The sequence below is a fragment of the Tinamus guttatus genome, unplaced genomic scaffold (genome assembly GCF_059628265.1).
Source record: "Tinamus guttatus ecotype Peru unplaced genomic scaffold, ASM5962826v1 Tinamus_guttatus_pri_ptg000247l, whole genome shotgun sequence".
Classification (NCBI taxonomy): domain Eukaryota; kingdom Metazoa; phylum Chordata; class Aves; order Tinamiformes; family Tinamidae; genus Tinamus; species Tinamus guttatus.
This window is the reverse complement of record NW_028288781.1, coordinates 3,899,152-4,024,693: the sequence shown is the minus strand read 5'-3', so window position 1 is coordinate 4,024,693 and position 125,542 is coordinate 3,899,152. Positions and strand designations below refer to the sequence as shown.

Genomic DNA, 125,542 nt, shown 5'->3' with positions numbered 1-125,542 from the left:
AATATATATATATTCCTCTCTCTGTCTGCTTCCCACCCCAGAATACTGTTAACTATAGTTGCTGCATATGTTTGCATGCCTTAGCTGCCACCTTCCTTTGAAATTTCCTGGGAATCTAATCAAGTCTTCACTTAAATATTTTATTCACTTTTGTTTTCAAAATGAAAATAAGTGGGAATGAAAATAAATTTCATAGACTCTAAGATGAACTCAAATATCCAATACATGGGACTCTATTGGTCTGAAGTTGTTTTTTAGCTCTAGAAATAAAACTGTTCTCTAATAGTACAGCTTGCTGTTTGAGCACATTCTTAGCAATAATTCCCGATATGTTTGCTGTGGAATGGTAAGGAATTGATAAAGAAACGTATTATATATAACACAAAATATTAATTTTCTGTGAATATCTATGATTATAGATGATTGCTAGAACTGTATGTTTTCAGTGCGTGAAGATCTGGCAGATGGGTGCATCACTTGACTTTCAAATCAAATTGCACAGTCCAATGTGAAGAGAAACTGCCATGAAAGCCTACGGGAGTTTTATTCGGATTAAGGAATAACACAGTAATCCTCTCCTGATAAATAGGCCCAATTAGTAATGATTAATATCTACGGAGTGCACTGAAGGAAAAGATTGATATGTCAGCTGAGCCATTTATGCAGTGCTGTAAAATAGTAGTGTTTTGCTTTTCCAAGATAAGGCATTAAGGATGCCATCTAACTGGTCTGCCTGGTGTAAATCCATGAGGAATTAATTGCTTTGCTGAGGTTGCCTGGATGTTGTGTAGTGCATAAGAGGATGACTTCATGTGCACACTGAAGTCAATGCATATGCAGACATGCAAACAGACCCTTGCCTAGCGCATATGTCTGTAGGCACCTACTCAGGTCCAATCCTGTAAGAACTTTAACCTAGAATTTTAGTAATTCCATTGCTTTCAGTTGTGCTATTCTCATCAATAAGGGGAGAACAAAAATTTTTGCCAGATCGGCGTGTAGTCGTGCCTGCAATGTCACCCCATTGGTCCCACAGGCAGGCAGAGGTGGGCGAGCGTGCCCCTTGCAGTGGGGCTTCGCGCTGCCGTGCGCAAAGCGCCTGCGGAGACGGTCGGCGACGAGCGAGCGCGCCCGCTCGGCGTGCAGAGCTTCGTTGCAACTCGCGTTACCTGCATTTTGTAAAGGGGCACCACTGACTTCCTAGCTGAATTACTTTCCTGCTTAGTGGCATATGCTTAAGTATTAAAAAGGAATGTGAGCGTGTGGAAGAGAAAGAAGTGAGTTAGTTGCACAGAATGTTTAAAGAAGTATCAAAGAATATGATAGATTTAATCGGATCCTTGTGGGGCTGTTGGCAAGACCTTTAGGGTGACTCGAGAGGATTGGTTGTGTCTGGACTTGAAGGCTGGCCCAATTCTGCAACTGAGCCGGCAGAGCCCGAGCTGCAGAAACAGCCGCCGACGGATGATGTGGGCCCTGGTGTCTGCACGGAGGGGCTTCTGCCAGCTAAGGGGATATCTGTTAAGGACTTAATCCTAGAACTAATGAAGTCAATAGGAGAGTTTCAGCTGACATCAATGGATTTCAAGTCTGGCCCTCAAAGAAAGATTAAAGTAATCCTGTACTAAGCTTTTGAGTGGCTTCTACTGTTTCACACCTATATCCTGAAAAATACACTGGTGTTATTACACTGAATTACTCCCCTTCTGAAAACAAACAAACAAAAAAGGCAAAACAAGCCTGTTTTTTTTTTCAGTATTCTATAACACTTTTTTGCTGAAATTTTTTAGTCAACACCCATATTATTTGGCTCTGTATGGTCTCAAAATCTGGTTTAGAATAAATTTAAGATACTATTTACTATTTTGGCAAGACTCTTAGTAAAATACATATACGTACTTTATATTTTTTGACAAAAATCAAATAGTGATTACTTTTTAATATTGTAAAATATGAGAATATACTTCTTATTTTAATCATAACTCCCCGTTTTTTCTAAACAAAGACCATCTTTTTAGTTGGACAGAAGATCAATTAAGTATTATAGCTAACACCACTGCTAGTTAACCTAAAGGTTATGAAATTATAATGCTTTAATGTCTTTTGAAGTATATATGCCATTAGCAAAAAATAGTCAGATTGGAATTTCCTTGGAGATGGTTGTGCTAAGGAGGTCTGCTCTTACAAATGCCTATTTTATGGGCAGAATTATGCAAGCAGAATTATACATGTGAATATTTTCAACTATTGAGGCTTTACACATGTGAAAAATTGCCCCTGCTAAAGTGTTTCAGAATCTAGATTTTGCATACTTGTACATGGCATGGGGTTTGTCCTCATTGCTAAATCCAAGCTAGAGAAAGGGTATACTGAAAAACCACATGTCACCGTGCCAGTAATATCCTTCTGCTTTTTGCTGGAGGCATCTGACTATTGGATTGAAATCAGTAACTTTCTGTCTATCCTAGTGACTCTTGTTTGCTTGTCATCACAAGCAAATGTTTTTTTTTTCCCTCTTCCAGCTTTCGCATCTCTATCTCTGAGGTCCCCAGCCTGAGGGTGAGGGACTTGAGGCTTTACACAGGGCTGTGACTGAAGTTTAGCTCAGCTCAGCTATGTTAGCTGGTTAGTATATAAAATATCAAAGTTCCGACAGACAATTATAAGATAAAAGCCCAGTGCTCTGGGCAGTTGCTTTGAGGCACACCTCTATTTTGAAGTTTTAAAAATAAAAAGCAGTGACCGCAACAAGCAAGGGCTAACGGCCTTGCCTGTGGTTCTGGAAAGGAGTATCTACAAAGTCCTAATAAGAAGTGAAAAGAGCTGAAACAGCAGAGTTGGCATGGCTGCCAGTGCAGAATTTATATTCTTCTTTATACCTTATTTATGCTTTGGATGCATGAAACAGAATAACCTGCAAAGGTCTGAAGATGCAAAGGGTTTACCTCCCTGCCTGCTAATGGGAGAAATATATTTACTCAGGTGGGGAGGGGGGAAGGAGGGAGCTAATATGTTTTTCTGAAATGGAAGTGAAACTGTTTGGAGCTAATCTAACTTTTCTATTTCTCTCAAGGCTCAGCTGTGGACTAAAGATATTTCTCCCTATATTCAGATAACAGGCTTTCTTTTCAATCAATGATATCTTAAAAAAAAATTGCCCATCCTAAAATGTCCAAATAAGGGTTAGCTGAAAAGCAGGAGACATCTGCCATGGAGTTATGCTTCTTGCAGCAGGTATATTCATTCTCCTATAGCCTTAAAGAACACTTGCGGTGTACAATGTGCTGGGAAGAGACAAGGCAGTATCTCAGAATAAAGGAATAAATAAATGGAATAAAAGATTAGAAGAGAGACAGAGACAACTTGAACACATACATAAAATCGCTTCTAGAGGCCCTTATCTAATTGCCTCATTTATCTAGTTTCATTTATAAGCTCAGTTTTATTCTGGGACACTCTCTGAGATTGTGTGAGAGTGGCTGTAGGATGACCTAACTGGCAATGAACTTTCTACAGACCTTTCTTTTTCTTTCTTTTTTTTGTTTTGTTTTGTTTTTTGTTTTTGTGTGCCAATTCTCAGGGCAATTACTGCAGTTGCCCTTTTTCAACTAGCATCTTGGGTGGCTAGGCCTAGGGGAAAGGATTTTGCTTTACTCACTCTTTTTAACAGTGTAATTTCTTTTGATAAATAAGCAGCTAAGATTTTTTAGTGTCTTTTTTGAGAATACTTCTTTTCCATGGGGACTTCATATGTACCCTTAATGCAGATGCCTGCTTTCACATGATATAAAAGATGGCTTGAAAATGAGGCAAAACACATTCCACAAACTACTTCCCCCTTCCTCCCTTTTTTCACTTCTTAGATTACTTCTTAGTGTTGAAGTTTTGATGGAATGACTCAAATAGATTTTTTTTCTAAATAAACTGCAGTGGTTGCCTGAATTTTAAAAGTGATATTCTGACCTCATTGCAGTAAGTGGGAGTGTTTTGCCCTTGACTTGAATGAGACTGGACTTTCTTCCTTAGCTTTCACTAGAGTCTTATTTTTTTGATTTCACCAGCAACTATTTTTTTTTATTGTTAAGAGCCAACTTTTGTGCTTCTTGCTGTCCCTCCTGTAGATGACTGTGCTATTTTATCACTGGGAATTTTCAATTTACATACCAGGCAGTGTGTTTAAAGCCTCTAGGAACTGAGCAATGAGAAAATCACATCTCCCCAGTGGGTTACTGAAAATATTAGTCACAGCTGGGTTAAAATTGGGTTTATTTTTTAATATATTTCATTAAAGAAAGTGTTAAAGATGTTATCTCTGTCAGTTATTTAGATGTTGTTAAAATATTTCAGTGACTGTTTTCTTTCTTTGCTGTTTATGAAGACTCTAATGTGTAATAAAACTGCACGATTTGACAGATTCAGGCAGCTGGCTCATTCATGAGAAGTTCACGTTTTTGTCACCCACGTTGAATAAGGAAAGATTAGATGGTAAGGTCAATTTACAAAAATGGTTGTCAGGACATTTTTTAATTGTAAAAGTTTTTTGTGATGGAATTCAGGAAGAAGACTAAAGGCAGAAAGCAGCAGAGACAAAGAGCTGCTATTAACCTACAGATGCTACCGCAGGGTTCATTTTGAGATTGGTCACACTGCTTAGCCAATGAAGTTTTGGTGTGACCATAAGGGACCACCCTTTTCTGGGGTGAGAGGGCAATTTGGTCTCCATGCTCATTTAATCCTGAGACGTCTTTCAATGGACTGTCAGTTGAATCTACATTGTGCAAAATTATGCATGCAGTTTTTACGCAGCCTATTGTTCGCGGAGCACTTAACCAGCATTTCTCAACCAATTTCCATTTGGCATGAGGTCATTGGAGACCCAAGCAAACATATAGGGAAGGGAAATGTGACTTTCTGCTCCCCTTAACTGGAATACTTAATACAGATAAATACAAGCATCAGCCCTGCTCTACGTAAAGATTTAATTTTTAACAAATTACAGATGGATAGTTTTCCGTAAAGGAAAATTAGTTACATGTCACTGCCCCAGAAAGATGACTTCCCTGCTGGAGAGTAATGTGGCTAAAGCGTTTTAGAAGCTGGTGCCTGTAACGTTGTGAAGCCTCGAGGCTGGAGCAGCAGCTTGCAGAACGGCAGCGTGCGTTCGCTGCGGCTGCTCCCTTCCCTCCGCGCTATTCCCACATAGCGCAAAGAGGCCCGAGGGGTGGCAAGCAGCAAGCCAAGAAACTCTGCCAGGAACGGCACAGAGCAGGAGAGGAGAGGGCACCGATTCTGAAGATAACATCTAATTAGAGTAGTAATACTTTAAAAAACCTGACTATAGCATGTACACAGTATTTATTGATACATTTACAAAAAAAAAAAAAACACAATTTTATGTTAGCTCTTCCAGGAACATTTAACATTTACATTTAAAACCATATTTGGCAATAATTGTCATATAACGTTTTGTACAAGTGACATCTTACGCAGCCAAGATGTGCTAAGTGAGCTTTCGTCCAGTGAAGTTCCTTCCATTCAGTGTGAGATCTGTAGCAGTCTAATCGTGGGTAATCTGGCCCGTCCTGTTACAGTGAAAATCACTTTACGAACATTTTAATGATATGCTGGCATTTTATTGTGATTGGTTGGTGGTTGCTTTTTCATCCGTCGTAAATGAATACAAGTTGACACAAGGATACATTTCTAGATTAGATCCACAACACATTAAAGAGTGTGTTTGCTCTCTCATTCCCCGTCTTTCCAATTAAGTTGGTGAAAAATGTAACTTTAGTATTTTACAGGACATGGTAAAGCTGTCTCATCTAGGTGATGTCTATATTATAAAAATAAAATAAAATAATATAAATATGTAACATGAACCCAGTGCCCATTGTTAAATAAAATATATGATAAAAAGCAGACCTTCTAGGATGACTGGTTTTGAAATATGCGAATATAATTTAATTATTAAACACTTGAAACAGTCTTGATATTAAGCTGCAATAACCGGATTTCTGCATCTATGCTAGATAAAGAAATGCATAACATTCTGTAATGGAGTTACATTGACGAAGGTGAAGGTTACAATCTTACAATGAATTGCCTACATAAGAATGCATTAAGGAGATCTGAAATACTGTCTCACAATGTAGTTCCTCTTACCTTAGAAATTGTTACACCTGGATTTTATTAAATCCAGCAACTTATCTGGTGATATGTCAAAACTGCTCTCCTATTGCTATGCTCCGATTGGTACAGACACAAGGTTTCTGGGATGTCAAAAAATCCCCTACGATACCATGAAAGTCCTTGGTGAACATGTGCTTTACAGTGGAATCGCTGTGTAAACTATTTCTCATGAAGAAATATATATAAAAAATTCCACTAGCTGCAAAACCGTATTTGTGAGAGTGTGTGCATGTGTATGTGTGTACGTATTGGATATCTATACATCTGTGCCAATGTACAGAAATATTTGCACACATGCAAAGAATTTATCTGCACATTTTCAGATATTATAGTTAAATTAATAAAGTAAATCAAATCACCGGTATTTGTTGCAAGAAAACAGTCTTTAAAAAATGACAGGTTTCAAAATAAATGCCCGTTGAAAGTGTAGTTTCCACATAGTCCCAGAAACTATACAATGTAGCTGGTTAGGTCCAGCAAATAGGATGTCATGTCTAGGATCTGATCAAGAATACCTGCCCTTGTCACTCTTCGGATGTTTCTATCCACTTGTTCACACTGGGGGCCGAGATAGCCTTTTTTACACAAGCACTTATTAGGCCTTACACAGACACCTCCATGTCGACAGGCTGGGTCACATTTTGCTGCGGGTAAAACAACAACAATATTCTCATTAATGCTTTCAATCGCACAGAGGGCAGAAAAGGTACAGCATGTATTGGCGTGGCAACTACTTTTCTTTACAATTGGATAATGCAAAGACACACGCTAAATAAATAAGGAAGTAGGATGAAATGCAGAAGTTGCGAGGCATATTTTTTCAAGTTTTAAGGGAAGGAAGGAACTGATTTTATGTGCCTGAAAGAACATCATATAGGATGGACATGAAACTCAAACAAAAGGTCTGGAATATATCCAATTATCAGGTATGATTTTGGAGTGGAAGACTCGACTCAACCGATTTTAGGCTCCAAATAGCTTTTATCGCTTGAAAATGAGCCACATTGCACTAGACTATAGACACAGCTGTGGGAAGCGATGGTCTACCTCATCCCATTCCTTCTGCTGGTAAGTCAAAATGTCCCAGTGCGGTTGGGACAGCTCAGCACGTGGCCCTGCCTAACCTCAGGCAGGCTGATTTGTGCCTGCAGGGTTGTATGTTGCAGAAGCCCCTTCCACTAGCAGAGCCGTCTGCAACTGACTGCAGAGGGGCTGCCTTAGGGGCTGCCCTTCATTTAGGACTGGCAAAATTGAATCCCCTTAAAAAAAACAAAAAAAGGGTATTTATTTTAGATAGCCTCTGTCAGGCAAGTTTGAAAGTCTTTCATTTCTCTTTAATAGACGCCTGACAGTATACCAATACAGTTCTAGTCTGCTCAGCTGTCTTTACGTTTTGAAATTTAAATGCTACATTAAATTCTCACTACCGTTAGTAACACCAGTAATGAATAACTTCAGTTGTGGAAGAATTTTCTCCTGGCGTACAGTGATTGCACTGTGATAGAGAGAATGCAACTTTCTTTTTGAAGATATTTTACTTCTTCAGTGGTACCTAATACATATTTACAGAGATTTGTAGTATGGCATATAAAGTGAATTCTCTTGATTTTATTTATGAGTTTCTTAGTGACCTGAGAAGGAAACTGATGCCTCATAAATATTTTTTCTTATTTAAACTATAAAACTTGGAATCTCTGTTAAGTGCTGTGTGGGGTACAGTGAAGAACGATCCTCAGTCTATATGTCATTCTTTAGGTTTTGCGTATGTTGCATATATGAAACTCTTATCATAGAGCTGTAATATTTTTAAACCAAGCAGATTATTCAAGATATATTCATGTTCACATTGGAGAGGTTTTTTACTTTGCATGCCACTTGGGCAAGAGCCGTAGAGTGATACATAAACAGCAGCCTCTGGTACCCAGGCTTGCTGGTATAGGCTGCTGACAGAGCACAGGCACAAGGAGAGGCTCAGGGAGACCCTGGGAGCGCAGCTGTGGCCCGCAAGGTCACTTATTCATTCCTCTCAGCCCTTTGGTGGCCTACTCAACACCAAGTTTAATCACAGTTGCTTATTCAAGTAGCTTTTAAAAGCTATGTTATGGCAACGAGATAGGATTTAATAAAGGCATCTTGATTAATTATCATGGATAATAATTTTCAGATTAACTAGATTGTGATAAGTTGTATATAGAGTTCTCTAACAAATTAGAGTCATTTTATTTTGTAGGATCAAAAATAACTAGGCATCAAAACTCAAATAGCTGCATTAAATTCACAAAGGTTAAAATATGCAAAATAATAACCCGCAGGTCTGATTATCTCTCATAACCAAGTCCTCCTGTCTGACACAGACAATAATGATATTGCACAAGTAAGCAGAATGTATGGACACTGAATATGTACCGCTTACATTTCCTTTTATTTTACAAGCTGGATGAAAAATCACGAGTACTGTTGTTTGCCATACTTTGCTATTGCATTCTGTAATAGTTCACATTGCAGTAGATATTTAGTTTTTAGCTATCATTTATTATACTTATGTAGATTTTGCACCCACTACTCATTAGATCAGTATCTCTTTTATGGTGTCCTAAAACTAATGGTCAATGACACATACTGAGAATTTCTCTCAGCACATCATTCAGAGTAAGCTTATGACATGCCAGTGTTTTTTTCACTTGTTGCCATGAATCTCTATACGAACCGGTTCTGCAGAACTCTCCCTCCCAGCCTTGATTACAGCAGCATTTTCCGGTGGGGGTGCAGTGCCCGTTCCGACAGTGCCTCGAGCATTCAGATGTCAGCGGCTGTGCAGGCTGAGCTGTTCTTTTGCATTCTTCCGGGACTAAAGGTCTGTATGAAAATATACGAACCAAACATAGCGTTAGAAGCAAGGGTCAAGGAGAGAAACTGCTTTCGCACATGAAACACAAGATTGAAGTTCTTACTCATTAAAGCTGCTTAAAGCAGATTCTGGAGGACTGCACAGAATGATACAAAAAGAAAAAACAACGTTTCTTACTATGAGGGCTGGAGCACATGTATTTGCTGCTTACATTTAGAAGGATTCTGACAGTGAATGGGGAATGCAAATTTTGTTCTTTTTAGTAAAAGCATGCCCAATTCTGCTTTCTGATATCAATGGGAGAAATCCCTGTTCTGGATTTGATATTTTCTCAAAAACACCAGAAAAACAGAGATGGCATGTTAAACTACAGAAAAATACAGCACAGTCTATTCTTCTTTCCTATGACTGCCTTTGGAGGTCTTTTACAAGATTAGATATAGTCCCTGAGACGTTGTGAAGGTTGCAGCTGGCGAAAATAGCTTGCTGAAGAACATATCATGGACAGCATGTATCTGCAGCGCTCAAGGACTTGCTTGCCTATGAAAAGATTTCTGATTGATCTCAAGAGGGTAATTTCATCCAGCTAGACCCTAAGTAGATTTTAATAAACCTGAAAGGCTGTTTTGCTCCCATGGTAAAGTTAAGTGAACTGAGCACTGGACCTTAATGAAGAATGATATTATTCTCTGCAAGAAAGAGCAACTTGGTTCTATACTTTGTCCATCAGAGAATGGAATCATTTAACTCCAGCCAAACTGTAGAGTTTTTCTTCTCTTGTTTCCATTTGGAAATGTTAAAATTAAAAAATGAAGGAATTGAATACTGCGCCCTATTATTTTGGAAGTATGGGTGGAGGAAAAGTCCCTAAGATGCTGACTTAGAGTAATAAGTTTTACTAATATCCTTTTTGTGGGGAATTCTTCAATTTGAAAGACTTTTGTTGAGAAAATATGTGTACACATGTACAAATAAAGTGTATAAAGTAAAATACTATAGTTTTTTAATCATTTGATCCAAATATTGTTCCTATGGTGGTATGTGGTATTCAGTGTATGTCTCAAAAATTTAAAATTACAGCATTTCTTTTTTTCATATTTTGCTTATGTAAGAACTCACTATAATACATGCTAAATTCAACTGAATATATACCTTTTGTTTAGAGAGCATGACTAATTCAGTGCAGAATCTGATGGTATTTTTTTCTTGTGTCTTTTGGCTTTTCTAATGGACTTTTATATTTCCAATTATATCCTGAAAATAATAATCTGAACAGCGGCTTTTATGTCATGCACTATGACATGCACAATGATTTTACGTCCGTTTACAAATTTCGTTTGACATTGCAGATTTTTAATTTTTGTTTTTCTCTTGTGAAATCCTCTTTGGAATGTATATTTGGGTGCTTATTTAAGGGAACAGTATACCTGGACAAAGTCAAGTTTAACTAGCTGAAAGTTTACTTTTGATACTGTTTTTTGGGAGGGAGGGCAAGGTGGTGGGAGAGGGACTGGGGGGGATTGTTTGTTTGTTCTTGGTATTAGATCTTATGTAATGAAATTTTTATGTCAACCCATACAAAATATTTTGGATTTCCAATAGACTTTTTTCTATTTACAAACCACAGTATTATGTTCCTTAACAAAGAAATAACTGCAGTGTTTTCTGACTTAACTGTTGGTGCAACTTGAAAACATTTATACGTGTATTAATTCAGGTGTATTTCACCATACTGACCACTGATTTTATTTGCTCTTTGAGTTTTGCTGTTAGAGACTGACAGGAGGCTACAGGTACCCACTGCAGGTACCACAATTTGTCCCAGGAATGGGTTTAATTGCACAGGAATAACTTGAGACAAGCATGGGGAACTCCAGAGAGATCTAAACAAGTAATTGAAAAGAAGTATGACAGCAAACTAAATTAATTGGTGGCAAATACGAACTAATCCATTCTCAAGGAGATAATTTGAACTACTGCCATACTTTCCTAAGGTTGAAATTTGCAGGAAAAAAATTGTAATGTTTTCATGGAGATCTTACTTAAAACTTGGCTAAGTGTCCAGTTAGAATCCAAACAAAACAAAATTTTATGATGTAGTGAGAATAAAACAGAAAATAACATTTCACATTATACTCACACTGATATTAAAAAAAAAAAGTATAAGGAAATAGCTGGAATAGCACTTTTACACTCATTAGCCTATCAAAATGGAAGTTATTAAATTTCTAGATACAAATTCCTAGATATGGAATAAAAAATGGAGAGGCCTTAGAGTAGAGAAAGAAGGAGTATGACAGAGCTAAGGAAAACTATGGCAGGAAAAAGAGGAGAAAAACGATGGAGGAGGAAATATTGAAGAAAAAAATAAACTCAAAAGAATAAAATGAACATCCTTTCTAAAGTATCAGTGCAGCCCATGTTCCAGTAGGATTTTGAACAGATATTTCTATGCACAAGGGGGTGATTCGAAGCAATCTTAGTTCGGGTGGAGCTTCATTTGCAAAGTAAGCTCGCGTGGCTGATGCCCGCGAAGGCCGTCCCGGCAGGTCGGGCTCGCATCTTTCCCCCGTTCTGGCCTGCAGTTTGGTGGTGCTCAGCACACATTTTCTTGCATTTGTCTTTGGAGCAGAGTGGCTTCATGGTTCACGTGTTCACAAACGACGTGGGAGATTCACAGGCAATGTTGTTTTGAAAAGCTCCACAAAATGATAAGGGAAATCCCAGCATTGCTGCCTCAGTGGTTTTCATAGGAGCCTTGTTTAGATTTGAAATCAAAAGATATGTGTTCTAATTCCTAGTGCCGCAAAGGGAAAAATCTCGACTTGATTTTTTTATAGCTGTCTGTGTAGGAGGCAACTTTCTATCTTCACAGACTGTCTTAAGTCTTCACAGACTCTCTTAAAGCCCATTTCTTTCCAGTTATTTTAAATGGGAGTCTTCTCTTTTTCTCATCTGGAGCATCTCTTGGAAGAGAGTTCCAGAGGCATATCTTTAGCAAAGAGTGACCTCACCAGTCCCATAAATATATTATTTGTAAAGATAATGCTTTATTTTTCTTAAAAGATATGCAGTAATTGTCCACGATAGTGTTGGAATGTTAGGTTCTTTTTATTCGTATTTAACTGAGGAGAAAGAAATCCTACTTTTTTGTATCCACCAAAGCATGGCTGGTCTCTTTATGCTTTAAAGTTTCCTAAAGGTCTTGGTACATGTGAATGTAACCTTGCCTTTTATTCTTCCATCAATCAATAAATTGCACTCCTCAGCCTCGAATAATATTTATTAATGGTGGGGTGGAGTAGAAACACAGATGGAAAAAATGCTGGTTGGCAGAGTGCCTTAGGACAAGACTAATACAAATGCAGCTGCAGCAGAATCCTTTTAGTGTAGGAAAAAAAGCCCTGTTTTTCCCAGTTTGTATTATGGGAGAAGACGCACTTCTTTCTCAGGATTTGAATGCTGTGGCGCAAACGCCTAACAGGAAAATGTCCCTGCCCCAAACACTTTGTTTTGCATTCCTAGGGCTTTAAGGGGTGGAAATTTTGAGGCTCAGTATAAGCGCTTGAACTGAATCTCATCAAGAGAAAGTAAGTCTTGAAACTGGCTGTCGGGTCCCGATATTTCCAGCACTTACTTAGACAAGTGTATGATTTTGTTTACAGAGCTGGTGCTTCGCTGTGGCTCTTCATTTGGAAAATGGAGGCAAATAAACGTAGCCACCCTTTGGGCCAGGGAGATTTTTTTCCCTTGTCTTTCTCAATCTATAAAACTCTCAAGGGCACAGCTTGATTACTCCTACAGTAAGCAGTATTTGGCCTGCAGTAAGTCAGCCAAAAATGCAGCCGATAATGGCTATTTATATTGTCTGTACAATTCTAGTTATCTTAAAGAGCTGTTCATATATACAGCAGGGTACAGTATATCTTACTTGTTAATACACCCTTTCATAGGACTGTGTGACAACTCTAGATGTATGGAGCATGGAGGAAAAGTGGCACTGGGGGCTGGGGCCCTTCCTGGGACCCTGCACCCACATGCTCAGGAAAGGGAGATGTCTTGACTATACAGTGTGTCAAATAATTTTTACTGCACTACTACAGTTGGTATTGAAAAGTAGCCTTTACTCTTAGTTAAGATGAGCTAAGGCGTGCCAAAATATGGCATGCTTTAACAGATCAAAATTCATCATAGAGCTTCTTAGCGTTTCTTGCTGTCTTTAGTTCATCTTTGCACAGTTGCACTCAGTGCTCAGAGTGATTTAGCTGCTGTGTGCACTGGCCTGCTACTCACACGTGCGTAATCAGGGCACGTGGAGGGGTGAATTCAGCAGTAACATAATGGTACTGAACAGAGCGCAAAATTCCTCTCATCCTGCTGGTGACGCAATATTCAAAACGTATACTTTCTTGAAGTGGGGGAAAAAAAAAACATGCAGAATTCCTATAAATGTTAAAATTCAAGCAAGAGGCAAGGCCACAGAAATCCTGATTGTGGTACAAAATATGTGGAAGGAGTATTATCCCGCAGTTAACTGAATACAGGCTAGTCAGTGTTAAAATGATATCTAAGTATCCTACCACAATGTGATACTACTACTTTTTTTTTTTTTTTCTCTCTGTGAAAGAGAGAATTTCAAGAAAAAATAGTTTTGTGTCACTGTAATTTACTACATGTCACTGAATAAATATAGCATCTCTTCAGGTACAGTTTCTAAAATTAAAAAGTATACCTTTAGTCCTGGGAGAGATGCCAAAAGCTCGTTACTTGTCTCCAGATTTACTACTTGGGAATAATGTGGAAAAAACTCACAGCTTTTAAGATTTAAAATCAGCAGCATATCAAATTCATTCTTATATGGTATACTTGTTCATGACCTCTAGTCTTAAGAAATTCTGTCATGTTTGAGAACTAGTCCCTAGTGAAGCCTGTATCTATGTTAATAGCTAAGAGGTCAATGCAACTGCTAAACAGTTTGTATTACTGTCAGGGTGGTCATGAAAACAACACCTGCTGCATGAGCACTTGGCAGCTGGGTCAACAGGCACTGTGGGAATTTATCAATTTAGGGGGCCACTTGCATAACACTTTGACTGATGAATTGGGAAGGACTGGCTTACTGGGCTAAAGCTGCTCTATTATGTATGACTTTCTTTAGGGTGGCAGAGGCTTCCTGCAGGCTCCAGAAAATAAGCAAAAGATCGACCGAGCTGTTTTTTCCTTATAAAGCGGTAAAAAGGGAGCATGCTCTTTAACAAACAGGGCTAGAAGGACTAAGAAAATGGAAAACAAAAACAAAAACAAGAACTTTTACAGTCAGCGAGCTGTGATGTGATTAAAAAAATCCTCAGGTTTTTCCATCGTGGTTACAAAGGGGGTTTTGTAAGTATTTCTGTAAAGCAAAACTCTCTAGACTGGTATTCACAAAAAGCTCTAATTTCTCTTTAGTGTCTCTTATGGGAATAGTAACTGCATGTGGGTAGGTAAATGAGATAAGATTTTTGCATGCTAAGGCTAAACTAAATATAATTAGACATTAATTCTGGCTTTTCATTCCCTGAAATGACTTAAGGGATAGTAACTTTCAGAGCAGAAAAAAAGAAATACGGCCCACCTGGGTTGGTGAGAGCATTCACCAAAAAAAACCTGCCTCATTCTGTGGACAACTTTAAGCAGTAGCTTCACAATATATCTATAAGCCATAAGGACTGAATATTGTTATGCAGATTAGCCCAGCAGTGAGTGTTTCTGCATTTCCATTCCCACTGTAACTGAAGTCTACAAGAAGGCTACACTTTCATAAATGCTCTCCTTATGCCTTCCTATCAAACTCTTGACTGCCATACTAAAAATCACGAAGGGTCTTGAAAAGAGCCCAAAGAAGGTAAAAATGAGAAAAAGCCTAGATGTAGTCCCCTAAGGTTTGAAATCAATCTGTTTGGAAATATTCGCTGATAGTGGAAATCCCAGAAGGTGATGATGGAAAGGATGATAAGAAGAATTACATACTTTGGAGGGGCATGAAAGAGGAGTGAGATGGTTTGAATTGGGTTCAAGTTTCACTCCAACAGAAAGCAGCTATTCTGGCTGTTGATACAAAACATATTGAAATCCAGATCTATAAAGTGTTACACATATGGAGAAGAGGAGGGATTATTCTTCCAACATATGCGAGGTCATTTAATTAAGCTCTAGTCTCTATTGCAAAAGTTAACTGCTAGTCACAGGGAGCCACACTGGTCCCAGATTCACAGGATCCCAGATTCATGGGGTTTGGAATCATGGTCCAAACAGTGACAAATACCTAAAACTTCACAGTGGATACAGCAGAGCAGGACTGTCCTCCTATAAAGTTCTCTGGGCAATCTGCTTTTATTCTTGCCTTTTAAATGGAAGTCCTTTGCATTGTCTTCCACTTTTAGCACTCTCTGAATATCTTTTCTTTTATCTATAACTTGCATAGAGGTAAAAGTGAACATAAGTGTTCCAAAAGAAACCTAACAAAGCCACATTATGACTGGCCTGTCACCTTCCAAAGTTTATTTTCCTACTTTACTTCTTGATCTGTTCCTGTCTTTTGAAATGTGGCTTTCATAGAGAGCTCTAATTTGATGCTTAAATTACAGTTGATACGAACCTATCAACAGATATTTGTTGTCTACATATGCACTTTTTCATGTTGTCAATAGCTGATTTTCTCCTTTTACAGCAGTGCTATGAAAGCACTACTTTTTTGATTCTGGTAGCTATGTCTTCTTATTTTTTGGTCATTTTTTTTATTTGGGCTTAACACTATTTACTATTTCTTTTCTATGTGCATATGAATGTGCTTGTAATTGATAGTGGTATATACTTGTAGAAACAGAGAAAAATATGCTTGAGAAGAAAGTATATGGGTCACAAAGACTATTTAAAAAAATGCTAATTTTTGCATTGATCTTTAGGACATGCCACTAACACTGTGATGCAGTTGAAAAATACGTCTTTCCTCTTTTATCCTCAATAGTTTACCATGCTTGAAATTACTTTCCTTCTCATTGTATTATACATTATATTCTCTGATATATTGGATGTATTTTCAGAGGTGTGGTTTAACTTAGTAAATTTTTCTCTTGCCTGCTCTTTTAACTAACTAATTAATCTAATGCTATTTTATTTTATATTAGTTTATATTTTTAATTCTCAAGGCTTCCCAGATTTTCTCTAAGCCAAAGGCTAAATATGCTATTAGTTGTGATACTCTCCACCCACCTCAGGTTTGGCATTAGGCAATATATGTATATTTCGTAGCATCTCACATACCATATTTAGTTTTCAAATTGTGATTTAAATTTTTCTTTGTGTCTCATCACTTCTTTTCCTGACAAGTTCCAAGTATTAACCTATCCTTGAAATGACCTGGGTAGGAAGTGAAGGATTATTGAATAGTGTGCTTGTGATGAGAGGCTCTGCTCTTTAGCAGTTAGATAAAGTATTAGGAAACATATTATATGAGGAACTGAACAAAAATTACCTGTGGTACCTTGGATTCTATGATTCAAACTGCCTTCAAGCTGGAGGAATTCAGATTCTCAATATTGATCATATTTATCTATTTGTCCCAACACCACCTCATTTTTATTACATATGAAGCATTCTTTTAGGCTAAGGCCCTCCTATTACTGATTGCAGAAGCTGTGTGTGAAAGGTGAGAACCTTTTGCCATCTTCCTCTGATCTTCCAATGTTTTAACAACTGTTTGTTTTTTTTGAAATTATTTCTTGTTTCTTGTGTTCGAGTCAAGATACTCATAGCCACAATTATTTTTGAGAGTAAGTTTGATTAGGCAGCAGTTTTCTCCAAAGATGAAAAAAAAATCCATGTAATATTTATTATTTGGGATAAAAGAGTAATTTCATAAACTTGCAGCAATTTACCCATTACCACTATCACTTGGATTAAGCGATTAATTTCCAGCAAGGGGTTGCCACAAGGAATCCCACCGGTGTTCCTTTACACCACTCCATATGTATCAGGTCAGCTCTGCACATGGTAGAGCCTGCCTGGACCCGTTCAGTACAGGCTTTGTTAGCGAGCAGGGAATTTCTAAGCTGTGACAAATCAATTCCTTGATGACTTTATTTATATCTGATGCTAACAGTCTTCCTGTAGCATCTCTATTTTCTTCTCCATAAAGTTCACTGTGCTAGGATTTACACCTTTCTTTGATGGTGTAAGAGACCTACCATGGGGAAGACTGGAAGGAGCGATGAAATAGTAGTATGCAAAAAATATTAGTATTTGATAACCAATACTATTTTGTTCATAAAGCTAAAGCTTTATGCATGAATATCTGCCGAGGCCATGGAATGTGACCTGGCAGGGAACGGTAAGTTGGCTTGCAGTGCTCGTGTGTGCAAGTAACTGAGTATCTTTCCCCCAAAAACGGCGAGGACTTGAGATTGAAAAACAAAACAAAACTCCAAACTTTGCCTGAATGGAAATTATCCTATGTTTCTAAAACATCTTACGGAAAACTCTATCCCTTCGCCATAGTCTGTTTAATTTCAAATATGTGCCAATTTACAAAAAGAATCCTCTCGTTTTCTGGTTACTTTCACCGGTAACCGAGCACGGGCTTGACCCTTTTCCATGCATGAAAACAGCCAACCGTGAGTGCAGCGATGGGAGGTCTGGCCTTTCAGGTATGTCAGCTGAAGACCACCCTACTGGAAGAGGTAACAAGAACAAAAAGCCAAGGTCAAACAAGGGAGCCCCTTGTAATTAGATACTAATAGTGGATTTAAGGTGTAAAATTCACTTAAAACCATACACCAACAGACTAAACAATCCAAATAAGAATGGCACGTTTTGTTCTACAAAAATGTTTTTAATACCAGAAGGCATAAATAAAACACTTGTAAGAACCTTGACTGACAGACTGCAGTAACCTGCAGTAACATCTGCTTCCAAATTAATTGTCGTAGGTCTGGCTAGTGTGATTATAAATCACTGAAACTTTACTGTAACTTGTAGTAAAACATGCTGCCAGTTTCATGGGCTGAATTCACGTGTTGTCCCAGTAACAACTTTTTGAATTTAAATTCTGGTGAGAAAATAAATTACTCTGTTAAACAGTCAGCAGCAGAAGCATAAATCGAAGCCTAATTATGGTGCAAATGGGGAAACATGTTGAAGTAGATGCCGCACGAATAGGCAGATAGTAATTCTTAGGTTGCTTTTGTAAAGCCTGATGGGGATAAAATAATTAATGCAAGCAATTTAATTTCTGTTGCCCATGTCATTTTGTGTTATTTTCTGATGCTTTTGCAGGATGCTGTATGGGTTTGGACTGAGAGAGGAACAGGTTCCATCATTAATAAAATGATATTTCTCCAGCTAACATGAGTGTCTGTTAATCACTTTTTCTTACTGCTCCTGGGGGCACTGGGTTGTGGAGGGGACCGGCTTTGTGCAGTATTTCCAGATTCCCTTTTTAGCAGTCCTTGTCTTTCAAAGAGCTTACAGATGATCATATCTTCAGAAACTCTGTTCTGGTAATTTGCGCTTATTCTCATTTTATCGCTGGCAAATTAGTAATAACTATGCTGATTGTATTTATTCTGTATCATATAAATGATTTGGATGGAAGTCCTAAGCCTTTTGGAAATTGCTACTGATTGTTAGGAACTGTTAAAACATTAAGCGTATTTTTGGCACCCAGTCCAAGGGTAGGAGATTTCCTTCTCTGAATTCTAGCTTTGTGCTACAAATCTCCCAAGAGAAAGAAGTAAATGTATCAGTGTAAAAGAATATGGAAAACCAGTAAAAAGGCGACAATTCACACCCGCTGAGGAATCAGCTCTCTGTATTCTTCTTGGTTTGTGGTATCTCCCATGAAAAAAAAAAGAAAAAAAAAAAAAGAAAAAAAAAAAAAAAGAAAAAACCAAGAAAGACAGGAGATGCTTGGGGAAGAATGAGCTTATACAGAGAGCTTATGAAAAAACTGAAATTGTCAGACTGGCACTGACCCAGGAAAGCTTGTCCACTAACTTGTCCTGTCCAGTTAGCTCCTGGGCATACAGGGTAGGCACTGTCAGCTAGTAGCAACCTTCTGAACCAGCTTCACTTGGGAGCTGCCACACCACAGCGGCACTTTAAGCAGCAGCAGCACTAGAAGAGGTCCAGTGTTACTGCCTTCAGTAGATACTGCATAGCCCCTGTCATGGCTACTGAACTGCCCGAGGTATCTTCTACCTGCACTGATCCGTAAGGGCCTGTTTTAAATATGCCTAAACTTCAATGAAAACCATAAAAAGAATGTCAGTGTAAGCTGGAAAGAGATCTGTATTTAGAATAATGTCAAAGATTAAGAATTTCAGGAAGATAATGCAGGCTACACTTCATTCTGGCATTCAGTTTGTATGAGACAGTGATGACTTTTACAGTATCTATACCCCTTGCTGCTGATGGTACCTTTGAGCATCACAAAGTAAAGCTACATGGAAGAACTATATTTACCATTAGCTTTTTCACATGTTGAAGGAAAGACTGATCTCAGTGAGTAATGCAGTGCTTACCTTTTGGGGTCAATGATCTTGTAGAGTTTTCCATTGTGAGGTTGTGTCATACTTTTACTGCTTGATAATATATATATCTCACCTGTTAAGGAAGCCAATGCAATAGATTAGTTATCCTTTCCTGAGATGTCAAATGCCTAAGTCATGATTGTTGTTATCTAGCTCTATTTGCAAGATGAAATTGGAAAACAAAACAAAACCCTTACCACAGAAAAAAATCAACAGAATAATTGCCATTTGAAAATTTAAATAAGCACTTTCCCCCAAGTGATGCTAAAACTGTGAAAGAGTCTTCACCATGAACATTTCTTATTTCTTATTTCATGAACATTTCTTATTTCCTGCTGTACCAAATTGATAAAAGTATATAAAAATTGGGAAAACAGGAAGAGGGGGTTTATTGGCTCCTGCAGTATCGTTGCCTGTTAAACCCACGATGTTGAGAATAAAAGCAGACTGTGTCTCACAGGATGTGAGAGGGAAGGTAAGGACACTTGCCCTTTCCAGGAACCCTTTCTTTTCTGCGTTCTTCTTGCCCAGCTGGTAAGGGGTACATAAGACAGCAATCTAGGCCACTTTGGCAAAGGAAAGGCAAAGGCCTATAGAGTTTTTCTTTTCAAACACTAACTATAATTTTGAAGAATTTAGCAGACAATATTTATAAAGCTTACATTTTAGTAATTTTTTTTCTATTTACCTGACTCATCTTCACCAAATCCCAAGATGGGGCCCGAAAAGAAACCTCGACACGAACCGCTGTTGCCAAGACAGAGGGGCTTTTCTTGCCACTGTTTAGTCACAGGACTCTGTTGCAGTGTTAAAAAATTTCTGTATTCAAGAACACATAAAGCAATTTGTTATATTTCATTTTGAGTATGGAATTTTCACCATCCAGATAAATAATTAAACTCTTACAGGAAGTATCACCACAGATGCATCTGAGTGTTTCATCGTCTTACAAGTTCCTGCCTTGTGTTTTTCAGATGTTCAAATAGCACAGCATTTCCCTTCCTGTCACTCAGACATTGCCAAACTATCCTATATATAGCCATTTGTGAATACTGAGCTATTTGGCAAGGGAAGACAATGTCTCTTCACTTGAAAAGCATTCATTATTGTGCTCCATCAATAATGTTTCCGTAAAACTCAGAAAGCTTTCAGTATCTCTCATCAGTCAGACCCCAGTTTTGGCAAACATTTCCATTATTAACATATATTCCCACTACAGTATAAATAATATATATAAGTGTTTGCAGCACTAAAACCTTAAGTGAGCCTTGGTGTTAGTGTCATTGTCTCTGCTTCCTTCCAAGGATTAGATGTGTTACATATGTATGTTGCTATTCATCAAAATGCCCTGCTACTTCATTTCCAAATCTAGAGTTTAATTTGTGCAGCCACAGTGCTAAACTGGCAAAGTGCCATGATGTGCAAGACTGGTGGTGTTCTATTATCTGGGAAACTAAATACAGCCTGTTATAGTTATTATACAGGATAAGTAAATATAGCTTTTATGGATTTTTGTTTAAGATTGAGATTATAAGATACCTACCCATTACGGTCTCCAAATACATAACTTCCATAGAGCCTTTCAGACTGACAGCCTCGATAGACAAATCCACCAACCAGGGAGCCGCTGCTGAAGGGTTTGAATTCTAAAAGCGAAGGCTCGCTTTCTGGAAAGGAACTACCATAGCATTAGATCATATGCAGTTTCCAACTTTGATTCACGTTTATGAAAATGTTATTATTTCAAGATAAATGTTTAATTCCATTCAAACATTCCCCAAAATTCAAGAAGCATACCTGAAAATGAAGCATTAAGAAAATCAGAAAGTTAAAATAAAGGTTGTTTATGGAACAATGAATTGGGGGTCTAGATATGGGAAGGCTCTTATTATCTTTTTTCCATGCGCACAATCTGGGAGTATAACACTGTCTAAGGATTAGGTCCTACATTCACTGGAGTTGATGAGATTACTGCAATTAACTTTTATGTGTCGACCCAGTCTACAGAATAGATCTCTTCATGATTACAACAAAGCCACTTTTGCTGAAAAGTCCTTTAAGTATGTAAGGGGACAGATTCCAGTAATTTTCAGCAGAACTTGTTTTCAAAGCCATTTAATGCTTTGAAAACACTTTCAAAAATCACTTTTTTAGTGGTGCAAACATCTGTGTTGCTTTTGCAGTTGATATACTCTTACCACATCTTTTAGTCCTAGGAAATAGTCATCTTAAAGGATATCTGAATGAAAATGTTCCTATTAATACAATCAAAACACTGCTTCTGGTAAAAGCAGGGTCAAACTGAGATCCTAACTACATAATTTTAAATCCAAGCCACAACCAGTGGAGCTTCTGATTTTAGTAGGAATATTTTTATTAGTTTTCCATCTTCAAGTCCTTGATAAAATTTCCCAGATTATTTTACAAGAGTAAGAGTTAAAATTACATGAGGGAGAAAAAAGATGATGCCTTTTTATTTAGGCATTTGAGCCTAGACTTAATATTGTCTAGGTGTTCTGTGTGGGCACAATATTGCTTAGCGTACTCCATAGTAAAGATGCAGTCAAAATTCTGTTGGAACATTGGTTTACCAAATATTATTCTTTGGTTTGGCATTTACAAAATGCACACACAAAATACAGGCCATAACTACAGTAGAACAATTGCATTACACATTGGGATTACTGTACTAGCAGCACAGAACCTCTGCTTTCAAGTACAGCACAGGTGAGAGAAGACTAGGGAAGTGAAAAAAACTCTGCAAATGCTCTGTACCAGGGTATGGTCACTTCTTGATGCCTTTATACACCTTGAAATTTACCACTTCTTACTACCATCAGTTTAGAAGCTGTTAAAAAGTTCAGCCAAGGCAGATCATAGCTCAGAGTAGCTGTAACCTGTCTTATCTGAAATACTAAGGAATATTAGTAAGTGTTAAACATTAAGGATAAATTCAAAATGATGAATGATAGTCATACTGATTCAGAGACTACATAAAATGCATAAGTCCCTGATTAGGTTTGTTTATCCTATTGCAATCTAATCTAAACACTAGTCTATTTTTATGAGCTAGTAGTATAGTGCATTTTTCTAAGTTGGTCGTTTTAGTAACATTTAAACACAGAGTTCAGTCATTTCCCTGTTTGGTTTTGGTCAGTTGTTGTTTATCTCATTTTTTCCATTAATAGAAGGCGCATTACATGAGGCTTACATTCTGGTTCTTAAAAGGTTATTTGTGAATGACTAAGAATACATTCCCATCACTTCCTATTTTCCCAAATCTTTTCTTTATGAGCCATCACATGCAGCAACAAACAGTGAGATCTTTGACAGGCTATAAAAGCATGTTTCTTGAATCTTATTTGCATGCCATAAGACACCATCAAGAATACAATTCAATCGCTCAGCTTTTGTTCTGCCTAGCATCTTTTATCTACTTGTACCATATTTTCCATAAGTTGTATCTTTGGAAGGTAGCCTGCCTTGTCTATGCAGTAAGTTGCCTATCAAGACTGTACGGTTATGAAACAGTCATATATTGTTTTGTGCTTTCCATCTGTTTGTCCATGGACACAGAAGCCTATTGTTCCTAGTAGCTTTGCCCTGGTTAGAACTTACCATAGTCTTTCCCCTTTATTATTTGTAAGATTCTTGCTGAAGATCTGTTCTTTGCGTTTGAATCCGAGCAAAGTATAGTTAAATTGAGGTTTACATCTGTTGGGTGGCGATCCACAGCACATCTGTGCAATAAAAAGTATAAGAAAGTCCATGAGACATGAAGTGTAATTCCCCATTAATAGTATGAAACAAAAAACTCTAAAGAATTAAAATTTATTTGTGCTTCCTACTCATTTGGAGGACCTATTTCATACTACACCCAGACATCTGAAAAGTGCATCCATTTCACATGTGTGGGTTATATACCATTCCTGTCTCTGCACCCTTTCTTATAAAATGTGGTGTAAAACTCTGTATTTGTTCCTAATGGTAAAATGTGCTCTGCTCAATAACAGCTGGAAAGAGCAGTGCTAAATGAGCTGATCTATATGGCTAGAGATTTTGGACTGTAAAAGTCCTTATCTGAACGACTTGAATTTTTGAACTTTTTCAAAACATGACTTTAAATGTCACTTCAGTACTACCACCCACCTAATTTGCTGAACTGTGTGTTGTTTAGTTAGTGTTGCTCTTCTCCTTGTTATTGTTTAGCTTTCACCAGATGTTCTCATTTGTTCCCTTTTTTTCCTCCATCAAGATTCTACTGTTTTAGCTTTTCAGATTCTCATCCTCAGCTGTCTTTTACCAACTTTCCACTCGAAGTTTTCTTCTTTTGTAAATCAAATCATTTTATCTTCCATTAAAAACAAAAATCGACAACTTTGTTTTTGTCATTTCAGTCCTGACTTTTAATAGTTTTGCATTCTCTTCTTCTTCCCCTTTGCCAATGTCCATTTGCTTCTAACTGTGAAATATGTGTGGAGGTGGGGGAAGGAAAGTTTAAAAAGTTCATCAGTGCTTTTATTACTAAAATTTTGTTGCCAGACAAAATCATTTGTACTGCTTGCAAACAGTATGTGCTGCAGAGTCGTGGCATGCGGCTGTAGCTTACTTACCGGCCTGGATTGTGAAGTCCGTGTGCAAAAATTTCAGGAGGCTGGTTGGTGCTGTTGAAATGTGGGTTGCTCCGAGGTATGGAATAAGGGACACTGCACAGATCGGTATTCACATCAAGCCGTAAAACAGAACCTGTAAAATCACTGAGAAAGTTGGAGGATAAAATAATTGTTTTTTACGAGAATAAATAGTCCGTATAATACTACTGTGAACGAGCAAAAGGAACGTCCACGTTTCATGAATAATCACATCTTGATACTCCTGTGGTTCGGGCAGGTCCTAGAATTGTACAGAACTTATCAAAGATTCAGTTAAGCCAATATGTTGCCTTGTTATGTGCCTACTTGAACTCCTCTCATCATTGCTCTGTGAGGCAGCTTACTAATGAGAGCTCCTTTCTATTCCTCAGCATTGTTTGATGCCTTCAAACATAAGGTGATTATCCCCTTTACTATACTCACTGTATATTTTACCTAAAGTGTATTTGGCAGTATTTTCAATTCTGTGCTTGAATTCAATGATTTCTAGTGATAGAATACGTGACCTTATTTTATACTGACGTAAAATAAAGTATTAGAATTGCTCTTTGGTTCTGGTGTTAAATGTATCATTGTTGCAAAAGGCAGGAGCACCTGCTATTCTGCTGAGCCAGAGAGGCCTCAGCACGGCAGCCCCTGCTAGGCCTGTGAAGGCTCAGCGCAACACTTTCTCTAAATTAAAGCACATATTGGGCCGATGGGAGCGCAGCATAATGAAAGAGAGGGCCAAAGCAAGCTGACCAAACTGTATCGGTAAAACCAGAGAGGGATTGCTTCATATGTTCTCTTGACATTTTCCTGAGTGATATAGAGTTATTATTGACTCTGGTGTGTGTCTTTAGACACATTTTTAGTGCACGTGCTTGCTGAAGTCTTGTTCATAGAAAAATATTTGGAGAAAGATGTTGAATTGCTGTTTAAACAGAATTGCACCTACTGGTGAGGATAGTTAAATGGTTTGATAACACACAACTGTGGTGAGATATATTTCAAGAGTAGGAGTGTTCTGCAAACAGCAGCTTGCTAAACGCAGGCACTGAAGATAGTGATACGATAGGCAGTATAAGAAAGGTGAGTAGGATTTGTGCTGATCACTGCTGATTGGTTTTGATTGTGACCCCGAGAATTCTGTGAAAGCAGACAGAAAGTCTAGTTTTTGTACCTTAAACCATCCATCTCCTCCATATCATCTAGAGTGATCATGCCATCGCCAAGAAAAATGTATAAGAAACCATCCGGCCCAAACAGCAGCTGTCCTCCTAGGTGTTTTCGGTGTAGTTCTGCTACTTCTAAAAACACTCTTGCTGTTCTCATGTCAACTTGATGTGGATTTTTCCTGCAATATAAAGATATGAAAACAGTTTTTGTGGCTCACTGTCACTGTTTTATGTACTAAAAATAGCTTCAGTCATTCAAATTATACTTTTAACTGTGGATATTCTAATTTAGAAATGTAGAAAAATGTCAAAAGATAATTTCTGAGAAATTTCAGCTTTCTAGCATTCACAAAAATTATTTTCAACTTATGCACAATAAGTAGGATATAGCTATAATTAAAAAGGATTCTTAAAAAGAATAAAAGTGTGTACTTTTATGGTGTTCCAAAACTACTGTTTGAAATAAAATCAAAAATAATTTTTCTGCAAGTACCCAAGTAATGAATGATGGTTCATTTTAGGAAGGGGAAGTGCTATAACAAAGAAGACTCCTTATAAATACAAATAATATAAATATTTGTGAATTATAGATTTCTAATGGTACCTGGACACTGTGTATTCTACGACCCTAAGGATGTGGTCATGAGGTCCAATAGCCCACCGTTCTTGGTTGGTGGTATAAGACACATACAGCTTTCCATTTTTCTTGTAATTGGGATGGAATGCAAGGCTTAACAGTCCTCTTTCATCTCCTCCCTGCAGTCAAATGAAAAACACAAAGAATTGTGAAGTTAATTATGTTCTTTATTGTGTTTCAGCTGGAACCCAAAAAAAAAGTTTCTTTCTTGTGGATAATCTTTGCCCAAACTCTTTTATTTCTTTCCTGACTACTGCACAAAAAAGGATTATAAAACATTTCACTTTGGGGAACTCTTACAGAGTTAGAACAAGACAATTGTCTCGTGTAGTTATCTATGCACAAGTCTCTTACACCACTTTTGTGGAGTGATTTGTGTATGTAATCTTTGGGAAGCCATGAAGACAAGTTTAAGTGCTGTGAAGAATTCTTTGCTGGGTTACTAGGTTGCTTGTAATTCGTAGAAGACAAATAAAAAGGTCTATAATCAGCAGTCGCTTCTAATCCAAGTATCCAAAACCTAAAACACGGTGCTGGCTGCCAACTCCCACTGTCTTGGCAATATGTTTAGAAAACAGTTAAATTGCTTGTGTAATATGTAAACCTTTGTTTTACCCTGGAGGCAGCAACATCAGTTGTCACAACTATGGTGGTCTGTTCGTCATAGTTAGCACACTGTAGGTAATAAGCAGCCTTGGTCTCTCTGCAGAGAAACCAGAGTTTTACATGTGGCCCTTCAGTGGAAAAGTTTTTGTTATTTTTTAAAATAAAAATAGAAAAAGCTCCAAACAACTTTCTTTTGTTATTACGTTCGCCACAAAGACTAGTACAGTTATATGTTAAGCATCAAATCCATGTAATGTACTGTGACAATGCAAATACCCGCTGCACATAAATAGAAGGCACTTTTTATCCTTTGGCTTCTAAAAATATATGTAATACTACCATGGCTAAAATTGTATTTATATAAATATAATTGCATTGTATAAATTAAGAATATATCTTAGGTTCATTTGATGCTCTTGAGGTAAGGCAGAGGAGAGAAGCTGAGGCACTGAAATAAACAAATAATTAACAATTTGCATTCAATTCACATATGTGATTAGTCACAAACCGAGAGTTGCTCTGGAGTTTAACTCAGGATTTGCCAGCCTTTCAAAAGCAGCGACACTGCTGTAGACTCAAGCTCTCCAGCTGCACCCATAAGCAGGCAGCATTTTGCAACTCTCACCACACCCATGATAACTAATTATGAAGTTTTAAATTATGAGAGAGAATGAAGCTTTTTAAATGTATTTGCAATTCGCAGTGATGGATGGGCCTGTCTTGCTGTTGAAAGATATCCCACAAAAAGGCCTAATTGGGAAAGTGCACAGCTTTAATTTATTTTAATTCAGGATGATTGCCATACTTCCCTTTTAATCACAACATCCAAAGAGAAAGCGGATTCAGAAACAGAGATGTAAGTAGGTCAAGAGATTTCAGTACAAAGAGGCTTGTACAATGGAATCTGGAGCCTCCTAATTTGGAGGCAGCCAAAATTTGCTAATTTGTTTGCTAGAAAAATTTAGTTTTGGGGGTTATCAGTGAGGTTAGTTCGGAAGACCTCGTTAGAGCTGCCAGATCAGTTGCAGTCATCATGGATGAAGGGATTGGTAATCCATCTCCCTCTCCTTTATGAGCCAAAAATAATTGTGCAGCTGAGTCTAAACTGCCTGTAGATACTATTGTATGAGTTGCTCAGAGTTTTGACCGAGTTATTCTGATAAAGTCTGAAGCAAATGGTGGCAAATCAGTTGCTTTGGGAACAGCAAGGCATGATTCAGAGATTCCTGAGGAGGATTGTGCCCAGAGCTGAGTTTAATGCATTTAGGAGCCTGGGAATGTCACACTAAGTGTGCCATGCAAGGTGAGTTCCTGAAATTATTAGTTAGAGAGGACCGTTCTGTGCCTAAGCTGAAGATTGGATTTAGCACTTTTTGTTGCAGGAGCCCTGTCATTTCACTGGGAAAGGAAGTTGTTGCTGAAAGAGCAAACAGGTAAAAACTAAATTAAGAGCTTTGAATGAAGTACCCATGAAGGAGGAGGTAATGAATACGGCACATTACATTTACAGGATCAGGACGGTGTTTCTACTAATTGCCGGTTTTGCATGACTCATGGTCAGTTAGAAGTCTAGCTCATTTTTTTAAAAAACATTTATTTCCTCTGGTTTTGGAAAGCAATTGCTAATGTATATTGTCATCTTCTTCCGTAATAACCAAACTTAGTGTGTAACTGCTCTTAATTTCCGTAGCTTTTGAAATGATCTCTATTATGCAAGAAAGCGTGTAGTTTTCCAGAGAGCTACATTGTGGGGTAGACAGAGAGTTTAGCCAGCAAAATCTCTTAGCAGCATACATTTTGATTCTGTCAAACTGAATAACAACATATTCTTCAATTTCCAAACTTCAGATTTTCTCTTATGGAATAATCCTTGCTTTTAATTTTTGCCAGTGGACTTCTGATGTCTAGCTTAAGGACAGTATCCCAGACCTGAAACCTTTGTTGTAATTCTTTAGAATTACCTACCACATATCTAATATTCATATCTCTCCTTTAGCAGCTTAATAACCTATGGACATCCTTTTCTTTCTAAGTTGCCCCTTAGTGGAAACCAACACCAACAAACTGGAGACGGCACATATTAGCTTGCAAGAGATTCTGTGCTACCCTTATTTGAAGCAATAACTAGTAACATTTGTCTGTAGCATAAGGAAGGATGAGATGTATCTTCTTATTCCATTGGAGTGTCTGTTGAACGCAGTGAATGAAGGCTGGTTGAAATGAGTGTTGATTACCTAACTATACCGTGGACTGGGGCCAAAGAGAAATCTCTATCATGACTGAACTTGAAGGCTCACATATTTTATTTCTATGAGCATAGCTCTAGAGCTTGAACACTTTATCCTCTACCCATGGTAACTGTACATTCTGTATCAATATTACGTTTGGTTGAGAGCTGATTTTCCTTGTGCTAGGCTTCAGCTAAGGAGTTCGGTAAAAGGAAACACACTCTTTAAAAAACAATTTCATCTAATTTAGGAACACAAGCATGAAAGTATTTGTTTTAGTCAGAATTGCATGTTTATTATCTTAAATCAGTACAAGGCTAAGTAAAGGTTAGTTGAATGTATTTAACATAGAATGTTTCTATTCTATTCTATTCTATTGTTGGTTAGGTACATTACACCAGCCCTGAATATCTATTTTACCAATATAGTGCTCTCAGCTTAAATATATTTGGTATGTAAATTTGACTCTGTATTTTAATAGGAAATTATTGCATTGCATCTTTTGCATTGGAATTTTTGCTCTAATATATTCATGATTGTAAAAATCTTTGATAAGTGCACACCATTATATATTCTGTATTGTGAATAACACTAAGGGGAATAAGTGCTGCACACAGACACTAGATTATTGTAGAAGGGTGCTGTTTTCATAGAAGCACTGCTTACGTTTCCAAGCGCTCTCTGGTACGTTGCTGGTATGAGGTACATGCCTTACATGTATAACACAGAAACACACGTACGTGCAGCAGTGGGTGATACCAAGACATGCCGCCATTTCCTTACATCAATTATTTCCTATCAGAGAATACCATGAGAATGCTTTAAATGGTAAGATTATCATCATTTCATTTAAAATAGGTCAGATTTTAAGCATGACCTTAATTCCATAACTTTATTAGTAATTGATTTTTGTAAACAGAAGTGGAAATGCCCATTTATTTCTGCTACTTTATGTAGCTTAATATCAGACAATATAGATAACGGATATTCAGAATCTTCCCTTAAAACTAATTTCACAATTCACTTGATCTATGTAAGCTACCGGTACTTATGTTTAACAATTTTTGGTCTGGTCAGAATCACTTTTGTTTAGACAATGAGTATCAACTTTTTTAAAAGGAGGCGTGCTTAAAAAGTATATATTCAAAGGTTATTTTTGACATAAAGTACTAATTCAACGTATTTACATTATTTGTTTTGTGTATTATTACACATTCTAGGTCATTACCTTTATTTTATTTATTTCCTGTGTGTTAGTCCTGTGACTAATGTTGTATGCATCACCATCTGTTGGATTTTAAGGTGTTTTATTTGTGAAAGATTTGGGAGAAGGGATTGTGGAACACCTGAAAACTCTTACCAGGCAGTAGCATGTGAACTCTGCAGATAGAGTCACTCATTTGGAGATCCCAGAGCATCTCTGCTCATTGGAAGTGTCCTTTACTGAAGCCCCTTTGCTATAGGGCTGAAAATCAGTGTTGGATATTTTTCTCAGAAGCAAATGTTTGTTTAATCAACATCTTTTTGAAAGGTGGCCCCAGTGCAGAATGGAAATTTAACTGTAGCAGAAGCAAAAAGGGTGCTGCAAGGGCACACTTTGCCTTTCAGAGGTATATGAGCTATTTTAAGAACCATAAGGAGGATTTCCCTCAGACAGGTGAAAGGGAGCAACAATCACAGAATGGGAAAACCAGAAACTGATGGGGCTGTAGGCATGGTGTAGGAATGATGAGTCCTCCTGGAGGCCTGTTGGGTGTTGGAAACCCGAGTCATTTGCTATCTGAACATCTGTGGAGCCTGAGGCCTCTGGCAAGGGAAGGATTTGTAACATAAGACGTTCACCTTGGAGAAAAATAATTGCACTGATGTCATGGCTCTGTATGGTATACATACTAGACTCTATCTCCAAAGCATTTCCTTTTTCCTGTTGTGTTGCAAAGCTTCATTTTCTTCTCATTTATAATGGGCTTTGCAATTACCTAAGGGTTTAATTTTTAAGTATTCACTATTTCTTACTGATTTAACCAATACATTCTCTTAGTACCTCACTCACTTAAAAACAACTAAAGTAATGTTTAACAATTAGATTTAAGTAGAAAAAATACTTAAAAGGACATATTTTCTACTTTGAATTTAAGCACAAATCCTATTGAAGTTGGAAGTGTTTTTTGTTTATGTGTGGGCCAGGATTTGGCTGGAAGTCATTGAGGGCCAAAATACATCTTTCAGGAAAATGAAGTTGTCTGCTCTGATGCCTGCAGTGAAGTTTTTACAGGTAAACTCTCTAATAAAGTAACGAAGTCTTAGTCCTTTAGTGACTGGTGGATCCAAAAGTTAGACCTATTAAAAAGATGAATTTTCAGAGGAGCTTTTCTGCAAGTGTAGAAAAGTCAGAGTACATATTTATTGGAATTATGTGTATGGATATTTTGTTTTTCCAGCAAAAGAAGAGGTTTGGAGGGGCTATAGCTTGAACAAGTATAATAAAATGCTTTAAGATGTAAATGTAGCAGTAAAACCTAAAAAATAGTTTTGTTTTTCTTCTCACTTGAGTTGCAGCAAACACAAAATTTTCACGTGGCCTCCGTCACTTTAGAATTCATTCTTTGTTTTCCTTACCTTCATGGTCCATTGAAGACACCAGTAACTAAATGCAGGACCTTTCACTTCTAGTCCTAGTCCTCTGTACTCATTTTTTAATTCCTCAACTCCAGATTTTGCTGTTCTGCTGGGCAAGTCTTTAGCTTAATCCAAATGACAATCCTCGTCCCCTGATAATACAATTCTTTCTTCCCGTCCTCCTAAAGAAAGTATATGAAACTTATAAATGCAGGTGCCATCCCAACACAAACCCACAGCTTGCCTCCTCCACACTCGTGCAATATGACAGGAATCCTGCTTTGACAACTCTCCCAATTATCAGTCAGAGCAGCTGAAAGCGTTGAGGCTGCCAAGAGCCAGCCAATAATTGAGAGGTTTGGGGCAGTGATACACGACTGTGAGTGTGTTCGCAAGGAGGTGGCCGTGAGCCCATGTGAGGTCTGCATCTGGACTGAGAAACTTTATGTACTGTACTGCTTTAGGAGAATTGGAATAACAGAAGACAGTGGAAATCAGTCCCGGAAGAGGGAGATTCAAATAAAGACCAGATGATTACTGCATTCAGTAAAGCTGGCTCAAGGAGGTGTGAATTACACACTTTCCTACACCACAGAGGCCTCTTGAGCTGTAAGCAGGATTTATCCTCTGGGAACACAGGTGGTGATTCCACCTCTGTCCCCAGCTGGATTTATTTTCTAGGAAGCTTTACATTCCACCAGCAATTCAGTGAGTGGTTCCCCAGTGGAGGCCACTAAGGGAAGGCAAAAAAAAAAAGTATATTCCCTCTTATTTCTCTGGCCTTCCTCCACTGCTGGCCATTATTTATTTATTTATTTATTTGCCTTCTTTGCTCTCCTATACTTTTCCTCTTCAGTATTCTGTCCACCACAGACTGTCTTCTGACAACCTCCTGGCTGCACTGGTTTGAGGTCTATTGTGTTGTAGAAATATCTTTCTAGGAAAGTGATAAAGTTTCCTTGAAGTGAAGGAGAATGCAGTAAGTGTTAAGAAATTTACTGACCATTAAATCCCTCATTAATAGGGAGAATAGGCTTGGTGACCTTTGTGTTTGTTCGCCTTCTTTTGGGAGCTTTTAGGCCTTACCCACCTTTCCCTGCCACTTCTGTGATGAAGGCAAATTTTAATACTCGTTTCCCTGAGGAGGCCAATAAGATTGGCTTAGCTGATGCCCAAGAGCGAACAAGCTACATTACGCTAACATTCACAAATTCAAGACGTTATCAGAAGAATAACAACCCCTTCTTCATTCACCAAAATTGTGACTTTACCTCTTATATTTATCAATTGAGAAAAAAAAAAACTGATTCTGTTTTTTAGCTGGACCCTGTTTTAATGCTATCTAACACTTTTTTTTTTCTTTTTTGTAGAGACACAAATAATGCATGTTAATCTCATTTAATGATTTGCAGTTCTGTTTATACTCTAATTTGCCTATGGTCCTCTCAGGTTGTCTGCTTCGGTTTTCTCATGCTCTCATCCCTTGGCTATGTATCTAAATTTCTCAATAGCATGTTACACAAAATCTTTCTTTTTCTTTAAAACAATATCTAACAGCAGGGAGTTGTCAGAAGAGTTGGTTAAGGGTTATAATTCAATATATAAGTTGCTTTAAATGGCAAGACACTTCAGCAAATCACTGCTGCTTTTATTGTTACTTAAAAATAAAAAATACGCCATGAAAAAAAAATCTTCCTATAATGCAAAGTTCTCCCTGGACAACTAAAGTGAGACTTTTCAAATGTCCATAATCTGCAAAACTTTAAAAGGAACTGTGCGATTTTTTGTGCTGAGAGAGGGACAAAAAAGAGGATGTATGGTGACACATAGCAAATTTGACAGTGCTTATGTAAAATGAACCAACCTACAACAAATTCTATACTCCGATAATTGAAAACAAATTCATGCTGTTTTACCGTGACCACTTTATATGGAAATTTAGGGATATAATTCAAAACAGAATAACAGTAATTATCATACTCTCTGCTTTAAATTAAATCCAGAAATGTTGATCTGTCTAATTGCAGACATTAAAAAATAGCTAGTTTCTAAAAGAGAGTTGCAGATGGAAAGATGCTCTGATGACTTTACTCTGCCTTTCTCCTTCGGCTCCTGGTAGGGAACCGCTCTCTCTGAAAGTGTCTGCTTGCCTTTCTGCTTGCAAGGGGAGAGTTGCATCCACATGGGATATATATTTAAATACTGAGCAGGGGAAAAGTTTCTGAGCAACCCACACCCAACTTGGAGAAAAAGCAAAAGATCTCCACTTAAATGGAAATCTTTACTATGTCTTTACTATTGGCCATATGCTACAGAGCACTGCAGCTTGCCCGACAAGTGAAAGAGGACGTTGCCTGCACTCTGCATCTTGAAACCACTGCCACAGAAAAGCACACCTTAACCAAGGCCCCTTCACCAGAGTGAAGTAAAGGGCAGGAGCTGCTTCCTTCAGGCCGCGCCGTCCGTGTGTTTTTCCCCAGCGCGCTGCTCGGGCCATCGCTGGTATCTGCAACATAACCTCGATTAAACTGTGGGCCTTGTGAGCCTGGAGCTGGCACTGCTAAAACACCGCTCAAAGGGAAAAGTGATGTCAGTAGCTTATCAAACAGGTACTAGAGCTCACTTTAAAATACGAAAGCATTCCTCTTCGCTGAGGGTTATTCCTTTAGCACTTTTCTACCTTTAGTCATCAAGGCTTTGAAGATATTTAAAAAACCTTGTGGAAAGTTGTTGCAAGTTATATGAAATTGACTTTCCTTCTTATTTGTAGAATCTGGAAAGTCTTATTATCTGAATGGGTTTTGGTGAGAAAGTGGGAAATAATTTTAAAGATGAAAGTTCAGGTGACTTAAGAACACACGATGAGACTGGAAGCCCATGAAAGCTTCGATGGAGCTGATGCTTCTGTTCAACCTACAACCTCGTGTGTGATTCTCTCCTGCAGACAGAGCTTCCATGTAGAGCCTGAGCCTGAGCCTTGCCTCAAGGCACAGGAAGATGGAAACACTTTACCGTCTTTCATTTGCCAAAGAACGTGTGTGCAAATTCTAGAGATACACCAAATGCTACTTATTTCCCTAATATCCAAAGAACTTTCGGACTGCTGAAATCCGGATGCATGGAGAGGTGTATTTCAACTTAAATTTAGCATCAGCATTCAGCATAGTTTTGATAATGATGTGTCATGTCTCCAAAACAAATGCTGGTTGCATGTGTTACTGATTTTTTAGTGGATGATTATGCTAAACATAGCTCTGTAAGTAGTTTTCAAAGTTTTGCCATAACTAACACAACAGATCTATTGTATGAAGGCGACACAACTGTTAAACAATTTTGAAATTGTTTATACCTGTTCTTTGTCTGTTCAGTTGTCAAAACCAGCAATCAATCTCATATTATTGGCTTAAATGCAAACACAAAATAAATTCAGGTGTCCAGCATGTGATGTTGAAATTTAAGCTTTCACTTGAGAGAACTAGCGTTGGAAGCGTTTGCATCACCTGAATTCAAACTGCTTGAAGCCCAAGCACTGGACTTGGAGCCCTGACACAACGGCAGCCTGAAAAGCCAGAAAATGCTATTATTGCATCATTTTCAACAAAAAAAATGTGCATGCACATCACGTCACCTCTGGTACCTAGATGAAAAACATACTTAAATTAAAACATCACCAAAAAAAAAAAAAAAGGAAGCTGCAAAGGAAGAAGTTGTGAAATTGTCCGCTTATTCTTCCCAGTGTCACACTGCAGATGCCAGGGGCACCTTTAAGGTGCCTGCTGAGCAGGTCAGCCAGTTCCAGGGCAGAAGGAACATCCTGTTGCCCAAACAGTTGCAGTTAAGTGACAACTCACATTTCAAATACTGACCCAAGTAATCCGGTAATTTGAGTTCCCTCAGTAAATCTTCAAAATATACACATTTTAGCAGCTACACTAACACAGGGAATAAATAAATCCAGAAAAAAATCTAGATTTTTGCATGAACAAAATTTTGTGAACAAAAGAGGAAGCTAAAAAATACTCAAGCATTTTGTGGATCACTTCTTAGATCTTGCCTTAATCTCTTGCCTAACATTGTGAAAAATACTAATAATTTGAAGACAGACATGAATATTTTTGCGAATTGTGCCAAATGGAAAAACCAGGGTGGTAGAGGATATACGGTTTGCTCTTCATGACTAGAATCTGTATATAAGAGGAGAATGACGGCAATCCACAGCCGTGTTGACAATTCAGACATACAGGAAATACCCTTGTAGGAAACTAATACCATCTGGGTTTGGCCCAAGATGTGTGAATGAGAAATATGTTTCTTGTTGAGAATGCAAAGATAGTTTTGGACATTGCAGAGAAGGAATGCGTTGAGCATGCACAGTTATAAAACTGAAATAGGGTGAGGCATTGCATGCATATGGAATAATTAGAGGAATATGTTTGTGTGCGTCAATAGCTGCTGCAGGCTTAGACCTTCAGAATTCATCTTTCCTAAGACAACCAATAAATGGGGATGAAAAATGTCTTCAGGAGAACTGACCAGGAGCTTTCTGAATAAAGCCTGTTTCTGCAGATGCTGATTTGTCTAAGCCACAGCTTTCCTGATAGAAAGGAGTGCTTGCTTCTAACGCGTGTTGTATTTTTGGAAGAAAAAAAAAAAAGAGTTTTGAAATCATTGAAACATCCAGTTCTAATATTTGTAAAATTGAGAATTTGGGTTATTTGGATATTTCAGTGGGTTGTTTTCAGTTTAAAAATTGTTTTAGTCAAAAGAATGTCAGCTCTGAAATGGAATGTTTCGTTTGGCCCATCCTGAGAACCTTTCAGTCCGCAGTTGGTGAGAGTATGTTTTCAAAATCTCAGAATATTCTCACTCCTTTCTATCCTGTTCTTGCATTAACTGTCTGAGTTTTTAGTGTCTGTTCCTGGCATAGGAAGGCTCTCTGGTTTCTGAGGAAGCCATTGCCAGCATTCTGAGGTTCCTGAGACTCGCTGCCTGCGGGATGGATTTTTGCCTCTCCCTTGACACCCTCATCTAATTGTGAAAGCCCCAGCAGTGCTGATTTCTCAGTTATTTGTGAGGCCGATGAATGCCTTGCATGAACAGGGAAAAGTTCCGGACTCTCCTTTTGGTGCTTGTTTGACTTCTTCTCAAGAGTGGCCTTTGGTATTATTGCCCTTTCTCTTTATGTTCAATCTCTAAATGCTCTTTTAAGAAAGCTACTGAGAAGATAAAAGGTTCGCCAGTCTTGCAAGTGTGTCAAGATCCTGGATTAACCCTTTTCCAGGTTTAAGGCCATTCATTATGCAGGTAATCTGTTCTTTAACTGAGCTATGCTCATCTGATGATGGTAAACTCTTATTCTATCTTTATCTTCCTTTATTTTTCAGCACCTTTTTGACATACCTGAAAAGGTGCACTCTTATTACAGCTAAGCACTGGGGAAGACATTTATTTAAGTCATATTCATTGTTTTAGTGATTATCTGGAAGGCACATTCCAAAAAGAAATTAAAGTAGCCATTTGATTCTTTTATTTTCCACCCTTTCTTAGCATGTTTTTTAACCTGCATGACACCTGAGATATTTGGACAGAATGATCAAAGTCTATAGAATAAAATGTTATTAGTACACTAGTGGCATATCATTGCATATCTTTGATGGATTAAATTCAGGTTGGCATGGGCTGTCTGAAAAAGAAGGCAAACTACAGGCATGAATTGGAGCTTTAACATAACCTTTTACAATTGCAAGTTTGAGCACATCATCAGGTTGGAGTTCTGTGTTTGCTACCTTGTAGACTATGAATATATGAATTGATGATATCATAGCCATTCTATCATAACCATCTTGTATTAAATCAATTCCTTGTTCTTTGGAAATGAATTATCTCTTCACCTCTTTCAGCTTTGTTATCAAATGTGCATTTCAGGGATGTGCCTATGTTATTTGTAGGTCTTGTTAAATTATGGTTGTACTATGTATTTTAAATATTGTCATCTCTTAGTGGGTTGCAATTTTTATTTTGCCAAGCACTGTAAATTACTGTTTTCAATCAGAATGATTTTGATGGAGTTGGCAAACCTGTAATAATTTCTTGTTGTTTTTCACACAACTTACATTATCTTGCATATTTTAACTTGAAGCAGAATTTTTCCGTTGATGTTGATAATACTGTTCTGAATATAAACTGCACTCCTTTAGTGTGGGAAGGAGTCAGATTTCCTCCATGTAATGAAAATGATCATTACCTGAATATAAAATCTTGTTTCATAAGGCCCTAATTCAGAAAGCACTTAGGCATGGGTGCAACCTCCACTGGCTTTTTCTAGTGCTAAATGTGGCAGCTGATTCTTTCCTTTTTAGACTTTATCCATTCTTTGATGTCAGTAAATGAGATCTGATACACTGGCAATGAGGGATTTTAACAATTAAAAATGCTTTCTATTAAAAAAAAGCAACTCCCCCCCCCAAAAAACAGTGCGATTGGGAAAAATTGAGACTTTCTTTCAATGAATCTGACCCTGAGAATTCATAAATATTTCTTTATGGCCTGTAGCTAATATGGTGGTTATGCAGCTAAAGGCATTATCTTCACATCATTATAATGAAACTTAACACTGGTATCCCTGACTTTATTAGCCAGGCTTCATTGGTATCTGACATTATATATTTCCTATTATAAATCTAAATAAGAACTTACATTGACCTGCATTAGACCAAACATTAAACAATTTACTAAGATTACGACTTTGAAAGGGAACTTAAAAAAAAAAAAAAAGTCTTTCAGACCACCAAGAAACAACCATAAATTTAAGGAAATATGAGGTTTCCACCACGTGACTTCCCCTGCAGAGTTATGCAACAGACTGCTGTTACTTAAAGGTCATACATAAAAAATTTATGGTACATTTTTTTAAAGAGATTTATAGTGTTTCTATTTATACAGCTTATATGTCAACAATTTAAAGGTATGGTATACTAAAATAACAAATTAAGGTCTAATCCCTTTGAATCCTTGATAAAGCAGAATGCTCTAGTATAAGTCATCTATATAAAAGAGGTTTAATAAGCATATCTGCATTAATTGATGTGATACGTGTGCTACAACAGTTAGCTGTTTATTATGTGTTATGGATAATGTGTACATTTTTGTACCTTGTGTACAAGCTATTTACAAGTGTGGTTCGTTAGGGCAGCACTCTGCCTCATAAGCCCATTATATAGTGGTGTAACCTTGTTTAGAAGAGCTCTGCAAATCAGCCTCAGATCTGTCTTGCTTTCAGTGTTGAGATGAACGATGTCATTGATACTACCTAGACCTCTTGCTTCAGGATGTCTATGAACTCAAATACCTATCATTTACCCAAAATATTGTCACATCAGGCAAAAATCCATAGCATGATATGAAGGTACCAGCCCTTTGTTATTTCATGGACTTTATTCACTTTGCACTGAAATGGACTGGGAGCACTTACACATCTCTTTAAGCCTTAAAAGAGGCGAATCAAGCAACCCGAAGCAGGGAAATGAACACGGAGAGGGGCTCACTTCTCAAACCACTACAGCTACCTTAACAGTATTGTTTGATCTCAGGCAGAAGGGTCACATTTTCAACCTTGCCTTTGCTTACTAAGGCTCATCATACACTTACATATATTTAAGTTGAGGCTACAAATTCATCATTTCACGCCACTAGTTAGAGCCCCTTGCTGACACTCAGAGTTGCTGTAGGGACTCCCTTTGTTTGGACCTGGACAAGTGATACTTCTTGCCTTGCTATGGGAGATACTCACTGCTCTGCGGTCTCTTTGGCTACTCCCCATCCCCAGCTGCGAAGATAACAAGCAATGCCCGAGTGTCCCTTTGGAGCTGGAGCTGGACAGCTCTCCTTGGTAAGTGCTCCTCGGCAAAGCTACCCAGTAGACCTTGTCCAAAAACACTTGTGCAACCCTAGATTACTGTGTTGCTGCTGCACAATAAAGTTACACTGCTTCTGCAGATTTGGGGTGTTTCTAGAACTGCGGCAGATGATTTGCCTCTGCTGACTGAAGACACATATCACTAGTTCCTTGGCTAGCGAGCACCCCTTCATGAACATAATTCATTTCCATAGCAAGAAATTGTTATAAAGAAATTTGGCTACAACTGTTCCAACAGAGTTTATAGGTTCATAGGCTAACCTAAGCAGCAATTAATTTAAAAGAAGATGTGATCATTTCCTATCTTTTATGAGCATTAAATAATATAATATTTTTTGGCCAGAAATATTTGACATGTGAAGTGAGTGGAACAAGATCTGATGGCATCTATGACATTTTTACATATTAATATCTTACAAATAAGAAATAAAATCACAAAGAGTGTTAGAAGAGGATAGCAGGTACAGCATTTTAGAAGCTGTTTTTCTTTATAACTGTAAGTCTAGAGTTTCAGAGAGAAAACGCTAATAAAAAATAGTCATCACTATGATGTCATTCTCATAATTTCCCTTGAAGTAAACTACCAAGTACAAATAATATTTGTAATGTCTGACATCATCTATGTGGCTTTCCATTGCTCAAATGTTGGGTTAAATTTAGTGATGTTTCCCATTTGTTATAGAGAACACCTTTGGGGTAGAATGGATCCCATTAGGAAAACCTCTCTGAAGTTAGGCCACCTTTGCAAGTTGTTTGAAAAAAATATCAGGCCAGGAATCTTAGAAGTAGAACAGTAGCAATTTGTCAAAAATGTGATCATCTGTAACAACCAACGTTTCAGTCCTGTTTTGATAAAGTCTGTGCTCTCACAGGAGAAAAGAATCATGCCTGAAAAGTTTCAGTAATGCTTTCTTTAATAAGAAATAAACATTATCTTAGTCATTTTACCCAGGAAAGAATATTCCCGTCCATGTGATACATGCCCACTTATCACAGTTTGACGTAGAAAAGCTTCTTATAAATCATCCAACCTTTAAAAAACACTTTTTGTTCCTCTTGCTATGAGATGTTAAGCATTAAGGGAAATTTCCAAAAACAGTTCCATGTTTTTAAGGTTTAACTTAAAACAACTAGAATGTATCTAAGGGTTCCAGAAAGAGTGGTCAGTATTTCCAGAAAGCTCGTCTCAAGGTGTCCGCTGAAATACTAAATCCCATGTGAAATTCCTAGCCATATATTTATGATAGTTATGATGATAGAATTCTCAGCAACAGCAAATGCAAAGAACATACTTAGATACTGACAAAATTGCATTTCATATGATACTCTGTGGAGTGTATAGGCCAGCGCTGCCTGAGCAGTCTCTCCACCCCCAGAATGGGGAGGTGAGATGGTGGTGAGACACGGTTCCCTTCCCGAGCCGCGTGGGCCCTTTATCTCCATAGCATGACTGACTCATTGAGCTCCTTTGTCTTGAATATACTTTTGATCTAGACAAATATGTACCAGTTGAATTCATTTTTGTACTGAAATTATCTTCCACTGGAGTTATACCTTTCATTTCTATTCATCTTTCAGACATATGCAAAACAAAGATGAGCTGGACCAATTTACTCCTAAAGATTAATTGCTAACTCTTTCAGATACTAGATTTCATTACTTAATATGAATTTGAAATTTACATAAATACTACTCATTATTAATAATTTTTAATTTTTTTGGAAGACTTGAGCATGCATTTTAAGTGGTATCATTAAGTTACGCAAAGTAACTTCTGCGTTTGAATAAATTACCTAAGTGTGGCAGTTATTCAGAGCTGCAAAAATGACTAGTGTTCTCAGAATGTTGTGACACGTTGATTCATTATTCTTTCATAAATGTTTCCTTCTAGAAATTCTTTACATGCCAACATTTTGTGTTAGCTAAAGAAAAAAATAGAATTCATCCATTTGCAGTCTGTGCTTCAGTACTGAATGGAACATTTCCTGATATTAAAATAACCAAAAAAATGAAATGCTAGGTTATGTACGGCTTAAAATTTCTTCACTGGGCTATAGAAATGGTGTTCCCTTAAGAGGAAAAGAAAAAAAAGATTAACTTCTGGGAAAAAAAAAATGTGGCGGGCTATACCCAATTTGTTATAACTGGAGAGTGCAAACAAAACTGCCTAAAAATATTTAAAAAGTGCTAAATTCACTTTCTCTACAAATTCATAAACTCACAAATGTTTTCTTCCAATTATTAATTCTTGGAACTGCCAGAGGAAAATCTCCAAGGGACACACAAAACATAACAAGTACAATATGAAAATTGCCCTTTCCCTTTTGAAGCTTGAAACAAAACAAATATTCTCCAGAAAGCAGCAGGTTCCCCTATTTTCTGCTCATATGGTTTCTTTGCACAGTCTCACTTGCATGAAGGACTCTCACAAGCTCTACTGGGTCTGAGTGTGTGGAAGGAATGTGGGTGCAAACATTTGAAGACATGCCACAGAAACTCATCAATCCAGGGTTTTGAAAATTACAACTAATATTCCAATATTTTCTGGAATTGTCAGCTGCTTTGTTGTGCATACTTATCTAACTATATCCTGTAAGCCAGTGCTTGTAATTATATGAAAATCTTGCAAAGTATAGAAGGTTTTTTGAAAGCTGATCAACAGAATAAAACATTTCAGCAGTTTTTCAGTAGTCATCTAAAACTTTTAGTCTTCATGATTGCTGGAGTAAGCTTGAAAACACAAATCAAGTGTTTTCTGAAAAGTAAGAAGTCAGTGAATTTCCACTCCCCCTATTCCCAAATGGATTTAAAAAAAAAAATGCATGGCTTTTAAGCCAGTTTCATGATTTTGGATTCTGCCTCATGAGTGCCTGAATGGACAGGATTGAAGGTACTTTATATGGCTTATTTAAAAATAACATCCTAACCCAAGCCATAAATCAACCGTAAGTATTTAATGCCTTATGTATATAATAAATATTCAAGTCTAAGTGTCTGGTTACAGCAGTGATTAAGAGTTCTAAAAATCAGCCCCCTAAAAGACACTCTTCAGTGGGAGTGATGTTCAGCTCCGTGCTGAGGCTCTGTGCACTTGTGGAGTCCACAGCCATCGACTGAACAGCTTGACAGCATCTAGTATTTCTGAGTTATTATAACATTCAAAAATCTCATTTGACTATCAGTTTTTGAGAAAAATATAAAAATGCTATAAGAGGGAGAGGAGCCAGCCTCATCCAAAGCAGCAGCTCTAGTCCTTGTGGCGGATAAAGCAAATGGATGAGATTTATAGTGGGAAGGGGACAAAAGGATGGCTATGATATCTCAGAGGCAACTAACAGAAAACTTTTAATTAGGAAACTTGATCTTCACTGAAGTGGTGACGAGCTACCTCTGGTTAGATAGTCATTGAAAGAAGGAAGGGATTCGAACTACAGATATATGTGGACCTTACTTTTTCTTCCTCTTATCAAATCCTGTTCCATTTGCAACACCAGGCCGGGGGCTGACTGGCTGGAGAACAGCTCTGCTGAAAAGGACCTGAAGGCCTGAGCAGGCCACAAAATGAGCGTGAGACAGCAGCCAGGCCGCGCAGCGGGGAAGGGCGGCAGTGCCTGGGCTGCATGAGCAGAAGGAACCTCCTGTTACTGGGCCCTCGCGACGCCCTGTCTAGAATACTGCCTCCTGTCTTGGCCCCCGACCCCGGGACAAGAGCAACATCCATAGGTTGGAGTGAGTACAGTTGGGGGGAGCTTGCCCTGGGAGGAGAGGCTGAGGGAAGCCAGAAGAAAAGGCTGCGGGGAGACAGGCGGATGGCACCCGGGACGCATAACTGCATTACTAATGCTCGCCTAGGAGTTTCTGGCAAAACATTTTGTGGCAGTTACTAACGGAAAATCCCAATCAGTAGGAAAAAATAATTTTAAAAAAGTTATTAATTCTGACAAAACTATTGCTGGTGACTGTTCCCCTTAAGTTCTGATGGCAGTCTGTGACCTGAGTGTAGACAACTGATAGCTAATATCCCAGTGGCGGGGTAGCAGGCAGAGTGGGATTTGCTCTTCCCGCTGCAGGAGTGCACTTGCAATTCACACTTCCCATGTCAGACTTGGTCTGTCTAACTACTGGTTATGTTGTGATTCTTTCTTTCTTTTTTTAACTACAATTTCTACTCTTGACCTTATCCAGGTTTCCTCGATATGGAAAAGCGAATTCTTTGCTTGACTCATGGCAGAGACTACAGTCAATAACTCACACATCTGAGCAAGTGCCTTGCTCGCCAATGTAGAGCATGAGTCTCTTTTACTGACCAGTATTTAATTACTTACACACAGTAGGACAGCGGGTCTCTTTTTATGAGCAAATACCATTGACTTTTATGTGCCTTTGGAGCTGCTTCTCTGAATTTCATCTGTCTTATTTTATATCACTGTCCAGTTTTTTACAGTTTTATAACTGTCCCCAGAAGCATGTCTAGACAACCCTTAGTCCCTGTTAATAGTCTTGAAAGTGCTTGCAGTTGTACCCATCCCTCATAGAGAGACTTTATGTGTGGGTCTGATACCCTAAATGATGGCTAAGTCACCTAGCTTTTGCAGTATATTTGCGTTTTCTCATTCTTTAAAAGGTGATTTTGAGAAGTCTTTGCTCTGCTCCATACAGAAAAAAAGTACACACTTGGATATTCTTGGAGACGGAATCTGATGCATCTTACATGACATTTGTATAGATCATGATGCCAATGGAATTGCAACTTACCTACACCCAGTTTTATTGATCTATGATCTGATTTCCTATCAATAAGGCCACGTGGCCTCTGGAACTGCTTGAACAATTGGATAATTCCAGCAGTTAGAAAGCTGGAGGCTGGGCCTTTGTTACGTGGTAGTGAATCACAGCAATCAAACCAGCAGTGTGTAGCACGCTAGTGATTCTGTTGTTCAAATCACACTTTTATGTATGGGATGTTTCAATTTGCTAATCTCCTTTTTAATCAGTGAGAAATGAGGATAAGAAGGGGAAACAATATCACTTTCTCTGATAGTCACTACCTCACATATTTCTGCTACATCTTTTTTTTTTCTGAATTAAATATATTTTTATATGCCAACAAACAAAAATCCTTTCCATTCCCATTCACTTCAACTGTGCCTTGCTCCCAAGGATCCAAAGTGCTTCAAATTCTATTTTAAATACTGCATATTATCTGCTGTTCTATATTTAGACAGCTACACTGAGGTATTATTGGTGCTACTTCAGTATCTTTCAGGAGAGAATACAATACAGTAAGAACTTTTCCTGTGTTTAAACATTCTTCTTAAAGTGTGTTATGTTGGATTTAGTGTGCTATCTCATTACCTAGATTTATTTAATTTCTCTAGACCTCTTCCCAATATAGTCTAAACTTGTATAAAATTGTCTTCTGCCACTTAGCTAATCATGAACTCTCCTAAGTCATTAGAAAACATACTGAGAAGGACAAACTAATATTTTAGAAGTAATTCTAGATTATGCAATTTCTAATTATTTGCAGGACATCTAGTATTTATTCCTTCTGTTTGGTTCCGTTGCCTAATTTGGCAGGGTACTAATACTGGCCACCTGGCCAGAGGCACAGGTAAAGAGCAGGCCTCCGCCGAGCGCGTTCTTCTAAGTCCTTATTCTGTGACTAGCAATCTCTCATGCTACTTCCTTCAGAGGCACTATATAAAAACTTTTAAAAAACACAGCTGTTTTTTTCTTCATTATTTTACCAATTTGTCCACAAAATTCTATTTGTGACAGCAAGTTTACCAATAAAATAGTTTTTGCCCAATTTTGAATTCCCTTACTTTTTCTCATCTAGGATTTTTGTAAGTGCCCACTCCTCTGTAATTCCCAAGATGACCTTCAAGGCCCTTTTCTAGCCAAACTCTGAGAAAATAGTTATGTTTTCTAAAGATAAATAGTACTCCCCCTTTTTTTATCTCAACTACTACATTTTTCATTTCCTTTAGAGCTCATTTTTAGGGCAATTTATTCTGGTGTTTTCCATCATTTTTCTTTTCCCTCTTTCTTTTTTCCTTTTCCCTAGGTCTACTGCTGAAGAAAAAGAAAATGTTAAATACCAAGTATTTGGGATATGACTTTACCAGTCTCATGGAAAGAAATCAAGCTGAATCTTTTGTTTTTATAGTATATTGGTCTAGTTAATCAACCCCTGTCAAAAGCCAGCACCTAAATCAAGGTAATTCTTCTTTATCTTTTTTTTCCTTAATATCACAATTTTTAAAAAAAAAACTTAAAAAAATCACTTTAAGCTTCTCAAAGCTCTGAAAAGATTGTTCTACTATATTTATAGGAAACTCCTATTTACTTTGCCAATGACACAATGGCAGGATATGGCCCTTACACTGGTGTTCTGAATTTATATTCCACTCTATTAGTGACACTTGAGTTGGATTTCCATTTTATTATAGGATTATTGGTTTTGGGGGGCTTGAACATTCCCTTGTACCTTGCTATATTTCTCACCTTCTTGATTCCTAATTGTTTCAGTATATAGGTACTTTCTCTGAGTCTAATAAGGTACTTTTAGACAACCTCCATGCTGCTTCTATGGATTTTAATTTCCTAACTTTCCCCTTCAGGCTATTTCTAACTTCCTCAATATAAAAATCTTCCTTTTTGAAAAGTACTGTAATATTATTACCTCATGGTAGGATCCCATGGGAGGATGTTGAACTTAATTATATTATGGTCACTTTTATTTAGTGGCTCAACCACGTTAACTTCCTGAGTCAACTCATATATTTTACTGAGGAGCGGCGTCAGGACTGGATTCTCCCGCTCCGCATTCCAGAGCAAACTGCTGTCACAAAGGCTTGCCTGTGGTGTCCCCACAGACGTTAGCCGCGTGTTACATGGCGAGGGCCTGAAAAGGCGGGCCTGGGTTATACACATGAAAAGAACACCAGGAAATATTTGTTCATCCAGTGCACTCTTAAGAGTGCATGAAGACTAAAGGGCATAATTTTCAATGGAAACACATGGAGTTTGGCAGATGCAAAGATTCGTGCGATGTGCGCAGATCAGACTGTAGGTTCAGTATGTCGCTTGCGCATCTAATTGACGAGGCCTGTGTGTTGAAATTCACATTTGTGTCTGGAAGGTTTGTTGCAGTTTAAATACCCTACGATTACCAAAAAGCAGCACATAAAAATCATTGATTCCCCCACCGCTTAAAGCCTAAACCCAACAAAGGAGTTAATGAGACAGCTGTAAACTCTCCTTATGTCTCTTGATTCCTTACATTACTAAGTTATTCCTGGGTAAACCTGAAAATAAAACTGTTAGATCGTTGATTTCACGACATATAGTAAATAGAAATTGTGATACCTTACAACTGAAAGGAGATTGTGATGTAGAGTAATAAATTGTTGTTAGGCCAAGAGTCAACTGAAAACAAACTTTAATCTAATAATGAACTATATGCTGAATTTTAAAAAGCACACTGAAATATGGTTTGTCTTTGAACTTGATCCACTGCTTTTCTGAACTTATAAACATGACTTTGAAAGAATGTACACTGTTTTCCTGATTAGAAGTCCCTTTTCTCTTTTTTTTTCCATTGCTCATCTATTTCAATCCCACTTTTAAAACCTAGCTCATTAGAAAAGCATTCTCAGTAGTAGAAGATGAAACAAATATAGACATATATTTCTTCATTCAGCTCAGTGCAAGACAGCTATGACTATTACATGTTGTAAGAACACTAATATTCATCTATACTGGACTAAATGTCTATTTGGTTTAAGATCCAAAAGTGATTTTTCTTAAAAGTAACTACTTAAATTTCCCAAGTGAAAAATGTTTGTTTCATTAATGTTATAATCTGTGGTTCATATTTCCAAAGAAAGCTAAAAATAATTTCTAAATAGTGTGTCTTGCTGACATAAAGACATTTAGTTTGTATTTTTTCAGTTTCCAGAATTGTTTCACTTGCATAAAGAAGTAAAAGTATTCTACTCTTTCCCTTTTTCTACTACTATAAGAACCAAGAAAGCAGGAATTTGTTTAGCTCATTGGCTCCATTTATCCTGAGCCAAGACCATGATCTTGGAAACCCTCTAACTTGGCTGAATCCAATACAAAGTCCTCTTCAAAAAGCCACTGCAATTAGAACAACACAGTGTATGTTCAATCTCAAAACTAAGACGATGAAGTTTCAAAAAGCTAGGGCTGAAACACAGAGTATCATGGATTCAGTCCTTTAATCAGTTCAGCACAAATCCTAATTCTGCTGGTTTTAATCAAATGAAGAATTGTGTAGTGGAGAACCGCATTCAGAAAGCGCTATTCTACCTTTTACAAATGGGCCGAACAAGTAGCACAGAAAACAAGCAAACACAGCAGAAGAAGTGTAAGTTTTGCGCCGCATCCTGCAAACAGTGACCATGTAGTACACACAATATCCTTTGCACTTTACGCTCTTCTATCTGCGTTTAGCGCTAAGCAAAGACACACATTTGCTCATCAAATTGATGCATTGCAGAGGCTGTGAGGAAATCTGGTGTTTCATTTTTTAAGCTTCTTTTTTCTTCCCTTCTCCAAGAAGCCTTCCCTCAACCCCTATCTAATATATCAAATGCGTGATTCTGATATTCTCTTAATTTTCCCTCAGGACATCTACAATCAGTATTTTAATGAATTACAGCACCTGAGAAAAGGAAATAAATCAAACTCAGTCCCAAGGACTCTAGCCTGTTGATCCACATGTAAGCCAGTATGGGCAGAGTAGTCAAGAGTGTGCAGATCAGGTCTTCCCTAGTGCAAGATTATTTCTCACTTGCTAAATTGTTCACTGGTTGCTGAAGGTTCAGTCTTGTTTTATTGAACAAAGATATAAATTCTCAGGTCTTATGAAATGATAACTTTAACAGTGCTAGAATTGATAACAGAGCAGTTATTCCTTTCATTGATTTTTTTAAACCTTTTTGTTTCTTTCATTTATTTTTTATTTTAAATCTTTCATATAAATTGGCTTAGGAAATTACTAATTAGTGACCAGCTAGTTCAGTTTATTCCCCCATGTCATCTGGCAGTGTTTTTTCATGTTGCTGGAGACTGAAATACTTACACAAATAGATTAATTTTATACATACTGATAAAATTTATGTAATTTTTATACAATAGAGAGGACTGCATTAATTACACTGAACTATGTTCCTTTTATTCTCTTGGCTGATTTAAATCCATATTTAACATAGGATTTCAAAAAGAAGGTTATGTATCTCTAGAAGAAACGCAAAATGTTGCAAGTTGCAAAATACTGATTTTTCAAACTACAGCAAAAGCATGGTTCTGAATGTTTCTCTAATTGATTGCAATTATTTTTTACCAAGCATTCATAGACTATGGGTTTTATCCAGGTGGATATAATCTGTGGCCTGCCCAGTCCCACAGACCTTTGAGGAACGTGGATACTGGCTTTGAAAGGATCTGGATTTATCCCAGGGAGGGGCAACCCAGTAGGGGGCTGAGAATTAACACAGGCTGCTCGTTATTAAAGCGTTCCTCGGTATTGCCCAGCTCTGGGTTTATCTGCTTGCTTTAAACTTCTGTCATGTCTGGAAACCTCACTGTGTTCAGCAAGGTAGTACAGTCTGGGTGACCTGTAAGCAATGGCATGGGCAGATCTCTCCAATTTTTTAGCTGATCTTGCTGACTGACTGTACTAAGCACAGACGGGCTTTTTAGAAGAGACCACTGACTTCTTGCTGTGTCCCTCAAAAGTCACTCTAGAAATACTGGCCCAATGATCATATCCTGTCAGTCAGTTATGCAGGAGGAGAGCAGCAGTAAAAGAAGCTGCCAGCTTTTATTTGTCACCTTTCCTCGAATCTGAAGTTGTATTTATTTGATTAGACCTTTAAAGTGTTGAAAAATTAATGCATGCACTAACATAGCTAAACAAAATAGTACCTCATGAAAATGGCCAACACTTCCAAAAACTGGTAGAGTTACTTCAGGTTTGTGTAAGTACCACTTTTCTTATATAGTTTGATCTAAATTTTTTTTTTTCTCTTTCCTGCATTTATCTGAGAGTGTGATTCAGATCCGTTCATCCTACAGCATTGTGATGTGTTGTCTCTGGACTATTACAGTAACGGAAAATCTAGTTGATAAAAGCTCCTGGAATTGTTAGGAATGTCAAAATATGAAAGTTTAAATGCCTTCTTTCCTAGGCATTCAGTTATCATAAAAAAGTGTGTTTATTACATAAATTTGCTGCAATTCAACTGTAGGGATTGAGAACCGATGCCAGTAAAGATAGATCAAGATTTTTAAAAATATCTGCTGTAAATTAAAAACAAATGAGTGAAAGTATTTTGCCAGGCTCACTCCCACAGATCATATATTCCATTTTCCAAATTAAACCTAAGAGTGAATATTACTTTATTGAGATTTATGGAATAATTTATTTAAAAATTCCAGCAATATGAGAATGCAGGCAGACATTGAGAGTGAAAAAAATAAGTGTCAGCTACTAAGTGGTTTCATCTTTTGGAGGGCTTTTTTTCAGTAATAGGAAAAATTAGTTCTGAGTGGTTTTTATAACTAAAATTATGTATAAACCATTCAATCAGAGTCAGATCATTTTATCCAATTTTAACTGAAAAGGCAATAAAATGGGTGGAAAACATGATAATACAGCCAGTGAGCCATTGGAGAAAGGGAACTGTTCCTCCCTTAAACCAACTTGTACGTCCTGTTTAAGGAAAAGGAATTCAGAGCTTGTGTGAAAAAATGTGGAAGAGGATATAGAGGAAAATTGTTCTGTGGCATTTGAGGGAAATTCATGCAGGTATAGATGATGGGCTGTATTAATTACTAAATATCACATGTTATTCAATCCTGAATCTTGAAGACAAGAGTCAGGACCCGTTTTCTCAATGGAGTGGTACGGGGGATGTAGAATCGTATAGCTGGGATGGACTGGGATGCAGAGACGAGGTCTCTGCGACCCTGGGTGTCACCTCGAGAGCTCCCGTCCTTCATGGGCTCCCTGAATTACTGTGATGGTGGATCTTGTAGCCATAGTGAACTCTCAGAAGTCCTCCCACTTAAGGAAATAATGTAATTGAAACTGTGCTGGCTAAAAAACATCCAATTCTCTACACAACTTTATGTCTTCTTTGCCATTTTTTGTTGGATATTGTGATCTGCCTGCTGTATTTCAGTAAATACTTGCCCTTTAATTAGATAATCACCATGTTATTTATTGATTTGATCACTTCTAAATTCAACATTCAGTTTTAACAAAAGCGTTTTCAGAAAAGATGATGCATTTCTACTTTTTAAAATCTGCTAAATGCTTAGAAAGGATTTGTACACATAACAGAATTAAAACAGGGATTATCTAGCACTGTGTGTGGGATACAGCTATAATCTATAGAGTGCATGGAAAAGAAACTGGCACTCTCAATTGCACTACACACATCTCAGTAATAACAGGGTACGAGGCATACAATTTCATGGAACACCCACAATGAAAATTATTCTTTCCAAACAGAGAATTGTTTTGGAATAAGTTAGGTTAATTGGCACCATGGGATTCCTCCCAAGGAAACACAGAACATTAAAATCTACACATGTGCATGTAAAATGATAAAGTATTATCTTCTTTCCCCTCTCAGCTCCTCAAGTCTAAGACATGCTACCCAAAATCAACAGAAACGATAATGTTTTGTTGATTCAAATTTCCGTAGAATAAACTGGCAATTCTTCATCTGGTCAGGTCACAGCCTGGGAATCACTGCACTGCTCTGCAATTGCTAGCTTGAGTATGGTTATCTAATTCAGTCTCTCATATGAAACTAGAGGTCTCTAGAGCTTTGGGCACACACATTTCTGTGATTTCTATGCAAGCAACAAATGCTATATGGTGATAAGGTACAGCCTCTTGCAAATGACTGTTTTATGTCCCTTAGGATAATAATCAAGACCTACAAATGTCTAATGGGAAATCTAGGCCCATTTCACTGCCATTATATAGTTCTCAGTTAAAATCCTCTTTGTACTTCGCAATTTCTGAATATAGTTTAAGTATTTTAAGTCCTCGCAAAAGTTTTATCACCTTCTCAAAAATCATGATTATAAAACACTCATCACTACTGGAGAAAAAGTCTTCCTTTTAATGCAGAGAGCTGAACTCCCGTGCAGGCAGTTAGCTGTAATGCTGCACTGTGCCTATTTCAATCATGTCTGAAGTCATCATAAACAGGGCCGTCTGTTTTATTTACCTTCAACATGCCCAGTATTTTTAGATTTGGCTATTTGCATGCCCTAACCATTACTTCTTTCCTAGTTTTCTGCCCAATTTATGGCAAGACGTTTAAAACCACTTTGCTGTGAATCCTAGCGGGCCGGTCACAGACGAGGGGCGGCCACAGAAATGGTGTCTGTCGGACACCATTTGCACGGATCACCACCTGCAGGGCTGACTGCAGCCATCCCACCCTCTGGAATGGGTGAAAAAGCCACACGGCCGGTCACCCTACCTGGCTTTGCAGGTAAGCCCTGCAATGGAGACCAGGCTCGTCACTTCCCTGCCTGCTGTCTCCCAGTGGAAACACGGTCTGAACGTGCGCTGGTCCCTTGTTGCTTACTGGCCAGCTCGGGAGAAAAGCAGCAACATGCAGAGTAGTGCAGCACAACTGGCATTTCATCTTCTCACTGAAGATGGCCAAGTGCCTCCTTTCATTACTCCAGCAGAGAGGAAAGCCAGGAAACCAAAAATAAGTACCCCCAAACTTATCACTATATTATGCCAATAAATGTATTTCCCTTGCCACCCTGCCTGCATCTATGCACATACCTTAAACAGACTTAGCATTTAATTGCATACTCCTACTTGGTAGGAGTACGGGAGCAGGACAGCAAATATTGTTTATGCTTAGCATAGGTGGAGTGCATTCTAGAATTAAATGTCAATGAAATTTTGCACTGCCCATAACGTGGTATGTGCCATATTTATATTCTCTAATGTAACACAGTTATTTTAGTGCACTAGCCTTATTTTTCATAGGTTGGGAGGTTGGTATGGTAGGACAAAGATGATTTATATCTCAGAGCCTTCACTGACACAGGGATATTTTTTAATAGTTTCTGCGTAACTCTGAAGAGTTGCAGGTCCATTAGGTTGAAGAAAGAAGAGGTTTTAATAGCAACTCCCAATTCTCCTTCCACTTCAAAGGCCTGGAGAGAAATATCTACTTTCTGCTGTCCCCATTCCCTCCATGCATCAAAATAATACTTCTTAACTTGGTCACAAATTTAGTAGCAGCTGCAAATTTGGCTTGTTAGCCAGAGATGCCCTCTGCGGCCATATAAACTACTGGTTAATGGAGCAGCCCCTACCTTGTTCTGTGAGGTCAGGGAAAAGAAGAAGTTGAAGGTGGTTTATTAGTTTCACCCTCACCCACATAAGAACTCAGAGGAAAATGCCTTCATTGAACTTACTCTGTTTTCATGGGAGAACTACTAGGAATACTGCTCAGGTAGTGCAGTAGCCTTTGGCAGGAACAGAATCCCACTTGTATCAATGCAAAGTGTAAGATTTAACTGAGCACAGACATGCATCAACATAATGCTAAAATAAATGTATATATCCACTGTCTAGGGGAATATGCAGGGAGTTTTAGTGATGATAAAATGGCACATAGAATTCAGCAAATAGCACAGACAAGCTGAGTCTATTCACACACTAAGTTTTAAACAGATTTTATGGGTTTATTTCAGTTTTCTGTAGTAGCACTCTTCACTGCAGAGGCTATACAACCTATAAAAAGCTTGAACCGTGCCATGTCAATGCTGGAGGTAGTGGTGTTTTTTTTGTTTTTTGATTTTTATGCTGAATGATCTGAGCAATATGTAATCATGCGAGTACATGTTACATCATGATGCAAACACACACGAGGGCATAGTAGAACTTTCATTACTAATCCTGCATTGCTGTAAAAAGTTGCTTATGGAGACAAGGTGCTCATTTCACCCTGAGAAGCTCAGGAATAGTTGACTCACAGCATCATAGTCAGCATATTTAATACCCGACACTCTACTCTAATAGTCTTCTACTGAGCATGTGAGCTGTTAGGGGTGGAAAATGGGTCTCCTGCATCGGCTCCATGCCACTCCTAAGGGCCTCACCTTGAATCCCCTTTTCTGTTCCTGCTCCCAGAAGATTCCCACCTGGAGTCACTCCTGAGTAAGGCTCTGCAGCACTGAAGGGCTTGTGCTCTGGTACAGCAAACAGCTGACAGATGGTAATGACTATATCTGCATTTTAACTCTTTGTTTGAATGTTACTCATAGACTTAAGTAAACACTTAAAATAATGGTGAGAAGTATGTATGCATTTTATTCCCTGCAAAGAGAACCATTAAAATAATTAAAAAGAAATATATAGGAGGAATATGGAATTTAAAAAAAAAAGTGGGCATTAGAAAATCATGTAAAACTAGCTTTACTGAGTAATTTGAAATTTAGTGTGTTAAGATTTAGGGAAAGTTGCTACTAAAATCTAAGTCTTTCCATGATACTCTAAGATCAGAGAAGGTGGTGACCATTGTCAAGGAGTCTTCTTAACTCATACTCTCAACAGCACCTCCAACACCATTTCATGGACATTTGCTGTCCCTTTCTGCCCTTCCTTTTCTTCCTCTGCCCTTTCCTCTCTCGGAGACTTTGCCCTTTGTCACAGTACACCTATGAGAGGGACTATTAAAACTTTATTGCTAGTTTAAAAAAAAATGATCTCTATGCAAGTGCAAATGGTAGTTGCACAAGTGCAGTTTTAAGGATACCCATTTTGGAGACGTTTCTGCTCTGGTCACTGTGTGAAACAAAGTGCAACAGAAAAAACTTTGCTTACAACACAGGCTGGCTGCAGAATGTATGACCTTACAGATACGGGATTTTAGCACTGGCGGTCGTGAGTTGTAAATTGTCCTCAGAACTTAGGACAAAGTAGCCAAAGTTGTCTGAGAACAAAGTTGTCTAAGTTCTGCCCTTAATTTTAAAAGGATGCTGAAAAGTGGCATGTTTGTTAGGAAAGACCACAAAAATGATGCAAGGATCGCGAGAAAATTCCCTTCAGTGAAAGCCACAGAGATACTTAAGCTTTTCAGAAGGTATTTTGGAAGATGATTATAACATTTGACTCCCAAGAGTAATAACAGGTTCTTCTTTTTTTGTTGCTGCTAAATCATACCTGGATGCCTTTGAACAATATATTTTAGACCAATATATGTCATAAAACTCAGTAGACAAGAAAGGGAGTGAAAATTAATGTAAATGGTTATATTAAAATGGTGGTTCCTTACAGTTTCCAAATCTTGGGAAATGATAAGATCAAGGCACAGTAGTAACAAAATTTGGAGTGGGAACTTCTAGAGTATTTCAGCATTTTTGTCTAAGTTGAATACAGTCTTGAGTACAAGGTGATCTAGTAATAGTACTGTTCCATCTCAAGGAATGGTAAAAACTAAGCATTTAGAATACTCTGATGCATTTTTTTTCCTCCTGATGGTTGCATTATAGGTAGAATTCATATTTTACTAATGATTTTTTAAAACATTCAAATATTTTGTCTTTTTAACTGTAGATTTAGATGCATCAAAGCTATCTTGATATATAACCAAACACCAGAGAAATAAAATTTTTACTGTAATCAGTTCAATAACTTCTCACTCAACCTCTCCATCTCTCTTATACTAGCAATAGTTAGAAAGAAAATAACAGAGGTGAAAATGAGCCTGAAAACAAAAGCCTATAGTAACATTTTCGTATTAAAATTGTCTTTAATGCAGAACTTTGAAGGAAAAACTGTACAATGTTGTTCTGTGACTAAAACAACTTTATTTGTCACAGCAGAGAGGAGCAGTAAATCACTGGGTCAGATGAAGTGTGTTGAGTGTAAAGCAGACTATTATAGACTTTGGGGCACAGGGTATCCGTTTTTGATGGTAAAATCTTATTCTTTTCCTTCTGCATCTATGCCACCTACTTGGTATTCTCTGTAATGGCACAAAATGGGCAATATTTTCACCACTCCACTGGGCTATATATTCCTAAATGGCAGAACCTAGGGTCATGTCCTAAATTCCAATCACAAGCTCCCTTAAGTCCTTTTGGGATGAGATGGTTGTGCTGAGCTCCCTTCTTTCACCATATTCTGGAGATAGGGAATAAAAAGCTACAGTTGACAGGGAGGAGTCAGTCAAGCAGCCAATACATCTGCACATACTATAACATTTGTGTAGCCAGTGTAACATAAAATACCTTGGAGAGAGCCACAGATGTTGATTTAGCAACTTCTTCATTAAGAATCATCTACAGTTTCCAACAACCAAGTTGAAAAACAGAACAGCAAAAACACATTCCTACTAACTGTGCTGTCAAAGAGTATTAGTAGTTGGAAGATATGCAGAGAAAAAATGCTCTTCAGATTCTGTTCTTTTTTACCTTCAGGAATCCTGCATCTAATTTTGTAAGACCTCCCTGAAGCTCAAGTTACCTTCATCCACTCATGGTGTCTCTCTCACCATTATGAAAACCATTTACATGCTTATGATAATTCCCTCTGAAATACTGACTACATATAAAATCACAATTTCTTCTCTTTCATTTGAACTTCCTACAATTAAATCACCTAATTCTCAGTAGATATTAGCGCAGCAGTAATTTTTAAGCAGAGACCACATTGACTTCAATGAGCATTGGAAGTCAACAGAAAATAAAACATAGGCATCAGGTTTTACCATCCTATTTACTTAATCTCAATTTATAGCTACAGACTTCCACCGGAATGACTCTCAAGAAGCAAATCGAGATAACCCTAACTGTGTGCTTAAGTTAGCAGCACCAGGGAAGCACCACCAGGAGCTCTGGAGCAAAACCTGAATTCAAATGAATTTCATCAACACAAGGACCAAAGAGGAGCAAAATAGCATCTTTTCAGGATTGTATCATGGCTGATTACAGTGCAGTCACCTCCCTTTCTCATTTTTGTATGCTGTGTTCCTGTTTATCTAAACACCAGATGAGGGAAATGATGTTAGTGAGATCGGAACTTGTCTAGTGTTAATTTTTATGAAGGAAATATGTTATTTCTTTTTCTTGCTTATACCAACTTCAAGACATGCTTTGAAGATTATTCTTTGGAAAAATCATCATTCACCAACCTTGCTTCTCGGTGTTCTCAATGTTACGATTATATCAATACTAAATTTCCTCTTTACATGTATAAAAAGAAATCAGTCACCACTCTCCTGACCCTTCTATCAGCAAATACAGAAGATCAGTGTTCCATCTAGTCTTGTCTGTGATTTCAGCTGTAAAAGTTTCCTTCAGGAATGTTTGTTTGTGACTGATAAGAGCTCTGTGGACAGTTTCAGTGTCAGTTTTCATCAGTACAAACTTTCAGGATTTTCAAATTAAAAATTTGAGTCAAGCTTAGATTGATTTGATCTTGTAAATGATCGTTAGTTACAGAAACAAAAAGGGAAGTGTTCAAGAAATCGCAGAAACATATTATTTCTTTAAAAAAAGGTGTCATATACTTCCTCTGTTTCAAAACAAAACAAAAACTGTCAGATTTCCTCCCAGAAAATGCTGTCTTATATTAAATTACATTATATCTGTGACATCATACCTAATCAAGTGATTAGTTAGAATTTAAAATGCATTTTAAATCAATATAGTTCCTTATGATTTTATTTAAAAATTACTTTGCCAAGAGTAGGCCAGTATAGCCTATTTAATCCATTAGGTTTCTTTATGGTGCACAGTCATGCCTGTCCTAAGCAAAACGTGATTGCAGTTTTGATTTGCTTTATATATATGAATTTTATCTGAGATGCTGCTGCAAAATGTGACAAGAAATCAACATGACACAACATTTATGACATTTCCTAAGTAAAATATCTCCCAGTGGACTTCACAGGTTTCTAGTGGTACTTACCCCAGGATTTATTTTGTCCTACCTAGGAGTAATTTCCTATCTCTGCCCTCCAGTGTATTCCCCTCATTGCCCAGTCACCACCAGCCCTGCTCCCATAGTGATCAATGTCAAGATCGGTCTTCCCATTAAACTTAATGAGTTGTTTCACCAATCAGCCTGCAAGGTGGAATTTAGAAGTTCAATCATTTTCTAGGTTTATCTCAAATCCTAACTCTTTGGAAGGGGCCTGTCCTCCAGGGCAGCTAGTGCCACATTTGAGGATGAGCACAAAGGGACTGAGCGCTGCTGCCCCTCTCCCAGGGAGTCCTCAGGAGCGCCCTAGACCCTCCGGCTTGGGCTCGAGCTCAAGCCTGAGCAGGCTGGGCCTTGGGCCAAAACTGCTCCCACTGTAATCCCAGAAAACTCTGCTGAATTCAGTGGGGTGGGAATGAATGCAAATGAGGAAAATATAAATATGGAGTTGTGTGAAGCTGGTGTTACATAGCCTCTTCGGAACTGAAAGTGAGGAAAAATGGAGGGACAGAGAAGAATGTGACCTCAGTTATTAGACGCTATCTTTTTACATCCTGAAACAAAGAAGAGTTTTCACTGTGCTTCACTTCTTTGTGAGTTAGTATTGTGGTGTCTGTTGTCATTACTCTTCTCTATATTATTTAAATTACAATACTTTATGGAAAAAAGTTTCTTGCCTTTCCCCTATATACAGGCTAAAATATAAACAGATAGAGATAAGTAAAAATTCCAACCTTTATTCCACTTTGAACAATCTTGTGTATATCCAAAAAAGGTTCCTTGATTATGTCTCCTTCAGGATTGAAAATCTTCACGTATCCCTCCTTTTCAAGAATGAAGAGGCGGTGAGATCCATCCCCACAATGTACTGCTCCAACAGGCTGCCGTAGTCCACTCACAACCTCCTGAATGCAGAAGCAGTTGTGCTTGTGTTTTCTAAAAAAAAAGAAAATTAAAAAGTGAACAATTTATTCTACCTTAGAATCGTGATACAACAGTGTGTCTAAGAGACACAAGGAATATTCTGCAGTGATATTACTGCAGGCTGCAAACACAGTAATAAAAGGCAGAATAAATTACTTCCTTGAATGCAGGAAAGGAGATTATATGGAAAGTCAATTTGAACCTGACTTCAGCAAAATTAATTTTGTATACAAGACAGAGAAAATTGAGTCATCCTAGATCTGAAATGCTGAGGAATAAGAAAGTAAATATATGATTAAAAGAAAGAGGAAAAAACATGTAAATAGAAAAAAGCTACCCTATAATTAACATAGTAAATTCCAGTAAACTCCACATTTTGACAAAATTTGGTTTCTACAGTCTATTTAAGAATAATAACTTATTATGGCACAGTTTATTTAAATAACCTAATTATTTTCACAATGGCAAATATACATTTGAAAATCCTAAAATAGATATTTTAGTAATAAATTTATTGTAATTGTTTACTGATGTAAAATTGAGATTGAAATCACTCAGAAGTTGTATACATGATCATAACATATCATCCATCACTTAAATATTAAGAGGTACTGAAGTACTGAAGCAAATGTAACTTTCCTTTTCAATGTATACTAGCAGCAGCAAAAGAAAATAACATCTGGAAAACACAGCTGCTGAGCATAAGCACAGACCGAGCTGGTTCACTGTGAAAACCACAGGCTTTGTTAGTTTTTTTTCAGATTAAACAGCATTTATCTTTATGAACCTGTTGATCTCTTCCTCTTTGTCATATTCTTCCATGTGGTCCAGGGAGTTAGAAGCTGGCCCTCGCACTTGCTTTCTTGGAAAATCTGGAAAGCATACGCCACCATCTTTCCTTGCATAGTAAAAGCAAAACTCATCAGCTGTAGTTTGGAGAAAACCTTAAAAATACAAAAGAGCATACAAATATTTAGCGTGCTGTCATGTCTGCAGTTTTGTGCCATCACACTGATCTTCAAACAGATTATATATTGAGTGGAAACAGAAACGGTTTTAAACAAAGTACCATCTGCAAAGGAGGCCTGCTCTGAGCAACTACAAAAATAGTGTGTTACCTTTTCTAGTTTATACATCTGTATTTGTATTAAGCCTTAATTGCAGTGTGCTTAAACAAGAAAAAACAATTCATTCAAAATAACAGCTCAGTCTTAAAAAAGTTTCAGAGACAAAGTTCAGAGTTAAGGCGGTCATACACTTTTCCCTGATATTAACCCTATGAACAAAGTGTAGTGTCTGCTGAAGAACAGCTAAAGCAGCTTACATTAAACTTCTTTCTTGCTTTGGGCTTTATACTTAATTCTTACTGGCCTTAATTACCTAAGGAAAACCCAGCATATTCTGCTACTAACTATTATAGCAAAAAATTAATGAAAGATGGTAACTCTTCACTGATTTGATTTTTTAAAAGTGGCTTGCTGTACTGAAACCTTTGGTACAGACGTCGGGAGAAGACATGCAGTAAAGATTTTGTGGAATGCTGGCACCAAAGGACGACAGCCTGGGAGGTGAATAATTAGTTGTCTCAGGAAGCGCGAAGCAGGGCTTCAATGGCACCTTAGTGCCGCGCTGCCAGCCGCTGCTCGGCTCCGCGCGCCGGCAGGGGCTGAATACACAGACCTGCGGCTTCCCTCGCCTCCAGCCCCGCCGAGGGGATGTGTCTCGCTCGGCGCTGCAGCTGGCTTTGAGCTGGCTGGGATGAAAGGTGGGCTCTATGTTTTAGGTCACGATGGGAAGGAGATTGAAGACCAGAGAAACAGGAGTTGGTAAAATGAGAGTCTGTGAGGAAAAACCCTGCCATTACTGATACTATACCAGTTTTAATGACAGCAAGAACACGCATTTTTGTCCACAAAATGTTTCTAGTTGTTTTCATCCAGTTTTTGATCATTACTATCAAATCTAAGACAGCAGAATTTGGCTAGTTATACGTGTATTATTTTACTATAAGATCTGTTAAAATAATCTGTCTTAAATCACTTTTATTCCTCTTTGCACTATTGGCACACTGTGGTAGGATGTACTATGGTCCAGGACTTAATCCATAGGATACACAGCATTCAGAATTATATGATACAGTATAGAGGTTTTATTGACATTTAATTGGAATTAGAGGCCTAATTTATGCATGGCTTTACCACTTGTGAGTAATGCTGTAATCCATAGATCTTGGTCATAAAAGCCCTGGCTTACAACTTACAATAAGAGCTGATCAGGGACAGATGTGTTTCACTGGAAAATGCCAATTTCTTAAAAGCAAAGCTATTTCAGAAACACTTATCAGTTTTGACAAAATTTGAGTTCAAATTATGTTTCTGGTACAAGCGGAACTTCTGGTCTAAATGAAAAAGAGAGAACCAGACAGCAAACCTCATGTCACTATACCCCAATGTCCTGTAATTAGGGTGTTTCATTAGGAAAAGGAATATTCATGTCAATGCCCCTCATCTGTCAGGCAAGAGTTTGACCCTAAGTCTCCCATTTCCCAAGTAAATGTCCTAACAACCACTTTATTAGCTATCCTGGGGTGGTCCCTCTGTGGCTTTCTTCATGGAAAATTTCGAAAGAGTTCAATTTCTTCCTTATGTGGAATAGGAAAATTTTTTAGATCCCAGAATTTTTGTGGAGTGGAAAGCCTCTCCCACCCAACTATACTTCTTTTCATATGTATCTTCTTTTAAAATATTGGACAAATAACATGACAAAGTCTGACTTTGGTTTCTGTAAAATAGTATGTGGAAACACATGGTGGTGTGTTGTGGTGTAAAAGTTTAATTACCATGATTTGGAGCTTCAGTAAATAATCAGCTGTGAGGAGCTGTTTTTAATTTATAGTTGTTAGTTGGAAAAAAATAGGAGATAAAATTTCAAATGGAACAACTGAAGAAGAACTCTGATATAATCATGGGCCAGTATTCCACGGTTTTGTAGATATAATGCCAAAATCAAAAGGTAATTTAAAATCTTGTTGTTGAACTATTTGACTTAAGAATACACAGTTTTCTCTTTAATAGTGTTTTGCTCTAGATGTCCTATATCAGTAAAGAAAATGCAATAGCAAATTAGATGAGTACAGTTTCTAAGTATCCTATCTACTAAAGATAAACTTGGAATTTATCTTCAGTAAGAACAACTGAAATCATATGATGATCATATTGTTTACTCAGTAGATATTCATTTCAAATTATAATCAGATGCAAACTCACTCAGCTAATGCCTTATGCAATGCCTTTTTTGCATGCAAGACTAATCCCTTTCTCCCATGAAATATTCTATCATGAGCTGAAGTATGTTATACTGCATTTGCTTTTTAGCAAACCCATCAGCAGGTTCCAGAGAAAAGTATGGCTTTTACTTTCCATTTTTCTTAGGAACATTCTTGGAAAGCAGGGCTTGAATTAAATCATGAAAATCTGCCTTATCAGTAAATTCTGAAATTATGGCATTACAGGAAGGAACGTAACCTCTGTAAAGACAGTTTCAGCTTTGCATCAGGGATGAAATTTTCTTCTGTAAAAAAACCATAGTTTACAAAAGGATCTGCTGCCATGAGAGATATGCTAGATTCCACATACAAACGGCTTCAGGAAAGACAGAGTTGCAATGCAGTTCACTTGTACTCGCCTATCTGTTCATAGTCATTTAGCATTTCCTTTGGCATGCCTATGTTTGAAAGGCTTTAGCAAAGAGTTTGCCATTTAGTTCACTGATTGTACAGTGCCCAGAATTGTCCATGGCAAGTTCCTCTAAGCATTAGAATTACTAACCAAAAAGTTCATTTTGCTCAATTTGAGTTTAGTCAGATACCTCTGTCTGACTGTCTTTCTTTAGTCAGTGACCTCTGTCACTGCCCTCTATGAAAAATGTGTCAGAGTAAAGACTGCAATGTTTGGGCCTGCATGAATTTCTCTATTATATTTATATATATATATATATATATATATATATATATATATATATATATGAGTACAAGCTTCCTACCAATTGTGAAGGTCTTGGCAGAGAAGTGACTGTGCTAAAAAAAAAAACCTGAATTGTGGAGAAAGATTAAACAAAATGTTTGAGAGTTGTATATGTCACGTTTTGCACAGGCTTTTGTGCCTTTAAAGCCTTCTGTCCTGCAAATAAGAATCTAACTATTCTTGATAAACAAACTTTTTAGCTAAGGTAGTTACAGTGAAGGCTTTCTCTGTTCTCATTTTTTAAAAAACACGGGAATATTGCATGATTTCAAACTCAAAGGCAGAACTTTTAGCAAAGTGACTTCTGTTCTCAGCTGAACCTCACCTCCTCTCTCCACTAGTATTTGTGGTCCAGGGTTTCCAAATGCTCTATGTGTCTTCACCAAGTTCTACTTCACTGAATTCCTTGCTTAACCATTACCCTGCCTCTTCTCTTTGATAAATTACTGAATCATCATGGTAGCGTTTATTCCAGCTCTTACAGCAAGTGAAGTTACTCTTCTCTCCCTTCCTTGTTTGCACTGCACACAGGATTGAACATCATCCACTTATCTGAGTGGACCTACACTGACTTAAATAACATAGGGGAGCAGTCAGGCTCCCCTACTCTTTTTCCTGCTACATTATTGATCTTGAACATACAGTATTGTATTTTGTTTTTAAAAAAAACTTTTTTTTTGAGAATTGCACTTTCTACAGCTAAATGTAAATTTGTTGATAGCACGTGCTCTCCTCACTCTTCTCATCTTGTAGAGAAAAACAAATCTAAGAGGTTATTCCCAATGGATTATTTCAGAACGTGATAGGTGCAGTGACAGCTCACATCACTCTTACTGTGTTTTCAAGTGACTATTTGTCCTAATCTTGTGATACTCACACATTGCATAACCTGCACACATGCAACGCCAGGATTAATCCTCTTGCTGCTCTTAACAGTAGCAACATTAACAGCCTCTACAATTTTTCTCCAAGTCATTAGTCGATGATGTAGGAACTTACAGAAGTGCTGAGAATTCCTCTGATGATTTCTACCATTTTGGGTTGAAATGCCACTATGCTGGAGTTAAAACAGTCACATTTAGTGCTTTTTCTGGTAACGCCTGGATTCAGATCTGGGCCTAGACATGGGTTCATGCACAGGCATCTGGAACCCCTTTCTTGTAAATAAAACCAGAGGGGGTTAACATAGTTCAACATCTTTCCAGTGTCCGTGGATGGCAGAACCGTGTCTGGCTGCGGCACAGGTTTGTGCCTTAGATCACGTTACTGCCATTGGCATGCATGAAGTTTCTGCTGATGCCTGCAGGGAGGATCAGCTAGGCCTCTCTCATTTAGCCATACTACTAATAAATATTAGGCAGTCTTCTCTTATGACCTTGAAGAAGTTAAAAATAATGTTGATTGAAGAGACTTCATTAGGTCGCTTCATTTGTCATCTGGGATGAATCAGGGAAGTTTTATACTCATAGATTTTTGTGAAACATTACACCCTCCTGTGGCAACATATCCATACAACCCTAACAGCTATTATCCTCTTTGAATAACAGAGCAAATACATTTATTGCCTGGATATTTAAAATTCCTACAAAAGTCAATGGGAATTCTGCTGCAGTCATAATTAATGAGTAGACAGTTATCTTTAAAATAATTAACTAGAGATCCACTGGAGTTTTTGACTTTGCAAATGGAAAAAGAAGAATACATTAATTTCTGGAGATTATTCTGGAGCTAACCTATCAAAATACTGGTTTATAGTTTCTCAGTCTTCTTGATTAATGTGTACTGTTAACATTTTAATTTCAGAAAAAAAAAAGATGCTTGACATGTTAAATCACTAATAATATTTCTAATTTATACAGGATTTAAGGGATAAAAACATTTTTGTAGTCAGCAATTTTCCTAAACTTCTTTGTATTGATATTCAGAAACAATTAGCACTCCTTAAATGGAGAAAGAGGAATTGTTTAACTTTTTAACAAATGCACTGGCAGAGACTTAGGATTTGGGGCCTGTTAATTTCCAACTCTTTCTTTAATCTTCCAGGCTATATTTAAAACATGGCTTCATTATTTTCTACTTTTCTTTCTTTCTTTTTCAATAAGCTTAATTATGGCTAGACAGGTCCCACAAGAACATCAGAAAATCCATATAAACTGTCATTTAATTATCTGTGTTTTGGAATGTATAAAAATATTAAACTATATTAAAATCTTACAGGGCATCTTCTCCAGAAGAGAGACCTGAATCTTAACACCTTTAGGAAATACAAGTATATGCACCAACAAACATATGTGCCAACTGAATCACCAAATTAATCCCATCAGCAGGTATAAGTACGGAACAGCTTTTTATAAGTACAGCCCACTTTCAGGTTCAGAATAATTATTAGCATCTGATCAATGTAGGAAAAGCCCTATTCTAACTGGTGCTGAAGTATGTAAACTCTTTTTCTGCAAAGCACAGTGCTCTGTCCAGTGCTAAAGTTATGCTTTCATCTGGTTATCTTTCAAGGCAACCTGGGTGGTCACAAAAAGCACTTGACATCTTGATGCACTTCAGCAGTTTTACATATACACAAACTTTGTAGAAAAATAAATTTGTCATTCGTCACCACATATGTTGATCTGAGGAGTGAGGTTCCTGTGGCTACAGCTCCTGTGCTGCTCAGCCCATTCTCTTTCTCTCTCCCTCTCCATCTCCTCCTTTCTCCCTTTTCCATCTTCCTTTTTCCAATTAAAAAGCTTGTTTCCTCAGAAACATAAAATTTCACAAAACAAATAATGAGGGACATGATCTGCAGAATATGCTAATCATTTGCGTTAATTATAAACTCATGTCAAAAAAAAAAAGCCTCTGACTTCTTATATGGGCCAAACATTTAAAATATCTAATCTGTTATCGCTGTTCATCAGGCAGTCTTGGCAACTATGATCTATTCTGCTTTGCTTTCGGGAATGTGATAAAGAGCAAGAAACAGCTGGTTTGAGAAAGCTTTAGAAACATCTCTTAGTTTATAAAGACAATAATAATATTTTCATATTTGAATGGGTTGAGATACATGTTAGACCACACTAAAGGAAAAAAGTAACTCAATTCAAAATGTTTTCTCAAGTCAGTAAAACAACACTGCAAAAAAACCCCTGCACTCTTAGAATCTCAGAGAAAACAAGTACACACTGTACACACGCCATAAAAAGCTCTCCTCCGAATCTAATCCACTTAAACTAGACCTTTTGCTCAAATATATTTGTTATATTACAAAACTTTGTTCGTATGCTAAAAATGACTATTCATAAATTCATTTTTCATATCTTTATCAACTTTGCTTTCTAGACTGTGTTGCCAGTAAAAAAAGCCCTTCAGTTATTGGATTATTTTCTCATGTGTGACATTATTTATAACTAATGTTTGGACCAGGAAAAAAGCATAGTTTAAAAATGACAATTGTAATGATATAAATAATTTACTATTGAGAATACCAAAGATGTTATTTAATATAATTATGATTTTTAAAATATTTCTCAAAGAACCATCTTCTGTGGTTACTTTGTTGATTTGGTTACAAGTGATAGCACACATTTGGTGACTGCCTTAAACAACACAGGTCAGATTCTGGTTTTGGTTATGTCCAGTAAATCCTGTTGACTATGAGTAAGTGTTGGCTTAGTTAAGAATTAGGTTGTTAACAGCAAGTTGGAACTGATTCAGAGATCACAAAAGTCTATCGAATAGCCGCCTTTAATTTCAATGGGCTTTAAATTCTATGGAAAAAAAAAACTGTTTCTAGGGTAACAAAACCAGAAAAGGCACTTTATTCATCAGCTTTTCGTATCTGCATAAGACAGCCAGGATCCTTTATTTCTTTCATTTTGAAGCTATCTATCTGCCATTTAGAAGAGCCTTTTTGGACGGGCAACATGCTTTGATATTTCAGTAAATATAAAAATTTCTGGTGCCTTTAAATGTTATAACAGATAATTCGGAGTTTCATGGAGAGTTTAATAAAAGGGCAATAAGAAAGTTGTCAAAATATTTACCTTGCTATGTAAGATGCACCATGATGGCCCTGAGATGTTCTGTCTTTGCTCAGGCCAAATCCCTTGGATATCAGGGGGTATTTTACCTAGTTAGGAGCTGGATCTATGACCTCTTAGACAATATCAACATTTCAAAGTAGACATCTTTTAGTCCCGTATTTTGTTAGAGGTTTTACCTGGTATGTGACCTCTGCAAGTATAATAGAGTTCTTTACAATAGTCTTTGCACAGGTAGGGAAGAGCTAGTTCTCTTTCGGGTGTCTCCCCTTTCTCAGGTGAATGGAACAGATTCTGAGCATGAGGTGAGCAGTGGGCACATTTGATTTCTTCCAGTAGCTTCGCACATTCTGTGTTGTTGGTAACAGAAAATATCTGCAAGCCACAAACCAGAGACAAATAAACATATGACCTGTTTGCCAATCTTACACAAAAAGATTGTATGACCTAATGTAATAAATAATGTTAATTTAACCAATATAGTTAATATAAATGAATCATGTTTTATGTCACCATCCTGGAATAATCAAATGCAAAAGTTATTACTACGAAGTGTTCAAAGCGTCATTAGTACAGTGAGATTTTAAGTACTTGCTTCTTTTTCCCAGACAAGGATATGTGTACTCAAGTTCTCTATGGACACAAGCCTGCAGCGTCTTAATGACGTAGGCGATCTCGGCACTAGAGGCATCGTTCATATGAGGATGAACGGCCTCTGGCCATTCCTCCAATGAGAATTGCTTAAAAGCACAACTTGGGAGTTTTTCAAACATTTTAAAGATTAAAAACTAAAACTCTGCTTTCAAAACACATCAGGAAAAGCATACATAGTGGTTTGTTAAGATATGCTTGTTGTTAATTACATTGTAGTCCAACTACTGAAATGATCACTCTGGAGTTTAGCAGGTGCCTTTGGGTTTTTTTTATGCTTCAATGCTGCTCTGGTCTTTGCTCTTTCTAGTGGAGACTATTTGGAAATGGGAAAAGTCATAGGTTTCCAAACATTTCTGTGTATGAGTAAAAAAGGAGCATCCTGTTTGTCTCCATAACTTTGTCCTGAAAAAAGGAGCATATATAATGCATAGTATTTAGAGAAGTACTAAACCACGATTCATAATGTGTTTAAGTAAACACAGGAGCCTAAGAAGCACCATGTCATCAAATTGTGAAAAATAATGTAAAACAGCATAGTCATATTTACTAGTCTTTGAATGCAGAGCACTTTGTTAATCTGTTGTTAACCACATGGATTGTTTTTGATAATTCATACCAATAGTGGTTGATAGGAAATGTGTTCTCAGTTGAGAGAACAAAATCTGCTCCAATATAAAAACAAAGCTCAGGTTCTTTCTGCTACCTGTTTAATGCAATTATAAAAAAAGACTTCAAGACACTTATTTTAAGAAACACAAATGCTGCAAATATCTGTATTTTGTAAAGTGTGTAAATATTTGTAAATATTGCATTTGAAAATATTGACACAATTTTGCTATGGCTCATATCTCTGAACAGATTTGATTACAATGTGTCATTCTCTTGCAGCATGAAGTTGATTGGAATTATCTAAATTACTTCAAATAATTCAGAATATCCAATATGTGAAGACTTCTGGTCTGTAACTTGAGTACGCTGCCTCACAGGCCAGCAGTCTTCGAGGATGCACGGTAATTCTGAACTCATTTTATTTACAGATTATAACTACATAAATATGAAACTGGAGGGAAATGTGATCTGCATTGTTTTAAATAGTTATATAATCAAAATATTATAAATGACAGGGCCTTTGTAGTTACACACAAATTGAAGGAACCTTAATTTGGAAACCATTTAGTCTCACCATTTTTTGTCAAAAGGTCATCTAAAAGTTTAGTGGCCATCAGAAAGTTAAACCACTGATTGGCCTGTATCCTTATTGCAGAAGAGCTGTCATTGGCTTCAGGTAGAATTCTTCTGAATTTGACAACATTAGGTATTAAATGTTCTGTCCTTTAGACTATCTACTCTGAGATTGTCCTCATCTTCACAGTACCTTTAAAGTAAGTATGTGACTAACAGCTCTTCCCACTTTTCCTTAGAATATAATTGTGTCTCATGCCTCTTGGAACGAGGGGCTGTCTTTTTCTGCCTTGAAGACAGTAATCAATTAACTGCATGTTGCATGTATGGTAAAAGGTTTGTCTTGGCCCTGAATTCTTGGAGAATTATTTCCACAGCTCTAGTCCCTTCAGCTGCTGAAAAAGCTCAGGCTCTTTTTGCTAGATTGCTCCTTTGGTCTGTAGTAGCAGAGCTCCTAACCTTAGTCATCTTTCTGATGACTTTTAGGTGTTCTTCTAGATACAGCAGAGGTGGGAAAAATGCCTTGAAGAACTAAAAATCTAATATGATTAAACATAAAACTAAATCTAAACATAAAACTAAATATAAATAAATATAACATATAACTAAAACAAATACATAATAACTGAAACTTTGAACTTGACTTGATATTCTTCAGCACCCCAATCTAAGTAGCAGAGAACAGAGTGTATGTGCTTATAGCAGTCCGTGCTGCATGAGTTGCACTTTCCTCAGGGGTGATGGCATCCTGAGTACCTTGCATTGCTGGAGAGCAGCGGCCTATACAGTTCAGTCAAGACCTTCCAAGTAGCAAAAAGCCTTAAGACAGCAGGGGATGAGCAAAAGCACTGTTCATAACTGTGAGCTTATCAGATACTGATGTTAGCCAAGAATCCAGGACCTCTCGTAAAGTAAGGATGAAATGACCAGTTTGGGGTGTTTCCTCCAGAGAAAATCAGAGCATGCCTACAAACCCTTGAGCTCTGTGTGCTTTCTCTGCTCGGGATCACCTGCTTTGCTTAGGTCTCAGATGTTTTCATGTGTGAGTCGCTCTCATTCAGGCAGCAGGCTTTCTTGTGGTAGCAGTGTGGTGGTATGTTTAGAAGTACAAGTAAACACTAGGTATTACTAGATAAATATTCAGCATGTTTATTGAACTAACTCCACAGTGATGCACACACAACACTGTATGTCTACTGGAAGACTCCAGAGTGCTTTCTGACCAGGAGAAAAAAAAAAAAAAAAAGACAGGATAGCAAAGCTAATTTACTGTTTCTTGTGGAAAACATAATTGACGTTGCCTGGTGATACAGCCGAAGAAATGCTTGCCAACATTTCAGTCGTCAAAGTTAAGACAAAAGGATCCTAATCCTCCTGAGCAGCTGCTATCCAGGAATTAACCACAGGAATTCACCCTCTCATGTCGTTTCTGGAATGAGTCTTGGTCATATAATAGCTAATCGGAAGATTAAGGAATGAGAGTCAATCAATTATCTGAAAATCAAGTATAATGTTATTTAACTTTCAGAATGCTCCAGCAAACCGAGGTGTTAACGTTTGCTCTGTGTGAGGTCTGATGTATAACTCTATACTGGGTGGGAGATAGGGCACCCGTTCTATCCTCAACCTCAGTAAACTGATAATCTGTTTACCCTCAAGAATATTAAAGCAGTTTTAAGCAAAAGCTAAAATACTTATTTGAATAAGGCACTTTCTGTCAGGCCCCTGCTTTCAAAATGACCTTAAAGTTGACAATGGCTTTGGTCTTCTGAAGAAATGTAAACTAATTTCCTGCTTCAGTTTTTAAAGTCATATGTGACTGCAGTGGTTTAAACTAACTATGCTCTGGAAAATATGTAAAACTTCCAAACATTTATTGCAACATGCCTAATAATGATTATGCCTGCTGCTGACTAATTTACAACATCTGTAACATCATCCTTTAATCTCTAGCCACATGAAAGTAAAATGGGTAGACTAAAGGTAAGATAAATCCTGGAATGCACAGGAAAGCATAGCATGCAAAATTGGTTTATCAACAAAAAGAAGAGTGCAAAGAAGAAGGAACAGAAGGCACCACTATAGAAAGAAATGCTTTACATTGACTGTAGTGCTCTGTTTCGTATACCTTGTTGTATCTAGTTTGAGCAATATCACTTCGTTGTCAGCAGAAAACAACAGTGAAATAAGATGTATTTGGCATAGAAGCATTTATGGCTAAAAATCATATGCCTACGAGATTGTTCAGCTGTTGGGTTGAACATATGCTTCTTCTGTACTATAGTGCTGGATTATGTCATTAAAGAGTTCGGTTTCAATTTTAGGGTAATATGTAAATAGATCATTGTGCTAAGGCAGCTGTTAAAGGGACCCCAAGATGAGTTATTTGTTTAGTTGGATGTGTTCAACAATAGTCTTTGTTCGTGAAAGAGCCAGAGCAAACAAATGATTGTAAAAGGGCACACTTGAAAACAATTACTTTTCAGCCATTCCTTGACAGCCTTGGCTGTGAAGCCATCTAAGGTAGAGAGAGATTCTTTGACTGTCCAGCTGTAGGCAAACTTTGATATTGCAATATTGGGCTGGGTGTAGTAGCCCTATATAAACATGGAGATATTCTAGAAAACTAGAAGGCAAAGAGTTAAATGCCAACAACCTTTTATGAAAATCTTACTTGAGACAGGGCAATGCTGTATCTGCTTATTAGGGGAGCTGCATTTCCGTTCCCAAAACCACAGGCAATGTAGTATTTTCATTGTAAATACAGATCAATAATTTGGTCATAAAAATTCTCAAACACTCAACATCTTAACCAAGAATCTAGTATGAAAAAGTCTACTGAGCATGCTCTTTTTTTTTTTAAAGATGCTAGTGTTCAGACCTCTGTTAGGGTCATAGCCACCCTCTCCTGTAGATACGTGATGGGGAAAAACATAAAAAAGCTTTCGGACTCCTAGTAGCATACAGAATGGAAGGTGCTTTTTGAAAAGTTCTATTCAAATGCATTGCGTAATAGTTTCCAAAGTATTTTATGGAATGGTCACCACCTTCTGCTAAGTATAAATGTCACATACTTTGACATTTTTTCTAAATGTACTGATATAATAAAGCAGATCTGAGAGTGTCATCACCGTTAACCTTTGGTTAAAAAAGTCTGATTTTAAAATCCTGTAAAATAATATTCCTGTATATTTATATTCATGTGTATATTTATATTTACAAAACAGGTTCAACAGCTCAGAAATACATACTATGGGATATATAGTCATGTTTTTCACATTTTGATGAGGTCTTAATACTATTAGTCAAAAAAACCCAAAGGAAATTAAAGCATTTTCAAGTAATTAAAGGAGAATAAACCCTACAACTGCCTGGAAATTGCAAACTGACTGAAATTCAACTTCTAATTTACTGCATTGAGCCTAATTAGTACAAGGGTCTACAAGCATTGAATAATTTCAGTAGCATATATGCTACTGAGCTACTACAAATAGGGTGAACTAAGGACATATTTTCCAGTCCATATTCTTTTTTTTATTTTTTTTCCCAGCTAGATCTTTCAGGTTATGTGTGTGTGGTTAGTTTATAGTTTAATTCAGTTATCACACAGGAGCTTAATGACACCGTCTCTAGACAACATGAAGAAATATATCTGCCTTGAATCTCAAACTGCTGCTGCATATGGTATGAATAAAGAGAGATCGGCAGCTGAAAACCTGCAGCAAGACAGTTCTCACTCATCTGGGAATAGGGGGGGTAGGACAAATGCTCCCTCAAAAGGCATGAACATTTGGACAGAGCTGGGGACTGAAGGAGAATGATGTTCTCCAGTTTCACCCATTAGTGAACCAACTAACAAACACAATGGTGTTGTTGTTATTCTTTTGCCATAAGCAACAGGACTCTGTGTGTGGGCAGCAGTTTAGTGGGGAGGAGGATAAGTCGACCCCTTTTTGTCCTATTGATTTTTTCCTATTTGCATGACTTGAGCAAATTAAATGATGCAATATGGCTTTTTGTTACAAAACAAAGTGAGAGATACCACCCAGACACATATGTTGATTCGTAGAAGCTGTTTACATGAGAATGGAGTGAAATCTACCGTGAACCGAGCATAAAAATTCGATTCAGGCTGGCTTTTTTTTTTTTTAATGCCTGGGCCAGCAAGGCAGAAACGCAACTTTTCCGAGAGTCTCCAGACCTTGACAACTACAGAGTCGTAACTGAGGAATCCTTAATGAAACCTAAACGAGGATGAAGGGAAAAAAAAAAAAAAAAGGAAAAAAAAGGTGGGGGGAGGGACACCTGATGGTTTCTGTGGCGTGCAGCGCTTCCCAACGCCCGCTCCGCGCTGCAGCCCCGCAGAGGGTCCCGCCGGGTGCCCGGGCGGACGCCGGGCTCGCTGCGCGGAGGGCAGAGGCGGCGCCTGCCCCTCCACATGGCGGCGGCGCCGCAGGTGATGTGCCCGGCACGGCGGGGGCGCCCGCCGGCTCCACAGCCGCCGGCACGGCGCGGGGCGTCCCGGGCACCGCCAACAAGTTTCCTCCCGCCGCAGCCTCGGTCAGCACCTGGAGACCCCCTCCCCGGAATCAAACACACGAACCGAACCAGAAGCGGCCGCCAAGCCCCTCGGCGGGATAAGTCACCAATAGAGCAAGGGAAGGGGGCCCGGCGCGGCGCCTACCTTGGCGTGGGCGCGCGGCAGCGGCGCGGCGTCGGCGCGGGCGCAGCAGGAGAGGCGCGGGTAGAGGCCGCGGCAGAGCCCCTCGGCACCCGGCGCCTCGGCGGGCAGCAGCCGCCGCTCGCGCTTCTTGAGGCGCCGCGGCGGGGCCCCGCTGAGGCAGCGCCTCCTCCGCGCGCCGCTCTCCGCGAACTTGGCGTCGCCCTCGAAGAAGCAGAGCACCACGGCCACGAGCAGCAGCTTGAACGGCAGCATCTTGAGCATCATGGCCCGGGGCGGCGGGCGGGTGCGCCCCGCCAAGAAGCGGGGGGGAAAAAGTGGGAGTTGGAGGGAGAGAGAAGAGTGCGAAGAGAGGGGGAAGAAAAAAAATATTTTAAAAAAAGGAGGGGGACCCCTCTGACTTTTCTTTGCACTTCAAACCGGGAAATCACCTCCCGAAGGGGAAAGTCGGCGGGATGATGGTTTAAAAAAAAAAAAAAAAGGCAATAAGGAGGGAAGGAACTTCTGTCACCCGCGCTTCCCAAAAAAACGAGGATGCACGCGGGCAGAAATGGAAGGAAAAACCCGGGACGGAGCCCGGGCGGCGCGGCGCGGCGCGGCGGGAGGATGCTCGGCGGCGGCAGCGGGCCGGGGCTGCGCAAGTGGCACAGGTTTAGCAGTTGCCGCGCCGAGGCGCCGGGGCGCGGGGCGGGCCGGGCAGCGGGCGGCGGCAGCAGCAGCGCTTCACTTGTCGTCCCATAGGAAGGATGTGCCCTAGGTAGGACGAGCGGCGGCGGCGGCCGGCCCGGGCGATGCCCCCTCCGCTGCCGGCGGCGGCTACGGCTCACTAGGGCTCTCATGTTTCGCTCCCTCTTTTCTTCTTCTTTTTAAGCAGCGCGCGGGGAGGTGCTGCCACCGCGCGCCCTGCACGTCACCCGGCGGCACCGGCCGCGCGCGCGCCCCCGCCGCCGCCGCGGGGGGCGGCCGTTGGCGGCGGCCGTTGGGGAGGGGAGCGCTCCGGCCTCTCCCGCGCTTTGCCCGGCCGCTCTCCAACCGCCTCGCGCGGGGACCGTTACTGGGCACGCGGGGTCGCGGCGGCGCCCCGCCCTGTAACGGTCCCCGCGGCGGGGGCAGCGCCACGCGTCGCCTCAGCCTTGCCGCCCATGGAGTGGGAGCCCGCCCGGGGGGCCCGCCCGAGCCCTGCTCGCCCGCTGCCCGGCCTGCGGGAAGACGGCGGAGGGAGTGGAGCGCGATAGGTGGGTGCTGCCCCCGCTGTCCCACGGGGCTCCCGCTGCACCCCCCTCGAATGCCCCTTGACATGGCCGCCAAAGGTGCTCGGCTGCTGGTTGGGTCTTCCTTGCTGCCAGCCCCGACGGACTGCCAGGTTCCAGGGAAAGTTTTAGACGTGAAAGGCCACATGTGCGCTGATGAGGGGCAAGCCCAGGGAGCTACGGTGAGGCGTGATTAGTCTTGGTGTCTTCTTTGCACAGCTCCAACGCCATTCTTTCTGACACTGTGCAGCTGGCTGGCTTTCCTCAGTGTCCTTCAGCAGAGTAACACCCATATCTTGATTCTGCCCAACTTAAACGAGTTTAAAATTCTGCAGATGGATATTGTGTCAGTCAACGTGTGGCAGTTCCAAATGGTTGCAGGAAGCTGAGTGCAGAGGGGTGAGTCTGCACGTCATGGACTAAGAACGGGACAGTTTTTAAAATGGGAAGAGTGGGACAACCAGAGTGTCCAGGACTGGGTGAACAGATTGAGCACAGGAATCCATGGATAAAACAAAGAGGGAATGGGCAATCCTATGGGAATTTGGGCCACAGGAGAAAGATTCAGGGCACAGAGAGCTCTAGCTGATGAGAGGGGTCCCTAGAAAGGAGGTCATACAGATTCCTTGGAAGGGAAGAAGTTATGGCATGGGAAGGAGATACACAAGCTTCTTCCCATGCAGGAGATGAAGGAATGGAAAGTTGCCAGTGAAAGATGTAGTTTGGGTGCACCTAAAGCCACTGACTCAGGGAGACAGGGAAAGGGGGCAAATAGACCCCTCAGGGGTACTTGTGGGGATTTCGTGGTTAACCTTGAAATAGCGAAAAAAATCCCTTCCCTCCAGAGAGGCCTGGGGTAGGAGAGAGGAAGAGGAAGGAGTGCAGGCAGCTCCTGATGAGTGGTAATCTTGTTCTAAAGAAACTGCAGCCTGTTACTGTTCTCCTCACATTTATTTTTAACCAAAGAAAATGAGTCTCTTCAGATTTACTTTTGAACTCTATCTCTAAACAGTCCACAGTGAACTGAATCGGAATTTGGCATGGACAAAGAGTACATCAGATAAATCACTGAGCAGATAAATCACTGGGTAGACATAAAAACTGCTTCCTTTCCCTTCTAGTGCCTTTCTTGGAGGACAGTGGTTCCTAAACTCCTTACCACCACCTGTCTTATTACTGGCTCTCATTTGGTTGAAAAGGCTCCTGACCAAGGCTCGAGCTACCTCACATACAATGAATGAGAGAAGACCCTGATGCAGCACAGGCCCTAGCACTCGTGTTGATGTGTGAAATACAGCTTTCTGGCTTTGTAGTTTCAGAAAAAAATACTACTCTGTTGTACTGGGACTTGTGCCATAAGCAACCTGGCTGGCAGAATTGTAGCCGTGCAGTTATACTACAATACCTATGTCGTTTTTATTACTCTGGGTTATTACATAGATCATTGTGAAGTAAAAGTGATTATTTTATAAAGCACAATAACAGTATCATAATAAAGTCACTTTTATTCCCAGCAGCCTGCTTAGAATGGGTTATGCTGGCAGTGTTTTGGTGGTGTAGGCGAGTAGGTCTGTAGTCTGTATGCCTATTTCCCTCTGTAAGCAGAGGCAGCGTTCATATTTTTACATTAGACTTCCTGCTTCAGATGTGCATATACCTTACTGGAATGGGAACTCTGTGAAAGGAAGCAGCCAAGCAGCCACAGGCTAGATACCCTCTTGCAAAAACAAACGTTGAGTAAAAATTTCTGTGAGGAGCTGCGGCCTGGTCCTCACATTTCCATCTCTCTGAGGGAAGTGGAGAGAGGAAGTGAGGAATATAAATCTATATGATCAAAGTAGTATAGCTATTAGTAAATAACCTTTCTCCTCCTTCAAGTGCTGCCCGCATAAATATCCGTTTCTGTGTGTACCTGTACCAGCTCTTGGAGGAGGTGAGTTTGAGGTGTATTCATTAAATAGAGAATGATTTCCTGAAATGGGATTCAGATCAAGTTGCCAAAGTCAGAAAGAGCTGACAGTTTGTGAAGGTCAGTTTCTACATAGAATTTTTACGTACATCTATGGCAGAGACATTTCCCAGAAATTCTGTGGAATGTTCTGTTGACCTTGTATAATGTAAAGTGCTCAAAACTTCAAGCACTCTAGCAATAGAGGAATATAAAGATGTATAAGCAAGACTTGAAAAAGGTTGAATGTTCTTTAAAACTTCTGAAGTTGCTGATTCATGAGGTTTTGTACAAGAGTATTTTATTTAATCTTTTGTTGCTTTTTACATTTTTAAAGAAGTATACAATAGCTTCTTTAACAAAGTATTTTCTGTAGTCTGTCTGACATGTGGATTTATCTATAAACCTTTCTGATAGTTCAAAATTAAGGTTGGTATTAGTATTCGTCATTTCAAAATGTCAACCTCAGGCCACTTTCAGGCCTCTAATAAACAGAGATAAGAAAATACTAATAAAGTAGAATTGTATACATCATCGGAAATATAGTCATTAAACACTTTAAACACTTTTTTTTTTAAGGCAACCTATATTGTATTTCTAGCAATGATGGAATGTGGTGTTGCCATAAAAGATGGAGGTGTGTAAGTTCTCTAATTTGTTCAGAGTACATAGGAATCGTGTTTAGGTTAAACTATATGTGTGAGAGAATTGGAAAGTTTTTTTAAAAAGAAACCGCGCTTACACTGTACACTGTACTGCAGTGTTTGTAGCTAGATTCTCTTTTAGTTTTGTCTTGGAAGATAAGCAGTTTGCTTATTTATACCATTACCTTCATTGGTAATTCATTCAATATGTAATGATTCTTTCAATATATTATCAAAGATCATTATCTTTATCATGAAATATTATGATGTCCATGTCATGCAAGTTAAATGTGTCAGAATACCATTTGAAGAGCACATGGGTAAGATTGCGGCATACCTCTGGACTTTATTGTGTTTCAGATTATTTTGTGTATTCTCTTTACTTTCTCTGGCTCAACAGTTGAATTTGGAGAGTCATCGGTATTTTGCAAAGGAATTCTGTTGCACCAAGAAAGCTCCTTTAAGATTTTGAGTCAGTGAATTCCCATTTTTAATAGAAAAAAGAAATATGCAGTTCCATCTAATAGTATCAACTCTGGAAATAGTAGTTATCATATGAGTTTGCATGTTGGAAGAGAAGCTGGGAATCTCATGGCATCCTGAGGATCAGGTCTGATTCAAGTGATCAGTAGCGTTGAACTATCCTCTTAAGAGGAGTAGTCTGGCAGCACACCTTTACCTACTCTTAAGATTCACAGAAGAACTTCACATGTGGTCACCTGACGCTCACTTTTACAGCTAGGCCATATGAGATAGCTTCTTCTCAGCAGTGGTACCAGGGCCAAATGCCATCCTTCTGCAAACGTGCAAAACAACTGGCATGCCACCAGAAGGAATGCTGCAGCTTTGGAACAGGCAGGGAGATAAATCAATGCTTGCCTTGGTCTGTATCTGCAAGATACTGGAACAGAACGATCACTGTTTGGTGTCAGAGACATTTAACTAGGTGAAGCAGAAGGACTTTAGTTCTTAGAGAATGACTGCTTTTGCCTGAGCTGGCATTTGGGTTGGGCTTCTCTAACACAGTTTCTACTCTGTGCTTTAACTTGTTAGGAAAAAAAATTATTTTCAAAATGACTTCACTGTCAGAATAGACGAGTGTGGAATCATCAACATGGTATTTCTACTGTGTCCATTTTAACGTTATTCTTGTTATTTAAAGAACTCTTCCTAAAGTGTGAGACATGTCGTGAAGCCAATGATTGTGCTTCATTACTTCCATTCTTTTTGGGCCACTGTGTGTCATAGACCAGTGGGAAATGGTCATAAATCTTCCATTATAGATACTCAGAACTGGATTCCATATTCAATTCTGAAAAAAAAAAAAGCCTTAAGTTTTAAAATTTATAGGTTTCATTCAGGAAAAAAGTAGAAATATCTTTTCAAAGTAGTCAAAGTTGATTATTCTGCGACAGAACGGAGCTCTAGAGTCCAAACTCTGAGGCATGCGCCTCAGCTATGACCTCTGAAATGCAATGGACACATTTCTCCCTTTCCCTGGCAGCTAGGTAGACAGAGGCTCAGGAATCTGGAAAATTAGAGCGAGGACTTGGACAGGAATCTCAGTGGGGTTTTTTTGGCTTTCTGCGTTCCTGTCCTTCTAGTTTTCCTGGGTGAAAGTCTGAATGTTCTTGTAGTCCATCAGAAGTGAAGTCAAGAGGTTCTCCTGTCTCTCTACTGGATCTTGAGAGATAGGGTTCCCATGGCTTCAAGGCAGAGAACTGGAGTATCAGGAAACTTTGACTCTAGGACAGTCTTTATGGCAGGAGTTCCCCACAGCTGTTACTTTCCCAAGTCCATTCTCTAGAGCAGGTTCTCTGGTAATGAAGAAGGAAAGCTGTTGGAGTGGTGTCATTAAAATATTTTGTGGTTAGTTAGAAGTTTGTTAAACCATTATATTTTTGCTTATATTTTTGTTTGTGATGTAACAGATTTTTTCATTTTGGTCAGGGCATTTCTAGTTGATTCTATACATTATATATTATAGCTCACACCATTTTATGGTATTGAGAATAACATGTTGCTTGTCTTTTGCATACCACAAATACGAGGTGTGAAAGCTGGTATAACATGAATGAACAGGACTTGTTAGGATATTTTTTATGGGAAAATAGGTGCCCAGACAGTCACAGACAGGTTTTAGGGTATGTCTTTACCACAGAGTTCCCCTAAGCTCTTAATAGAAATCCTCTAAACCAGTTGAAACCACCTGGACCATTTGGGGCTATAAACCAATGTGTCCAGCCTCTAAATACGACTTCAAAAAAACCTGATTCCTTTTTGGTTACAACAGCAGTATTGGGCTGATTTTAGGCCCAGTTGATTGGCCCATCAGGGAATATAAACTACAGATTATTTTAGTACATCATATCAACTGCTAACACAAACCCTCAATTAGTTGTGTTCAATTGTGCAACATAAACTCAGCCAACCAGAAGGTAGATAAAGCAAACAGAATCATTCTGAGAGGGAATGAAGACTCAAGAGGCCCTCTTGCCTATGGACTGCGTGCTTTTACTACCTGCTGTAATTCACTTCAACATTTCTCTCTTTATGTGTGTTACAAAGAGACAAAGGAAATTGCCATGGAATAATCTTTCCTTCTTACCAGGAACTGTAAGCTCCACTGCCACTTGCAGCTTAACTGCCATGTACCGGCCCTTGCTGTAGTGTTGAAAGAATCCTCAACTTTCTGCAGGAACACTTTGTAGAAGATGTCAACAAGGAAATTTTTAAATATTTTTAATACTTACAGAAGGGATAAAGGTATTTCTGAATATGTGATTTGTGCATGACAAGACTAAATAATGAATCTAAATAGTTGTGCCTGGTATTCTTTGCTTGCCAAGGGTGGAGATGGAGGTTGCAGCCTGGCAGCATTAAGCCTCAGCAGGCCCAGGCTACACTGTCACTGGGATGTCAGACAGGCTTCCACGCTCTTTCTCCATGTTGGTAAAGTGCATGTGCATTTTGTTGTGTTCTGTATAAGACAGTATGAGTGAGTTCGTATTTGTTTTGGAAGCCTTGTTTGGGGAAATTCTCCATAGCAGGATGTGCATAATACATGCTAAGGCACCATATACGGCATTGCTGCACATAGTGCTTATATTCTTTATTAATTATGCGCTTTGAGGCTACTTTCCAAGCAATGAAAAACCTTTTTCCCAGTGAAAGAAAATAACTGTAAAATCAGCAACTGTTTTTACATATTTTCTTAGAACAACATTCAGCTAATTCATATGTGTAATTTAGCTTGTAGAAGGAAGATTTACTAACTTCAGCAGAATAATTTATATTTCAGAAAATACCTAAAAATTCCTCTCAAACATAAATGATCTTCCACACATTACTTTTAGAACTATAACATCCTTTGGCATGTGAGGGATAGTATCTATGTACCTAACAATACCTAACAATCTTTCTTAGACATATGTCAGCACCAGGCACAAAATCAATGGTTTTGGCTTGTGTTAAATGACCACAGAACGGTGCTGAAAGCTCCCTCCTGTTTCTGGCGCACCCGCTTCTGCAAGCTCATGTACACTTTTAGGTGTCTTCCCCATACTAGTGCAGGGCATACATAGTACCATCTTTTGAAGTGTCCGTTTACCCTGCCCTGACCTGGAGTTAGAAATTTTGCCCTAAATATTACTTCTCTGGAGGAGCTCTATCTGGGGATAGTATTGTGTTAGTTGACCTAAATCTTGATTAAATGAAGTCAGTCTGGGGAAGATTAAATGTATAGTTTGGGTCCCAGTCATGCACAGAAAAAGTTGGAAGAAGTAGATGATTTTGTAAACAGCTAATTCTTACAGAGGCTGTTCAGGGGAACTCATAATTCAAGTCTGGCCTGCTAGCCACCCCTCATCCTCTTGTGATGAATAGCAAATTTCAAGCGTGTGGATTTTAGATTATTTACTATAATCAATCTTTAACAAGAAAGTGGCGCTCAACTTAGCTGTAATTAAAATGAAATGTAGACACCAGTTTGGCTGGGAATTTAGGATGTGGTCATAAAGCTACTTTATCCGCGTGGAACACTGTCCAAACGTTAGGTTTTGGAACTCTGTGATCCTCCTGGCTGATAATATTTTGCCAGAAATGCAGTCTTTAAGGACAGATCATGTCCATTCTTTGCAACTTTAAGATGAAGACCATTAACTCTGGTGAGAAATAAATCTAAGTAGGTGGTAGGTTCACACGCAGGTGGCAACGTGTGAATCGTTTCTTTGATTTGACTGTTAAAATGTATGAACAAAGAAGACCCTTGGATAAAGATGTAAACTGATGTGGATGCCAGATGAACTTCAACTGAACTTAAGGCCAAACCATATTTTAAAAAATAAATAAATAAGCTAGGATAGGAGACACAGTAGCAGATGCAGGAACCATCTGTTCCTGAACAGTTCTAATAGAAACCTTCTTCTAGTTTTTTGTGTGTTTCCCTGTTAGCTGATGGTTTGCAAAAAGAATATGTTTCACCTCCTGTGTGCACTAATAGTCTCATTCTTTCAGGTTTTCTTGACGCAAGGAAGCATCTAGGGCAGGAAAGTTAAGAAGACCACGAGTCAAATTTAAGGCTGCATTATTGTCAGAACTGAAGGACAGAGCACCAAAAATGACATGAATCTGTCAGGAGCTACCAGTAAACCAGGTGCTCATTTTTATTATCTCATTAATCTTCAGGAATCAAAGTTGATAGCCAATGTAGGAACTATCCTCCATAGTTGATGGGGGGAGCTCATGGCTATAACCCAATACAAAAAATATTCTCCAAGGAACCCAGGAGCCCTCTTCCTTTGTGATGGAAGCAATAACTGTTCATGTTCACTTTTACCATAACCTCATTAAATGAAAATCTGCATCAAGAATTAAAAATCCAACTTCACGGTCTTCCAGTTGTCCAGTTATACTGGAAACATTGATTAAACTTTATGTATGATAGGTCATTTCCAGTAACAGAGAGCAAGAGCTGAGGTTTTGTAGTGGGTATAGCACCTTTCTGAGTTAGCAACTATGAAATAATAAGAGATTTACAAGATACATAGTTGATTTCACAAATATTGTCTGTCCAAATGCAGTTTGCCTGTGATGAGACAGGCACAAAAAGGTCCCTGAAGTCTGTATGAGTTGTCCTCAGTCCCAGAACCTTTATATGCAGCCTAACTTCTACAGGATTTGAATTTCTATGTATAATCAAGTGATTGAGTTAAGCCTTCCATCCTAACCTTAAGGCATGTATTACAATCACGATCAAGTGAACTTTAAGGATGAGCTGTACTGCTCCACATAATTCATTACAGATGTGAGGGAATCCCTCATTTCCCAAGGAATGGTCACTGCAGGCTAGCTGTTGCCTGACTGAGGTTAATAGACTGCGCTTAACCCTTACTGCAGAGGTTTGATTCTGATTCTGGCAAAAACAGGATTTAAAGTCATCATGATTCTAGCATTTTAACCTCTACTACTCCCCCATGTAATTATGATGATTTAAGTGTAAGTGGAGATTTAAAGCAGGGATCATAATGTTCCAGGGATGGTACAAAGGTACGCACTGCTTTCTAGCTGTGGGACAAAATTAATGGGTAGAGGTCACCACACATACGACATTGCTATCAATGAATTCAGCATTAACTTCTGTAAAATACGACAGTTGGGAATGGTTTTTCAGGCCCATCAACTGCAATACATTTTAATACGAGAATACAGTGGTTGCAGGACAACGTGTATTTCCTGGACTGATTGCGGGATTTTACTAGCAAATCAGTCAAGTATGGGTGGGAGGCAAATGAGTTGATGCTGCCATTCAACATTTTTTGGAACCTCAAGGTTCAGTTCATTGTTCCCAAAGCAATACTCTTCTAATATAAAATGTGAGATACTTACATTATAAAAGTATAATAATATAATATAGTGGAACTGTTTACCTGAATATACTTAGTGGAGGAAGGCACAGAGGACAGTCTGATCTTGTATGTGTAGCAACTTGAAGGAATTGAGGGACTGTGTGAGTTGTTCCCTCTGGACCTGTGGGTTCTTATATAACCTTACGCCGAATGTTCAGTTCTCCTCGGAGGCTTGTGTATCGCTCCACCAAGCATGGCTTTCTGAAGGGTTCACACTGTAACATTAAGGGCACTTTTATGTCTCAGGAGTAGGTAATCTGTACAGACGAAACTTTGGGAAGCTCTTCTCAGTGACAGCTGCATGCTCCCTGAGAGTGCTGTTGTACCAAGAAATCAATGAACTAGTCTGGAAATCTTCAGAATTAGACTGTTTTGACATAGCTGAGTGGACAGGTAATACTTCTAAAGTTCCTGGTATTCTGGGGTAGGAAATGGAGTTTTAAAGAGTTGCAATAGTCATTTTTTAACATGGTGTTTAAAATGTTGTGATTTCAAGCAGATGGCGTAATGAGTTACATATCTTTTCAGGTTTGTTATAGGGAGGGAGCCATTAAGTTCATTTTTTCTCACATGGGACGCTTCTGGAAAAAGGCCTTGATGGGCGAAGTCCTGTGCTTCTACTATTTCTGACTGATCTTTAATTTAGAGATTTGTCCAATCTATACAATTTAAGAGACACACTCTAGGTGACCCTGATGTGCAGGGGGTTGGACTAGATGATCTCCAAAGGACCCTTCCAACCTTAATGATTCTATGTCACCATTAAGCCCATTCTATGATGGTCCACGCAGTATCTTGAGATCCACCTGCCCGCTGCCATTAGGAATTGGTGGAGTTCAGACATCCTGCAATGTACCATTTAAATGCCTAAACTATGATTTTTAATATCATTTCTCAAAGTAAACAGAAATTCACCCATTGATTACTTTATACATTTATTTTATAGTAGATCTCTGTTTGAAGAAAATAAAAATATATGAATAAAAGGAAAATGAGTATCTCTGAAAAGTAGAAAGAATGAATGGATAAAAAAGGAATGATAAAATAAGAAGGAAAATGAATAATGAAGTCAAGGTTCTTATTGGACTTATTTTATCCTGGTGACTTAATCTGGAGTCCATTGAATACCTTTCTCTAGATTTATCAGTTATGTCTGGATCATTCCCTAATTATGTAACCTCCTTCTAGCCTGGGCCCAAAATTAAGCGTTACAACATCTTGAGACTTTGTTACATGTGACTACAGTGATGTTAACTAGCTACACATACAATGCCTATTTATTTATATTCTTGCTATGTATATACTTATGTATATACTTTACATACCACATTAACATGGTATGTTTTCTCTAGTGCACTGATAGGACAATAAAATTGGTTCATGTATCACTTCTTTGCTTTTGGAAGCCATGCTTTCTCGTTAGCTCTGAAACAGAAGTGGTTGTAAGGTAGCCTGGTTTTTATTTGGGAAAGCATTGATTTTTAAACCTGAGACGTGAATGTCCTCCTTTAGTGACCTGACTTGTAAAGTACTATGTAAATGCTAAGAACTGTTTATAACTGTTAAGAACTGTTTATAGGAAATCTTTCTTGTATTCTACTTCCTGAACTATCTAAGACCTTCTGGGAAGATGGTTTATCTGGGCTATCCTGGAGTTTTCCATAATGTTTAAATGAGAATATGATTTTATTGCATCACTTGGCATGTAAGATACAGTCACTTATTGCTGATGAAGAATCCACAAACTGGAAAAGAACTGTACCACTGCAGTTTATATTATATTGTCATATACATCATAAACATTTATTTTTCATCAGCATTAAGTGTTCTGCTTGACTGTTTTAATATATCTAAAAAAATCAATAGGTCTTGCACTTTATCCTATGGGCTTAAGAGAGAAATGAACTGAGGTTCTGTTGGATCAATATATGTCAGAAGTGAGTGAATACTCAAATATTTCTGTACAAGTGACTGATGAAAATTTCTTCTTTTTCATAGTCACTTTTTCTGCTATTTGTTGAATTGTTTTCCATATGGAAATACAGCTTTGCTAAGAGCTGTGTTGGTTGGTGATCTTGTTTACATTTCTTAAAAAGGAGACAACTGGAAATGATGATATCACTGTTTTACAGGTAGCCAAACCCCTTGGCTTTATGAATTTTGGCTGAGATGGTGAGGAGTGCTGGGACCCAAGTATGATTCCACCGCCAACTCCATCAGTGTTTCATACTGAGAATGGGTAATTAATTTTCTCTAGAAACTTTACTTGCCACTAAAGAATACAGATATTGCTACAGAATACTGTTAGCAGGACCTATATTGAATTTCTGGTAAAATGTACATCAAAATAAATTTTATTTTCATGTGCTGTTCTAGGTGAAAGAATAGCTTGAAATACCTAGCTTTTGGAAATGTAATGATTACTGTGAAGATATTGTGCCTTCAAATGAGGCATATAATGAAATGGAAAGCTGATTATAATATTTTAAGAACCTTTATAATCTAAATTGGTTTACTGTATTTGTAATCTCTTTTAGGCCTCTTGGACCTGATTTTTATCTGTATTTATATGTTGCCTAGCACAATGACAACATATGTTTGATTTTGTAATGTGATTCCTATCACAGTAGTCTACAGAGTAATATTAGAGTATTTTTAAAAGAAACCATAGATATATAGAGATTGTAGGAGGAATGTTTTTTAGAGCGGTGCTTCATATGCAGAAAATAAATGTACCTTTTGATATTAAATTAAATATTTGTAGGTAGTAGCAGACTTCCAGTTTTTGTCATATGATTAATTCTAAGTAAAGGATTACAGCTTACGTTTTATGAGAAAAAAAAAAAATATCTGTTACAGAAAAATAGAAAAAAAATCTAACCTACTGAGAAGTTCATACTCTAACATTCTAACCAATGAAATGATAATATTCAAAGGGGCCTTCCAACCTAAACCATTCTGTGGTTCTGTGAAAAATAGCAATAATTTAGTGAATTTAATTTCATTAAAATCAGTAAGTATTTTTGCTAAAACTTGTAGCGGAGATAATACTTGATCTGAGATAACTACATAAGCCATGGAAATTCTGGGTTAGGACTGCCTATCATCTTGTTCAGGCCATTATCAAAAATCGCTCGTAGAAGAGAAGCTAGTTAAAAGTGCCATATATCTGTTGATGTCGATTGTGGTAAATTCTCCAGGGTCTCTCTCTAAAGACCCCACAGTCTCTTTGTAAGGACATTGCAGACCTTTCAGATCTTCTCTGAAAGGCAACCCCTCCTTCTGCTCTATGAAACAACAAAAAAAATGCTTTGTGCTATATCCGTTGCATTATCCTTTTAGAATATTAAAGTGTAGTGGGATTGCAGAAGAAACGAAGATGGGATAGTTTATCACTGCCAGCCAAAGCTGGATCCAGTTTTTCATCATCTGTCTTGAATGATCTTAGGATGTCTTCTTTGCTTACCAGCAAAGCAAAGCAAATTACCATTCTCTCCTCATGCTGTTAAGTTACATGTATAGCTATATTATTATTACTTGCAAGACAGAGTAGAACTAGAAAAAATATCATTTTCAGATTACACTTGTAGCACTGAGACTTAAAAAGAAATCCAGTGCTGTTTCAACTGCGAACTTAAGAGGTTTGGTATACAACCATAACCACTGAGAGACAGTGATCACTGTTTTATTTATGGCACTACTTCAGAGACAGCCAGCTAAAAAAGTGCTGCCTTAAAGAAGCTATAGAAATACCTTAGACTCTGCATGTGTTGTTGGCCATAACTTTAGGGAGAGAGTAGAGAGTTCACCAAATCCAAAGGACTTTGAAGTGATAGATCTCCAGTTTGCTGTCCTGGGCACTTAGGCTCTGCAGTTCTTGCATGAAAGGAGTATCTTTTTTGAGGGGAGGGTAATGGTCAGATGGTGTGGAGAGAGGAGAGCAAAGTGCTATTCAGTGGGATTCATCTTGCATGGCAAGCAAGACATTTTAGGCCTCACATTCTGCCGCACAAATATATGCTGCATGGTATTTTGGTTAGCAGTTAAGTATCCTAGCAAGTCCTGCATAATAATCTGTCTGGTAAGGCTTGATGGTGCTTCACTGTGTTTAAATGTGTGTGTGTGTGTGTGGGGAGACTGTTTAGATAACCAAAGGGTTCCGGTGCTCCGGTTTGTGCAAAACTCCCGATACAGAAAGGTTCTGTCTTTAGTATCTCTCAGTCTCATGCCAGTGAAATACAGAAGAGGCATAGCTTATTGCTGTTTTCTATCATCGTAACATTAGCATGTATGGTGTATTGTGTGAAGTAAATGCATGCTTTATTTTCTATGTTATTGTTTATTGGATGACTATTAAATGCCATGATCAGAAAGCAGTTTCCCATCTTGTTTAGGTTCTGCAAAAAAAAAAGGTCATGTGTAGAATATCTAGCTTCTGTGCTAGCAATACAGGATTGTGCCATATATTTTTGAGAGCTGCTTCTGATTTTTCCAGCCTTAAACAGTACTATCAAATTGTAGGTAGTGTTATTGCTATTTGGCATTATATTTCCATTAAAAAGCACAGTACAAGTGACAGAATATAAGCTTCCATTATCTACTAGTCCAGGTTTTAATATCCCAAAGCTATAATTTAAAGGAACAAAAACTTCCAACTACAAATCATACCTGCAGTCACAAATAAAGAATTCCATTGAAGGTTCCAGGAATCTTGTTTCCGAGTTTCAAAATCCTATACTCTAGACACATTCTTTAACCTCACATCCAAGAAATTAATGAGTGGTTCTAGTAGTAGCATTGTTGTAGCTGTGGTTGTTTAGGATTATTTGTTTAAATGTAACTCTTCCTTTTCTCTCTGTCTTAGCATTATTTTCACTGTCCTCAGTGTTTTTGCTTAAATCCATCATTTTGATGATCGTAACTGGACAATTCTATTTCATGTACTTAACGGCACTTCATGTGAAAGAGTTCTGCCTACATTTCCTGTTTATTTTTCGTTGCTACTTTTCAGACTTTTTCCATCCCCTTGGGTTTTTTAAAATCCTGTTTGGTACAAACCAGGGTGGTCCAACTGGCAGCCCAAGGAACAGTTCCATCTGGCCTGCTGCATTTGCCAAGGAGGAGCTAGGAAATGCCTGTACGGGCACTGCACTGCCCTCACAAGCAAATGTTACCTATTGCTCAGATGCATAACCATGCTTAAAGCCAAACTCTTCTGCCGCGTACACACAGAAAAAGAGTGGGACTAGAATTATGTCTTTTTTCAAGCACAGACAAGAGTGTAAATGTGCAAGTTGTCCTTTCAAGACAAGCTTCAAAGAACATGCCATAAAAGGCAATTAGCACCTGTCCCTAAGCCAGCTTGGCCACTGTTGTTTTTCCTGGTTAGACTGATAATAGAGTGACAGGAAAGTTGAGCTTAAGCCCTAGGTGAGTTGCAGCTAATGGGAGATTTAATAACAATTTAACAAAGCTGATACATTAATTCCTAGAATCATTGCTGGCTCTGCACTGACTTCCTTGAGTACCCTCTGTCAAGTCACTGTATCTTTTTCCCTATGCAAGATGAGCATTATGATAACAACCAAGCACTATGCATTAAGAGCACCATAAAAACCACTGTATTTTGTCAAATTGTACAGTATATAATTTCAAATGGTTTCATTTAGCTACTGTGCACTTTTCCCCTTGTTGGAGACTATTCTACCTATCATGCATGGGTGCCTCACTTTGAATCAGTCCATCTGCCAACTTGCCTCATAAGAAATTATCTATCTCAAAAGCTGAATTTATCTGATTTTCTCCATTAAGACGTACAATAATAGCCTTTCAATGGAAAAATGAGCACAACTAAGCATGAGGTCTAACTAGTGTCTCATAAAACAGTAACATCACTTCTTTTGATGTGTATTCCATTTCCATTAAAAATATTTATAATATTTAGCAGGAATGAGGCAGACAACACTTCTTGGCACGAAGTAAGAAGACAATCAAAAACAATACACCCAAGTGAGCCTTCGCTCTTACCATATATCCTTGGGTGATGACAGCAGAGCTCTGCCACTTTTAGTTTCCTTATTGACGACACTGTGCCACATAGGGTTATAGGACAGCATACAGTAGAAAAATAAAACAGAAGACAGTGTGTAAGTTTTTTCTGATGCCTTTTAGCATCCTGCTTACCTTTTAAACAAATGCTGGACTAATGATCCTAACTTATAACTCCTTTCCTGTTCAGAGCGTACAGCAGCATAACTGCTCTATTCACTCTGCACTCATTTATTTTAAATTATTTCTTCTGTTTATTGTCCTAGGCCCTCTACACTGGCCTGTAGTGTTCCCCATTATACTCTGCATCTCCAATTTTGGTTAGAAAAAAAGCTTCTTTCTGATACAGATCATCACCCTCGGGGTTTTTTTTTTTGGTGCTGATTAATCTCATTTGTTTTCTGTCTCCTCTTTGTCTCTTTCTCTGTCTTCCTACTTACTCATTATACTATCTGTAGCTCTTGTATATTCCTCATGTCTTTCTTTCCATTTATTTCTTTTCCCACTGTGACATCACCCATTTTTCTCATACTGATTTACCTGTGTCTTCCTTTGGTATTCCTTTCCCCCTCTATATTTTCTCTCCACATCCTTCAGTCTTTCAGTTTTCTCTCTTCCTCATTCACTTTGCTTTCTATCTTGCAGACCTGTTTGTTTCTCTTTCTCTTCCATAACGTTTTCTTACATCTGGGGGATGACTGATGAAGTCAGAAAAGAGGAAAAGAGAAAATAACTGTAGGAATTAAGACATAGACTGACTTTCAGAAAAAGCTTTTTATTCAGGGATAAATGATTGAATGGAAGCATCAAACAAGGACATCATCATCAACAACAACAAAACCTGCAGGGCTATTAATTAGTGAATGTGAATCCTGTTACTCAAAAATTACAGTTAGCAATGTTATGGAAAGACTACATGAGAGCATATTTAAAAGCAGATAAAACTAATGTAGGGGCAGAACAAAAGTAAAATTATTAAATACTTGTATGGTGAGAGTCTCTGGCAATGTATGTAGAAAAACAAATGCTACTGGAGAATGAAGCTAGTAAAAGAAATAAGGACAGAAATAAGTATGGGAAGGTATGCAGTCATAACTGAAGTATAAAAACTTGATGAGTCACTTGCAATAATGACCTGCATCAAGTATTTGGAGTAGATTGAAAATGAGAAAAATACCTAAGAGTTGGGGGGAAAAAAAGTCATTTTCTGTTACCAAAAAAAAAAAAAAAGGTCCTCATCAAAAAAAAAATAGAAAAATGTAGGTCATACTTACCCACTGGACCGTGATTTCTCAATATTTTTTATTGATGATAGTAGCATTTTGCCCAGATTTTGTTTCTTTTGTTCTTTGTAGTGAATGAAATTACAACTACAGATAGAATACAGATAGTCACTGACAAAACTGGAGTAACAGACTTACAAAAATGTCACAAGCTTTTTGATCACACAGAGAATTAGTTTTCAAAATAAAAGATCTTTTTAGTAGATCTTCAGTCTTTCTAAAATGCTAGTCATTGACCATCAAAAATTATGATAAGGTGGTGTGTATTATCACCACCACCAACAACAGTATGTTGTTTCTTGAAAACCTCATAGTAATGCCAATGAATCCTTTGTTGTTTCCCAGCTTAGTGAGTAATAGTGATAGCATAGCCTTTGTGATCAGAACATTTTTCTGCCTGAAAGTTCTATTTGCTAGAAATACTGTGTTAAGAAATGATAGTACCACGAGAAATTAGATACGTGGTTCACCTGAGTACCACCAGCTTCACTGAATGAAGGCACAGGAAGTATATTCTTAATTAAAATATTAACAAGATGATATGCAACATTTTGCAGAAAACCAAATATACATGCAAAGGTAGAAAGGAAGACAGCCCAGATTACTGTAGTCTAAACTTATTCTGCTACAGTTTAAAGATAGTAACAGAAAAAAAAGACAATTCCAAAGAGTGAATGGTTGTGGGCTCTCTATTCTTGTTGACTGCAATATGCCCAATTTGCCTCAGTATCTCATTTATCCATTCGTTTGTCCCTTATTGCTGCAGAATGTATACACCTAGACAATTTTCCAGACAGGTGAATCTGTTCAAGGAGAAAGTCACCACTTGACAGAAAAGAACAAAACTTTGCTTCCTACCTATAAATTGAGTGAGGTCAATAATAATACGGAGAATGCTTACAACAGCCCTTTGATTTCCAAACTATTCTGTTGTCCTCCTTATGGAACATTAACTTTACTTGAGGATACAGTGGGTGAAAATTACTCCATTATAGATCTGTAACCCTTTTTACAGGTGCAGGTGAAGAAAAGGTGAACGTTCCTTTATTTATTTATTTATTTATTTATTTTTGCGTTAGACTTGCATCACATACTCATAGCAGAGAGATGAAGGGGATTGTTTCCCCCAAATGACACACATGTTCTGCTGAGCCAAGTCTGAGATTTTGTTCTTTGTAAGGAAGCAAAGAGAATGCCTATTTATGGTATTTTGCAGCTGCACTGAAGGAAATATTCTCTTCAGATTATGTTGAGTGGCTCCCTAGTACACAACGTTTGTGGTCCCTCCGCAGAGCCAAGAGCCATGTAAGCAAACTTTCATCCCGGCTGGACCTTAAAGATCCGATCCTTAGAGATGAAGACAGTCCTTCTCAAGTTTAACATTCAGTGAATCCAGGATTCCTGGCAATATGCAGGTTTACTCCTGTCCTTCTAACATTGTTTACTAAATTAGGTGCTGATTGTGCTTTTCAAGTATAACCTGTAAGAAATAGCATGTAGCTACTGCTCTCCAAAAGAGATAGAGAAAGTTGTACCCCCTACAGTATTTCCGAAGATGAAAGTAGAACCCATTGCAATTTTATGTTCTGGGCAGCATATTAGAAAGGAGGATGGAGAGTTAAGGGCTCATCTGCTTCCAACATGCAGAGAAGGTATCTGAGGATGCTCTCCGTCTGAGCTGGCAGTCCCAGCAATAGACATCAGAAGTGGGGATGTCTTACTCCTTTTGTGTTCCTGTAGTGCTACCTCCTAGTTCCTGTCATGGCCTGTTGTTTACAGGGATATTGATAAGTTTTGGGCAATTGGTTTGTTTTAATTAATTCAGGGTTCTCTTCTCTTCTATCTGCATAGTCTTAGTGAGCAGTAGGTTGTTTTGGGCCAGAGGGAATGGTGTCTGTCACTCAGACGACGCTTGTCTATCCGTATATGGTACTGTGTTGCTTGGTTAAATATACCTCAATTGAGTTGACAGCATAGCATAGCTTTGTGGTTGCATAATCAATGTTTTCCTCTTTTGCTTCATTTGTGACCTCTAGCCAAACCCTGTTTGGACTGACTAATTTCCATATGAGATTTTCTATGCCATTATTACTATACTAAATGAGTTTTTTGCGAACTTGAAGTAATTTATTTTGTGAAATGAGCTGCTGTCAGTGTCAGAAGTATGTGGCTTCTTGAAACACTGAGAAAGCAAACTCTCCTTTGTCAAAAATGTCCAATCCTCAGAACTTAGGAGACTTTCGGCCTAATTGCTCACAGAGCATGGTTTATAGAACCATTTGGCATGGTTTAGAGAACTTGAAGTGTGAAAAATACAGCTCTTGTTGACTTGTGCTGCTGAGTTCTGGTCTTCTGGCAGACTTCAGAGATAGAACACAGTTCCACAAAGCAGCCTTCCCCTTCATTAGGGAGACCTTGCTTTCTCTCCTTTTGTCTTTTTCTTGCCACAGTCTACTCCCTCACTGGCTGTAGTGCAGATCCTTCTCTCTGGATACCCTCCCTTTCAGCTGGACACATGAGAGGGGCAAACTTTGAGTTTGCTTGATCTTTCCAGGGTGCCATCCTGCTTCTAGAGCAAATGAGGCTGAAGTCTAATGACGGCATCCTCATTTAAAGCCCAAGCCTTAAGCATTCCCTAAACACAGTCCCTCTTGAGTGTTTTCTGAAATAGGGACCCAAAATAGAGTATATTCTTATAAAAAGAAGTGCAACACAGTGATTATGGATGCAGCAAGCAATTAAATATTGCATAAGTAAACTTAATGCTGATGTGCTCCTGTTGTGCTCTACATTTTGTGTTAGACTTGGCTATATGTATCGTATTTTATACAGATTTTAATGTGACATCTATCTTACAGAAAACAAAATAAGACTTTTCTGAAAAGCAGAATTGATGTTAAGTGGAACTATCTTGACTGCTGGATGTTGACTGCAACATTGGTTCCATTTGGGTTTCAAATTAGATTTGTAGCACAGCCTCGTGCATGTTTCCAAAGGGAGCATCTGGCACCCACCAGAAGCTATCATCTCTTTTGTGGGCTGGCCACAGCAAGGAGAAGATGCATGCAGTTCAGCAATGACTTTCCCAACCATTTACCTACAGCAGAGGAATATTGAGACTGAGAACTGTGGGTCCTATTCCAGGTTCTTGTGGGAAGTAGTTGTAGTAATTAAATTTTTGCATACTTTCCCACCAATTTGCCACTTTGCTTTTGTCCATAAGCATAACACACAGCTTGCAAACTTTACTGATAGTCCTTTGTCTCTGCTGAAGCCTTCCTATCCAATCTGCTTCCCTTTATACTCATTTTTTTATGAGCATCGTGTCTTCCAATCGAAATGATTCTTTCTGTGCACCGTGTGTATAACAAGAGGAACATTGAGAACACAGGAAGACTGTTTGCTTCTTTTCTGTTCTAGTGCCCAGTGCCATAATTGTTTCTGGCAGCTGAGAGGAGCAGTTGCAGGGAAAAGCCCTGCTCAGTCCTGGAAGACAAAATGTGAAAACAGACTCCATAGAGAATGTTGCTTGAAACCCACAAACTAGCTTTCCCTGAACACGTGCAAACTCTTGATTTTTGTCCATAGTTTATAACTTGTCCAAAATGGATCAGATTGTGTAGTGAAAATCACCCTACCATATTTATGCCCTTTCTTCGAAGAATGTAGGTTGAAGACTATCTCATTGAAATAGCTGTAATTTTTTTTTAAGATAAGCAGAACAGTATATTTTAGCTTCTTTACTGGTTCTTTTACAGAAATGGTGTTTAAATCTTAAAATTAAAGTGTGTAATCCTGTTCAGAAGACTCCTAAAGAAAGCATAATTTTCCTAACATTACAGAAAATTCCGGATTTAACTGTAGAACAGGATTTTCTGGAAAAAGTATTTTTTTCTGGAGAGAAAATTTCAGTGGGAATCTTTAACGTGTATCTGGCCGTCTGCATGAAATAAGGATTGTCAGGCCAGCTCTCCATCTGCTGTAAAATTAACATAATTCTACTAGCTGACAATTGGTTTCATTTCAAGGGAGAAATAGAAAAGGAATGAGTTACCCTGCTGCTCAATAAATGTAACTGTAAATTAATTTTCACGTACCAATGGGACCACTTTGCATTCCTTGAAAACTTTTCGGCAGTTCACGATGTGGTCAGCTTCAGTATCTGCAGAGGGTGTACTAGACCTTGAATATAAAAGCCTTGCTTTCGTCTAGAGAGTTGTGTAGCGTTTAAATGGTTTGTTAATCTCTCCCATGGTTGAAGACTATCCTTAAGTCCATCTGTAATAGTTGGGTTTATTGAAGAATAATAAAAAAGAATTTCTTACAGAGCAGGGTCCTGCTGTCTGATTAACAGCTGGGGAGAAAGAAAGGACAGATGAACAATCTAATGTCTTCTACTGGTCATTCTGAAACCAAACTGTTGTTCAAGAAGAAAAGACGAGGCCAAAAGTCCTTGCTAACACAGGTTGAAATGCCAAGACCACTCTCTTCTCTCTCTTTACCTGGGAAAGTAAAACCATTTCAGTTGCCCCAAAATGTATGAAGGGTGGGAAAGGAAGATTGTTGAGCTGCTTCCTGCAGTATGACCCTGTGTTTTTCCTCACATCCATGTAAATCGTATCCAAAAGCTTATTATTATCTCCTTTTGCTTGGACTATTCCCTTTCCCCTATATTGTCAGATTCATTGCTCTCTGGACTCTGGGTTCAGTCAGCTCAGTGTGCACATGTTTCAGGAAGTCATATAAATCCTATATGTTCATTACTAATCTACTAGTCTGAAATCACTTCATAGTTTGCTGTCCAGATAATATGGATAATGTTCTATATGGATATATTCTATAACATAGATTTCTTCTCAGGTAAAAAAACTAATAGATCATTTTAGTTTGCTTATCATTAAGAAAATAGTTTCTTCTCTATTTGAATTTGAGATGGTTTTCATGAATTAACCACTTTAAGAGAAATATTAACTAGATGGAATTAAAGCCAGATTCTGATGACTAGCAGAAGCAGCAATCTGTGAATTACTGACGTATGTGTTAAAAATCTCCCTTGAGAGCAGGAAAGTTCTTCAGATGTTGAAACTGGCTTAAATAATTTAAATTCATAAGAGTGGTGAAAATTCTTTGGCTAATAACGTTAATCTGATTTCTTCACTTCCAACCAAATCTAAAGTATTTGAAATAGTTGTTAACAGTGTTTTGATTTATTTGAATATCTTATTCAACAGAATGGTTTGTATCTTTTTACTCACACCTTAGAACTGATCACACTAATATTATCATGTGTAAGTGTGTATGTGCTTGTGTGCATGTGACTGCATGTGTATAATATATATGTGTTTATCTGTAGTTTATCTGTATAAAAAAAGATTATATATATACACATATATACGTATATATATATATAGCTTCATTCTAAGTAATGTAATGTCAGTAGTATAAGACATTGTGAGAACAGAGTCAAACTTCTATACCTAAGGCATAGGTCAAATTCAGTTTTCTTATATGTATATATAGCAAATCATATACATACACAGGCACATGCACACACAAGTTTTCCTGGGCAAGCTCCGGAAGTGTGGGATAGATGAGTGCACAGTGAGATGGATTAGGAACTGGCTGGATGGCAGAGCTCAGAGAGTGGTGATCAGCGGTGCAGAGTCTGGTTGGAGGCCTGTAGCTAGCGGGGTCCCCCAGGGGTCAGTCCTCGGTCCAGTCCTGTTCAATTTATTCATCAATGACCTGGGTGAAGGCACAGAGTGCTCCCTCAGCAAGTTTGCTGATGAAACCAAACTGGGAGGAGTAGCCGATACCCCAGAGGGCTGCGCTGCCATCCAGAGGGACCTGGACAGACTGGACAACTGGGCAGTGAAAAACCTCATGCAATTCAACAAGGCCAAGTGCAAGGTCCTGCACCTGGGGAGGAATAACCCCAGACACCAGGACAGGCTGGGGACTGACCTTCTGGAGAGCAGCTCTGCAGAGAGGGACCTGGGTGTCATGGTGGACGACAAGTTGACCATGAGGCAGCAGTGTGCCCTCGTGGCCAAGAAGGCCAATGGGATCCTGGGGTGTGTTAAGAGCAGCGTCTCCAGCAGGTCGAGGGAGGTGATCCTGCCCCTCTACTCATCCCTGGTGAGGCCACATCTGGAGTATTGTGTCCAGTTCTGGGCTCCACAGTACAAGAGGGATGTGGAGCTGCTGGAGAGAGTCCAGCGCAGGGCAACAAGGATGATCAGGGGCCAGGAACATCTGCCCTACGAGGAGAGGCTGAGGGAGCTGGGCCTGTTCAGCCTGGAGAAGAGAAGGCTGAGAGGGGATCTAATCAGTGTATATAAATACCTCAAGGGAGGGAGTGCAGAGGATGGTGCTGATCTCTTTTCAGTGGTGGCCACTGATAGGATTAGAGGTAATGGCCACAAACTGAAGAACCAAAAGTTCTGCATGAACTTAAGGAAGAATTTTTTAACAGTGAGGGTGACAGAGCACTGGAACAGGCTGCCCAGAGAGGTTGTGGAGTCTCCTTCTCTGGAGATCTTCAAAACCTGCTTGGACGCAGTCCTGTGCCACGTGCTCTAGCTGACCCTGCGTGTGCACGGGGGTTGAACTAGATGATCTCTAGAGGTCCCTTCTAACCCTAAGCATTCTATGATTCTATGATTCTAAGTTACCAAGTTCAACATTCAAATAACAGGAATTACTACATTATTGTGATCTGTGCAGTTGAATTTAAGCTTTGGTTATGCATTATGCTTACTTACATGATCTCGTACATTTTGTTCCACAGGCAAATACATATTGAAGAACGACTTCTACTGTTGCAGGTGAGCTGATGTTATTTCACATTATTGAATTCACCCAGCACCACCTATGGTGAAATCATGATTTTCATTTATGTTCTTCATTATATGCTAACCTTGAGCAGAGTTTTTGCTTCATATACTTTCCTGTGCTCCTTTAAACTGCATTGGATCTAGCTCAAGACATGGGAACGGATTAGAGAATCTGTTTTGCATATGTTCTTTCTTTCTTCCCTGCTGGAATTTAGAAAGGCAAAAAAGGCAAATGCATAAATAAAAGAGACTGGGACAAGAATAGCAGAGATATGGACAGTGGGGATAACGGAATTGTGATAATAGGTGGAGAGAAGGAAGGAAACAGAGCCTGGGTACTCTTCATGGATTAAACTTGGTCCCTCATATGTTTGCTTTTAATTATGAGATTACACTATTTTTCCATAGAATTCCTACCTCACACAGGATGCATGTGATGAGCAGCTATTAAATATATTGCTTTGACCTTATCTTGCATGGTCTCAAGCCTTTTTATTGCAGGCATTTCAAATCCTTGTCCAAAGGCAGAATTACTCGTATCTTTAGAAAATTTTGTAAGGCCCTTGTCACATTTTATATAGGTTTTCATCAACGACTCTTACTCTAGTAGCTGCTAACTTTTGAGCACTTAATGGTTTGCACTAAGTACTCTTTTTAATGTTGTCTGTATAATTATAAATATGCATACATATGTGTAGAATACAGTATGAGCAAACAAACAGATGCATAAGTATTACTTAGGGTCATAAAGATGCTTAAAGGTTTTTTTCATAAGGTGTGAGAGGTATGGAGTTGTGTGTGGGTGTGAAGAACTCAAGTAATGACTGCCAATCAGAAAAATCGAAGATACTCGTCATTGTTTTTAAACATCGTGTTACATCACATAATTCTGCAGCAGTTAGTCATCACATCAAAAGGGAATAATAGTGAAAGGCACTTGATGGCTTTTCAACATCGATGAGGTAGCTTAGTAAGAGGAATAAATGACTTACCCTTTCAGCATTTTAAGGTGAAATGGAAAAACTGCCGCAAGAAACTTGCATCTGTTCTGTTGTGTTCTTTATTTGCCTTTTTTTAAAAAAATACATAATTGCAATGTGCTAATAGCAGTGCAGATTTTTTAGGTTCATATAGGGATTGGATAGGTTAGCAGGTTGTCACAGTGTGGTAGTGTGATGTGTGGTCTAGAGGGTCTTCAATATCAGTTTGTAGCACCAACTTAAAATTATTGCCTAGTTAAAAGTTAATTGTCCAATACTGAGCTGAGGACCATTAACAAGAGCAAGTAGTGAATACCTAGGAATTTAATATATGAATTTTAATTGGATTGATCAAAACAGTATGTACTGCATTTTTTAAAAAGGTTATAGTTGATATGCATACAGTATTAATTATTTTTGAGAGAGCTGACAATGTATGACAACAAAAAATGTAGCTAATATTTTCAGTGTGTAATGTGCAATCCTGGCATGTTATTAGATAAGTATTAATAAGAAGGTGAAATCTTAATATTTTTGAAGCAGGAAAAATAGCTAAAGAGCAAAATTTTATCTAAACAACCCTATTTTCACTAAGATTATAAACTAAATATGAATGTGGTTTATTACAACTAGAGTAGAACAAGTGATAGAGTGCTTCATAAATCATGCTTCACGAACTAGTTCATCTGTCATCAACAACTATTTAATGGACTGAATATGAGCAATAATCAGAGTATTTTTTTGTTTGGATTAGTGTTAGTTCCCATTTTATTTAACATCTCCATGCATGAAGAAGATGGTGATCAGTAGGTTCCCTTGAGCTGCATGTGACTTCAAGGCTTCAGTTTTACAATTAGTGTAACCAGCTTAAGTCACCCTGCTACTGTCCCACCACTTTTCTGCTCCAGGCTATGGGTTATGCTGCCTGTCTTCTGCTGGCACCAACATTCATGCAGCTGTGTAATTGGTTGGAGCAGAGAGTTGATCTGTCTGAAAACAAGCTTTTTTTTTTTTTTTGATTTTCGGATGAATGAAGTCAATCCATCTGATCTCAGCAATCTAGTGCTGGCACAAAGCAGGGGCTAAGGGCTCAAGGAAATAGGAAGAACTTTCTCTTGGTGGTAGCATGAACGTGGATTGTGAAATAAACTGGTTATGCAACTGTGCCTGAGTTGTGATGAATAGCATGCTCTAGAGAGGACAGAGAAATAAAAAATGAACTAACAAGTTGTAAACGGGCACTGTAAAATCCGTGCCCCTTGTCCCCCTTTTTTGTTTACTTCAGTTTCTAAGTTCTCAGGTTGTATCACACAGGGAAGAGGGAATACTTCCTCTTGGTGGGCCTAATCCAGTGCTCTTAACAGTCAATATAAAAACCATGTTTTCAGTGTAAAATGGGTCAAGTCTTGTTTGATTCTAACATCATTCATATTGAATGAATAAAAAGAAAAATAGAAATGAAAAATGTACCCAAGGAAATATTTTTCACTGAGTATCCATAAAATAGTAAAATTGTGTTATATATATTTACGTGAAACTATTAACAAAATGTATCATAAATCTAGAATATAATATGGCTTGAATTTTGAAAAATATGTGATAATTTAGCTAATAATTATTTAAAAGGTGACTGCTAGTGATCAGAAAACTTACACATTCTTGCTTATATTTCCTGGTCAAATGCATGCTGTACATGTCATAAATTCCAGATTCTTAAGAAAAGCATGAAAAGCACGTTTTAATTTTGCTTTTCTCACTTAAGTTTAAAACAATAAAATAATAAGATAATTAATATTTAAAATAATAAGTTTAAAAGTTCCTTTGTCATACCAGCAATACTTGCTGAAATGAATGCAATATGAGTGTTATCACAAATAGTTAATTCCTAAATGTAATGTATCTTTATGGAGGTAGGAAAATTACAGTATTTAGTTAGTTATTTAGCGTGGAAAGCTAAGTTTACATCAAAGCACCAAATTTCTAGAAATCTTGCAGAGTGCAAAAATAAACTAGGCTACAGAAATGATCTAAAAGATAAGATTGTATGTTTTCAGGACAAGTGGTCAAGTAACTTGCTTTCCTGATAAATATTCTTGAAACTAATGTTGGGATTTTCTCTCTCGTTTAGCTAATCAGTTGAAGTTTAATAACTAAGCCTTGCTCTCCATGCCGTCTACCTTGCTTTCTCCACTTTTCCTTAACCTCACCTTCCAAGGATGCACTGCTCATGTAAAGCTGATAGCCACTCGGAATTAGATTTATAAAATTTTCTGGGCTTCTAAGCTGCTTTTCTCACATTCATATGATTCTCCCCTGCCAGCTTAGCCTTCTGTCCTCCACCCATCCCTGTTTTGATTAATTTCTCTCATGCCGCGTGCCTAAATATTGCCCAACCCATGTGGAAAGTCCTTAATTCTTGTCAAGACAGGGTCATGACTAGCCCACCCAGGAAGATCAGAACCAAGGCTCTCAAACTGGGAACAAGGCTCGCCCACCAGTATAAAAGCCATTATTCCCTCGTGCTCACCCAGGCCTTTGGGTTAGCAGGCAGCTTGAGCAGAGGCACAGAAGGTATGTGTTAGGAGGAATGGAGATGAGGAAAGAGTAGTCGATTTACCAGGGATGTAAAGAGGAAGATGTGAACCATGCAAGGGACAATTGGGCTGGGAAGACCTGAGTTGGAGAAGGGATGCAAAAGCAACTAAACTGAGGTCAGAAGTTTAGGACAGGGAGAGCCAGTGAGTGAACAGGGCAGGGAAAACAGATTTGGTTAGTTAGCTGGTATGTTTTCCCTTAGTTGTGTCTGGTCATTTGGAGGAGCTGGAGAAACAAGCTTGGCAGAAGAGCAGAAAGCCAACCTACTCCAGCTTTCTCAGCCCCACGGGGGAGCTTGAATTGAAAAGAATTACCGAGTAGACTGAGGCTATACAGTACTTAATTGTGGAACAGGGCCACCCTCAGTTATGTGATGCCTTTGGCCACCTTCATCAAAGTCTTTGATGAGTAGTGCCGTTGGTCCACTGGATCCTTCAGCAGTATAGCTGCATTAGTCCATGTTGACCTGTCCACAGTGTGTAGAATACTGGGAGAAATTAAAAAGTTAATATGAAGAGAAACAAATCAAGTTCTTCAGGGGGCTGGAAAACTGTAATCTGCCTGTTCAAGAATATTCAAGAAGGGCAACATTTTGAGGATGGTGTGAATGTGTTGCAGGACCTGAATCAATATTAGGAATACTAGAAAGCCAAGTAACCCTGGCTGTGCTTTCATCACATAATAGGGGAGCTATGGTATGAGTATAGTTGCCATCTCTGATACCAGCTTCTGCTCTACATATGTCTTTATCCAGATTTTGGGAATGATGCAGGTTGGTTCCAGGGCAGCTTTGACATACGCTCCAGCCAAGAACAGTTCTCCAATTGCTGACATCTTTGGTAGTGCTCCCAGGCAGCAGATGGTTCCAAGTCTTCTGCAACCCCTTTTATCTCCTCCCAGGTAGCAAATACACATAGTCTTATCTTTTCTTAGGCACATATTTTACTAGAGAAGTAGTTTCGGTCGGCCATCGCTTGAGTCTGCACACATTCATGCACCAGAAATATTCTTCACAGTGAGCTGCTAATGCCGGTTCACCTGGAAATGGATGGGAGGAGGCAATGCTCATGCAGGGGGGAGCTGTTAATAACTGTTAACTTGAATATTTTTGGACTACATAAAGTGGGCCAAATTGTGTGGCTGCCCGTACAGGGAGAAGACATGACACAGATCCATAGCCTCAACCTTTTTCTTATACTTTTCTTCCATCCAGTGTTACGAAGAGTCCTGCTTCTGGAGCCAGGCCATCACAGCTTATGAACTTCTGGTCCAAAGGCAGCACTCCTTTCTAAGAAGGCATTCTATGTAATCTATGCTTGTATTATATCTCATGGAATCTGGCCAAGTAGTATTCACTCCTGTGATATCTTTTGAAGTCCTTGACCTTTTTGATGATTTCCATGCAGTTCGTAATTAACCGAACCAGCTGGCCCTAAGTGTTTGGCCATCCTACTTGACTTTTGTGGCCTGGAATAATCAGTGAGATGGCATATTCGGCTATGGAGTGGCAGATTTTGGTTTCCTGTCATTGTTACTGAACAGGCTCCTATATAGAAATTCACTTTGGTCTTCTCACTAGCGTCTGTGGAAGATTTCTTAGGAGTTTGAGTATCAGAAGGTTTCTTTTAAAAACTTTCTTGGGGAATGGCTCTTTGTACATGAGAAATCTGCCTGCTTCCTCTCAGAACTCATTGCCTAATTCCCTGGTTCATATGGAATGACTACAGGGAAGGAATGGCAGAAACCAGGGAAAGACAAGGATGTACACCAGAACTGTGTATCCGCATGTGAAGGAGAGCTAGGGAGAAGAAAGGGTGTCCACAACGCTGCTCAGATGGTCAAGTATGACCATCTGAATTGCCAGTGAAATAGCCTGAAAGACAAGCTCTGGTGGTGATTCATCTTGGAATTGGAAGAATGGGAGATAAATTGTGGTCAGAGAAAAAAAAGAAACTTACTTGGCAGTTAAGAAATGGGCTCCTATCCAGTCTTAAAAGATTGTCTCAGTGTAGAAGTCTGTATTCTATTCAGTAGTGATTCAAATCCTCTTATGCTGTACAGTTAGAAAGCAGCATCCTTTTCAGTTATGCCCTACCTAAGGAGTAGGACATCCCAGGGCCTCCGCTACGTGACAGTTAGCTGCAGCTGGTGGGAGGCAATCGGGGAGATTGATGAGGGAGATCCCTGGCAGATTTGCTAAGGCCAGTACTCCCCCTATTCTGGGCTGTGCATGCAAACGGAAGTGAGGGAGGCATGGAGAGCGCTGGGTATACCTGCTTCCTTGGTGTCTTTGGCCGTTAGGGGAAAGAATCCCTATGTGGATGCATTCAGTAGAACCTGCTCAACATGCAAATTAGATGTATCATATAACATGGGCAAATACTAAGAGAAAATTATATTTTTTGCCCTGAATTCTTCTGTTACACCCAAGCGCATGCCCTTTGATTTTTCCTTTCATCAGGTGCTTTTCACTTCCTCTTTCTTTTTTTGACTGACAAAGGTGAAAGCATCTCCCTTCATTGTTTCATGAGCACATATGTTTTTTTCAGAGAGCCAGTACAGGGATACAGATGGTAATCAAAGATCAGAGTAAAAAGCACTTGTAAACTGTGTCTCTGGTGAGCAGCACAGATACAGAAATCTAGAGAGATTGAGAAAAAAAGGTAATTAAACCAGGTGCAGTGTCCTCTCTTCTCTGGTAATCATGGAAGAAAACCTCTTTGAACAAGTTCTCCTGGGCACATTTGTGGGCATCGAAGTATCAAAAGTGAGGTTAGGCTCTTCAGTGATTTTCATAAAAAAATCTTAAGGAGCAAAACCAAAAACTTAAAGAAAGATTAATAATAAAGATAAAGAAAGAAAATCTCTCTTGAGATTTCCCATCTGCCATTATTTTTCACTATGAAATGTAATTGTGACTTTTTATACTGATGTTCTGCAGTGATAAAAAAATGAATGAATGTGGCTACAGATTTTAGAGGCTTCAGTGTAAAGTGGCTTTGCTGCTGAGATTCTAGTTTACACCTGCCACTCACAGCAGAAGATTTCGGAGCTGCTGGTTTCTAGCTGCTGATACCATGAAGGCCAGTGTGAGCTCCACTCAGGAGGAGAGCTGAGAGTCCACTAGTTCTGGCTCAGCAGCCCTGCTGGGACAGTATCTCTTGCTCGTGTTACTGTTCCTAGACACCTGTGTGATCTTATATTGTGGATCTTCACTGGGCATGTGGTCAGCCCCAAGGCCACCCTGGGCTTGTCCTGTATGAGTAGGTACATTGCTTTTCATCTTTCTGAGCTTCCTGCGTGTCTCTAAGAAAACTGATTTATTTCACCTATGGCATGAAAAAACATTTTAAGGTGTACTTGGGATATGATAATTCTCCTGGTTAAGCTGATTGCTATTGTATTTACCTTTCGTTCTATTAGGCTGGTCTTTCGAGACTGTAATTAAGAACTACAAAGGGCCTATATTGTTCAGAGTTAAGTTTTGAGACTTGAGTGTAACTTGTCTTCCATTCTTCATGAGCATGTCAGGAGCTTCTCTGTTTATATCATGGGACCTACTGGTACTGTTTCAGTTTCTATCCGGAAAAGTGTTTCTTGTTTCTTTTGGCTGAATTTGAACTGGTGGAAATCGTGCATGTTATGCTATGCAATTACTAATTACTGGCATAGATGATGAGAGAACATTTCTTCAGTGTTCAGTAACCTGATGTATAGTTGTGTCAAACAGTAAGTAATACTTCTTGAAATCTATTTCTATATGAAGAACTACCAGATTCAATTATTTTGAGATAGATACTTGCTGAAGCAATAACATTACAATATCCATGAGTTTTTCATCTCTTATTCTAAATCTTCATGTTATGATTTTTAAGTAAATTAGAATAACGGAAAAATGACCTACAGTTTCTGTTTTTTTCATTTCACTAAAAATGTGAAATTAGAGTGAATATTAAATTCTCTAATATTTGTTTTCCCAGGGAGTATTATATGGTAAGCCAAATTATTAAAAAAGATACTTGGAGAAACTATTTCAATTGACAAAAAAGTAAGATAAATGTTTATTTGAGTACCTTGTAAACACATGGCCTTATTGCTCTACAAACTGTGGCAAAACATAAATTGCTAATACCATTTCTTAGACATCAGTAAATGCTGCAATTCCTTTTTGTACTGTCTCTTAAAATTTACCATATCTTTCCAGAACACTGCTGTTTAAACCCAGAGAACCTGGATTCTTTAAAATACAACATGTACTTTTCTGGATGCCAAGTTGAAAGTGCTTTTAGTAGGTTGTGTGACTGATCCATTCAGAGGCTCGATTATCTGATTGTGCTCAAACATTTTTAATTCAAATATGAGCATCTGCGGCCAAATGTTTCTAGTATCTGGTGCTAACTTCAACACATTACCTCTGAAAGGGCTAAAAAAAAGACAAAAAAGTTTTTTGATCACGTGCTACCCTTGATCATGTTACCAAACCTCGTACAGAAGCCAATACATTTGTTCAAAGGAAGCAGAACATAAAGGCTATAAAATTAAATCACTATATCACAAAGAATGAAGGGATGTCAATGTAATGAGAATAGAAGTGGCCACATTCTATTTTGTAGTGTTCTGTGACCTCCATGGGAATATAAGGGCTACTTCTGAACGTCGCCTCTGGATGTGTACAATTGTAGTTATGTAGGGGAATGTAATTACTTTCCCCCTCCCACAAGGTGTACAGTAATATGCCAGTAAACACAGTATTAAATTCTGAACTTATAGCCAGAAACACAACTGCCCAAAAAGCAAGTACATCATTATGTCCAAGTAAATATGCACTCATACAGTATATGCTTATATGTATCTTCAAACCTATTTCTGAAACTGAGATGAACGTTTTCTATCATCTGTGAAAGCTATGATCCGTGTATATGTGGCCATAGTAATGCTTCATCTTATAAAGCATTACTTTGTATGCTATTCTATTCTGATCTTCCTCATATCTGTTCACATTTTGGAGTCATCTGTGAGGGAGCTAGGAATAACTTCTTGAACGTGCTAACCGCTTTTAAATTACAATAGAAATATTTGTCTCAAGTAATGGACAACTGCTAAACTGCTGAGCTCAAATAGAAGTTTACATGCTACTTCAGACATACTAATGAAATCTAAAGATACACAGAGTTACTTTGGGGAAATTCAGAGTGGATTTCAGCACTCGTATTTATCAAAACTACTATTAAGTTTCTGGTCTCCATACAGTGAAAGGAGGGAGGACTTAGCTACTCCTAATGAAGGAGTACTTTGTATTTTGAGCTGGCTTGCCTGCACTGTGTGGTTGTAGGTGACAAATGAAACTCATTTGCAAATATAACGACCAAGATTATTGAATATGAATTAATGTCTATACCAGCAAATACCTTTACTGTACACTGAAGAGATATTAACAAATCCTAACTGCTTTTATTTCACTCTCTATGCAATTGCAAATGAATCTCAGGCAAATCAAAGGTATTTATGATATTGATCATATTGATCTGATCATAGGTTCTGACTTCAACATATTTATAAATGCTATCGAATGCTGTCAAATGCTGTATAAATGTCAAGAAGAAGTAGGCACGGCAACTTCTGATACCTATTCTTCTGGCAAATCTGGAATAAACATTTAGAAAGATCACAACTCATGTGAAACCCATCACATATCCTCAAAAACATTTTCTTGAAATATAATGTTACATCTTAAGATGATCTGGAAAACATTATGCTTTTCCTTTGCATTCCAGCATTAAAGTACATTTCCTGTCTGCTGATATCTTAAATTTACTAGTTTGCTTTCTTTTTACTCTTCCTTTTTTCAGTGATACTTGACTAAAAATAATTTTTAGTTAATTATTCTCACTGTAATTACATTAACAGCTTGAATGTTTTAAAATATTCTGTAACAATATATTTTTGTAAAAATTTCATGTTGTATTAGTTTGTCAGACGTATCATTGGCAAATTTTAAACTAGAGAGAAAAAGAAATTAAAGGCCATGTCAACTGTGTTATTTCTTATAGCCACATTTCAAAAAATTTTATAGATTGTTAGAAATACAGTACTAAAATATATAAACAGTTAATAAAATGTGTAACATACCATGAATGCACATCAGTGAAACTCTGGAATATGTTAGAATGAATTATTTTTGTGTAGCTTGGTGTGGCTTGTGCTTTTGAAATCAAGCATCAATTTTCTAGTTTTGACTGAAATCAGGACCACCCTGAAGCAAAGCTTAATTGAAAGAAATCATTTAAGAGGCTCTATTTATCATTTTGATATAAAATCGGCAGATAAAAAGATGTAACAAAATATGCAAATTAGAGAAGAAATAACCTTTACATTAAAACAAACAGTTTTAGGTATTTTGAATTAATCTCTGATGCCTGTATCCTTGGGAAGAGAGAAAATCACTGAAAATTGTTTGGAAATAATGCTAGTCTTATTTAGGATGCGTGGTGCTAGCAGATGCGGGGCTTTATTAATACAAATTTTAATCATTCTTTCATAATAAAACACTTCTGAAAAGACATAAATATAATTAAAAGTCTAAATTCATTAATATTTAGCAACATACAAAAGTTTCTTTTCGTCTGTTTTATTGATAAAGGAGATGCTCTATGAGTAATCATTGTGTAGGAAAAACATCACAACCTCAATATATTTATTGTCAGCTACTAAGAATTTTGAAATACTGCGTCAGCCACTGTCGGGCAGTTTTTAGATTAGTAACTGATATGGAGGATAATGTTAATTTCTGTCATAACGCCTTTAATAATTGGAATTTGGAGCTGAAGATAGATATTATTAAAAACATGATGTCACTCTGACTAAGTATCAAGACAATGTTGGTAATAAATTGTTCCAACAATAGTATCAGTTTATCTGATAGATGGCCACTGTAGGTAATGGCTTCTTGCTGTTGTTGATGTGTACTGTTGTTTTAATAACCAAGTTCTGGAAGTATTAAACCTTATGAAAACAGTATTTTAAAAAATGAAACTTTACATTTCCATGTGTCACAGAGCACAGTTTTGTAGATCTGAATAGCTAGCTGTTCATGTATGTATTTTGTGTTTGACTTTTGTTATAACAAGAGGGGGAACCAAGGTTATTACTCAGAAAGCATCCACATAACAAAAATAATATGTACCAATAAAAAACAGATAACTCAGGTTCTCTTATCCTGTTGTTCTGATCCTTAAGACAGGTCCAGAAAATACAGAAATTCCTACTCTTCATTGCTCAACAGGGAGAGCTTCCATCCTGGAAGAGCTTCCATGCAGCTTCCACAGTGCTTTCAGTTTGCCTGGTGGACAGGTAGCAGTTTCTTATTCCTTTCTTCAGTTTTCTTTCAAAGGGGTACCACCATTCTTGACAGCATCCCTTACTGCTCTCTGGCAGCTAACTGTTAGAGTAATTTTCCTTTGATTCTTCAGCAGAGCTTTTGAAACTTTGAAAGCTTATGAAATATTTAAATAGGGGTCCATGTAAAATATCTCAGAGCACTTCTGGTGTATCTAGGCTCTGGCATAGTAGAATTTTTCTACTATGTGCTCCGTTATATAGTATCATGGTTTGCACAAAGTGGTTATTAATAACAACACAGAGCTGCGTATTTGCTTGCTTACTGACACAGTTTTGCTTACAGAGTTTTGTTCTGTCAACTACACGGTGACCAAGTCAGAAAACAATCCTCCACATTACTCCAGTAAACTGTTAAAGAGATTAGGCAGCTCAAGAAACAATAACTAAGGTCAGGAGAAACAAAGAAAAACAAATGTACTTAGGTTTTTGTTTATATATATATATATATATATCTATAGTTGATAAAAGCTCAATATAAATATCATTTGATGAAATGCCTTCTGTAGTACAAGACACAGTAAGAATAGTTACAGGAACATGCTGATTGAGTGGTTACATGATACGGGAATGGCCCTGGTAGTGAAGCATGGTAACAGGGAAGGTTCTAAGCCTAAGAAGTGTAAAGTGGCTGTTCACATTTCAGAGGCAGATAGACTAAGGTGACCAGCTTTGCATTCTTCCTAAGATGCATCCATGGCACAGCTTAGGAGCTTGATCTATAAAACTCTGCTGTATTCCGTGGTTGATCAATCAAGTGTATTTGTTTCATATCTAAGTACAGTATTATCTATCGTCTCATAGGAAAGAAAAGCAACTGCACTTGACTGGAGATCGCTCTGGAGGAAGATGTGATATAAGGGCTTCATACTATAAGGGACAAATAATTGTGAGTTTAATGCATTTCCTGAGATGCATCGTAAATGGTATAATAATATCACAGGTATTTGATGGCCCACTCTTGCAACTCTTTTCAGTCTCAGTTTCTGCTATATTTCATGGCCTTAATAAAATGTCAGGATTAAGTTCTTATATTCAAATCATTCACCTGAACAGCTTCAGCCCCCAAGTTAGAATTTGTGCAGGGAAATAATAATGATAATAACTTGAGAACTGTCAGTTATTTACTCTCATGTATAAATTTATGCGTGAAAAAGTTATTTGTAATTGTATCACGGTAAGTTTAAGATTATTCCAAGATTTATGTTTACTGAAATTACAGGAACATTTTTAAGGGCAGCATTACAGTTAGGAGTTTGCAGGCAGTCCATCCATGGAATACTCTGCATGTATCACTTTTTGTTCCAGTGATAAAACATTATCTCGTAGATTGTATCAGCAGTTGAGTTAGGTTCCTATATAGTTTCACTGCACTGCCTGACAACTCTTGTCCAAAGTAAGCAAAGTTGGGAAGGCTAGCTCCACTCTTTAGCCAAATTAAAACAGAAAACAATTTATGTCTATAATCTTTTGTCAATATCTTCTATTCCAACAATTCCACTAGTACTTAAATTTGTAAGAGTGCACACTTATTCTTAGCTAGAAATTGAAGAATTTGATGGACCCATTTGCTATCAGCTTCTTAAACATAATCCTGTTTCAGTGCCAGCAGCAAGGCAATTCAGATGATTGATAGTTCGGTCAAGTCCTAAAATGTCCTCTCACTACAGTTCAGTTAAGTGAAATGCACCATTGGGGCATGATAAAGGTTCTGCATGGGAGAATGCAACTCGAAAATAGCAGAAGAAGAAGATGGAAGGATTTCTATGTATTGCATCACATAGCTGTCTTTTAACTCCAGGTTTCTGAGTGAACGCAGCTTGGTGAGTGAGTTTACACGAAGAGACTAGGCTCAGGATCAGACTAGTGTGTTCCCATTTCACAGAAACACAACATAAAAATGGGATCAATGTTTGCAATGGGAAGTACTTGAAAAATCCTGTGTGCCTCTGTGCTTAGTCAGATGCACTTACCAGTCTGCATAGTAGAGTTTTCCGCAGTATTGTTTGTTTCATACTAATTTAAAAGTTCATGTTGATTGATATTTTTCATACTTATTGTTTTTGATAAGGATATTGATTTAGAAAAGGCATAAAAAGTTGAGGTCAGTTGGCTCCATGTCAACAGACTCATATTTATTGGGAAGCAATTACATGAACAATCCCATTGTTTATTATTTCTGTATCTTTAAAATGCTGACTAGCCTGGAAGCTGCCTTCTTGGAAATCCTAATTATACAGTAATTCAGTCTGTTTATAACATGTTTTCAATTTTCACTACATATTCTACTGTCACAAAATCCTCTGACATTTGGTTTTATGGAAATATTTAAATTTTAACAGCAAGCTACTGCACTGGGACTCTGGCTTTTGGAGACAAGGATGGGCTGGTGAAATTGTTCTCTTGTAAGTGGGACATTTGAAAGAATTTCCCATTGATTTCAATAACAGATGAGTTAAGTCAATGTGGAGAAGATCTGAAATTCCATTGTATTTTAGTAATGTTTGTAAAATGAAAGTAACATATAAATATGCTGATAACCAGTGTTCAAATACTGTTCTAAATCAATATTTTGATGTATTTGTTCAGAAATGTAATGTTTTAACACAAAAAGTAAATATTATATATTTGCCTTGACCTAGATTTTTTTAAACTATTCCTGCTGCTCTTAACAGTGTTGCTTTTCAAATATGATAACTTTTTTGTTTTATTTCATATATATCTATATATGAAATCTATATATCTTCATATATATCTATATATGTTTGTATATATTTATATATGCTTTCTGAAATATGTTATATGTTTGTTTATATAAATACATGCATATTTAAATACACATGAAGGCTCATTTTCTGTTCTACTGTGTTTCGGTAGAAATTCTCTAATTCCTTTTCTCTGTACTGGAGATTGAGCTATATTTTACAGTTATATATGACTCCTTTCTACCTTCTCGTTACTTAATAAATATGCAAGTTTAGCAACAGCATGCAGTATTGACAATGTCATTAACAGTAAGGCTTTAAAAAAGATACCTATTGATAGTGGCCAGACTTGTGTATTCTCCCTAAGTAGCATTTACTACTGTCACAGTTGAAAAGGAAACACTGTGTTATATGGACTACTCTCTGACACAGTAAATTATTTCTTATTTTCATAAGGTCTTATGGTGTTAGCGGCTCAGTTTGGTTAACTAGATCTGAAGTTTACATAATCAAAGCCTTTACTCAGCTTTTGCTAATACTGAGTGTGTGCAAATGTCCACAGCCACTTGAATTTCCCTCTCTAAAATCTTCCGAATATTAGCTGTTTTGAAATCTAGAATTGTCTTAGTCTTGCCTGTCCTAAATAAACATTCACCTTGCTCATGCTAAGGTCCCATCAGGATCTACAGAACAGCACATTCCTCTCTCTAAGCTGCCTGCAGGGCCCGAGGGTTTACCAAGGTGGAAGGATTGGACTCTTGAAGATTTCCCTACCATTATAGAGGATTTTTTTTTCTGAATCTTACTAAATATTTAAATGTTAACACAAGGTGGAAGGGTTTCAACGCAGGATATGTGAAGAACTCTCAGGCTGGTAATTAAAAAATCCTCTCTTCATAGTGATGCTAACTTTATTGTCTATGGATTTGACAATGATCAATTTCAATTAGAATATTTAATCACTTCCTCTTCTCTTGAAATCCCTTAAAGCTTCAGCAACTTGCTTTGGATCCATCATGACAAACCTTTCTTCAATCACACGGTCACAACTGTTAGAGCCAAGATCTGCTGGCTCCAAATCATTTACATGATCAGGGTTCTAGACTGTGATCTTTTTAGGACTGAAATGTGTCCTTTTCTAACAAAAGTATCATACGTACCACTTTTTTTTCAATGCTGAAAATAATTTGCTATGGAAAAAGGGACAGAGCTGAACTGATAGTTATAATGGCAACCAAATGAAAAAAAAAAGAAGATTCTACACTAAAATATTTTTAGAAATATTGTCTTCTTCAAGAGATATTTTAAGACTTTCTCTGGTCTCTAAATATTTCAAGTAATAAATAAGAATTACGTCCAGTGAAAAGAGACCTTGGCAATGAGTTTAATGTAATGGGTCTTAGCCAATTTCTTGTCAAATTCATTCTTAGTAAAAGTACTTGCTTTATGGAACTTCTAAGGTCGGAAGCCAGGAAATCAAGAAAATAGTTCAGATAGTTCTGTATGATTCTAGAAGAGTTTTGATGCCATAATTCTGATATTTAGAATTATTTCAGTATCAGAATTGAATGCAGTTTTTTAAACACTGTTAACAAAACTAGTCATAGGAATAAACGTGAACAAGGAATAAATGTGAAACAACGAATTAATTTGTTCAGAATTTCAGTTGATGAAAGTCTTAGCATTTAAACAAAGCTGTTTGTAAGGTGTCACAACCCAAGACAGTATCAGGCCATGGATATCGGTTCAACTCCTTTCAGCAATTAAATGAAAACACTATTTTTATTTATTTCTAGCTTTCTAAGTCAGTAAATCCCGTTAGACTGCTGTTATTCTGGAGAGGGTGCATAAAACTCCTGTTCTCTCCTGTAACAAAGGAATTTTAACCCTATATTCACTGCTAGGCCTTAGGGTAGTCTGAACCACATAAATTTCTAGTTATGCATCTGTAACATAAATGTCAAGATAGCCAAAATAGTAGAACAAAAGAATTTCCCCAGTAATTCTGCCCCGTGCCACCCAAATGCAGTTAGAATCTGCACTCTATTATCTGACAGGAAGCTGTTCGCTGTTAGTGCCACTTTTCCAGAAAAATGTGTTTTTTTACATACACAATCTTTATTTAAAAGGACTGTCAGGCTCACCTCAAGAGCAGCGGTGCTAATTGCACGTGTCCTATATCTGATTAACAGTGGAGTAAGTCCCTAATACAGTGCTCTTGCAATTAGGCCATATTCAGCCTCCCCATGAAAACAGATGGAATTGCATCTATTCAGATAAAAGCTGTTAAGGACTTCCTCACCAGTTTAAGACAGTGGCCTCCGTCATATGCAGTTATTAATTTTTATCTACAAAAGCAGGAAGATTCATTCTGTCCAAGAATTGATTGGATTTGGTTCACCTGCCTACCTCGCCCCTGTAGCGTTAGTTAGGTTTGGATCTTTGCTGCTTGTCTAAACTTTAGAGTGTTTCTGCAGCTAACCACCTTATGACAAGTGCCACATTTCCTTTCCCAAGCAGATATGTTCACTCATGGTTCAAGTAATCCGTAATATATTGTCGGTTACTCTGAGTGTCAGAGCATTAGTATTTCTTTGAGTTACTAATATCACTGTCAGACAAAGAAAATCTCATTCATTTCCAAAACTGAGTACTATCGGCAGTGAAACTGGCTAAATACTAGTAGTTTCTCTATGGCATGGGACTATTAAAAGAGAAAGATAGAGAAAAAGAAATATTGTTCTGGAATGAGATCCCATCCTGTGTCACTGCTCCAGTATACCATGAGAGAGAAACAGCTAAAAATGCAAACAGAGGCTGAGATTTTTAAAGAACTTTTTGGCCACAATAATTTTGGTTTTGGAACTGAAAAAAGGAAGTGGAAAGAGAAGACCTGCCTGCCTAATACTGAAGGAGAACTTGTTTGTATCTAACATATTGGAGAAATTGTTTGAGAACAGTTCATTCTAGTGAAAATATTACTTTTGTAACACAGCCAAGATCAGTGTTTTCTCATTCATGAATCGGAGTTCTTTTTTTTTTTTTTTCATTTGTGGTTGCTTTCTTCTCATCCTCTTCTTTTTTTTCCCACTGTCTTATTACAGCAAAAAGTCATCAACAGCTGCCCAGGCTAAGCACTTGCTCAAGTCAGTATCAGTTGTAAGGGTCTAAAGAACAAGTTAGCTGAGCCTCCTGCAGTTGCAAAAAAAAAAAGGATTGATTTCGTACAGCACACTAGGATTCCTCTGAAGTCATTTGTGTCTCCTGCAGGAGAACTTGCATGTTTTTGGGGAAGAAGTGAGGACAAGGTATTGAAAGGCTGTCCTTACTGCAGATGTGGGGGGTCCAGCAGCACCTAAAACATAGTGGGGGCTTCAATCCTCACCGTCATCTGGGCCAGTAAGCCTGTGTTCATGGAGGAAAGAAGTGTTATATTTTAAGATGTGCGGGAACTGGGTAAAGGTACAGAGAACTGTAGGAGTAGCACAGGTGTAGGTGCCTGTATTTTAGAAACAGCTGAATAATGCCTAAAATGAATCGTCATTATAATGATAGCTCTGGTGCGCTACTACTACCAAACTTCTGATACTGGTACCTAAACTGATACTGTATAGGTGTCAGTAGTGTAGTAGCTTCCTTTGCCAAGATAGATTTGCTGATTCTAATTCTATTCTTTGGGGCCCTGGGACTCCTGACAACTATACATCTTGCTGGGTAACAAATCCAACTAAAACAAAATGATAGTTGGGGAAGAAGTGAGGGAGGAGAGGGAAAGAAAAGCATCTTTTCTTGCCGCAAAATGTTCCCCATTTTTTCTTTATCCCCCTAAGCAAAGGAACAGAGTGGGTCCTTTATGCACACAGGCCTGTGCAGGAAAGTTACTGAAGCACTGACACAGAAGGAAATCATACAAGATATTGTACCTGGCTCCAGTAAAATCTGAGTGTGTGGGTGGCATGGAGCTTAGTTCCATGTGCTCTCCACCCCACAGGCAGCTCCACAACTTCCTGTTGTGGAGGTTTCTCCTCTTTCATATGTGGCTTTGTGCAGTAGGCATTCCCTCGCTTGACGCATTTGCAGCCTGTGTACAGTAAGTAGCCTTGTGCAGTTTGCTCATCTGAGAAGACCGAATATAAATTTGACTTATGAACCCTTTAGGGTGGTGTTATGAAGAATTATCTCAACTAAGAATATTTTTTCATTAGTTAAACAGGAGATGACATAGTGCATGATTTTTTTTTTCCAGACTTTGAATATGTCCCATTCAGGAATCAGGACCAAAGACAATGTTATTTTAGTTCTTCTTGGCATATATTTACTCACTCCCAGTCTGTTCTATCCTTTTAAAATGACCCAGCTTTACTCAGAAAGGAGTATACTAAACATCATAGTGGTATATTTTCTGTATTAATATAAAGTGTTTTCTGGCAGCTTAAAAGAAAATGCTGCAATGAAAATCTGAGCTCACAGTCAAAGTAGTTGGTCCAGACTTTAGTGATTTGTAGTCAGAATTATATACCTACTGTCTTTGCTATGAGTTTTTGAAGTAAGGGTCAACATGAGGTCAAGCCATATCTTGCTGAAACACCAACAAGTGTGCCTGAATCGTTAAATTTATTTCTTTTTTGAATCCTCTTCGTTTATTAAGGCAGAGCACAGCAAATTGAACAAAAGTATAGATCAGAGACCAGATTTTCATCTTTGGGATTGGATTCGGATAGCAAGGTAAATGTTTCATGGTTGAATGCCTGTCCAGGAGTAACTAGGGAGATTAAGTAGCTCAATGTAATGCCTATGCAAGTAATTTTTTTAATGACTGGAAGTCTAAGTGTTTTGACCACTAGAATGAAAAGGTACAGAAGCTTGTTTGACGTTACAGGATATGGATAAAGAGGATGGGGGCTTACAACTTTTTATGTTGGAAATATTTATCTTCGTCTGTCAGGCATCATCAACAGGCATTCAGAATCTGTTGACACAGCAGTGTTATAGTTGTTTCAGCTTCAGTAACATGATGAGTTTGTTTTAAATTTCAAGGGATTTAGTTAAAAATTAGTAATCAAAACAAAATACATTTTGCCATTTACCATTTTGATTTGACTAATACAGGTCAAACAGCTTGATATTTTATTGCCTGGACATGCAGAGTGTACTATGAAAGGAATATTTCAAGGTTAAGACAAACTAAAGTTTTCCAAATTGAAGCTAATCACATGATTTTTTTTTTTATAATGTAAGTAGCATCAATAAAGCTTGAATAGGCACAGATGTCAGTTGTTTCATGTACCAGATAGTTTATCCAGGGTACCCAGCTTAAGTAACAGCTTTGAGGAAGTCATTTCATAGATCTTTAGAATAAGTACACACGCTATTTGGAGGAACTATAGATAGGTTTTGAACATGTAAACAGTACAGATTAAACACTTTCTTTTATCATTTATATTACTGGCAGAGTTGTCATGTATAGTTTAGCCATAATTGCATACAACTAAAACACAGAGGATAAAAATGATCAACCTCAGCTTTACTAGTGATATTGTGTGCAATTAAGTCAATTCTTGTTAGCTCTTTAAGCCTTTATAGAGTTCAACTAGACCTTATACCAAATATTTTGGAAAGTACGGGAAGGTTTACAGATTTTGATCATCAATGCAAATCTGTTAGAACATTTTGTTTAGTCACAAAATAGAGGGGATTTGGTGGGCCCAAGTACTAGGCATATTAGTCCCAACTGGCTAATTTGTGTGGGTCTTTCATCTCTACACCTCATTCCAGGCCACTATTTTTTCCCTTTATCCAGTCCTCAATGAGCAGCTGCATACACATTAATTACCCTAATGCTTGGAGGGCAGACAAGTAGTCTTTTCTATTTCTGCCATGAATGCCACTCGATGAACCAGCCACTAGGTCATGCTCAAGTGCAATGGAATCTTGTTTTTCCCTCCCAAACATCTAGCATCACCCCCACTGTGACTTCAGCTTCTGCCAGGCCAATGAAGCTGTTTCACAAATACGCTTTCTATGGTTGGCATAAATTAAAAATAGAGAGAGATAAAATATATGGAATTTATAAACATTAGCAGGAGCAGGATCACAAGGTATTGGTGGAATTTTATCTTTATTTTTCCAAAAATCTGTCTCATATTTTTAAATTACATATTTTATGACAACGTGCTTAGTATATTCTGCAGAAATAGTATTTTCCGTACTTCTGGTGTAAATACATATTTTAATTGAAAATATGTCATCAGAAGAAACATGGTATTAAAGTGGTGTGAAACATATAGCAAAAGGTTCTCCATACAATAGGAGTTGTGGTTTTTTTATGAGGAGTTCCTGAGTCACTAGTATGAAAAGGGTCTTTTGTATGGAGGAAATCAGCAGACGTATCAGGCTGAAACATAAATCCATTTACTTCAGATGTGTTTTTGTAGCTTTTCCCTACAGTCTTTCTGGAAATTAGAGAAGACATTTGCTTTTAAATAAGACTCTTTCTGATGGAAGACTTTTAAATCAGGAAAATGATGCCTTAACATTTTAAATCTATTTGAAGTGTGTTGAACATCTGAAATGACTGAGAACCATTGGCTTAAGCAGACATTACCTAACCCTCAAAAGTCTATGTTTCTGGAATTTGATGAATATGTGGAGAAATACATTCAGTGCAGCACTATTTCCACTGGGTTAATCAGTCCTATGCAGTGACCTCACCTTGATGCTGCGGCTTTCTCCAGAACTTCCCTTTGAAAAATCTCGTTTCCTTGGGAAATAGAGCAGTTGTGACAGTACCAATCTCTTACAAGGACTACTGCGGCTTTTTGTGACCTCTTCGTGCTATGCCACTTTGAATACAATCGGGGAAACAGCAGGAAAGTTGAAAAGCCAGTGAAATCAGTGTTTTCTCTTCAGGGCATGGTACAGATCATAGGAGGATCCAGAACCTACCTTCTAGATAAATTGTGGAAGAGGAGCTTGGGGCCAATAAATAAATAAAAGTCAGCTAGGAAAGAAAATAAAGAGCTAGAATTAGAAAGTTTAGCATGTTTAAGCAAGGTTCATTTCACTGTATCGTATTGCTTGTCTAGGTGCTGGTTGATATTTATCACATCACTGGCATTGCTGAGCTGCTTGGCTGATGCTTTGCAGTACATTTGACAGTTAAAAGAATGCACATTAGAAAGCTAGATGAAAAGAACATTAAGTGGTGAATTAATCATATTTTATATATAAGACTATGGAAAATTAATCTTGTGGTTGGTATTTAGCATATAAAATTTCCATAAAGGCCCAACTGTTGCTAGGAATCACAATGGAATATTTGTCTGAATGCCAGCATTTGGTAGAGGAATGGCAGAGCACAGGGTTGCGGCCACAGGAGTCTTTTACTGGTCTGCATCGGAGGCTCCAGAAGATGATTTCATGAATGCTAGAGGCTTATCCATTAAGGACAGCAGAGAGCAAGCTGTTAGGAAGGTGATTCTACAGCATCATTTATGCTGAGCATAACATCCAGTAACTTCTGAAAAGGAAGTTTAGACTGAAATCTGCAGTAAATCTTTTCTGTGCCTGAGAGGATAAATGAGGGATTTCCTATGAAAAGGCTTCCTAGCTGTGAGTAATAAATGGCAGCTCATTATTTCACTCCAAAGTGGATCCACAGTGACCGACTGTGACTGAAGTCTGTGTCTTGAAATAAGAATAAATTAAAAATTCATCTTGTGGCAGCAGATATTTGAGGCAAGGCAGGAGAAACTTGAGTTATTCATTTACATGGTGCAGAAGAGCTGTTCCTTTGATGATCTTAAGTAACCAGTGCTCTCTGAGCAGAGGTTTGGGTATGAATTTGCTGAGGATGTGAGGGAGCTTTGGTCTTTTCAAAAGTACCAATCAATAGGATGTCATGTGATAAAGTCCTATTTCAGACGTAGGTGATGACTTCATGGCTCCTTATTCATAGTAAACACTACAGAACAAGGTGGCTACTGTGTTACATTTATTAATTTCTCTGATGGTACAGCAGAAAATCAACGGAAAAGTCAGTTTAATTTTAAAGCCTATATGCATAGTTTCAGAGGGAAAGAACCTGTGAGTTTTCTAGTATTTTTTTCAAAGTTTGTTGCTCCTTGCTTTAATTTTTTAATAGTTATTAAGATTCATTGTTTTTGCTGAGAGTAATTGATAAGCTTGATGTTCTTTCCTAGTTTACACAAGACCTATTTCACAACATTGCAAAAAGGCAGAGTATGATTTCTTGAATATTTTGCGCCTTGCTCCTCTCTCTTTCCATGAACTTGAAGGCAGACAGAAAAATTAAGATCTGTATTGTAGTTCTGTCTTATTTTCCGTCTTTCTTCCCCTTTGAGGACTCTTTAACTACTTATTCAAAAGGAAATGTTGAGTGTTTATTATCAGAAAATATTCTGGACCTTGTCTGAGTCAATGTTCAAGACCTACAGGCTGAGACAAAAAGAGGGAACTATTTTGTGCTTAATTATTAAAAACAAAACAAAACACCTGCTGATTTATTTTGAGTCATAAACATGCAGCTAATTAACAGTTTATGCTTGCCGTAGAAGTAGTTGCTCTTTACTCTGCCTAACCCTAAAGTCCTCTTCCAGCCTTAGAAAAACCAATACATATTTTTTCACTTTTCCTGCAGGAAGATTTCCATCACCGTGATTTCTTTGAAAGTAATGAACTCATTCCATACTCAGATTTACATTGTGTCTTTTATTCTTATATGTATAAATTATCTCATACACATATGAGATAATTGTTGGAGAAGGTTGATCCCTGCAGGCAAGTCAGGAGCATTCTGTGGAGGCATTTTGAACTGCAAGGCAAAAAGAAAAAAATGTCATTTTAATATTGGATTAGTATGAAGAATTGTGGAAGACCAGTCATTGTGTAACTCTTCACAGTAATGTATTTCCTCTCTAGTACTACTTGTTTTTTTTTGTTGCTCCTTAGAAAACTGTTACCTGAAGAGAATAGATTGAAGTGGATACAGTGTCTACAGAAGTCGTGATGTGAATTTTTATTATTTTTTTCTTTGAAAACCTTTGTAGACATTTGAAAACCTTTGTACACCTTTGTAGACATGTTTGTTTCATATATTACATTTCATACTCCTGCACACCCATAATTTGTTTCAGTATAAAGCAAAACGGTCTTGCGTGGGCTGCCTTCAGAGTACTTTCATTTCTTCTTAACTTTAACGTTCAATGATCATTCCAATGAGAAATAATGATATTATTAATGTGCTTAAACTTAAGCCTACTGATGACTTTTTACAATTGGATTCTATTTTTTTCAGGTAAATCTGTGAAATTTGTGGAGTAAATTGCTACTGTGTCACTAAGGCTTCAGAATTTAGCCCAGATAGATAATCTCTTAGTTTAGAAAAAAACAGTGGCTTTATTTCCTCTTCTTATAGCATTTTCTTGGTCCAACAATTGTAAACACTTCAAAACCAGCATTTAATTACTGATGCCATTATTTTAAGTGCCTTGCTTAATATGCTTTGTTGTCTTATAGCAGCAGCCCTTACCTGACTTAAAATAGATTAATTAGAAACAACTATGGTATAAAGTAATTTTTTCACCATTCACATTATATTACAAGTGAAATGGTACTCTAAGAGCTTTGCCATAGAAAATGAAAAAAAAAAGCTGATCCTGGAAATACCATTAACATTATTTATTTTGAAATTGACACTGCTCAATTTCCAGACTAACACCCAGATTTATCTGTGTATCTCAGATAATCCAACATATACACAAATCAGCCTAAAATGTCTTTTCCTTCACCTCTGTTCTGTCCATTTAATTTTTGAAAAAGGTGAAGAAAACATAGATTGAGAAAAAGAAATCAACTAAGGAATTTTGTTTATTATGATTGGACGGCTGCAGTGGGTCCACTAAGGATCACTTCATGTTTTATTTTGATTGTGGAGATACCAGTCTGCCAACCATAATTTGTACTATGCAGCTATTGCCGTAGAAAATGGATGACCTTTTGCAGTAGACAGTGGTACTAATTAAAGTGCCATTGCTTGGCAAAGTTTTCCATATGTGACATAATCAATGGTGTTTTTTTTTCTTTTGATTTGAGTATATTGTTGTGTTACCAATTTAACCACTTAGCCTTTTTCAAGAAATGTATTATTCCATCCTTAACTTACATGACGTTTCATTCTAAGCTTCTTGTTGTATTAACTTAATCGCATACTTAGTAAATGTTGATGTATAAGGACAAGCTTGCACACATGCTCGAAGTTAATCATTGGTTTGAACGTCTTGCTAAATAAGGGTGATATTTTAAATTCTTACAGTTAGACTTTTTGGAGAAGACATATTTGTCCAAACAAATGCTAAACTTTCTTAAGAAAATAAAGTTTTTTTTTTTTTAAATTTCCGTCTTTATAGAGTACATTTCTTACATATCATGTTCATGGGTCTGCAGTTGCTGCCCATGTGGTTCAGCACCTAGCCTAGATGCCTTTATGCTATCTTTCTGCCTATAGGAGGACAGTCATTGTATAATTCTACACTTCATTTCTTATTTCTCCATCTCAGAAAACTGATTTGGAACAAAATTGTACTCTTACTCTGCTGCTGTTCTGTTGATTTCAAATGGAAGAGAATATTATTCAACAGCCATTGGATAGATTATGCAAATTTATTTTAAAATGGGGGATGATTTCACTCAAAGTAATTTCCTTAAGTCTATATAATTTAAGATAAAAGTAAGGAATATATTACTAGGTTTCCAGGAATATATTACTAGGTTTCCAGGTAGAAAGTAATACTGAATTTGATTTATGAAGACTGAGATTGCTGTTGTTGGAGCACCTCTTAACGATTTACCCACCTTTTGTTTCTCAAAAAAAGCATAAGAATATGTGAGATAGAAATATGTCAATGTCTGTTTGTTTTTCATCAAACAAATCTCAGAGCTGAAAAACTGCAGGATCTAGCTTTTCATGAACGAGACCAGTTAGTAACTTGAAGGATTCTGCATCTGGAATTTGCCCAGCTGGAGCTCAAATTTATTGGTCATGCTTCAGGAACAATTTGAACATACATTATGAATATTAGCATATGAGAGCTAATTGTAATCAGGAAAAAAAAATGTTTAAAGAATAGTAGGATAAGACAGACATGGTGTAAGATTGATGGGCTTTACTGTCAGCTATAAGGTCATATTCCGTTGTTAAAAGACAATTCTATTAAAAAGGCTCAACACCATTTAGAGAGGAGCAGAGCAGTATTGCTGTGATTCTATTGAGAGATTAAGCAAAAATGTTCTCAGAAATCCAAAACTCCTGGATTGCTGCACTATAGTGTTTTTCTCGGAAAATGTATTGAAAAATATCCATTTCTGGGTGTTAATAGAGCTTACTGCTCCAACTTTTACTCCACCATCGAATTTGATGGAAGTTTGGCTTATTTTTAGAGCATTTAATTTTTGCTTTTAGTTCAATAATTATATTTGTTAAACTAAATCTTGAAGTCATTTTAGTTTGTCTTTTAAAATATTGCCTCTAGCAAAATTCTCACCAACAACTGTGAGTTTTGGATCACTGAATACTTAGCAAAATAGAAAAAAAAAATCAGATTATTATTATTAAGCATAGCAGGATGAACTTTTGCTTCACTGTATAAAATGCTTATTTTTTTCAAAGTGCAGGATATACTCTTTGTCTGATATATTTACAATCAAATACGAAACAGGGATACATGTTTTGGAGAATGAAGTAGAGAAGAAGCATATGGCTCACAAGCATATTACCTGATGTTACCTAGTATTTCACTCTTCAGTCGTTTGTATGGATTTCAACGCTAAAAAATATTCAAAAATAGAAGACTTAGAGGAGCACCTACTCTCCTTTATAGTCTACAAATTCTGCCGTTTTCATGACTCTGTTACATAATTGTATTTGAACCAAATGTGTCAATGTACCAAAGCTAAAACAATTAGCTTTGATACTTCCTAGAGAAACACCCCAGTTTCTCTCTGCAGCCCTGGCCAAAGCCATTTCTGGAGTCATATATGTAAAAATGGGAGTAGCTCCACTGATGTCACTGAAATCAAGCCCGTGTTTACTTGTTTAATTAAACTGACTTCTAAAGTAATGTCAATGTGTTTAGATTGGCAATTCAGACAGTGTAGATTTAGTCTGTTTTTTTTTTCTTTTTTTGAGATATTCATATGATGATAATCCTTGTTCCTCTGAAACAGCCAATTTCAATAAACTTATTTAAAATATATAGCTTGTAGAAATGACTCACCGCTGTATCCCAGTTCTGGAGATCACTGAAAAGGAACAAAACAGTTACCATTTGTGCAGAATTGCAGTGTATTGGAAAACATTTTACAGTAAAAAAAATAGATATGAGGAATTCCATTTTTATTAGTCATGTACTTATAATTCTTCAAGTGCTAGGACAACATATCTTGCATATTGCTTCTACTTATTTTAAGAGGTTATTTGCTGTGATGCAAAAAATAGGACTGACACAGCAATTTCAAATCAGGGACACGCCAGCAGTTTTACAACAATCAGAGTCCAGGATTGCCAAAAAAGCATAAAAAGGAAATGCCAAGCAATGATGAGATTTTCAAAGTGGGAAGGGCAGCTGTAGCTGGAAGCTTGCCAGAATGCTTTTTTCAAAGGACCACATTGCCTAGGCTGTTGTCCTTAGTTACAATATGTTGTGGGGAGGATAAATGATTGAGTAACATATTTCAAGTGTGCTATAGTATTTATGCAACCCATCAGTTTTTAAAAGTGACTATGATTAACTAGCAGCAACACCAGGCCCTAAGGCTTTATAGATTGGTTATCCTTAAAAGAAGGCAAGTTATCTGTGAGTCAGAGGATAATGGAAAAGGGAACATATCAATAATGGTATGATTTACAGAAAATCATGATTTTTAAGCTCCACTACATCTGTGTAAAAAAAAAAAAATCACAAGATTGACCATAATTATCTACCTTAAGTGACCAGGACACAAAGACCCCCCATGCCCTCCTCCTATCCCTGGACTGCCTTTCCTCACCTCTCCAACTGACCACCACCACAGCCCTGTGCACTTCCATTGACAGCACAGCTGTCTTCAGCAGAGCGCCGAGAAGAGTTGCGCCTGAACCAAACTTTTTTAAGTGACCTGCTACTAACAGCCCGTGGCAGCGAGACTTAAAGATACGTACAACCTAGGAATGAAGAGAGTGCTCCAAGCGGGTCTCCAGTGCCAGGAGATCCATTGTCACTCGTTACTACCACCCAGTTTTCACTATGCACTTGACAATTGCTTATTAGTATTCATAGAACTACATGCAAGAGTCAAAACCACAGATCACCAGCATATTTGTTAGGAAATGCGACTCCTGAATAAGAAATGTGATTCTAATAATCTTATAGCAATATATTATCTTAACCTCTGCATATACTTTTGCCAATTTTATGGCAGAGCGCTGTTAAATTGAGTGGGTGGTGTAAGCTAGGAAGGATTATATGGGCCAGAGGGAACTGATCCCCCTAATGCTGAGTTCCAGATATTTCTAAGCTAAGAGTTTTCATAGGACAATAGTTTTGGAATAGCACTCAGTACTTGTTTACAGGAGGAAGCTGGACTTCACTGAAACATATGTTCAACTTTCCCTGATTTTCAAAGAAAGATTCTTGTTTCTTAATCCAATGTATGTAAAGAAGCTTTAAAGATGTGAAATGAATTATGTATAGGTTTGGGAAGACCTATCTGAGGCCCTTCAAAGCATTTTCTTCCACAGAAGTGTGGTGGGTTGTGGGAACAGAGGATGGTGAAAGGGAGCTGGCAGACATATATTCACATGGAATATATTAAGCACATTCCAGTCGCTCCTCTGGGTTTCCCCAATAGCTTGAACCTCTCCATCTGACTCACTTGGTTTTATGACCTCCTGTTGCCCCTCATTCTGTGTTCTTCATGTTCTTCTCCTTCATCATCTCTCTGTCTGCCCACACAATTTGTTTCCGTAACGCACTTCCCCTTGCTAGTAGTTGAAAGCAGTATCTTTCCTGCTCATATATCCTCTTAGTCCTCTCCCCATGCTCTGCACTGTGTTTCTTCAGCAGAATTTCACCATATTAATATTTTAATGAATAGATATAGTGCTTTTATGTTAAATATCTTTGCATATACTTGCCAGCTGATCTCTGACTTATTTTCGAATGTGATTACAAGTGTTATAAACTGTAATTGACTTCCCTTTTGCCCTCTGAGCTGAACTCATGTTCCCAGATTCCTTCTCTGCATGTAGATTGCTAAGTTTTTCTAAGAATACTGAACAAGCCAGCAGTCTTGCGCCAAATCGAAACTGCGAGATGCATTTCAGAATACCATTTGTAATTACGTTTGTCATTCCACAGCATTTGGCATGCTGCTGCTGGTGGCCTACTTGTTGACAAGTAGCAGATTTTGTGACAGGCCACACAATATACCATAAAATACTGAGTATCAACACTGGGCAATCAATCAAACTGGCTTAATAGTATGAAGAGATTATTATTAGAGGAAGAAGAAGTATTCTCAGGACCCTGCTCAAAGATGAAGATGTTTTTGCTGACTCATTTTGCAGTTAGACCAACCAAACCTACTTCTTTCAGTACAGAAGTACCAAAGAATGTGTGTGCTTTGTTGAGGTGGATGGAGAATCCCTTAAACAAGGGGATGAGATACAAAACAGACTGGCCTAGTAGTGAAAAAACACACGGAGCAGCCAGCCCTGGAAGAGAACTTGCTCTTTGATTTATGCTTTGCAGCCACTGCCGTGCAAGTTAAGAAAGACAGGGCCCAGGCATGGAAATGTTTGGACTATATTCCCTGGGTGTAGAAGCAGGGTGGGAACTGAGCACTTCTTTTGTTAAATCATTACTGAAGTAGGATAGGAATTAGTTGCAGTTTCTTAACTAAGCTTCTGTACAACCAATGTATCACCAGAAAAAATACTGTTTTTCAGGCAGTTAGCTGATGTGGGA

General features: G+C 38.0%; 1 protein-coding gene and 1 long non-coding RNA gene across 3 annotated transcripts; one reads left to right on the top strand and one right to left on the bottom strand.

Annotated features, from left to right (window-relative positions):
* Positions 1 to 5,462: 5,462 nt before the first annotated feature.
* HHIP (hedgehog interacting protein) lies at positions 5,463 to 73,239 on the bottom strand. Of its 2 annotated transcripts, XM_088526568.1 has the most exons (14): positions 72,933 to 73,239; positions 66,592 to 66,787; positions 59,144 to 59,300; positions 58,167 to 58,368; positions 26,019 to 26,170; positions 25,420 to 25,593; positions 24,219 to 24,362; positions 23,224 to 23,345; positions 21,149 to 21,272; positions 20,294 to 20,424; positions 19,597 to 19,678; positions 8,897 to 9,045; positions 6,705 to 6,833; positions 5,463 to 5,833 (listed from the first exon to the last, which is right to left on the bottom strand). In XM_088526568.1, exons 1-14 carry the CDS (start codon positions 73,194 to 73,196, stop codon positions 5,823 to 5,825), a joined length of 2,037 nt encoding a protein of 678 aa, XP_088382694.1. In that variant the 5' UTR covers positions 73,197 to 73,239; the 3' UTR covers positions 5,463 to 5,822. The 2 variants fall into 2 exon arrangements, with proteins under 2 accessions (XP_088382694.1, XP_088382693.1); XM_088526567.1 differs by having other exon boundaries at positions 5,463 to 6,833.
* Positions 73,240 to 81,292: 8,053 nt separating this feature from the next.
* On the top strand, positions 81,293 to 108,703 carry LOC148594393 (uncharacterized). Its single transcript, XR_015913501.1, has 3 exons — positions 81,293 to 81,425; positions 84,810 to 84,916; positions 108,619 to 108,703. It is a non-coding gene; the product is annotated as an uncharacterized LOC148594393 (long non-coding RNA).
* Positions 108,704 to 125,542: the final 16,839 nt, after the last annotated feature.

Coding starts and splice junctions, on each gene's coding strand:
- HHIP (XM_088526567.1), bottom strand. CDS start 73,196: ATGATGCTCAAGATGCTGCCGTTCAAGCTGCTGCTCGTGGCCGTGGTG. Junction 59,301..66,591: donor TTGCAGAGGTCACATACCAG/GTAAAACCTCTA, acceptor TGTATTTTTAAG/GTTTTCTCCAAACTACAGCT. Junction 20,425..21,148: donor GTATTTGGAGACCGTAATGG/GTAGGTATCTTA, acceptor TCTTGAATACAG/AAATTTTTTAACACTGCAAC.